This window comes from Curcuma longa, chromosome 11, assembly GCF_044706935.1.
Source record: "Curcuma longa cultivar G26 ecotype Majalengka, Jawa Barat chromosome 11, ITB_CL_G26_1.1, whole genome shotgun sequence".
Classification (NCBI taxonomy): domain Eukaryota; kingdom Viridiplantae; phylum Streptophyta; class Magnoliopsida; order Zingiberales; family Zingiberaceae; genus Curcuma; species Curcuma longa.
The window spans coordinates 26,359,031-26,480,926 of record NC_133871.1 but is presented as its reverse complement, the minus strand read 5'-3'; the positions used below and the strand labels follow the sequence as shown (position 1 = coordinate 26,480,926).

Here is a 121,896-nt window from a genome sequence, read left to right as displayed (position 1 = left end):
AAATTAGGAAGTTCCAATTTTGGTAGAAAGATACATGTCTATGAGAAATCGCTTACCTGAAAGGGTACGATACCCTGGCTGACCAATAGCTAGTTCTACCCAATCCGTACCCACGTGGGAGTGGACCCCTCCGCTTTGGGTGGACACCATGCGATGGGGCCCGTTGGGGTCCGGCGTCAGCGTCGCTGTACTTACGGAGATGAAATGAAACGAAACGAGATCCAAATGAAGCAGAAGGTCTCGGCAGTATAAATACGGCGGCACCGCCTCCCGCGACCTTGTGCTTTCGCCAGTCGATCCGTTTCGCCGCCCTCCTCCGCCGTCCGACGATCCATAACGCTCCCTTGCTTGCGCTTCGGAGGCTCGGCGGCCATGGACAAGAGGCGGCGCTACAGTGCTGAGCGGCTCCTCGAATCGCCCGCCGGATTCGGCGGCGGAGGCGGCGGCGATCTCCCCGACCTCTCCGAGGACGACGTCTGGCCCGCCTTTTCCGACGATCACTCCTCCTCGGAAATCGACCACGACTACCATCGCTGGCCGCGGACGGACGGCGGCGGCGGCGAAAGCCGGTGGGCCGATCGGCACGTCGGCGGGCTCTCCCTCGCCTTCGAGGAAGCCTACCGCGGGACGGCCGCCCCGCCGCGGCGGGAGAAGCGGATCCCGGTGGCGGCATCTGCGCCGGTCGACGTTCCCGCCTGGCCGCGGCATCTCCGGGCCGGATCCGGCGGTCCGCCGCCGGATCCGGAGGTGGAGGAGGACTCGTCGGAGACGGAGTGGCTCCCGCCGCACGAGTACCTGGCGCGGGCCCACGGGCGGAGCGCCGCGACGTCCTCGGTGCTGGAAGGCGCCGGGCGGACGCTCAAAGGCCGCGACATGAGCCGGGTTCGCGACGCGGTCTGGAGCCAGACCGGCTTCTTCGGCTGAGCGAACCGAAAGCGGCTCGCTCGCGGATGCGCTTTGTGTGTGATAGCTGTGATTTGGTCGGTTTGATTGCGTGCTTGCCAATGAGCTCCAATGCTGTAGAAAAGTCTCAATAATTCTTTTTTTTTTTAAAAATGGTCATTAGAAATGAAGAAGAAATTAATAGACAACAAATTACAACATCAAAGAAATCACAAAAAGGCAAGCAAAGTGGCTCACTACCAGTACTAGTGCCTGTGACTGTGGGGGAATAAAGTGGGGGAGTGGTGCAATAATTGAGATTGGTTGGACCAGCTCAATTCTGGTCGATTTGGGTCGCATAATTGTTGAGGGTGAAATAAGAGACAGCTCGTCCCTACGCCTTTTTGCAGAAAGTGACGTAGACGACCTTTATCGCACTCTGATCTGATCACTTGAGTGCATTCTCCTGTGTCCCACTGTTGTGACTTGTGATGAGTGATAAAAGACTTAGAAAACTAGAATAGAAACAACGAGATGATCCATAATAAATCAGTTTAGATTCCCATAATTTACAATTACAACAACAAAGAAGTCATTCTTTTTCTCTCTGAATCAAGAAGGAACCAACAGATGCAGCTCTACTGGTTTTAGGGGAATTCAAATGCCGAGGAATGTTACCGATGTTATGCGTAAACTTCTGGGAGACCCTTCTTGGTAGGATTATAAACACTATAGTCACCAAAATCCCTGCGTCCGCTGCAAGAAAAGATAAAACAAAGTATCAACAAACATATGCTCAGGCATCTAATTCACGAAACAATGCCTAGATCAGATATAGTTCATGAAGTCAATTGATGAATGTTTCTAACCATGACCAATTCAGTAATAGTTCTAGATGCAAATGTTCACCCCATAATAAGCCAGTCTGAGTGCTTGACTAGAAAAATTCAAATTCGACACCAGTAAGATCCATTCTGTGATTCTAAAATTCAAATAGACTGTTCGTATCAAGATTCACATACTGAACTAAAGTGATTGCTGATGATTTAGGAGTGGGCTACATCAATGCATCTTATAGAGCGCTGCTTAATTGGTTCGATAGATGCAATTGATGCCAAAAGCTTATACTGTGATACAAACTAATAACTATCTGGAATTTGGCAGATATCGATGGTATCTCTAAGAAAATAAACCACGATGATGCGGGCAAACACATATGCTAGTAGGATCTCTTTGATATGAGAACAAAGATAAAAGAACAAAAAATGACATCTTTCCTGATATTTCATGAACAGTAACTGAATTACCTGTGCATTATATCCCAACCCAGTGGCAAGAAACGAGGATGAACGGCATCGACAAACACTTTCCTCCACCTTTGACAAAATTGGCGGACTCCTTCCTCTCCATTCCTTTTTAATAAATGCTCCACCACTTGTTTCCCATGTGGCCCATGTCCTAACAGTGACACCTTTTTTGCAGTTTCTGAGGTTGTGATCTCATCAGGCATGAGTAGTAAATTCACACTAGAATCATCTAGTTGGTCCTCATTTTCAATATCCATTTTCAGATAGGAAGCCTTTCCTTGTTCAATTTCTACTTCCCTGTCCAAAATCCGGATGCTACTAGAACCAACAGTCTCGAGTAACAAATTCCCATTGGTATCAACAGTAGACAAATTTGAATGGATTCCCTGATCACTAATACTTTCCTTATCCTTCTCTGTTGGTTTCTCTCTTACATGTGCACTACTGTTTACTTTGTTATGATTATTGGTCTGCGAAGAACTTGATGCATAATTTTTATATACAACATTCTGCTCAGTATGTTTAAATGATAAACCTCTTTTCTTCTCGAACCGTCTTCTCTCATGTGGACTCATACCAACAAGTAATGCAGCTTCCAGATCTTCTTCAGAAACCTCCTGTCTACCAAAGTATGTCCTCACAATCTGCATGGGAAACAAGACAATATACTCACACATTATGGTAATTTATCTTGCATGACTAAATAGATAGAAGTAAACTAGAAAATCACACATTACGGTAATTTATCTTGCATGGCTAAATAGACAGAAGCATAGAAAATTATGCATTAGGCATGATTAACATACAAACCCAGTATACTGGCAACCTCAAAATTGCTCTTATGTTTGTCCCAAGTACCAACATCTCCAGTTATAAAACCATCATTATTTGATTGTTTATCACAAATAATTACAATTTGGGACAATATATCTTAATAATTAAAAGGAAAATTCATAATCACTTAGAAACAACAAACTAAATGCTAGTTTTTCCAAGTTTCTGACACAGGACACGGGATGGATACAGCAACTAAACTATTCATTACAGGAATTTTTGAGAGGAAAAATATGGATGAGTAGATATTACAGTAAGGGCATTATATATAACCAATTCCTATCAACTTGGTCTGTAAGATTCTTAATATTATCCACTCTAGATAAAATTTAACACATTAACTACTGAACTCATTCTTAAACCTTGGACTATGATGGACTGACTCCATGACGAAATTGATTATAATTGTGACTAACGACTTCTTTTAATAGAAACTCATGATATGATTAAGTTAAATGCAGTACTCTTCAGTGCAGAGATGGCGCCCAAGTCTATTGTTGGCATGGCAAAGAACAACATAATAGATGTGAACAAGATTTACCAGACCTACCAGGATCCTGTAGGTGGCTTGCTCAATATTGAGCTGTCTGTGATGAACACTGTCTTTTTCTCAACTATAAAAATGATTATTTTAATCATAAATTTGATAAGTTTAATTTTTTGGCATTTCTATATTTTATCAATACAATCAGATCAGTATCATAATACGTGAAATGTACTGGCCCATATCACTAAGATCAGCATGGGATCATTGCAAGGTAATTCTTCAGCTTTCACTAAAGAAACCTGGGAAAGCAACTATTAGTATGCGGCAAAACAAACAGAACTACAATTGGCAACATCTTACTAACTTTTGCAAATTTGACAGAAACTTATTTCTCAGTACATATATTCTAGACAATTGCAGATTCTCCCTAGTATACTAGATGGAATGATATGGGAGGGAAGGATAAACCATAAGAATGGATTTCTAATTCATGGGGCAGAGGCAGGGGCAGGGGCAGGGGCAGGGGCAAGAAATTTTCAGCCTTTAAGTTATGATATAATTTCATTTCTGAATTCCATGCCTGTGCCACGTCTAGTATAAATCAAAATTTCAACTACATATCTTGCAGTCTCTACTTTAGCATGGCATATACCAGAATTTTTGGATTAACGCATGCTAACATCTGCACATCTACATCTCATGAAAATTCTTTCCCACAAGGGCTTAAAATATACATTATGAGCTCATTGTTCAGACACTTCCTTCCTAATGGTATCATATTTTTCATGTTTACTCATGTCTCAATCGCATATTTATTCCTTGATTTGTGTTTTGAATTGGTTGTCCATGTTTCTGTGCTGACAATTACATGTTTCCAAGCACTACAAAATTTTTTCAGCAGCACATCATTTTCAGAAAATACTCTTCTATTGCTCATTTGATCATCCAGATTGAGGATGGCATATAGATAATTCCTTACCTTAGGTTAATGAACAGAGAACATAAGGAATGATATTGCATAAACTAGAAGAATTACTTTATTTGCAGATTGATGATTCACTTGTTGAGGATGAGATATTTGTCGATAAGACCGTAGGCCTATCAGATGATTTGGATAATAACTTATATCAGTTCTCTCCTTGGTTGTATGTTAGCTGCATTAGCAAGACAAGTTGAGTTATCTTTGATAGTCACACTATGAGGGAGGGCATGGGGTAACACCCATGAGTAGGTCCCATCACGCCTGTCAATTCTAGCAGTTAGCAATTTTATGATAATTGTAATGCAATATTTATTCATTATGTGAATTGCAGATGCATGTGCCCAATTAACTTCCTTGTTTTGTCCTAAGTTCTCTCTATTGACTCCCCTTCTCTTCCAACTCCAAGGCCACAAGAAGAGGATGTTTAGATCTCTGGTGGGAGGTTATTTTCTTTTCTTTTGCTAGGGGATTGCTTTGAGAACACTTATGCAATTTTGAAAGATCTTGGGATCTCTCATTTGCTACTCATGTTTCACTAATGCTTCTAATTATAAGAAATTCCATTATATATTTCTGTGCTGTTTGAGTTTTTACTCAAAATAATCCTTGCAATTTGTATTATGTTTGTTTGATTGTTTCCAACTTAGTAGGAGCCCAAGAGATTGTTGTGCAACTGTCATGGGTTCCATGCAAGACCACTGATCATGAAGACCCACTTGGGGTGTGAAATATGCCCTTAATCTACACTTTTACATGAACATCCCCAATTATGGTTTCTGTTACCCCCTAACAAGAATCCAACCATACTAAAAATAATTAGAACTTTCACAAGTGAACCTATATGTGATCCATCACAACCAAATATGAGAACTACCACCTTTCTCTTTCATATATACGACATCTTATACAACAACTGACTTTTCAATGATATCATGTTAGAAATATTTTTTACCTGCATCAGTTCCTCAAACCTTCCTGATGGCATGTTGGATCCATGACGTAGAAGAGCCATAGCAGCAGTTCGTAACTGCAAAGGAGAGACACCAGTCTCCTCTTCTGCACTCATTGATGTTGAAGCCACAGTTGCAGCTGTACTTTCCCCAGAATTAACAATTTTTTGCACAAAAAGAGGTATTCCAAATTCTTGTGCCACCTGCCTCTTATACTTCTCAGCAGCAGAATGAGCTATCTCATGGCAGTCCACACATAGCAAAACAATGTCATGAGAACGATGGCTCTTCAAATGCTCAGGAAAGTGCATTCTGTAGCAAGATGGTATTATTCTATAGCGTATATAGTGACTCTTCTCCCCACATCCAACACACATGTTTTTCTTGCTTTGAATATAGAACTCATTACCTTCATCTTCTGGACGACCTTTTGTTTCAAAAAGAAGCATAATTGCTGGAGGATCCTCTTCTACCATTTTTGCCAAACCTCTCCGCAGATACCTATAGCGCAAAGATGGAAGGCACATCAAAAGCAAGCACAAAATGAAAGCAAAAGGTGCAAGAAGTTTGATGTCCACTAACCATTCGAGTTTCTTGCGATCACAATAACAGAGCATTCTTCCATCAGTTGCATAAATTCTACAATTATGATACACTGGAGACTTGCATGAAAATTTCTGAATAAAGAGTTCACGGGAGACTTTTTTGCTTACTGTTGAACTGAACTTTTCGGCACTTGACTTTGAAAATGACAAACCAGAATGTTTCAGATTGAATTGAGACAAAAGAGCATAATTGTAAGGTGACAGTGGACAACACTGAGCACCATCTAGGTGTTTCTGCCAATATTTTTGAATGACATCATCCACATTAGCATCAACTTCTAGTAGAAGAAAGCAAAGGTCATCCATATGATTCTTAGTAATAGGCGATGGTGATGGAAGAGTGGGATAAGCATTTGAAGAAACATTACTTGTGTCAGCTTGCAATATAACATTATATATTTCTGATGGATTTTTGGGAGCTATTACAGCAAGAGCTGCAATAGATTGATCTGACAGAACATATCGCAAGCTCTCATCATGAATTCGAGCCTGTTGATAGCAGTGAAAGAATATGAACAATAAGCTTCATCACAAAATACTTCAGAACATGATATAAAGAAACAAAAGAAAATATGAACCAATGCAAGGAAAATATTATAAAAATGTTAAATGGAAAAAACACCAGTGCGTGTTTTATTGACAACTGCATTCCATAATGCGATTCCAGAAAAGTGAAAATTGATCCGATCAGATGAACAACCATGAGAAATCTACAAGGAAAGTGATAATATTGTAAAAGAATTCTGCTGATCTTCTTGCTTGATGATCAAGTTAGTATAATGTTATAAACTTCATACATGAATTGCTGTGTCACTAATTGAAGGATTGGCAACAAAAAATTTAGAAGGATTGCTGTTGAGTAAATACTCATAATGTAATAAATATAAGTTTACCTTTCATCATCGGATGAGATATCTAGAACATTTTATAGAATAAAAATATCAATCACTGATCTATTTCATGGAGTCTATGGTCTAATATTTGCCAAGTCATCACAAATGATGCACACATCCCTAACTATTAGCATCATAAAGGAGAAAAGAACGTTTGAGTAACACACATGATATGGTGTGCGATAATAGTACTATTGGGACATGACCAACCCACGTGTGAGGAAATTTTTTATCATGAGCGGCACTCGTGCTGTTGGCACCTGATCACATGTTAGGAAACATTTTGTTTTCTCTTGCTTTGGTGCTCACACCACAAGGAGTGCTACACCATCATGTACATAGCTGTCATATAATACTTTTATATTCGTCAATATTGACAAACTATACTTCAGGCCTTCAGCCATATTTGGTATATGAATTACTTATTTAACGTTTACAAATATTTTACTTGAATGGACTTCATTTTCATAAAGCTATAATCATAAAATTGTGTACAATTAGATTTCTTTACTTACCATCAGATCTCTCCAGGCACATAAAATCCAGATAAGATCCTGAAATTAGAGAAAGGAGTAAGAACATCTAGAAAGGCAAATAAAAGTTTATTAATAACTAGGCCAATCATGAATTTTGGTGAACGGAGGAATACCTTTGTTTCCAAATTCTTTGATGATGTGAGTCCGACAATGTTCATATTCCGTGATAATATAGACGATGCAGCTGAAGATCCAGGAGTAGATTCAACTTCTTTCACATAAAGCTGCAAACAGACCGTGTTTGACCGGCGACTAGTCTCCAAGAAAAAATTCAACTCGTCACCGGGAGAAGCTGAAATATCTGCTTACATTATAATTGTTGATCAAAAATTTTCTAGATATTCTCAATTTGTAATGGTCAGAGCAACTATTAGCTCGTGAGGAATAGACACTAACAATACTTAAGTTTGTAGGATCATATAGTTGGACCAAACACCCCAGACTTCATAGCTCACAATATGGTAGGTTGATTTTTGACTATCTTTTTTCCTGCTATAAAGTAAACTGTAACCTGCTTTCACTCACAGATACCTTGTGAGCACAGGTAGCATTTGCACAATCCCCTATATTTAGGTCTTGGGGTTCTTTCATCATTTTCACATGAAAAAATTTCAATCATGGAAATGAAATTATGATGGACTGTAGCATAATCATGACCCACAAAAATGAAATAAGAAATATATGAGAAGAGATGTTGGTATGACATCGAGATTTTAGCAAAAAGAAAATTTGAGTATCAATCTAGTAGAAATCCCCTCCACAATGCACAAAATGGTATGTTCTTCATTTGCATGAAAACTGCACTAAGCATCAATGGACTTTCCCCTCATTATAGTTTGTAAAAAAACATAATAAACATATTTCTCAATCAAAATTATATGTAGAATATAGAATCTTACAACTATAAGGATCTAGGATGAAAAAGTAGTAACAAAATATGCATAGACCATAGCTCACATGCCATTAAAGCTTAAAGAGGCACTTGAATATGTTATAATGCTCAGAAAATTCAACAATATTAGGGCAACAAAGTACCGAATGATCACACTAATTTAGTACTAGCCTATTAACTATTTGCTCCAAGTTCACTAATCAATAAAAGCCATGGTTCGAAACACAAAATTGGTGAAGAAATAGCCATTTAAACATAAATCCACAATGAAAAGTTTGAATTCATACCAGAGGTTTTACTTTCCAACTCAGAAGCCAAACATCCAGCGATGTACAACAAATAGTGCACATCATTACGAGCATATTCAGTCATTTCATCTGAAAGAGGTCGTAATCTCCAATCTTCACGCTGAATTACAGACACAAATAAAACATCAACTAAAACAATCCAAGCTAAAACAGTAGGGGCAGAAATGATTCGACAATATATATTTATAACTTGAAGTATCAATGATGTCAGTTAAAACACTGACCAAACAAGATTTAAAGGAACAACTCCTATCTACACCAATAACCTAAAGTAATAATTATATTGTTTAATGCCTTCTCAAATTTCTATATAAATGATACTAGTGCTTCAGGTGCCAGAGGAAGTTACGTTTCAGTGATGTTGTCTTTTAAAAACTATTATGTCAAATAACAATAAAAAGGACAACTCGGTGCACGAAACTCCTACCGGTGCAGGGTCCTGGAGAAGAGTCGGACCACATTGGATCTATTGTACACAGTCTTACCTTGCATTTTGCAAGAGACTATTTCCGTGACTCGAACTCGTAATCTCAAAATCACATGGCAGCAATTTTACTATTGCGCCAAAGTTCCCCTTCACACCAGTAGAAATATCAGATGTTTTTAAAAGAACTGTATAGTTGCAGTTTGCTGATAGTCAGCTTACAACCAAAGAATTAAAGCAAGTAACCAAATGAAAACTGGAGCAAAATCGGAAGAATCATACTGAAGAGTGGGCCCATCTTTAAATTAAACTTTAAGCAAACTCATCATTAATTCAATATGGGTTTGTGGTTTCCACTTATGAATGTGTTATGCAAGTGAGGCAGGTCAAGAGCATAAAGAAAAGACATAGACACAAGTCTAGAATGACTTGCTTGATTAATACAATGTCATAATTCCATGAAAAAACCATATTTAACCTGTAAAGTTTTGTCAGTATATACTCCACAATAAGTCTCCAGAAGATATGCTAATGATTTTTGTGGCTTTGACAAAATTTCACATGCCTGTAACACAGAAACCAAAAAGGACATAATAAGACCTTCAGCTACACTTGAGATATCAATGTGTAAAAAAAACTATAGGTGCTAGTGACCTAGTCACTTTATATTAGTATAAAAAATAATATCACCACAGAGCATAAGACATTCTGAAGAGATTTTCCAAATTAGTAAAATTACATTCAAGTGGAACAACAATTGTATAGCATAACATTTCCAGCTTTTATGTTTCAGAATGATATGAATCTTTGGATAATAAGGAGAGATGCAATGTAAGTCTGGTTTACAGTTGGTTTATGGTACAGTTTGGATGAACTTCACTTATCTGATTGATTCCTCAAGTGTGGTGTATTTGTTCATGCAACATGTTTATGTCAGTATTCATGAATCTATTGAGTGGTTTTTGTTGAGTCATGTATAATAGTAAATTGCAAGTCAGCTTTGAGTTTCCAAGCAGGCAAACAAGCCTAGATTTTTAAAATTTTCTTATCAAGCTTGTTTCCACACCTAAACACTTTGGTCGATACTCCATTTGGTTTGTTGGTTACATGCATAGTTGGCATCTTAAACTTAATGTGCATAGCCCAATCATGTAATGATAATATTGTTCAAGTGTGGCACATTTGTTCAAGCAACATGTTTATGTGAGTGTTCAGGAATCTATTGAGCGGTTATTGTTGAGTTAGGTATAATATTAAATTCTGAGTTAGGTTTGAGTTTACAAGCCAATAAACAGGCCTAGATTTTGTAAAAACAATTTATCAATCTGGTTGACATACACATTTTGGTGGGACAACACTCCATTTAGTTTGTTAGTCATATTGATAGTTGGCATCTTAAACTTAATGTACATTGCCCGATCATATATCTCTCTGACATAATAATAACAACAACAACAACAATAATAAGAAGAAGATCATAATAATAGTAATAACAAGAAGAAAAAAATCATGATAATAATATTAACAATAAGAAGAAGAACATCATCATTATAATAATCATAAAAAGAACAAAGGAGAATATTCCATACTAAAACTATGGCAAATCCTTCCTTTGGACACTTGAAACCCTCTCTTTAACTCAACTGCTTAGAAATGTTTAATAATATTAAAATATCATGAATGATGACCTTTCTCTACTGCCAACAGAAAGCAAGGGCATCATTATCTGCTCCATGAGAGCTCAATCATGGAAGGAATAATAAAAATGTGCATGAAGGAGAGTAAAGGCATCATTATCTGCTCCATTAAAGAGCTCAATCATGGAAGGAATAACAAAATATGCATGAAGGATATATATAGTGCAGAAACAGCACCAGCTCAACAACTTAGAAATTTTTAATAGTATTTAAAAATCATGAAGCATAATCTTTCTTTTTGTTTTGAATCAAGAAGTGTTATCTGCTACCATCTAAAAGCAAATGCATCATTATCTGTTCCATCAAAGAGCTGAATCATCGAAGGATTAACAAAAATGTGCACGAACAATATAGTGCAGTAATAGCACCTTAGCAGTATCAAACATGTTCACAACATATATATGGAAGTCTCGTTGAAGCCAAAGAACATCATTATCAGCTCCATGAAAAACCTGCAAGATTAACATAACAATATCTTGAAGGCACATTACACTGACAACAGATTTATCGTTCACAACCCACTAAACAGCAGTGTAATTAAACAAAGAAATCTTGTCAGCTCCATGAAAGACCTGTGCCATTTATTGTGATAATTTATTTAAGGCATTTTAACATATATTCATATATTTTAAATGCCTTAAGAACTAAGAACTACAAAGAAGTATTCAAATGGAATACAACAAAGAAATACAGTATTCCATAATGATGCTTATGTCCATTTTTCTCTTGGAACAAAGGATTGAGGAATACTGACTCCATGGCGTTTCAATAGGAATGAGTCATCAATCCATTAACCTTGCAAAAAATTATCTACTTAAATATAATTGAACCTAAGATCAAAGAATCCAACTTTGACATCAAAAGGCAAGGGTAGAACTCCAAGAAAGATGTTCATATAACAAAGTAATAAAAGCTACTAGTAGCTTAAAGATTCTCAAATATGTAAAAATCAATCAAACTTAACTGGGTATATAGCAGGTATACAATAGAGTTTGGGCATCTAAATTAGTGTAATAACTACATTATTCATGTGCTTGGTTCATAAAGTAAATCAAACATTTGACTAACCATAACCTACATAAATACTCAATTTCATTCTAGTGCCCAATCTGGATTGCTTTTGGTGATTAATTGAAGTATGGTAAGTTCCTAGGGTTTTAGGGACCTGCTATTGCTATTGTAAATAGTAAGGTGCTCAAGTTCTCTATTGGACAAATTTGTTAGTGTTTGCTCTATTACACTATTTCCAAGGAGATTCTAGTGCTTCATTTTTAGGGAAGACACATTGTTGTGACAAGGGCTGTGAAGTAGAAGAGATCTCTGGTGTTAGCATTGCTTTATTTTTATCTTACATGCATTTTTTACTTTGGCTATTGCACACTTTATTCTTGTCACGCAAGCACTTGTTACAAATCTTTGAATTTAGTGCTGTTTTTGTAATATATACATATATATAAGATATAGACAGATAGATAGACAAAGATATATGACTGTCTATTCATCCCCTCCCCCTTTACCCAGTCATATTTGCATCAACCAAAAAACATAGAAACCATAAGTCTCATATTGATTTCTTGCACCCTTGATGTGGAAAAAATAAATAATGGCTATCTAATTGTACATGAACACATACTTAAATATTTAAAGGAACAACCAAAATACTGCCAAAATTACTCAACAAAAAGATTGAGTAATAGTTCCAAACTAATCTTGGTGAATTGGAATGGCCCATGTCACCTTTTTATCAAATTCTAGCAGAAGTCCTATTAGCCACATACCAACAATATTTTACACATTAATTAATCAGTTAAAGTGAACAATAAATCTGATTGTATAAAGCTAAATATTACAATTCACAGTTAGATCAACTAGCAAATACTAATATACATAATCATTCATCCAATCCCTAATACAAAAGAAGTTTTCAAATTAAAGAAAATAAAAAATTAATTTAATATTTTAATTAGACTTATGATTCTCCCAAGTTTTAGCTCTTCATAACCAAATAAAATAATCCATATTTACAATGACTTTAGTGCATTTGAGAAACCAACAAGATAAAATGATGTTTGGAGACCCGAGGACAAGGTTTCTATCATGTTGCAATGAGCCTACAAATATTGTGACTTGGGTATTCCCTATGGTTCAAATTCATAGTCATATAAGAAGACTAAAATAGTTAAACCAAGAAGAACAAAGAAGGATTAAATATTATGTGCATAATAAGGCTGCTAATATTAGCTATCATTGTAGAAAATGAACTCCAGTAGATCCTTGCATATAGGTATCTCAACACTTCAAAATCCTAGCTAAGAACCATCACATTCCACTAATTAGGATCATATCACAAGTCAAGTTAGACTTAGAAGCAGGATTAGACAATTATTAGATGCAGCTTTGCCACAAACCCGATGCTTCAAACAGTGATCAGCTGAGTCCATATAAAAATGCATTAAATAGTTAATCTTGGGGTTTATCATTATCCATGATACAAAAAGTAAAATAAAGACCTTAAAAAATAATAGTCGTACAACTACACCTTGATAATTGCAGGATTAGCAAAAACAGGTCGTAGAGTGGCCATCATATCATGCAGAGCAATTGTATCTATTAAGTAATCTTCCTTCCAAGTAGAAATCTGCCAATATCTCAGGTGTATAGATTATTCATATAGCAACCATGACAATAACTGCATTATACAATGATTAATATTACCTGTATAAGGGCAGTAAAACCAAGGAATGACCGAAGACTATGTTGTTCAGTATCAACAGCAAAGATTTCCTCTTTGTTTAATACGTTAACAAGTGCTTCTAACTGATCTTCAGTATCTATCCAAACAAAATGACAACTCGAGTTTGAATTTTTGTGACTTGTGATGAATGTTTTAAGATCAGGCGGATGCTTCAACAAGTAATCAATTTCTTTTGCAAATGGGTGCATCCTTACAGAAATTTCTGCATGTAAATTAAGATGTCAGAAAGCTAGGACAGTAATTGTTTGTTGTATATACGCCCATATGCTTAATTCACAGCTCAGCTACTGTAACAAGTTAACCAGCAATGAGTTGTTTCCTGAGCTGGAAAGTGTTTTGTTAGCCTTGTTGGTAATTTGAAAGTCAACATATGATATTATTCTGCTTGAATCTGTATACTAGAGTTGGATTAGCAACAAATGAGCATTAAAATTTTTATCTTTTGAAGAAAGATGGTGAACTGTCCAGTGCCCAATGTTCGCATATAAGCAGAATTTACCGTAACCTTCGAGGTCCTATAAAATCCACAACTTGCTATAGCACATGTCTAAATTATAGAATAATAATGAGACGATCTTAAAGATACTACAAAATACCCTACAGAGGTGAGAGTGGCACTGTTCCGAAAAGCAACGACCTTTCTCTTTACCCTCCCGCTTAAAATGCTTGAAAGGGGAGTAAGAGTTGTCAGCAAGAACGCGCTTAAATCGGTTCTGGGGCTTGTCCTCGAGATCGGGGTAGCAGTTGCAGCCGTCGGCCATCTTCCGCCGGCGATGGCGGCGGATCGAGGAGGTAAACAAGAATAAAGCAGCAACGAATGCGATGGCAAGCAACGCATCAAGCGTCTCGATGCCGATCGCCGCCTCCATTCGCGAGGGCTGCTTCGTGTCGGCAGCCGAGAGGGGGAAGGGGAACGATTTGGAACTGCGAGGCGACGACGGTCTTATTGGACCGGTCGAACCCGCACAATGGTTAGTCGCCTAACTCTCAACCGAACCGGACGGGACCGGGCTGGGCCGCCCGATCATTTTTTAAATAATATTATTTTTATTTTAAAATATAGAAAAAAAATCAGTATGGAAGATGTAGAAAAAATAATAATATTTTTTTAATGAAAAATTGCATAATTATTTAATTGGACGGATTGACTTCCAGGCATGAGCCGTGAGGTATGTGATGACTTGTTCCGCAAGCCATCGTTATCCGATCCAATTTGATTCCTTTATCTACACCCTTCCAAATCCTTACGTCAGTTTTTATTTCATTTCTCTCGATCCAGTTCCTGAAGGCTCCCGGCGTCCCAATCGCGTCTTCTGTCTTCGATCGATCGGTATCTAGTCCTGTTTCCTTCTTTTCGTTTGTTGTCTCGCCTGCGCTTTTTGATTGCTGTGATCTGGATTGTGCTCGCCAATTGCAGGAGGAATCCCAATGGCAAAGAGTTCCTTCAAGCTCGAGCACCCCCTCGGTTTGTGATATTAGTCCTTCCGTTCCCCCTTTCTAGTATATGCAAGAAGAATACTGCTTTTTTTTACATGTTTGGTGATTTTTGGACTGAAGATTATGATTCTAGGGTTTCTTGTGCGTATCGATTTGAAAATTTGTTCTTTTCTTTTTGAAATAAAAATAGAGAAATATTTGGGCGTTTGTTGTGGATCATGATTTCTAGGGTTTCGTTTGCTGGAGAATTTGTGTATTTGGTGATTCATGGAATATTAAGATTATATTGATTGATAATTAGTGTTGCGTTTAGTTAAAATAGGGCATTTGTCAGATTTGGAGAAATAATGATTCGAAATTGTTTAGCGTATCTTGTTTATCCTTGTAAAGGAGTTTCTTCCATATATGAGAAGGGATCGACAAGTTGACTTTTCTGCTAGTGTTTGGTCTAAGAGTCTGAACAAAGTATGTGTTCTTGTTGTCATGCACTTGTCAACATGAGTTGTTAATAGCACTAACCATTTTAGTGGAGTTCATGCTTTTTCTTTTTGTGTGTGTTTGTTCTATTTGTTTGTTATCCTACAGTTGTCTAGTTTTCTTGAATCTCTATGTTCAACTGGATTCTTCATGCAAATTTCAGAAAGGAGACAGGCTGAAGCTTCTCGCATCAGGGAGAAATACCCTGACAGAATTCCTGTAAAAAAAAACTTCACTTTTTTATAGATTTGGAATCATATAGTCTGTCTGTACCACCTCTCATATGCATTGTTATGGCATGTAGGTAATCGTCGAGAAGGCCGAAAGGACTGATATTCCAGACATTGATAAGAAGAAGTAATTTTCATTTCACTTCTTCAAAGCTTCAACCCAGATGATTTTGTTTAAGGCTCTCTTATATTTGAAATGTGTGCATAGATGATATTGAATTTTGATCATTGTCATGACAATGTAGGTACCTGGTTCCGGCAGACTTGACTGCCGGGCAATTCGTTTATGTCGTTCGGAAGAGGATCAAGCTCAGTCCGGAAAAGGCCATCTTCATCTTTGTGAAGAATACACTGCCTCCCACAGGTCAAACAACCTATTCCTTCTTCAACTTGTATAGGTTTACTACTTTCCATTATGCTCATTCGGCAATCTTCCATTGCAGCTGCAATGATGTCTGCCATCTACGAGGAACACAAAGATGAGGATGGTTTTCTTTACATGACATACAGCGGCGAGAACACTTTCGGTGTCAATTGAGATCTAAGGAAGGAAGGAAGACGAACAGACTGCCATCATTAGGATGAAAATAATAAGACCAAATTGTGTATATATTTCTGACATTGCTGTAAGTTTCTGTTCCATAAAGATGAACTCAAGCTGGAAACTCAGTCACTTGTTTAATTTGCTTCAATGATATGGTGCATCACTTTTTATTTGGAATCGTTTTCAAACTGATCTGGATTTCACTTCTTCTGCAAAAGGTGAAATCATGACGCAGGAGTCCCAGTATTGCCTTATTTCGTTACAGTTGATCATGACCCGTATCTGAATTTCACTTCACTTCACTTGGCAAGCAGCTCTTGTACTAGGGCTTCCATGTTTACAAAGGAAGATCCACCTTCTTCCCTTGCCTTCTTAGCGGCCGCCATCATCTCCTCGGCCTTGGTCCTCACTCTCCTTCCTTCCTCGCTCTCCCCCATTAACGCCCTCACTCCCTTCTCCAGCTCCTCCGCCTTCACAAAGTTGCCCTTCGCCCTCTCCGCCTTCAGCTGCAGCGCCACGCCCATCTCCTCCGCCATCACCACCGCGTTCGAATGCTGCTCCGCGTACAGCGGCCACCCCAGCAGGGGGACCCCGCACTGCAGGCTCTCCAGGCACGAGTTCCACCCGCAGTGCGTGACGAATCCGCCCACCGCCCGGTGAGCTAGTATCTCCGCTTGCGGCGCCCACGACGGCCACACCATCCCCCTCGCCTTCGTCCGCTCTAGAAACCCCTCCGGCAGCACCTGCTCCGGCTTCGCATCCGCCGGCTTCCGAATCCCGAACACCTCCTCCTCCGACGCCACTCGCAGCGCCCACAAGAACCGGCACCCGCTACCCTCCAGCCCCGCCGCTATCTCCGCCACCTGCGCCGCGCTGAAGCAGCCTTTGCTCCCGAAGCAGAGGAACACCACCGAGCGTGCCGGCTGCTTGTCGAGCCACACGACGCACTCGTGCTGCCGACTTTTCTCGCCTTCCTCGCGCGCGATCAGCGGACCGACGGGGTACACCGGCGGGGTCCGACGGCCGGGCGCGCAGAGACCCTCTTCCAGCGCCCGCAGCGTCGCCGGCTCAAGATCCGTGAAGGTGTTGATCACGATGCCTTTAAGCTCGGAGTAGCGCCGGCCATGGTGGACGAAGCAAGTGTACCTCCCGCTCTTCTTCCTCAAGAAGCACGACGGCATCGAGATCGGCGGGATGGGGCACACGCCCGGAACCCTCACCTCTTCTTCCATCTCCTCGAACTCCACGGGGAACTTCTCCTCGAGGGTTGGGAGATAGAGCATGAGAGCGAGGAAGGCAGCGTTGGAGGCGAAGTAGACATAGCAAGGGACGCCGAGATCTGCCGCGGCGTCGATCGCACCGGTGGCAAATAAGTCGACGATTAAAGCTGCCAAGGGGGCGTCGCCGGAGCGCAAGAGGTCTTGGAGCGCGGCTTTGATTTGGTGTTTTTGCTCCTCCATGTAAGCGGATATGAAATCCTCGGGTCCGTCGGCGTCCTTGGGCAGATCGACGGGCTGGAGATGGCAGAAGTCGATGTCGAGGCCGGAGGCGGCGACGCTGGCGATGCAGCCGTCAACTGGTAAGCCTGGGACAGGAGCGATGAGGACGGTGACGGAGAAGTGGTAGCGGTGGAGGAGTTTGGCCAACTCGAGCATGGACATGATGTGACCGGCGGAGGGGATCGGAAGGAGCACCACTTTGCCTTTCGCCATTTTCTCCGTAGAGCGGAGGAGGAGACCGACCATGCGCTAGCAACTCACTGTCTCCTCGCTTTAATAAGACCAAGGAGATTTAACAGAATTATTTTTAAAAACAACCACCCTTTTAATTTATTCGATAAAAATTTCTAATTAATCTTTTGCTAAAATTTAGTTTAATGATGATTATTTACACACAGGTCTGAAGTTTTAATAAAATTCTAAGGAAAATGAAAAAAAAAACTTGCTAAAAAAAAATGATAATCCCAGTAGTCACGTCTCTGGGTGGTCGGCTCGGTTCCCACGAAGTTTTCTACCGACCACCAGGGTAAATCGGAAAGCACATACGGCGGCCAATTTAGATGTCCAGCATCCTTTGATTGCGTTCCCCATTTGGAGGAAAATTCCTACAAATACGTCGTAGCTGGGGATCGAATCGTAGATTAGCAGTTACAATCCGGATGTTCTACCGTTGCACCATTGCCCCGGGGACAAAAAAAATAAAAACTTACTACAAGCCTTTGTTCATTGTATTCAAATTGAAACAATTTTTGCTATAATTCTTGGTTGGAGTAATTGAACTGATTGGTATTGTCCAGTTTTCAAAATGAGTAATGAATCTCTACAGAAAAATCCAACAAGAAAATGCCGCAGGACAGTCACATGCATGAAAGTAGGATCCATCCGCATGCAAGTGGGACTCAGTCCTATGTGTCTATCCTGTTGCCAGCAGAACAGATACAGACATAAAAATGGGGTCTATTTGCATGCAAGTGGAACCCACTCTTATGTATCTGTCTGCTGCATTTTCATGCTGGGTTATCTTGTAAAGAATCATTAACACCTTCCAAAATGCTGGTGTTTCAAGTCATTTCATCTCTCTGCTACACTCCAAAGACAACTTGACTCATTCAATTATTTTATTAAATAAATTACTCAATTATTTTATCAAATTTAATTTGAACACTCTTTACTCTTTGATTTGTTAACAACCTTATGCACAAGTAATCCTTTGACATTTCTATAAACAAAAAGCAAATTAGAAAACTGGAGGACAATGGCAGGTCCAGATAAGAAAATTTGTTTTCCAAGCTTATATTTCACCTGCTCTAGCTAAGGATGGTTAGGAATCGTGTTAACAACGCGTGAAGAGATGACGTATATTACTTTGCTAATAAAAAAATTTCATCGTTCAATAGGGATGTAATCGAATCGAACCGAACCGAGCTAAACAGTAAAACACTCGAGCTTAAGCTCGAGCTCGATTTGTTTTTTCTGAGCTTGAGTTCGGCTCGAGTTCGATTCGAACTTTAATTCTTAAACTCGAATTCGGCTCGTAATGAAATTAAATAGTTCGCGAACGGCTCGAGCTTGATTCGAAAATGACTCGTTTTAAAGTTAAACAAGTTTAGTTTGAATTCAATTTGAAAATAATTCGTTTAAAAATTAAACGAGCGTAGTTCGAACTTAACTCATTAATATATAATATTTATAATTCATGTAATACGATTTACTGGGCGCCATATTTTGAGCGTCGCGTCAGCGCCGCTGAGGTGGAAACCAGTTGGCTGGGAGCGCGCGCGTGGCAAGCAAAAGCGAGGATATATGAGATTCTGTGCGATTCCTCTTCCCTCTCTTCGCTCGATCCCCTGCTCGGCGCTCTCTTCTACCCTGCTCGCCGCCGCGCCGCGATCCTCTCCTCTTCAATTCCTCCAAACCCTAACTCGCTGTCAAGCCGCGCCACGATTCCTCTCTTCGCTGCTCAATCCCTTGCTCGCTCTCTTCTCCCTGATCCCCTGCTCGATCTCTTCTCCCCTCGCCACCGCAATCTCGCGTGCATTGCTCGCCGCCGCGTGCACTGCTCGCCCCTCGCCCCTGCTCGTCGCCACGTGCGCTGCTCGCCGCCGCCCCTGCTCGCCGCCGCGTGCGCTGGTCTCTTCTCCCCTCGCCGCGTGCGCTGGGGAGAAGAAATATCTGCTGGTTCTGACTTATTTGGTGTTGTTATTATTATTAGCATCAATATACGGAGAGCTATGGAAATTGAAGCCATTATCTGAGGAAAGAAAAAACAGATGGCACCGAGAAATGGACTGGTTGCTTTCCCCCACTAGCTGCATGGTTGAGCTGGTTTCTGCAAAGCAGAGTGGTGTTAATGGCTGTATATTAGAGGTCCACTGTTGATGACCAACTCCTTTTAGATTTATGTATTGAAAATCAACAGATTTCATTCTCTCTATACATCTTGCAGATAATGACTCCAAAATCTCGATCTGATGTTCATTTGACTCTCCCTGCCCTCATGAAATTAGATTCAATGCTGATTGTAAGCTACCTCTTGTTCATTTAATTATCAGACATTTGGAATTTGCAAGTACATCTTCATACCATATCCACTGATTGAGCTTGGATTATATCCCTGTGTATATCCACTAAGAAAACTATTTCCTTCTTGTCTACACCCACTAAGAAAACTATTTCCTCGATTCACACTGTAGTTATATCGATCAGTATGCAGCCATGTGTTGGGACCAGACGAAAGTTCTTTTGGCACAACCCTCTTGACCTCTACCTTCTTACCATTCAGATCATGGAAAATATTGAGCAATACCTTATCCACAGCGTCCTCGGAGTCATATGTAATGAAGCCAAATCCCCTAGGTGGCTGAGTATTGTGATCATACATCACCACTGCATCCGTGATTGTTCCAAACTGATCAAAATAGTTCTTAAAATCATTCTCTGTTATTGTGGACGGCAGGCCTCCTACAAATATTTTCCTTGCGCCCAGGGCCAAGAGATCATAGATACTGTTGTTGATTCTATTAAGAATTTGTTGATCGTCCCTAGGAACAGCTTTCCTCACATCCGCCTGAGAGATTAGTTAGGAAGCACCATTTTAGCCACAGACTAAGCTCAAGAGACGATGGCAACAATCTTGAACGCATTAAATCAGTGGAAAGGATGCGATTTAATGTTCGCCCGTTAATTGCGTGCTTTTCTTGCCGGGAGGATGAGTAAACACGACAAAACCGAATCCGCGGCCGCGGCCCGTTTTCCGATCCTTCATGATCACAATCTCCGCCACCTCGCCGAACTTGCTGAAGTGCTCCTGGAGGTCATCCTCATTGGTGTCCCACGAGATGCCGCCGACGAAGAGCTTCCCTCGATCCATCTCCAATCCTATCCTGCAAAAAACCACCAGACAAACCGTCGCCATCATCATCGACGCCATACCAGCAATCCCGAAACTAGCCGAGAACTCGATCTAAAAAACCGAAATTGAATCAGGTAACTCGCACCGAAAGGCATCGACCCACCAATCCGCGAACAAAAAAAAAACATCAAAGCTTGTCCAATAAGTCTAACAGCGTAAATCAATCGGCAAGCAACCATCGCTTAATCCCCCACCACAAATCCGAGAATAAGGCAACAAATCATCGACACAAATCAAAAGGTTACAAAAAAAAAAGCAAAATCGACACCAATAGGATCGAGAGTCAGCCCTACGAATCAGAAGCAAACACTCGAAGGAATCGCAGTAGAATGAAGGAGGAATCGCTCACCGACTAGCTTCAGACGCGGAGGCGATCCGAAGAACGATCGGCCAACGTCACATTGAGGAGGGCGAAGGAGAAGGCGCCGCACGGAAGCCTCTTCACCTCTCTCCTCTCCTTTCTCCTTTCTCCTTTCCCTCTTCTTCGCCTTATTATTATATCTATTTTATATTTAATAATTTAAATTTCATAATTTTAATTCTGAAAACTTCGCCAAATATTCATCAGAAATATTTCCAAATTTATTTTTTAGTTAAATATTAAAATCAATTTCAATTTATATTTGCAAATTAACATAAAATAAGAGTATACACTAGTAAAATATTTAAAGGAATAAATAAAATAATTAGAATTTAAAAGATTATAGAGCATTATCCTCCATATACTACCAAATATCTTTAGAATTTATTAATTACACTAAAAATATTTAAAAATTAAATCTCACACAAGTCATCATCTCATAGATACTCATAAGATTTGTTGCAAGTTACAGAATTGATCTAAATATCAAATCCATCGACCCACCCAAATTTCAGTTCTTGGCTGTCTCCATCTTCTTCTTGATGCTTCCAACCAACTCGTTTGCAGAGTCAACGCCTGAAATCAAGGTCTCAATGAAAAGCAGCACAAGAGGAACTGAATGAAGAATGTGGTAGCTCGATCAAACCTGCCAAGTATGCACCATGCACGTAGCCATTGTAGAGTCTGCTCGTGTGCTCTCCGGTGAAGAAAATCCTCCCAAAAGGTGCCTGAAAACAAGAACAATAAACATGAGCATGCATGAAGAAGAAGAAGGATTCGATCACGATCAACTGGTGCAGAAAACCTTAATTTGATTGAAGTCATGGCTGTGGAGGCCAATAGGCCAGTTGGAGAAGGAGCCCCTGAAGAACCTATCGGTCGACCATCTCGTGACAAATATGTCTGTGGCCTCTGGTATTTTCTTCCCAAACATGTTCTTCAGCACTCGCATGGCTTCAGCTTTGATCGCCTCGTCCGCCTGCAACTCTATCCTTCTTGCTTCTTCATCAGTCACCACAGCAAGCAGAACATTGGCTCCTGGGAGTTCTTTCTCGAGTTCCTGCCAAATCGTGTAATATCCTCTTCTTTCACTGGCATACAAGAAGAACTCAGTCTTGTTTCTGTCAGACCAGAACTTGTAGGGAAACTTGAGGAAGATCTTAGTGAACACTGCCATATCGAGCTGACAAATGGCTGAGAACTTTGAATGCTGCAAAAACAGAGAAAGTGATTAATGTTCTAAAAGAATGGAACTGAAGTGGAATTTTTCAACTCACTGGAAGTTGAGGATGGAATTTGATCAAGTCCGATTGGAGGACTCCGATGCTCACAGAAACCATCACATAATCTGCTCTGTAATGGCGGCCGTTCTCTGTGGTCACAGTCACTCCATTTCTCGATTGGTTTATGGACCTCACGACCTGGTTTTATCAGTTCATCCAAGATCTAAACAGGAAGAACAATAAATAAAAGAAAACTCTTGAGAAATGTACGAGTTAATGAACCTGGTTTAGTTTGATGGAATCAGCGTTGAGGGATTGATTGACCAAGTGATGCACCAAGCTCTCGTAACCTCGTTCATCAGCAACAAAATAGTCTTCTTCTCCGAAGTCTGTAAACGTGCGGATCGGCAGTGTTCCTTGCAAGCTCGTTATGCGAGGCGGCTCGGCGCTCTCGTAGTCGTTCATGAAGTAGTCCACTGCCATCTCCAATGGAGTAGAAGGAGCACTGCACATCCAACGAGTGAATTAATTAAGTTTCTTGTTCAGTATCAAAAATCTGAACATGTTTGCCGAATCGTACTGTTTCTTCATTTTCTGAAACCCCAAAATGGAGATGTCTTCGTGGCCGTCAGAAGGCAGAGAACGTGAGTAGATTCCGCCATCGTCGACCACTTTCTCTGAAACTTCCAGCACTCGCTCGACCACTGATCTCTCGTAAAGCACACCGCTGCAGAATTTAGTTATTGATGATTGTTTCTATCTTGAATTTGATAGAACGATACTGATCGACTAGGTACCTCTGTGTGTAAGTGTTGGAGGAGATGTTGGAGTAATCGGAGAAGAATGTCTTGAGGTGGAGCTTCTCTGCCATTTGCCAAATTGGGTTCATTTTCTCACCGTTGACTCCTTGAATCCAGTTGGCGCCGACCTCAATCCGGTGCCCAGCGAATCTTTTGCTGTGAATCCTGCCGCCGACTCTGTCGGTGGCTTCCAGTATCAAGACGCCATGGACGCCTGCTCCGGCCAACGTCACTGCTGCTGATATTCCTGAGAAATGCTTATCTAAGAACAACACTGGTTCGTTTATTATCAAGGCATGCATGAGCTTACCGGAGATCCCTGCTCCGACGATGATCACCGATGGCCTATCAGATTCTGAGACGGTCGTTGATCTCCCAAGACACGGAGTCGGGAGGAGGAGCAGGAACAGGGTGAGCATTCTGGAGCACGCCATTGTTCAGGTAGACGTTTCTTGGCGTTGCTTTAGTATTTATAGACTAAACATTAAAATTTTTAAAAATATTTGTTGATTAAATATTTTTTTTATATTATATTGAATGTGAGATAATTAATACCTGCTGAATGAAACATACTTTTAGAATTTTTTAAATGTATTAAGAGGTTTAAGCAAAGCTACTAAAGGAAAGTTATTATTAAAAAAACTCCTTTAATATTTTAAAAAATAAAAAACACAGTTTTTTTAAAGAAAGAAATAGATCATTATAGATATTTTATGATTTCTCAAAATGGAGAACTGTAAAAAAATGCGCTTTTGAAATTAGTCATAGTTTTAAAAAAATAGTATTTTGATGAAAAAATTATTTTAAGAAAGAGTTAATTAATTCTAACCTTTTACTTCATTTGAAATCTATACAAAATGTTTACAAGTGAATTGATGTCTGAAGTGTTTAAACTATCTCAGTTTTCTGTACGATGATTTTCAAAGAATAAATAATTAAATTTTATTGGAAACACTGGTTTTTTTTTAAGACGAAATCATTTTAAGAAAAAAAAAACCTTTCTTAACTTTTTATTCTTATTTGGGTTGAAATGGGAAATAAAAGCTCACAAGAAAAAAAAAAGGAAAAAAGTATGGGAAGGGACGTAAACTTATCTGTAGAGCACAGAATAATGACTGGGTTGGACTTTATCAAAAACAATCAAGGAAGATTGAAAAAACAGAAGGTAAGATTCATAAATATTGAAACAAAAAAAGTAAAGATTCATATATTATTGTGTTCATCATGCACACAACATTGCAGAAAAAGGATACGATCACTCCCCCACAATTCGAATCTCAACAGATTAATTAAGCATCCAAGATCTGAATATCAACTTTGACGCACTGTTTTGCATTTCCGGATCTGCAGAAAGTCTGGACATCTGAATTATAAAAAAAAAAAAAAACACCAGAACCAGAAATAAAAATAGCTAAGAGATAATATTTTTATTAGTTATCATCCACAGCTTACACACTCAAGAATAGCAGAAATAAACTGAACAAGAGATTAAATTTAGTTTGCTCTCAAAAGTTAGAATGGGCATGCCTATTCTTTACATTAGATCTAATGACTGGATTGCATTACTCAATCTGTAGTGAAGATTTGCTTGTGTCATTCCGAGGAGCACCTTGCCACAACAGCAGCACTTGAAGTCTATTTGAAATCATCAGTGAAGGGAAATATCGGGGAAAAAATTTTAGTCGGAAAAATATGATGCTAAGGGTGCACTACCTCTTAAACTTGAAGGGATGCGTCTATTATAATCTATGATGTGGTCATCTACCATAAATAACAACCAACATGCTCCCCTTCACTGACTAGATCATGAGGTTGCTATTTATAACCTTAAAATAGTACGGAGTGTGTCACAAAGGTTTTGAATAGTTTGCTTCTCTTGTGCTGCTTGAAGCTCTTGAAGTGGCATATCCTCATAACACCTGGAAACAATAGGGGCAACAGACTCAAGGCTGACAAAATTTGACAATCTCAAATAAAATGCTTCTGAAAAAGTAAATATGATCTTACGTTTTATGATAAGCCAATGCTTGTGCTAGATTCATCAATGTTGGGCTTGTAGTCAATCTCTGATAAACTCCTGGAGGAAGCTGGATCTAGGCCACCAAAGCAACACACTGAATCCAACCGTTCAAAAATGCAACAAGCAAAATTTTGTCAGTACCTCATTTTGCCCTTTGCGTCCTTTTTTGGATTGCCCATCGCCACTGAAAAGCTCCTTCACTGCTTCCAATGCAGCATGAGAGGTAGATTCCTGCACTCTATCCCCGGCTATGTTCTCGGAGACTAGAGCAAGAGGAGAAATGTCTATTGCCTTAAGAAATGGAATAGGTACGGTATTGCCGGCAGCATAGATGGACCGGATCTAGGAAATGGACAACTCAATAAGCCAGAGAGGAATAAATTAATTGAACTGGGAAATAGATTTTTCATTTCATTATTGTTCACTTGAGCTCAAAATATTGGGGTCAGGGAAGATGCTTTTTATAGCTAAATGCACCTTATCTTGTACTGAAAATGCTTTTCGGTTAATGGTGGCACTTCTCAGAGTACTGCTCTTGTCAGTGTTATCAGACACTGTATAACTCTTGCCTGAACTACGTTGCTGCAAGACGACATTTGAATTGACTCTCTCGACATAACCAGAAGATGACGGCAACCGTTGGATTGGTTGGGAATCAAGCATTTCCGCTATATCAGGCTTTTTAGTAACTACAGTACCACTCAAATTGTCAACCCTGAGCCAAAAAATAAATAAATAAATAATTGTGAAAAGATAGTTAAACAAAAGTTGGTTACCAGGAAAGAAAGAAAGAAAAAAATTAATTAGCACTGAGCATGTAGCACTTGAAGCAGTATACCATTGCAGTATTTAAATAGTTACCCTTCAAAGTTCACTTTAGTGCTTTGGAAACATTATGATCATTGTCTTGTATAAAAATTTAGGTCATTGCATAAAACATTAGATCACAACTATCCAGAAATAAAGGAAAATCTTGAATCTATTAAACATACCAAAAATCAAAAGATCTATCCCCAGGATCATGATTGAAAGAACTGATGTCACCAAGTCCAGGTATGAATTCTGGTTTCTTAGATATAGGAGATTCAACAAGTTCATCCCTGATTCCAACTTCATCATGAACTACGACAGTACCAAATTCCCCTACATAGAAAAGATGTCAAATTGATAAATTTGTTGATGACTAACTTGACACTAGTTCAAATTTAAGAATATATTTCCTTTGGGAAAGAATAAAAATAAATAGACTGAAGGATTTAGGTCATCTTTAAGGAAAGGAGACTCTAGGCTTATTGTTGTTCAAGGAAGAGCAGGCTAGACTGTAAAACATCTCAATCTGAGATTTTAGCCTAGGACAATACTTTTATCTAAATAAAATAAAAAAACAATTATTTTTACAAAGTTTAAGTACAACTTGACAAGAAGGATGTATATCCTAATTACATTAGGTAAAATATAGTTTCTGTGATTGATTTAATGCAACTAGGCTATGGAGATTGCTTGCTTCACAAATCATCATACAGGGGGAATTAATCGATACATGAGGAACTAATGACTGATAGCTCAGTAATTTCAAAATAAGATGTCTACTCGTATTTACTCATGTAAGTTATGCAGGATTCCTTCAAATTCTAAACAACCTTACTCTTTTAATATTTTTCTTAGAGATTAAAGGAAGCAATTGGTTCATCAAATGCTGTAGGATTTGCAAAACTGTGAGGGGAATATCCTGAAATGGTTTGGCAATGTTGGTAATTCACTTTGGCAGGTTATTCACTTGGGCATTCAGCTCGTTTCAACCAAGGATCTTTACTCATTTGGGGCCCAAAATTTGAGTGTGTACGCCATAATGAAATTATATAACAGCGGGCGTATAAATTAAAAAAACATGTCTTGAACATTCACAATGACTTACATTTTATACTCTTTGATCACAAAACCTATTTTCAGTTTCATATTGACACGAACATGAATCTTATGGAAACACAATCAAATTTCTGTATTCTGTGTGACTAAATAGATTTAGCTATTTATACAACTTATACCATTAGTTAATTGAATTGGATTGACTATAAATAATATTTAAAATATGATTAAACTTGAGTTACAAAGGTGACAAATACTGAAAATTAGAAAATGCTACCATAATGCACCATGAATGACTGTCAAATGAGAAATGATACTATTCTTAAGTGCCTAATAATTAAAACTGAATCCCTAACAAAGCAAACACTTTAAATTCCACATGCAAAGAAAATTAATTGAATGGAATCATATAACTGATCAAGGTATCTTAAATTTCATCAGGTGAGCGGCTAAAAAAATTCAAAATGGTATTAAGCTGAACATTTCCTCAATTCATTGATGATGAGGTCTTTGGCACATGAGAATAGATTTAGCAATCTAATAACTGCAGCAGAATCATTTAATTTATTACTTGATAAGGTCTTTGTAACTCAGCATCCATCGTTTCAACTTCAACTATGGGTCAAGTTGCAAAACAAGATCTGTACTTGGGAATAAAAAGGGTGTCTCCCTCATTACAAGAGAAAAATAAGCCAAAGCGAAACTAAGTTGCCTAAGAGAAGGCATACAAAACATTATGCTACTTATTTTATGTGATGCAAATTTCCACTAGCAAAATAAGTTTCTAATTACCTGCATCAGTTTCAGCACTGTTGATTGGATAACCAATAGGCCTTGAAGGAACAGTGTCTCCATATACAGTTCCTTCCACTCTCTGCAACAGTGAATGAAATTAGGGAATTAAGTACAAATTTTCACTTATGTTAATTCTGAAAAAAATGATCAGAGAGATCATACAGTTTCACTTCCTGCTTGTTGATGTTGGGCCTGTGCAGCCATTGATGCTCTTATTTGCCTAGCTTTTTTTATTTTTGGCAACATTTTTGGAGGTCCCCAATTGCATTTTTCAATGAATTTATGCTGTAAACTACTTTAATTAAAATCTAGCAGGAAAAATTAATCATACGAAAAGCGATCAAGTAATCATAACCTCACAATCATAATCGGAGCAAAACTACTAGAGAGACTAATACAACAAGACCTTACATAGAATGTAAAAGCCACTTAAGGTTACACAGAATGTAAAAGTCAGATACCTTCAGCATCTCAGTTGCAGATGGACGTAATCGTGGATCTTTGGTTAGGCACTTAGCAATAAAATCATGGAAAAGAAGTGACCTGCAACAAGGAAATGACCATAAAAGAACCAAATCATAATATTCAATTTAATGGCATGAAGTGAACATCAAATGTATCTAGGAGCAAGGTTGTTGGACTTACTTTTCCACACACCTAGATGAGGGTCTGTGAACTGGGTCATAGAATTGTAAGAACTAGTATAAAATTTAATATCATGAATTCATTACAAAGTATAAAAAGTGGTGCTATTTAAGATAAGCATGCCATAGCCGCTAAAGGGATGTATGAGGCTATGCTGTTCTTCATTTATGTATAATTGTGTATATTTATATCAATCAACTATAATATCTGTAAAGTACAAAATAACTCAAGATAAACAACAAATAAATTATCTCCTAAGTGAATCAGGTTTTGTTATCATTTTGTTGATTGTTCTCCTATATTGTTAATCTGAATTTTATAAAGAAATTCCCTCTTTGGTGTTGTCTTCAAGTGATGATCTCATCTCTTATCATGTCCAACATTACCACCTTTATACCTCTCAAAAAGGTGTGCATTCTAAGAATAATATGACGATGATAAAGGCATCATAATATATGTGCAAGTTTCCATTTGTGACAAGCACAGAATAAGCAACAAAAGAGAATAACTGTACCCCAAGAGAATTTTGAACTTAGAAGCGAAGTGAGAAATCAAATACAAGGTATATGATAGTTAATGGATGATGCATATGCTAAAATAGAGATAATGACAATAAGTTGGTAGGAAGTCAGGTCTCAGTATGATCTTGAACTTCACCATTTCTGGCAATGTTAAATATCTATTATTCACATGGAATAGACTAGTTATAGATATCCCTTTTAATTAAATAAAATCCCATAAATAACAATTCTAGAATCATTTCTGTAAAAAACATACCATTTTTCTTTGTCTTCAAGCATTGGAGCAGGCTCACTTGATATCATAAACAGCACCTACTTGGAAAAAATATCAACATGATCAATTTATTATACATACTGAACGGAAAGCAAATGAAGAAGAGTAAGAATGAGGAAAACCAACAACAGAAGTGGCAAGAACACCAAACATTGGAGTTGCAATTCACATATTTGATAATAGTCATTTTTTGATGCTATAGAGTATAGATTAATTAAAATCAAATCCATTGCATGGTTGACAACAAAAAAAAGACTTAGCAACCTGAACAGTATGTCAATTTGAATTGAAAACTAGTGGCACAGAGAAGTTTCTTAAACCATGTGTTATTACAAACCAAGAAAGTTGTTTGACAATGATACATGGTTTAAGATTAGTTAAGATTGGTTAAGATGTTTGCTTGTTGCACCACCTTCATGATCAGATGATAAATAGAGAAATGACTGTGATTCAGCTGTTTTTATCCTAAGCATCAAGCCTATTGTAAAATTAATGCATGGAAAAAGTTATGCATGCATACATGCACACTATTGACTAAAAGTTTTGCAGCAATATCTATGTTTGCACTAAAAGACGTCCTATACTATTGCCTTTCTCTACACTTCAAGCAGAATTTTTAAAACAAATGAAAACAAAAACAGTATAATGTCAAAGAATACTTTTTTTGTGTGTGCTAAATCATGGAATGCATCATCATGATATGTTTGGGCCAAACAATGGCTTGAATGGAAAACAAGTAGACCAAGAGGTAGGAAAGAGTATAACTCAATAGGTAGGACCTAAAACAGCCTTTGATACTCGTTGAAAGAACAGATTTGAGAAAATTGAAACATCTATTTCAACCTCTTAACTATCACATAAATGGATAGAGCAAACAACTGTAGGTATGTGCTAAAATTTTGCTCCTCTTCATTCTCTCAATTTCTGCAGATACAGATTGAACACACTACAGGCTTGCATGAGATTAGGATCATGTATTAACCAATAAATCCCAAGACCAAGAAAAAAAACAATTGCACAATGCAATGACAGTAGTGCTAATGCAAGGACATGAAAGAACTATTGAATAAAAAATTATCATGATATAAATACATGAATAATTTCTTTGAGATGAATCATATATTTGCACTGACCCTCATTGGATGCACCGCATATCTTGGAGGTAGCCCCTGAAATCAATAGATACATCAATAAAATGTTAGCAGTATGAGAATTTCACCTAGCATGATTAGGAGATCACAAGTAAATGACAGGTATTACCCACTATACGAGAAGAAAAAGGACAGAACTAGCATCTTATGAAAAATACCTCTGCCATTTCAATAGCTGTGACACCAAGTGCCCAAACATCAACCTGAAAAATGTTTCAGTGCCAGATTACTAGAGGCAAAATATGAGTCCCTTAAAAAATCTGATTAAATGTAAAGCAGAAGAATCAAAGGAGTTGTAGCATATCTCTCTCATGGGAACTCAGAAGGTACTATCCTTGGATGGCGAAGACATCCTTAACAGTGACAACAATAACACTATCTCTCTCCTTCATGTACACATGTGCAACTCAATCTCACCAAATCTCAATAAATTTTAGCCCAAGTATAGTGAATTTATCCTATTTCAAACAAAATTCTATGATCTTTCACTGTCAATCTTCCTTAGCAAGTTTATATAGATCATCCTATGTCATTAGTAATGACATAGGAGGATCCATATAGCCGACCCCCACTTAATGGGATAAAGGTTTTAGTTGTTGTCGTCGTCGTCGTCAAGCTTCCTTAGATGTTTGATTTCTTAGGAAAGATTGTCAGACTTTGCAATCCAGTCAAAATTTGCTGATCCAGATCACAATCAGATGAGATTGAAAGGTGATGTTTTAACAAGTTTCCTATGGCCCAATATTCCAACTCAGAATGTGGTCCAATATTCCAATTCAAGATGAGGTTAAATAAGAAGGAAAATGAAGGTTAAATTGTAGGTCTACATATTGTGCTTTAGGAGAACAAATATTGAGGACTAAGACGATGCTTGTAGAAGGGAGACAAATTGTTTTAGTACCATTTTAAGAAACAAAAGTGTAGATGTTCTAATTATAGAAGGATCAAACTTATGACTCATACTATGAATGCACAATAAAGAACCACTGAGAGAAATAAGAGATAAGGCACCTTTGAAAATCAATTTGGATACATGTATAAAAGATCACATATGAATACTACTTTTAGTGACAACTAATGAAAATTCGATGTCCACGTACTTTTTATAAACTTGAAAAAGTTTCTGATAGAGTTCTAGAATATTGAGGTGGTTGTTTGAGAAAAATGTGTAGCAATTATATTGATATGATAAATAATAATAACAATAATAATGTAGCTACAAGTATTTTCTATGATGTAATTGTTGATTTGTATCATGGGAATGGCTCTATTCCATATTTTTTATGTTAACTATAAGAACACATGGATTCCATTTAAGAAAAAGCTCATTGGTGTATGTTATTTGTTGAAAATATTGTGCTAGGTAAATAGGTTAAGCTTGCAACTGGAACTGAGGGGGAAATTTTATACATTGAAGGTTTTAAGATAAGTAGATCTAAAATAAAATTTAATTTTAATAATAAGAAAAAACCTGTGTGAATAGTTGGATATAAAACTCTTACAAGTTTTAAATATCTTAGATCTATTTGAGCAAGATATTATTAAAGGTATTATTGATAGGATAAAAAGTGGATTGTTGAAATGACGAGAAGTTTCTAGAATCATGCGCTCATCATACTCCTAGGCAAAAAGAAAGTTTTATAAGATTGCAATACAACTAACTATAATTCAAAATCAAAGTGTTGGATAATTAAGAAACAACATATAAAAAAAAGTTCAGATGGCAGAGATGAAAATGAAAAAATAGATACATGAATTAGAAAGGAAAAATAAAAAATATTATTATTTGAGCAAAATTATATGTAGCTCCAATAGATAATAAACGAGAAAAATGTAATATGAACATATTCAAAGATTACCAATAGGTTTTATGTTTAGACAAGGTATTATGATTAGAATGGAAGGTCTAAGGAGAACAAGAAAACTCAAACTCGCGTTATTAAAGGGCAGTTTAATGCATGAAGCTCCCGCTAATGTGGGTCCCGGAGAAGGGTCTATTGTACGCAGTCTTACCTTACATTACAAGAGACTCTTTCCATGATTCGAACTCATGACCTCCAGGTCATATGACAACAACTTTACCGTTGTATCAAAGCTCCCCTTCATTTAATTGATTTAATCAAACTCGTGCTATTGTGATAAAAAAAAAAGCATTTAATTGATTTAATTATTCTTAGTAATATAGTCTTGCATAAATCTCAATATAGAGGGGTATATCCATGTATCTGACATCTAACAAATAGACAAATATTAGATAGTTGGAATAAACATGGCTTGATAATTTTGATTATGATAAGGAAAATATTCCAATTCACATGCCACAATATAGCCATAAAAATAATTCATAACTTAAACGTTGCTAGAAGCAATAGAGTAGAGTTAGTAAGAATGCCTTGAGCCAAGGTACAATAAGCTAACATTAATTTGCATCAATTTTTGTGGATAGTTATCAGCAAGCAGATTTATGGGGAAAATGAGAAACTGAAACACTGAATAACTTTATTCATGAGCTGGAGTCTTGTCCCCATCGATTTTTGTGAACTGAATTGCAAACAGTCTTAATTAGAGATTATCTTGAGCCATATACTTAAGAAAATCTAAAGATCTCAATGTATCACTACTATGTGACTACTATGAATTCATAGAATCCATGAAGATGGAAGTTTTTCCAGATGTTAAAGGGATTCTATATTACACCTTACAGAATGCATAGTTAGTTTAACATACTTGCAATCAACAGTCAAATTACCTTTCCATCATACCGACTTTCTTGAATAACTTCTGGAGCCATCCAATGTGGAGTACCGATAACCTGAAGATGACATGAAAATACAATTGATATAACAACGAAATTCAAGGGTGTCATACATTATGAAATTAACCTTAGAACAACATAGTAGCAATAATCAAAACAAAAGGATGCAAAGCGTGTATAGATGAGAGAACTAACCCACACTCAACTACTGACCCAAAATGTTCGTTTATACCCCTTCATTAGTTCACAGCGATATGGAATTAAATTGAAGGTACAACTCATATTCCATCATATTATAGAATTGTCTTAATTGGTGGTATGAGACCCAATGATGGCTCTGACATCACCTAGACAAATTTTTTTCCAGCACCTCACCATGAATAAAATTAGATCTACTCACCATTTGTCATGATCTATAGAGATATGAGAATTGACTTATTAACTTGTAAGACTCAACCAATGACCCAAAATAGTGAAGCCCAAGTTATAATAATAACTACCCATCTAAGATTATAAACATAATTTATTAGCCCACAACTCACCATATGAGATTAAATTGGTATCATAAATTTGATGTACTTTCCCCTTCTAAACATGGAAACCTTGGGCAGCATATACAATATTAAATTATTGCAAGATGAAGGCAAAAGGAGGATGAGAAAAAAAATCCAAAAGAAAATCTTCAAAATCCAATATTGATAAGGTTCTTTGGCAATAAATTAATTAGGGGTGGGCAAGAACCACACTAGACACCTCCATTTAATTGGAGACTTGACTCTACCCAAAAACAATTAGAATACATTTTCCTAGTCTGTTCAGAGTTTGGATTTTTCACATTTTAGTATTATTGAGTTTCAAGACATGATATAAAAAATCCACAATATCTTTGACTCATCAGAAAAAAAAAGTTTTAGAAATGATCTCATTCCACTATCCAAGATAAAGTGACTCAAGTAGACTATATTTGACTAAAGTGGAACTAACTTTGATTTAGAAACCTTATTTAAAAAATTGTAAAATATTAAGAAAATATGAAAGACAACCAAATTGGACACAACCAAGAAATCTGACAAAACCTGAAAATGATTCAAAATCCATTAGAATTTTTTCTGTCACGAAACCAGATCCAATGCCACTCCTAGATTGGATATTCAATTTTCAATTGTACTAGATGATGCATTCAGAAGAATGAAAACTAGAGAAATGATATTATCTGGAGAATCATAGAAAACCACTAACCCTTGACGAAATAGGCATCACTCAAACTATTTTTACAAGTGATTCATGAACATGCAAAATGAAGAAAAGGATTCTTCAACATTCATATTTTTTCCACATTGCAGCGAGAAAATGCAGTCAAATACTAAGTGATCTCCAAGTCTCAATGATTTACTAACCACTGATTTATTAACCACTTGAAGCACTTGTGTTAGAACAAGCATCCAAAGTTCAGGCTTGACCGGACATCAAATTTGAAGAGAAAAGACAGTCAAAAGATTTAAATTATACAAGAGAACCTCACATCAGAATCATTTACTCAATAATATTAGCAAGAACACTATACAGCAAGTCAAAGAACTTTAGGGTTTTGAGGTAATCCCACAAACAGATAAATGTGTATTCAAAACAAATTAGAACATAACATAAGCACGAAACATCAACTTGGATACATATTAGCAAAATTCCTCAGTTGATTATCTTCTAAAGATTAGTGAGGAATATGATAATAAACGCCAAACAAAATTAAAGATGGTACAAAGGTGGGGTAACAAAAATATCTAGTCACTCACCAAGACATTTGCTATGGTAATACAGTGCCTAATGAGGCACAATAAAAAAAAAGTTATGATTGTGCCTAGAATAATAAATGCTCCTGAGAATATATGGTTAGATGATAAGTTACATCATGACATGTTATTTAAAGAAATTAACATGAGGATCAAGTAATGCACAGAACTTGGTGACTAGGGTCTTTTCTCCAAACATGCCATGATGTAAACAATTGCATCAAATATAGGAACAAGTGACACATCCTAACTTTATCAGAATGAAAAATCCAAGTGTAACTAAAAATGACAGATTTTTATGCATATCAATAAACCATGAAGAATCTAAGTATACTAAAAATTGCTTCAATTAATCATCTACGGTGAAAAAAACTAATGTATAGGAAATTCGGCATACTGTGTTACGCTTTGACATGGTCCTAGTAAGCTGGGCAGCCACACCGAAGTCACCTGTTTCAGGTTACAAATATGGTAATAAAAAATTGAATGCTATCTATTTGCTACAATGCATATACATCTTCAAATGGATGCAGCAAGAGTAGCATTTCTCAGGTAAGTGCTTACCCAACTTTACCTCTCCCTGTTCTGTAAGTAAAATATTGCCACCTTTAATGTCCCTATGGACCTTAAAAATTGAGTGCAAATATGAAAGCCCCTACATCAATAAATTTAAATATTTAGATTTAGAAAAAGGGCAATATGCAATAATTACATAAGATTTCTCATTCCCAAAACCTTGTAATTATCAAATGATTTGTTGTTCTGCTTACTAGATGAATTATAGAAAGTTTCAGCGATATTATATTCCTCAATGAATTACCATTCATCTTCAAGATAAAACCTCACAGTTAATATTATTTGGAAATGATATTGTCACAGCTGATAAGACTCTAGATAGAATAAGCTTGAAGCTTGAATTATAGAGGAATTATAATAATTAAAATTTTAAACAATGTAAACTTAAAGTTCAATATATGAAATGTAATTTTAACCGAGAAGAAACGAGGATAGATAGGTTGGATTGTTGGGAGATTCTATAAGAGTGAAATGGCTACCACATCCAAGGAAAGCAACAAGTGCACAAATTATTCAATCCTGATGCAGGGAGGTACTAACAATAAATAAGAATATCATATCAAGTTCTTCGAGGTTGGTAGTTGGAATTAGTACATCTAAATCCATTAATGAGCTTAACAAGGATCCATTGGAGGGCAACTTTGGTGCAAATCCATTATTCAACAAGGAGATACTAATAAACAAATCAATTATAATATAAAGCTTGAGTTTTAAAAATGGAGAAAATTTTCTAAAAACTTGGTGATCACTATGTGCTCCTTGTGCTAAAAGAAAATATGAGATTGTGATACAAGCAATCATACTTTATGATTCAAACCTCCAAATGTTGGGAAGAAGGAAGAACACATAGAACATCAACAACATAGAAAAGATAGCATAATAAAGTTAATAAGAAGATAGGGGAATATGGCAAGACAAATATATGGGTTATTTAGAAAAGATAGCTTTTGAAAAAAAAAAACTATCAAAAGTAATTAAGATGATATACGTATGTTCAACCAAGAAATTCCATAGTCAAATAAATTATTAGTGTTGAAGGTGCACACAAGCAGAAGATGAGAGTCGTAAAGACGTGCGGACATATGAGGATGGATAGAATAAGAAATGAGAACATTAAAGAAAAAGTCAGGTTACACCTATTCTAGAAACATGTTTAAAATGGTACGGGCATATGCTTAGAAGACCAATAAATGTTTCAATTAAGCAATGTGAAACTATGACAAATATATATATTAAAGAAGGAAGATCAAAGAAGAATTGGTTGGCAATGATAAAACAAAATAAAATTTATTTAAATATAGATAATAATATAGTAAAAGATAGAGCCTAATGGTGTAGGAGGATCCATATACTCGACCCCACCTAGTGAGATAAGGCTTAGTTGTTGTTGTTGTTGATGCTAAAGTGACAAGAAATAGAGGAAGACCAAACAAATCTTAATTAACATAATAAAGCAATTGCAAAATTTGAATAGTATTAGTGATATAGCTTTGTATAGAATTCTATGAAGGGATAAGATCCTTGTAGTCAACCCCTAAATAGTTGGGATTCTTAACACAGCTACATAATGATGTGATGGTTGCATCTATCACATAAATGGGTCGAGTCTCTCATTTGGACAGTTTGTTACTGTATATATTCAACCATTGCAAGTTTAGTATAAATCAACCTGAATCTTTGAATGAACAATTTTTAATGCTCAAGTTGCACACCAAAAACAGCTGGAGGATGGTACAATTTTGGGAGTAGAATGAGGATTTAATCACTTCGAGTGTGATTGGCTATAACTGATTATTATTAATTTTACACCTTATCCAGCTAGACCATCATAGGTTACCAAAGCTTATATTATATTGGATGGATCAATTAATTTGAACATTTGAATTTAGATTCCCAGTGATTGGACAAGCCAGATTTACAAGTCAGATATTAGATCGATTAGTGCACAGCACCTACACAGAAGTGCATGTACAGGTCAACTAATGAGTGTCTCTCCTAAAGCTGCGGTGTAAGAGAAGGTAAACTATAACGAAAGAGGGTAAAAGAAAGAGTAGCTGCTTAACTGCCTCTCTACATTTTTTGTGTTTAATAATTAATAGGTACACCACCACTCTTCTTCCAGTGCATTTACTGCAAACTCATCACTACTATCATACATGTCCTTTTGCCTAATGATGACCTTGCTAGTCCAGCCAGAGTATGTGGATGCTACCCTGATTTTTCTATCCTCAAATGAGTTCTTATTAGAAAGGAACATTTATGCATACTAGAATAGGTTCTCTGAGATGTGAAGCTGCCAATTGTGTTGTTTGTCTATCACATTCCCTGCTGAAGTTGTTTTTTGGCCTTGAACGGAATGTCAACCTTTGATGAGAGAATTGTTATGCATTTATTACTAAAATCTTAATGAGCATACAAGTAAGCATGAGCATATAGGCAAGCATTTCAATGATGTTCTGCATCTCAACATATGCAAGAAACAGTACTTCTTGCCCGTCTCAAGCAAGGCAGAATGAGATTCTTAATCTATTCTTTTGTCATTTGTCAAAAGCAAATATGATATACCTGCTATGTTATTGATAATCATAAATGAAATGGTGATTTCAATACTCTTCTTGATGATACTGTAATATTTTTCATATGAAATCTTACAGGTTTTTTATCCAATAATAAATATGGATCAACCTATAGTCTGGCCCACAAAACAATTAAGTGGTACCTTTAGAGCTTCTCTACAGATATAGGCAATTTGGTTCTCATCTAAAGATTCCTCTGTAGTATTCATCAAGTCAGCAATACTTCCTCCACCACAGTACTCCATTATTATCTGCCAAATGTAAACTAAAACATATGTGAGATACAAAATGACATGGTAGATGATTAGATGAACAATTGAAATAATTCTTAAGTGCCACCAGCAGCTGCATTGGAGTTGGTAAACAATTTGTATGGTTGCAATGCTGATCTTATACGAACATATTTAGTCCAAGACAAACAAAGCACTGAGAAGAGTAGCATCCCCTACATGATGTTGGACTTGCAACCAATATAAAGTCCATAGGTTATATCTGAAGGTAGATTCTTAGCAAGGCCACATGCACAAAAAAAAAAAAAAACAGATATTCACTCTAGTGTGACTGTTTATGAACATGTGAAGGCCATTGGACTTACCCATAAGTATTCCTCTCCCTGGTAACTCCCAAAATAACGAACAACATTTGGATGACTACATTGCTGCAACATTTCGATTTCTCCACGAATATCATCATAACCTTCCTCCTGAAAAGAGGTTTACATGGAAACAAAATAATCATTGGAAAAAAATTTATGTTCTCTATGACTTTCAATCAATCATAAGTAATTGATTACCTGAAGAAGTATGAAATAAGCTCAAAGAATGTGCACATTCACATCTAAATTCTAAATTTTACAGTTAATAGAGATAACACTTGTAGATTCATGTTATGACAAGTATGCAGGTCTATAATTCTCACTATCAAACTTTTGTTGGTCCTTCAATTAACTATAAGGTTCCTGATGTTAAATGAATTTATCCACCATAAACAAAAACTAGATGCATCACTATCAAGTCTGAATATTTTATCCAGATTCTGGGATTTGCACAAACTCATTTCTCTTGAACACAGTAATTCCAGAAGAAGAACAGCACATTCATTGATGTTACAGGCTACAAAGTATGAAAATAAAGTTGTTAGATAAATCACTAATGAACCAGCATTCATAGCTATGACACTAGACAGCATACCTACCATGCATTGGGGTTAATTGGTGCATCAATATAAGTTACAAAAGAATTAAAGTTGACCAAATTTCTCGTGTTACTATCTAACATGCATTTAGAAAATTAATTTGAATTCTCTCTCAAACAACTCTTTCATCTTCTTTACTATAGAGGTCGACAACAAAATTTATTAAATGGTATGAAGAAAGGAATACCATGTCACTCGAGGATATAACTTTGATGGTGACAGGCTCTTAAATATTTACATCAAGGTGAAAGGGATCAGAACTTGTTAAACATAAGTTCTAGGGAAATTAAGGTTTGCATAGAACAAATTCTCAAGTTGCTTGCTGAATGCATTTATAAGTTATCTCAGTTTTTTTATACAAATTATTATTTCCTCTTCCTAAAGGCTGAAAGTGGATATGGAATTTTGGAGTCTTATGTGAGTGTCATTTGCCCTTAGGTTAAAAGGAAAAGTTGATAAAAATCATAGTATGGACTATCACACTTACAATATCCAAATATCGAGCATCTAGAAAATAAAATATTTAAAAAGACAATCAAACAGAGATGAAAATGTTAAGATAAATTGTGAGGTTAATATTACTTGTAAGACTTAGTTGTTAGCTGCAATAGAGGATAAAATAACAAAAATATGTTAGGATAGTACAAACATGTTCAAAGATGATGAATTTATACAAGTTACATTAATTAAAGTTGGAAGTGTAAAAGATAGAGGTTGACCAAAATAAAATCAAATTAACCTTAAAGTGATTTAAGAAGTATAAATATTACTAGTATATAGTAATACAACCTTGCAAAAGATAAAATTCAATAGTAGAATAAGATGTATGCAACCAACACCAAACAGTTGGGACTAAATAGGCATGAACAATGACAACAATTCTTCAAAAGGAAACTGAAAATTATTAAATGATGTGGGAAAAATAATACCCCCTCGGTCAAGGATATCACTTTGACAGCAACAAGCTCTGAAGTCTTTACATCCCTTGCTTTGTATACTGCACCATAAGAACCTTTTCCTGCCATTGAACAATTCCACAGACAATCAATAGCCAGGTAAAAAACGATCCTTGATTGACCATGCACTTCGGCATTAATATCATTCAACAAAGAAGATATGCCTTTATCTCTCTAATAAATTAGCCACAAAACAACATAAGGAAACATATGAACCGTATACAAATTTTTGCAGAGAACAACCTACAATAATCACGAAAAAATATGATCCTCAGCACGCCTGAGAAGAACATTTCCAGGAAGATCGAGAATTCTAAAAAAACAATTTATGGCCGAATTTGTTATTCCTAACAGTCTCAACGGTCACTAATTACTAGCATTACAATCTGAATATGGAGAAGCTGATTCTTCTTTTTCGCTGTGTGACCTTAAGATTCCATTTTCCTAAGACAATCATGTTCCCGGGAGCTATCCGTAGAGATCAGAAAAACTCTTTCTCTGCCGAAGAGAATAATCTACTCGTTCAGCAATGCTTACCGAGTTCATGAAGTAATTCATACTTAGATGAAGGATCATCTTTGGCGACGCTGTCAGGCACCGAACTAACCGACGCCTTCCTCCTCTGGTGCTGCTGCTTCGCCTCCTCCCATTGGGACTGAACGAACCCTCCTCCCTCCCCTCCCCGCACCCCTTCCACTGCCACGCTTGTAAAAGGCGACCCAAACCCACCCTCATCCCTACCACCCGTCTTCCGGACAAAAGTCCCCGACACGGACTCGCTCATGCTCGACCCCGCCGCGGTAGAATGAACCAAGAACGTCGAGTAGGGGTCATCCTGGTCGCCTCCTCTGCTCCTCGGGCTCGCTCGCTGTAGATCCATGAACGGGGACCGGAGGGTTCGCCGTCCAGTAGGAGAGGGCGAGGGGTGAGCATCTCGCTTCACGATGAAAGTTCCGTATAATTCATTCCCATCGTCTCCTTCTCTCTCGTCGTCGTCGTCGTCGTCGGCAGCGGCGCCGAAGTCCTTGGGAACGCGCTTGAGGAGGGGAGGGAGGGAGGGGTCCTCCTCTTCCTCCTCCTGATCCACGGAGGCATCGTCCTGCTGGGATCCGGCGTCGTCGTCGTCGCCATGGACGACGACGGTGGAGTAGAGATCGGCGCGGCCTCCACGCCGGCCACGGGAAGAAGAGAACGCCATGAGCGAACGAGCGAGGGAGTTGGGCTCAACTAGACCGAACCATTTGCGCCGGTCAAAATCCAAAGTCAACATAGACGAATCGGTATTGGGCCGGGCTCCGCTTCACGGTTCAAATAGCCCGAAAATTAAATTTAGGTCCGATATTTCAACCCAATTAAATTTAGGCCTAGGCGACCTCATCCGTGCTGTTTATTAATTTAAATGAATTTAATTAATATTTTATTAATTTATTTTAAAATAAATCTAAGTAAACAAGGGCCTAAGTGTCCTGCACCGTCTCAGAGACATATCCAAACTCACGTGCTGAGTTCCCTATTAAGTTTGATGTTGATTTCCCAACAATTTATTCTTACGACGGCGACTTCGAACTCCACGCCATTCAATTTCTGTTGGATTTCCCTGAACGGAGTCAAGCTCGGACACTGTGTGACTCGCGATGGCTCCATTTCAACCGCTCGAATTGATTTGTTTATGACTATGACCAGTCACGTGCCTGCACTTTTTGTCTTAATTCCTCGCAAACCAACGCGAACAATGAATGCATCGTAGACAATAATTATATATTATTATATATATCTATTATATGGAAATTGCTATGTTGCGCGACGCTCCCATCCGCGGTCGTGCGCGACAACCTCGACTCCCAACCAGTCCCGTGCGCGACAGCCTCGACCCCCAGCCACTGCCGCCGCCGTCGCCACGCTGTCCGGCCACCGGAGACCGCCGCCCCGGGCCCGATCGATAGCCCACTCGCCGGCGCACCTTCCGGCACCGGATTCCGACCGGATAGTGGCCAGAATCCGGCCGAATTTGGTCGGAAATCGTTGAATCGCAAACCTGACCATTGTGGGCCAAATCGCGGCCAGTTTCTGACCAAATCACGGCCGGAGACCGGCCGAGGAAGGAACACCGACCGCCGGCCGTCCTTCCTCGGCCGGTCTCCGACCGCGATTTGGCCGGAAACCGGTCGCGATTTGGCTCACAGTGGATGGGTCAGTGATTCGGCGATTTCAGGCCGGATTCGGCCACAATCCGACCGGAACCCGGTGCCGGTCGGCGCACCGGTGAGTGGCGCGTCGACTGGGCTCGGTTCGGCGCCCGACGGTGGCCGGACGGCGAGGCGAGGGCGAGAACAGCGGCGGGTCACGCGCGAGGGAGCACTATGCATTCCCACTTTTGGACAGTCAGATCCTCGCGATCATGCGTGATGGACGGTGATCCCGTTGTCGCGCACGGGCGCAAATGGAAGCGGGTGTCGCACAGCAGAGCAATATATAGATATATATAATAATGCCTGAGACAGGCTGACTCATATCCAACGCAGTTACGATGGAAAATGAAGAAACACTTTAACTTCGCGTGACTGTTCGATGACAAGGCGGCCTAAAACCTACCTTCGCACTTACCTAATGCCTTTTTTTTTTTTACATAATTTTTAAATAAACATATTTCCCACCACCGCTCGCCGATGCACGGGGTAACTAGGATGGCACTGAGCGAATTAAGTGAGTTTGTCATTAAACAAAAGTTTTATTTGTTAATCTTGATGTTTAAGTTAAACGACTCGTTCAAAATTATTCATTTATTAGAATTGTATATATTAAATGAATATAATTAAATTTTGGATAAAAATCAAAGGAGTCTTATTTTATTTTTTATTTTTTATTGAAAGACATCCCCTCCTATTTTATTCATGTATAATTATATATAATCATTTAAATATATTCAATATTAAACTTTCATCTAAATCTTAAATTAATGGTGTGTATTTTAACACCTACAACTTTATAGTTATTACTATTGTTATCAAACAGATCAACATGTGGTGGTGTGGATTGATATGTCAAAAATGTATCATATGGTGGGATGACACGGGTCAAACCAACTCATGATTTTAGTAGGTTGAGAAATATACAAATTAAACCTAATCCAAGATGGGTGATTAAGAGGGTCAATCTATGAGCTTGTCAAAAAAAAAAAATTATATATAAAAAATAAAAATTTTAAATTTGGATTATAGATTTAAATGAGTTAAGCTCACGAACCTATTAAATTTTTTATTTTAATTTTAAATTTTGAAATACAAACATTAAAATTAATTGATAAAATTTCAAGCCAAACAATTTTAAAAAAATGATAACCCACTAGTCGCATTAAAATAGATTGATAAAATTTTAATCCCAAACAATTTAAATTGTTTGTTAGGGTGGGTTAATTCAAGAGATCTAATTTAAATTGTTAATTCGAGAAGAATTTACGTTGTAATAGTTACGAAATCATAACGGTTATGATTCTTGTTTATATTATAGTTGTTATGGGGCATCCCGAGGGACCCCTGGTCAAACTCGAGTCCAAGCCTGGTCCCACCCCAAAGGCCCAGTCAGCCAAACCTGTAGATTTGATGGATCGAGTCACCTAGAATCTAGAGGTTCGCCCATTCGGCTGCCCTTCAGCCGAATCGCTCATTCGGTCATCCACTGACCGAATCACTCATTCGACCATCTACTGACCAAATCGCCCATTCGGCCATCTACTAACCGAATCACCCATTCAGACATCCCTTGACCGAATCGCCATCTTCCCTTCAGATTACATCCTCGTTCTACTTCCGGAGCGTCTTGACATCGAACTCCTTCGCCTCACATACTAAGCCGAACTTGTGAAGCACCTTATAGTGCCCTGGTATATCCCATCATGATATCTGATAAGCTCACGCCTCCACTAATTACTACTATCTCTCTGCTGTCTACATGGACTGTGACAAGATAACACTTTACCGGCGATGGGACAGGGAACTCGATTGTTCCTGACATCTCATTAATTATGATGGGGCATTCCTTAAATGATGACGTGACGGGTACACACGCACATCTCTCCTTAAAACGACCACTCCCTTCAACAGGTAACTCTCTCTCTCAACTTCTTCAACTTCTTCAACTTCTGCTCCTCTTCTACACGCTCAAGCTCACTCTGTTACTGTTCATCTTCTTCCTCTCACTGTCCCTAACTTGAACGTCGGAGTGGTCGTGCCAAGGCACCCTCTGACCTTCCTACTCACGCTCTTTGTATGTGCAGGTTCCGACGATCTTGGAGCATCATCATCACCCTCAGTTCCACCTCCTGTTCCGTTCCTTCGGCGAGGAAGGTTCGGTGACGTGTCCAGACGCACTTTTCAACCGGAACAATAGTAGTTATGATTTTATAACTGCTATAATATATTCGATTTAGAAATTATGTGAGAGATAAAGATTTTATAAGTATACACATTGATTGAACACCAGCGTAGAAGAAATCAAAGGGAAATGTTTTGATGGGTTAGAAGAAAATGGTAGCTTTTCAGTTCTTTTTATTGAGATTGGTCGTGAATTTTATTTTATTTTTAAAAAATGTACCATCATTATTTTTACCCTTAAATTTTTGGCGTAGCCCGTACAGGGTGAGTACAGGTTGTGAGATTAAACAAATCAGAGTGTCTCTGTTTTTCATCAGATGGCAAATTGGAGTTCCAGGACCATCAGCGAGGGAATAAACTAATTTCCCACTTGCTCTCGTCTTCTGGCAAATGTCCAATTGGCCTCTCGAGTGTGTGCTTTCTTTCGAACTTTTGGCGGTTTCGCTTTATTATTTTCGTTAAATAAATAAACCTGCGTCGTCGCCTTCCTCTCCAAGTTTTCTAAGTCTTTAAATGCAAACACAGCTTTGTTCCGCAAGATTTTCCCCTTCTTCTGCTGCCCCTTCCAGTTCGCGGATTCTTCGCGGAGTCGGAGACAGGCCGAATCCCACCCTCTCGCCGGCTCTGTGGCTTCCTGTTGGTCGGCAGTCCGGGCGGTGAGTGAGATTAGATTGCTTTGGTTCGGGGCGATTTTGTTCAGAAACTGAACTGCATCAGGGTTTTCTTAAGGTGAATCTGTTCGACTGATACTTCCATTATCGTGGCTCTCTGACGATGCTTCGGTGTCTAAATGTGCAATCTGATTTCGAAACAGGGTGGAGGGCACGATGGGGAAGAATCCTAGGATAATGACGGCACCGAGCCACAAGCAGCCGCTGCTTGATCGCGAGGTATCATCTTCTCTGACGATGTTTCCTTGACTATGAATGTCGTTTGTTTGGATGATGTGTTTAAACCCTACTTGCACAGACCCCTCGGTTTCAGAATATAATTAAGAAGCGTCCTTTTCCAAAATTTACCATTATTATTATATAAATTTTAAAATAAAGAAACTGACAACTTGACCAGGTGCCAGTCAGAACTCAACAAGTGCAATCTAGTATAAATGATAGATGTACTCACACAAGTGCAATCTAGTATAAATGATAGATGTACTCTGTCACATTTGGACTTGCAATTTACACCCCATTTTGTGTGCTCTTACTTTTGTGCTCAGCAAGTATAATTTTGTATAAAGTGAGGGATACACTGTCAGCACTTGAATCACTTATTCACTTTCATAAGCTCAACTTAGTGCCAAAAATCAATAAATCTAATTTAGCATAAAACGAGTGGTAGATAGACTTGGTTTGAGTTATTATTTCACTTTCCTGGTTTTTCCAATAGAATAAAATGAGTGATACCCGGTTACATTCAGGTAATCATTCACTTTCTTGAGTGTATAATTCAATGAAAATTTTAATGTGTGTTTACTTTATGAATGAAAATTGAAAAGTGTAGGAAACTCAGATCATAGTTCATCTCTCTAAAGGACCTTTTAGCTCCTTTGGTAAATCCTTAAAACATACTCTCCAAATATCTTCATTAAGTTGGCCGATGATTAAAATATTAAATTACAAATTGGACTTATGCCTGAAAGGATCATGATTTTTGAAAATCCAGCAGCATCTTTAAATTTTGTTTAGCATTTATTTTCATGGTATGAAAGACCTTGAACCATCATTGTTTGCATTCACATGCCATATTTGCACTATCCTATCCAATTTGTAACAAGCTTCAATTATAAGACAATGATTTTAATAAGTTGCAAATTCTTTAACTGTGACAGTTCCACAAAATGGAGAAGAGTTTGTAGATTTCACTTGCAATGACTTGGACATTCAAGTGCTTTGTTATAGTAATGTTAGAAGTGCAGTCCTTTTGTAGCTTGTCATTTGATTGAAAATTGAAATAAACTTATGCTTCTTTTTCATATTCTAATCTGGTGAGCTACTACTAGTTCATCTAGATGTCATTTAGAAAAAATAATTGACATCAACATTAGCTTCTTTTCCCTAGACTAAACTTAACTAATGCAACTTATTGAAATTTTAGGATTCCTCTAGTTGTGCTCTGTCAGATCTTGAACATGGTGATGCAATTCAGGTAATTAGGATTCGATGTAGTGTTCATTTTACTATTTGCCATGTTAGTTGTTTCTTTTTCATGAATGTTACTAACACTACTATTCTGTTTACATCAGCCAGCAAATGTCACATTCTGTAGGATTTTAAAGTTGGTAAGCAATGAGTCTGTTTGTATGTCATTCAAGTTAGTTTAAAAGATGCAAGTGTGTTGACTATCTATTCACTTGTAGGCAAAGCCTGATGCAGGGAAACTTGTTCTTGCCACAATAGCATTATTAATAGCTTCCACCACAAGTATTCTAGTTGTATGTACTCGTTGACCTTTTCTTATAGAAGATGTTTGCTAACTATGTTATATATGTACCTAAACTTCTTGAAAAGAACAATGGCAAAATCATACAATCTATTTTTTTTAGAAAGTATAGTTTTTCATTCACTAGTCTTTTTTATTTTATTTATTTATTTTTATTATTTTAATAAAAAAAAGGTTTACGATGTATGGAATGCCCTTGGCAACATGCTTAGGGAAAAGAAAATAAAAAAGGAAGAAACAAATTTCCCAAGCAATTTCATGAATGCTACCCATGAAACACAATTGTTATTTGTTATTATTTTCCCCAGTAGATATTGTTTTTCTCACACTATAATATACTCGTTTGTAATTTTTTACAAAATTACCATATTATATACTGAGATCCATATATAAATATGTACTCGAGTGTAAACAAATAGTTCTTAAGTAGGAACTATCTTATTATATTTGCATTATTTGAACCTTGTTCTTCAGTGCATCTTTATCACCAATTAGTTCCAATCAAGGTTAGTATTGTTCCATGCGGGCAGTCTCTAGTTAGTATCATAACATGCCAACACTTTTACACACTTTTAAGCATTCAGAGATCAACTCAAATGAGTTCTGCTCCCAAAATATCTCCACTTAGATTTTTTTGCCTCCAAGTATAAGCATATAACAATTAAAAAATTAATTAAATTGAAGTATTAGAAAGACAAAACAGAGTAGCATAAGTATCTTGACAAGGACTATACCTTCTTAATAACAAAATGAGTGTCAACATCGCATGAGATAATTGGTTCTTGCAATATCGTACTAAGATTAATCCTATAACCAGGATCCGTGTTAAATAATTGCCAGGAAATTTGGTATTAGAATTAATTTCTCCTCGAATTCATAAATAGTTCATCACTATGAGTTGGACTTGAATTGACACTATTGTAACTAAGATATAGATATACATCTTGATTTTTGTGACTCTCATGTCACTCTTCTTTCCTACTATTGGTTCATTTGCTCTTCACCTCCCATGTTTTTTAGTATTTAATCTCCTTCTCCTGATTGAAGGATGAAATACAAAAAAAGTCATGGCACTGAACCCTAGCTCGATATGAAACTTTAAACCCTTGATTCCATCTACATGTGTTATGGTTCACCTTGGCAAGCTCAATATTAGAGTGCTAGATGAAATCTTATGATTCAGAAACATCCACTGTCATAAGTCTTTTATAAATAAAAAATGTTGGATCCTAATATGATGGAACTTAGAAGTGGTATTTTCATTGATTTTTTTTACCAAAATTATTTTTTTGGCACTGTAAACTTGATATCTATTTTTGTCAAAAAGACAGTTTATAAGCTCCATATTATACTTTACTGGTTACTCTTTTGATGTGGCAGCCAAAGTTTGGTGGGAAGATAATTGACATTGTTTCAAGAGAGGTCCAAGAGCCTGATCAGAAATCTGAAGCTCTAGATGCTGTTAAAAATACCATAGTAGATATTGTGCTGATAGTTATCATAGGGTATGTCTGTTTTTATCTTGACACTTGTTTGTCTTGTGATTAATATGGATTTTTGTTTTAATGGAAACTTTTAGATGATTGCCTGAGTGATTTCCCATCATACTGTTTATATTTTGCATTGTTATATTTACAACTGGTTTTATATGATGCCGTTTTTTTATCTTTAATAAATATTAAATAATGGATATGTTGGGAAAATACAATAGATTATGATTATGAAGTATTATTACCTGTGGTTTGATCTTTCAGTTCAATATCTGCGGCCCTGCGAGCATGGTTGTTTTACTCTGCCAGTGAGAGAGTAGTTGCTCGTCTAAGAAAAGATTTGTTTGGTCATCTTGTAAACCAAGTGAGTTAAAGATGCTTGTTTATATCTTGTATGATACTACAGCCAACAAATGGATTTTGTCTATTAATGTTTCAGATCTATTTTTGTTAGGAAATTGCATTTTATGATGTAACTCGCACTGGGGAGTTGCTAAGCAGATTATCTGAAGATACACAAATTATAAAAAATGCAGCAACAACAAATCTGTCAGAGGCTTTGCGTAACATTACCACCACACTTGTTGGTCTTGGTTTTATGTTTTCCACATCATGGAAATTGACATGTGAGTTCTGAATATGCTTGAGAAACATGAATTGCTAGTTTTTAATAAAGTATGGGATCCACACATCTTATCTTAGCAATAGCAGCTTTCTATTTTTTGAATATTTCCTGGAATTATGGTATGTTATTGATGAGATACATCTTTCTCATCATTAAATCAAAACTCAAAAATAATGTTGAACTCGGATAACATGTATGCTGATAGTGAATATACTACATATACCTTAACATGAACTGCATGCTTGGAAGGTGAAAAAAGATAACTGTTGATGGCCATCAAACTTTGAACTGTTAAATGATAAAATTACCTATGTTAACAAAGTTGTGTGCAGAGAGTTAAATGGAAAACCACAAATGCTTGCAATGTTTGTTTCTTATGCATGCTTCTTCGATGTCTTTGGATGTTGCTAGATGCAGGAGCATAAACAATGAGTTGTTTTGAACTCAACCAATATGATATATCTCATTATCTTACAATAAGTAATGTAGTTTTTGGAAAGTCACAGCTGTGTAGGAAGTTTGTGCAGATAAAACATTTTCATCCTTGTACTTTCTAATATTCACTTATTGTTCAGGCAATGTGAATTTTGTCAGTAAACATAGATTTTTCTTTGTCATGTTATTTCTGTTGGCTTCTGAAATTGTTATGAGCCTTATAAGAAATTATGTCTCAGCAATTGTTTCCATTTATTTGTAGCAAGGTAATCTTGCAATTGATTGCATGGATGTATAATGTTAGTGGAATCTTCTTGGAACAGTGTTGGCACTTGTTGTAGTTCCAGCTATCTATATTGCTGTGCGGAAGTTTGGGCGCTATCTACGTGAACTTTCCCACCAGACGCAAGCTGCAGCAGCTGTTGCAGCATCAATTGCAGAGGTTTGTTAGATCCAAGTTCTTATTGTTATATGTTTAGATGTAGTTAATTAAAATAATGTTCTAGAAACCCTTCATCTCAAATTATGATGATGCATTCGGGGTTATTAACCTAGTTAATTCTGTTACTTTTATCTTATCATGTTTTATTAATAATCTAGGATAATATGAAACATAAAATGTGTTATTCTTAAGACTACTTCTTAGATGGAATTATTCTATTGTGTTTTTTTTTTTTTTTTTCCCTGTTGATACTGATTTCACTTATCATTCTGATCTAAATGATGGGGGCATATAATGATGGAGAACCACTGAGAAGGACTGCTGATTGAGTATGCGAGCAGAGACTAATAGGGACTTGAAGGACAAAGAAGAATTACGGATGCACTAGTGTAGACTTGCCCACATCTGTGGGTAGACTATGTCTATGGCTCGGATCATGAATATTGATAATTTAGCTCTGGTTACAATTTGACTCAGCCTATTGCCTTGGGGTAGTAAACAATAAGTTGGGTTGTGATTTCTGATACCTTGATTTATGTTTAATTTGATCCATCATTTCCTTAGTGAACTTGAATACTTTAACAAATCTTTTTGGTAATATTTTGGAATAATATTAGAGATTTTTCATTGTTGTGCAAATTATTCAAAATATGATGTTGAAGTATTTTTGGTACTAGTTGGAATGTTCTTATCTAGTAGAAAAGGTTCATATTTTGCTTCTGTTATGATATTGTAGAGTTTAATTGATTAATTTTAATGTGATTTTGCAGAATTTTGTCCTTTTTGTCAGACTATATTTTCTTCTACACTTGCCTTGACAAATAATAAAAAATGATAATCCAGGAATCTTTTGGAGCCATACGCACTGTGAGGTCCTTTGCTCAAGAAACCTATGAGATATCACGCTATTCTGAAAAAGTACATGAAACATTGAAGCTTGGACTCAAGCAAGCTGTAGGATCTTCTGATTTGATTTATTTTAATATAACGAAAAAAATAACAAAAACTATTTGTTGACCAATGAACGTTTCATACCTTCTAGAAAGTTGTTGGTCTCTTTTCTGGAGGGCTGAATGCAGCATCAACGCTATCTGTTGTGGTTGTAGTGATATATGGAGCTAATCTAACCATATATGGATCAATGACAACTGGAGATCTCACATCTTTCATCCTTTATAGTCTTACAGGTACTCAGGTACTCTGTCAAAGTTTTGCATTTCTTTTTTCTCCAACTTTTTAAAAAATCTGAAGGCAATTCCTGCACCTCAGCCAAATTTATTTTAATCAAGGATTTTCCTTGGGAAAAACAATTTCTAAGCAAGATTGGGTGTTATCAACTATTAAGGTTGATATAGTCTGTATTAATGATTAGCGGCTGGACCAGTACCAGTCCTGAGTAGATAATTGTTATGAGGAATGGGGGTGGATAATAATAGCCTAATATTCAGTGATAATATATGGTGGACGTGGTTGAAATAGTTGTGGTGTGATGAGAGCGGTAGCAAAGGTGATTTTTGGGAGCTGTGTTTTTATTCTCTTTATTTTTCTCTCTTCTAGTTCTATTTTTCTCTAGAAGCCATCTTAGGTACCATTTACTCCTTTGAGAAGTTTGGTAATCAATAAGTTCCATGGGGTAAGGTTCACTTCAGCTTGATCAAGTTTCACAAGTTTGACTTTTGAAGTTCCACCTTGAAACAGAAAGGCTTGAACTAATATTCCCAACTTCAAAATATAATTTCCTGGTCCTATTGTCCACTGGTTCTCAACATTGGGTTCTTGTAGTCACATTCCTCTCATTGCCAAATTTATTGTTCAGAATTCTGGTAATCTAATTCATGAGTTCCACCAAGCCATGTAAGCAGTTTTATTACTTGAGGGAGCTTCCCTTGCACAACACAATTCGTGTAGCTGAATTGATTCTTATTACATATCAGCTAGTGAGACGATTCCAACTCTACTCAAGATCAATGGAGAAGGAAAGTTGACTAGCTAGAGTAGTAGGGGATTTTATATCTTAAATAACAATATGGCTGGCTAGAATACTCATTTTTTACTTAACCTTGCAGGCTAGCTGACATCCTCTGATAATTGTCGGACTTGACATAATTTCCTTTTCAAAAGCTTATTGTCTTCTCCATTGTCGATGCAGTTGGTTCATCAGTGTCAGCCTTGTCAGGATTATATACAACAGCAATGAAAGCTACTGGTGCAAGCAAAAGAGTTTTTCAGCTTTTGGATCGTGTCTCCTCCATGCCAAAATCAGGGGATGTATGCCCTGTCAGGTTGATTATAGCATCCAGAACCTGTGTTATTCTGAAAGCAAGTTTGAAAGTTGAGTATTCTTAGATAATATTATTCCTGATTGGTTAGTGAGCAAGATGGAGATGTTGAGATAGAGGATGTCTGGTTTGCTTATCCTTCTCGCCCTACTCACATGGTGCTTAAGGTATGATCTAGTACATTCCAGTGAGTCTAAACTTAGTCTTAATGTTCACTCAGATTTACCTTGGAATTAATTTGACACATCTTTTAAAGATCTCAGCATATGCTCATTATAAATTTCTAATTTTCCGTTTTTTTCTGTGAAGTTTTGAACCTAGTTTGCCACAAGGAAGAAGTGTGTTTAAACCTAAATGGAAAAGAATTTGTTTCTATTTATTGTAACTTTTCCTTTTAGAGAGTGCATATAAAACTTTGCAGAAAAAGTTTTTACTGGTGGCTTTATCACATATAAGAAATTCCATTTCACAACCTTTTGGATCTTCTTGTGTTCAAAAGGTCACTTGTAAAATGATGATCAATATATGCTAACCACTAATCAACGAATAGCATTTGTAAGTTAAGTTGCTATATGCCTACATATACAAATATTAATTGCTTGTACCTGTACGCCGACATCCCATGTTTTTGTTAAATTCTAAAAACTTTGATGAGTAATCCACTGGCAATTTGAAACTTTGAAATGCTTTTATCTTCCAAAAATGTATAAAAATGTTGTAGTGGACTATTTGTTGGCTAATGCGAAGATCGGAAGATAGCACGAATGTATGATTCAGTGCAATGCCTTTAAAATATAAGCATGCTCTTAGTTTCCTAACTTAGATGGACATGATTAAGAATTTTAGTAATGAAATATTTTTGAACTTTGTTATTTTATGTTACTTTTTTTTTAGAATTTGCTATTCATCTGAATAATGGGATGGATACCTACAAATAGTCATTAAAAACCTGGAAAGATCAGTAGAATGACTAATTTAAAAAATTTTCTCATCCAGGGCATTACATTAAAGTTGAAGCCTGGATCAAAGGTTGCACTTGTTGGGCCAAGCGGTGGTGGAAAAGTAATTTATAGAGAATTTCCTACTTGATGTCATTATATTAGTTTGACCATGTCATTTGACGGATCTTTTGCAGCACTTCTTTCATCAATCATGCAACATCAGTACTGATGGATATTATTCCTGGTGCAGACTACAATAGCGAATTTAATTGAAAGGTTTTATGACCCTCTTAAGGGAAAAATCCTACTTAATGGTGTTCCACTACCTGATATATCTCATCGTTATCTTCACAGACAGGTAATCTTTCTGGAAGTTAGCTTAAGTATTTCTTCTGATATGGTAAATACACAAGTATCTGAACTATTCGAATCACATTTCTAGTGAATAAGACACCCCTTTCAAAGATCTATGCTTTATAACAGTTAGGTTGTGACTATTTTCTACTTGATTTCAGTAACAATTTCTTGAACTATATTGCGTAACTTTTTATCTTGAGATAGGGCATTATTTTTTATTTTTCGTATAGACCATGCAACAGAGATCACAAATAATAAGCTGGGGATATGTGACAACCTCATTCAAATGCAGCAGCAATATGAACTTGTCTGCATCCAGCATACAGCATCAGGACCAAAATAAAAGCTAGTATTAACTACTGAAGCTTTTCATGATATTATAGTTTACGTTGTGACAAAAAGAATATAAAGAGAAGTTCGCGGACAAAATATTTCATTGATCATTATTTCTTGTGTATATTTCACCAGTAATTACAAAATTGCAGGTTAGCATAGTTAGTCAAGAGCCTGTTCTCTTCAATTGCTCTATTGAAGAAAATATTGCTTACGGATTTGATGGAAAAGCCAGTGTCAGTGAAATTGAAAATGCGGCTGTAAGTTTTTACATTCACGGTCAATTTATTAGTGAAATTGTTGAAGGTTTCTGATTGAAGCTTCCTTAATATGGCAGAAAATGGCAAATGCTCACGAGTTTATATCCAACTTTCCTGACAAATATAAGACACTGGTCGGTGAACGAGGCATAAGACTATCTGGAGGCCAGAAACAAAGAGTAGCCATTGCGAGAGCCTTACTGATGAATCCACGAGTTCTTCTGTTGGACGAGGCCACAAGTGCTTTGGATGCAGAGAGTGAATATTTAGTGCAGGTGCATATCAACTGCACTATCTGTCTTTTGTCTTTTTCATACAAATCTTGATAAACTAATGGTATTATTTGTCTTTTTCATGATAAACTAATGGTATTATTTATGTTTTCTAAAGTTTTAGTAACGAAATTCATTGAAATGGTGCAGGATGCAATGGATTCGCTGATGGAAGGAAGGACTGTTCTTGTGATAGCTCACAGACTTTCAACAGTCAAGAGCGCAGACACAGTTGCCGTAATCTCTGATGGCCAGATAGCTGAGAGAGGTACCCATGATGATCTTCTGAGCAAAGACGGTATTTACACTGCACTCGTGAAGAGGCAATTGCAAGGATCCAAATCCGAGACAGCGGAAGAGTTAATGGAGTTGAGCTCTGATTCATCTCACTTGGATCCCGGCAATGCTAAAAAGTGTATACTTCTGTGGATGCATTGTCGTCAATTTTTATGAATAAGTCGTGTCGAGTTATCACTTGGCATTTCTAGAGCTTGGACCTCGCAGTTTTAGTAGTTTTGCATTGTAACTGGACTGCAAGTTTAACAATGCGTGTGTTCTCATCATCCAATTTAACCCTTTCAATCTCACAGTTCTTGGGTATGCCATGATGAAGCAATATAGACTGAAACTAGAACTCTAATATACTGTAATTGAGATTTGAATCTTAACGTGCTGGTGCTGTAGCATTGGGCTCTATTATCGGAAGTTTCCTTCTCTTTTATGTAAAAGATGAAATCCGCCTCCATTTAACGGTCCCAAACGATCGATTTTACAATTTCACAATTATCTATAAGGAAGTAAATTAGAAAATTACAGTTGATTATGACACAGAAGGGTATTATTTGACTTCATCAAGATTCAAACTTTTACCATTTTTACAAATCTGCTATGTCGTAATACTAATTAAAATTCAAAGTTTTCTTTCTCTTTGCCCCTACGGGTAAAACACTAATTAAAATTCGAAGTTTAAATAAGATAAATATTATAAAAATTAATTTTTAAAATATTTATAAATATATTTTAAATTTATCTGATAAATAAATTAAAAAATTACACATGGTGGCATGTTAAATCAGTGTCACATCAGTCAGTACATCGAATATTATTTTAATACAAATTATTGTGGTTGTACGCTGACTGCTAGCACTGTCAGTCACATAGTAGCTATCAGCTTAATTGACTGCTAATCTGATACTTAAGCAAGTAAACAACAGTCAATTAACAGCTTAATTTAGTATTAAAGTAACACTAAATTAATTGTGTGATAGAGCTGCCACACTTATTGTTACATGACATATTTGGAAACTTAAAAACTTCATAATTAAAGCCAAAACTATATATCACAAGTAATCCACAACGGTTCATCGAAGAGGCCGCGAAGCTTCTCTCCAGCGTCGTCATCTTGCCCTAGCAGCGAGAGGGAACCCAAGTCGGGAAGTGGCCCGCCCGACGCGCCCCACGCCGGCGTTCCGTTCTCGTAGCCGTTGAATGTCAGCCTCGTGAGGCCGCTCCCGTCGAGCCGGCAGACGTAGAGGTCCCCGTAGGGCTGGAAGTGGTTCGGCATCGACACCGGCTCCGCCGTCACCGCGCTCAGGTTGGCGGTGAACACCAGCCACCGCGAGTCCGGGCTGAAGCACACGTGGTTGATCCTCTCTCTCGCCGCCTCCGCAGACCCCTCCGGCCCGGCCACGTACACGCGGCGCAGCCCCGTGCCGTCCGGCCGCACCAGGTAGATGCCGAACGCGTCCGTGTTGGAGGGGTCGTGCCGGTTCGAGGAGAACGCGATCAGCTCGCCGTCCGGCGACCACGCCGGCATCGTGTCGATCCATTCTCCTTCAGTCAGTCGCCGGGCACCTTCCGCGCCGAACTCCCCTTCGACCGCGTCCACGATGTAGAGATTCTTGTGGCCGGACCGCCCCGAGCGGAACACGAGGTGGCGCCCGTCGGGAGAACAGGCTGCGAAGGCGTTGTTGCCGGCGTCCGCGCGTGTCAGCACCTTCACCTCTGTTTTCACCTCCCCCGCCGGCGCCTCGTCATCAAGATCGGCGGGGTCGAAGGTGATCCGGGCGACCTGGACTGTCGCCTTGGCGGAGTCGAAGATAGGACCGAGGGATGTGTAGATGACTCCCTTTTCCGACGGGCTCCACGCCGTGTAGAACGCTGATGGCTCCTTCAAGAGCGTCCAACGCTTGAAGCCATCGGATCGGAGGACGAGCAAGCCCGGCCAGGTGAGGAAGTCGCCGTTAATGGCGATGAATTCGCCGTGAGGAGAGAAGGCCGGGAAGGAACCGTGGAGGCGGAGCATCCGAATCCCGTTCACGGGAGAGCGCACCGGTTGGAGATGGGGCACCACCGAGTCGCCTCCGGAGGACTCCCCGCGGAAGCGGTGGTATCCTAGGAAACCCGACTCCGGCGAGAAAAAGGGATTGTAATGGTGGAGATTAGGGTTTATCCGTTCGGTGATGGGGTAGAATTTCCTGGATTCAAGATCGAACAGTTCGATATGGCGATAAATTGTGCCTTTCTTTCGCGTCGCCACGGCGATTCGCTTTCCGTCGTGCGCCGCCGCAGGGGTGAATGCGTGAAGCCCCGGAGGGGTGATTCGAAGCGCCGCGTCGGGGCCGCCGGCGTTCTCTAGCTCCGCCGTAAGATCTGCCCTGTAGATACTCCACCACCCGTCCTCGGCCTTCCGATGGAAGAACAACGTGGATTCTCCTGCCCACGCCGGCCATCCACCGCGCTCGCAGATGACGAAGCGGCGTGAGGGGTCGGAGGATCTGAAGACGACGATCTCTGTGGCGAGCTCGTGGAAGTCGCCCTTCCAGGAAGCAGAGCCGTAGGAGGCGACAGCGACAAGCTCGCCGGAAAGCGAAATAGCAGGGCTCATGTCGGCGAAGTCGGCCGGCGTGAGCCGGCGTCGCTCGCCCGTGTCGATCCGCGTCGAGTACACCGCGGACCAGCTCTTGAACGGCTCCGCGGGGCGCTCGTGCGCCGAGGCGAAGAAAACCCGTCCATTTCTCACCGTCGGACGGTCATGGAACAGGCTGTCGGAGAAGCCAGCTAGCAACTCCGGCGCGTGGTCTGCCGAATCGGAACGGTAGATCCGGGCCGACCCGCTCCGCTCGGAGACGAAGGCGACGGCGTCGCCCTCGTCGATGAACTGACCGTTGAAATTGACGGATCGGCCGTCGGTGTGCCGTCGATCGGTTAGGTGTTCGGCGGCGGCGGCGTCGTCGAGGTTGGATGGAACGGGGACGGAGAAGAGGTCGAAACCGTACTGGGGCAATCCGACGGTGGCGAAGACGATGCTACCTTGGGGCTCCATATGATCCGGGGAGATCCAACGGCTGAAAGCGATACAAGCTAGTGCAGCGAACCGATCAAGCCTGGGGAAGCGGTGGGCGGGAGAGATGTCATTATAAAGCTGCGAGGCGAGTGGTCTTAATTATTCGCATGCGGTCGGCGTGGGTCCCACATTTTTCATGTCTTCTGTTTCGGATTTAGTTTGCTCGCCTTTGGAATGACGTCATGCGGGACGTGGCGACCTCTTGAGCCGTGCCACGTGCTATATCTTTATCCAAAATAGGTGTTCTGGATTGGATGCCGTAATAGAATTTGCTATACACAGTCAAATATTTGTCCCTTACACACAATCCATTCACACACCAGAGCTTCGTGTGAACGGAATAGGTGTTCTGATTCGTGTGAAATAGGTGTTCTGATCGTGTGAACGGAATAAGAAGGGGAACACATCGTATGAACATAAACAAGCAAGGGAATCGAAGGCTACGAGAGTTGAGGGAATCGGATCGGATCTATATCACAAAGCCCGCATCCGCACGAGGACCATGTCTGACGTCATCACGAGTTGCCTCACACCTTGCCACGCTGGCGTTTTGTGTACCCGCCGCGTACCGTGATGGATCACGTTTAACCTACGAACACGTGGCTGCATTTGGGCTCAAGCGGGCGGGCACACGTTAACTTACAGCGTGGCGGAGGAGCAGATTAAGGGTGGGAGGGAAAGGGTGGGCCTCGCCGCCGATTCCCTGTCATCTAAAGTCGGTCGCTTGGATCTCACGTCTCTTACTTTGATGCTTCGGTGCGCTTGCGATTGGTTCTTCGTCGTTTCCAGCGATTGGGGTGCTGATTCAGGTGCGTGGACCTCCGTTTTCTGGTTCTTAGGTTTGCATTTCTAGCGTCGGGTGTGCTAATATTCCGTTTTATTGCTGTGTTTTACTTGTTGGGAATCTGGAGAACGAGTGGAATTGGTGCAGATTTGAAGCTTTGGTCGGTCTAGATCATTTTTTTGTCGTCTTGTCATGATGGGTATCGCTAGGCTTCGCAGGTGAATCGACATCAGCCAATAATCTAATTGAGGATGGAAGATTCAATTGCATGTAGAGCTGAAAGTGGAAGTTTGAATTATGCTAGTTTAGAGTTATGGTTGAGATGGATCCATGTTCAAATTATAAAGACTTGAAGGCAGCGAAAATCATTAATTGATTATCGTGTTGGCTAAGTGATTAGATTTATCTTAGTGGAGTAATATTGAACCTTCTAAACATCAAGGAGGGCGTGAGGTAAGAGGGTGAATGTGTTTGTTGGAATAGAAAAATAAGAATGATTATACAAGCAGAAAAATATTGAAAATTTTATAATGTTTCGATCTATGGTGTATTTATAAGATGAAAAATGCGCTATGGTCCCATATTTTTATTGTATACTCGAGCTTCATTCTGCCATTGACTCTGCAAGGCGTATCAGTTTGTATGCCTACCTAGATTATATAGATGTGCATATAAAAAATTCATGCTTTCCAGGAAAACCTTTTTTATGCATCATACATCTTCCGTTTTGTTTGACCTGATTTATATTGCTATTATTGATTTCATCTTCTTAGACTCATTCTGAAAAATCTGATTGCATAGGTCAAAGTTCTGGAGATAAATATGTGACAACTGGCTTAGGTAGTCCATGTTATCGTGATTACTTTCTTATATTCTCTATGAAATTTATATTGCTGTCTATGTCCACATCTCTGCTCCTTCCAGTGCACCATTACTCATGGAACTTTTTTAAATTCTTCATTAGTAAACAGTAGTTTTGCCTATTTGTATTAGGTTGTGGGTGATATTCACAGACGTCAAAGATAAGGCATATGATTCGTCAAAGAAAGGATTTATTGTGCTGAATGATAATGTTTTTGGTAATTTAAATGCAGATTGAGGAATTGATCAGTACAGGGAGAAATCCAAAATATTACTATCTCAGGAGAATTAAAAGATTACACCACCCCATTTGATGAAAGCTTGAAACTCCTTGGTGATTTATGATATTTGCCCCAAGTAAAAGATTACTTGGGGCTTCTGAAATGGTCCCAACCATCATTCATGCTGATGAGGCATCATTTCATAACCTTCGAGCGTCACCTGCCCCAGAAGACAATAATGATGCGGCTTATATCCAAGCTGATTCTGGGATGGAGGGAATGCTTCCAATAGAAAATTTACCACACAACCTGCGAGATGGCTCAGTAAGTATTGACACCATAAGAATCAATGCCAAACTTGAAGATTGTGATTCCCATGCTGGTGTTGCTCGAGCTTTACACACTAAAACCAACTTATCCCCAGAGATGTCTTCAAACTCATACCAGCTGGAAGCTACCAGTTCAATCAAGGTTGACAAGAATGTGGAAGTAGAAAGAGTAAGTGGTTGTACACTTGAAATCCAAGAAATCTTCTCAGGTGCAACTTGTATCTCTCAGTCAGTTTCTGTGCCTGTTGAGCCTTTTGATCCTATTAGGCTATATGTATCAGATAAGGAACCAGCTGCTAACAATGTAGTTGCAGAGCTGACAGTGGACAGCTTTGGTGTGGCAGGTCGATATGATACTGTCTCTTTAGAAGCCAGCCTAAAGTCCCTTCAGTCCGACCTGAAGGAAGGAGGAAGTGTGCCTCCATCACCGATTAGAGGTTTAATACAAGAACTACCTTCTCCAAATTTACCCATGAAGCAACATAATCGGTTGGATTCACATAATGAAGAATGTGCTAATTTCTCATTTGAATTAGAGAACAAGTTTGGTAATGTTTCATCAGGGAACACTTTTAAAAAGACATCTACCTTAGGCACTGAAGACGAATCAGAATCTGTGAAATCAACTATCGATGATAAATCCAAACACTCTGATCAGGAGGAGAAACTACTTGCTTCTTCATCAGAAAGTCATATCATGTCTTCTGATATGACCAAGGACCAGGTTGTAAGTTCAAATTTTGTGCTGCCTTGTACAGAAAAAAAATTGAGATTTTCAAGAAAAACGTTAATTGTTCTTGATCTGAATGGGTTACTGGCTGATATCAATCGGGGTTATTGTAATGCTCATACAGCACATAAGAGAGTTGGAGGGAAATCAGGTGCCTATTTTCTTGTCTCTGATTATTGTTGTTACTATGCTTTGGAAATTGCAACTACTGACAAATATTCTGTTGGCACTTTGTATCAGTTTTCAAAAGGCCCTTCTGTGATGATTTTCTTAAGTTTTGTTTTGAGAGATTTAGTGTAGGTGTCTGGTCTTCGAGGAGAAGGTGCATCCTTTATTGTTTTTCTTTTTTCAACTTTTCTTTTGTTTAGGTTGTAGTAGTTGTATGGTGATCATCGATTGAGGTGCCAATACTTTTTCTTCATGACACTAGGAGAATTTATCTTCGTTTTATCATTGGCAGATACAATATGGATCCTGTGGTTGACTATCTCATGGGAGATTTGAAACATAAACTGTTATTTTGCTGGGTAAGGGATCTCATATCTTTCTTCTCTTGGGAAATTTGAATTTTTGTACTAGGCATGCTTTTAATCTTGTGATCTGATTTTCTATGAACTACAGCCAACAATTTATTTAATAATGTATTTGAAGTTCTCTTCTTTCCTAACGAAAGAAAAGCTATCTTTTTAAATATGGTAAATATTTGTTTTAAAAATTGTATTAACTTAAAGATTCCTTGACATAGATAATATGTCTTTTAACAAGTTTCAATATTTAGATGAGCATGATAAAGTGATTGTGAACATAAAAACAAATATTGAAGTTGGCATAGAACTGTTGCAGAAAAAGCAACTATTTCTAGCCTTTTCAATGCTTTGGTGGATTTGTTATTGCATTATGGAGTTGACCTTGATCGCAAGGCCTTGTACCAATGTTAATTTTTGTTCTACCAAAGTCAAAGCTATGCACAATCCTTGCTTGACTGTTTACTGACTGTTATGTTATCTTATCCATCCAACTTTTATCGTTAAGACTCTTTAATAATTTCAGATCTGACTCATTTGCAATGGTCACTTGACATTGTTAGTTTTTATGCACCTCCGAGGACTAAATTTCTGAAGGCAATTTCCTCCTTGTGTTTCATTTAGGACCAATCAAAATGCACTGATACAGGCCGTGTGACCATCGATAACATTCATAAACCACTTCTTCTCAAGGAACTAAGCAAATTATGGAACAAAGACGAGCCTGACCTTCCATGGGAAAAGGGAGAATACTCAGCATCTAACACATTGCTTATAGATGATTCTCCTTACAAAGCTATTTGCAATCCTGTAACTAAGCCTTCTTTTCCTTTGACTGCTCTTTTCTCACTTAAATTTTATTTTGCATATCATTGATTGCTGTCACAACTTCATTTTCTGCAGCCTCACACTGCTATTTTCCCAGATTCATATAGTTTTACCAACAAAGATGACAATTCTCTAGGTAAACTTCCACACGCATGCACCATTCCACTCTATGTTCTCCTTCATTATGCAGATCTCATTGTTTTAACTCACGCAGGACCTGAAGGTGATCTTCGTCTTTATTTGGAAGGGCTAGCAATGGCAGATGATGTTCGAGTACATGTTCGAGCAAATCCTTTTGGTCAGAAGTCTATCACAGACAGTAATCCATCATGGAAGTTCTACTGTCAGATTATTGATAAAATTCAGAAATCCTCATCATCTCAAACTACTCTAAGGTGGTGATTTCTCCTCCTTGCTCTGTTGTGTAGTAATTATATTCTTTCATAGAGGAAAATGGTTATGTTCCTGTGCATGCATCTAAACAAGATTAACCTGACATAAGGATTCAACATAACAGAGTTGATGGGATTAGCCAAGTCAACTTAACTAAAATTTGCCAGACATCATCAATCAACAAACTGACAAACACAAACAAAATTTGCCATGCTTATTATAATAACTAAGAAACACAGCACATGCTCATCCTTCACAACTCACCAGTGATGACAAACAAGGAAACTCACGTTCTAACTGCTGCTTAGTAATACATTAATCCAGACACACTGTCTCACAAGAAACGAACAACTATTCTAATATTCCAAATTCCTTTTGCCACTAGGGAACATGGACTAGATCAGATATGCTTTTATCACATACATTTGTTCTCCTCTGGTTTTCACAGTCATCAGCTCAAAAATACCCAGTGTACCACCAACCAATGAAGAAGATTTCATTTCATCAACTCAACAAGGCCATCCATGAGCAAATACCAGTTATGAGCAGAGAAGCCATCCCCACCATGAGAAGAGAGCTGCCGGAGTTGTCAGACAGGCTGCTTGATGGTCCCAATCCTCCGAATACCCCGCTCGGAGGGCTCAAGGCGCCGGATGCAGTGCCTGGGGTGCTTGTTGCTGGTGTAGAACTTGTGCCTGCGGAACTGGAGAAAGGAAAGTTCAATAACAATCAACAGAGGTGTTTTTATGCAGGTAGTAGTAGCATTTGAAGCAAAGCAAATGATGGTAAAGTAAATGATACAACAGTAGCAGATTTCTTTCACAAAAAATTTTCGGCATATTAAAAAAAATCTTGTAACAACTTTGGAATGATGCACTCCAGAGACTATATTAGAGCCCATCTATAATTTTAAAATGACCAAATGATTCAAAAATGTAGCCAAATTTTAAATCTTAATATACAACTGCGTTGTATGAGAACATTGGTAGTGCAATCATGCTTTTAAATTAACTAAATGACTCAAAAATACTCAGGTGGCAGTTTAACCATCTATGTAATAGCTTTTAACAATTTGTGTACAAAAAATGACCAAAAGTATAAAAATTTGATCATATGTATAACAGTTTTAACTACAAATCTACTATCTACCAATCTATGATTTTTAAATCATTTAGTTACTTTGAAAATATAAATAGACTATAATAACCTCATAGATTGCATTTTTATATTCAATTTCAAATTTTGAGCATAAAAGAATTAAAAAAGGGTATGAAGGTGCATCTAGTCTAGAAGGGTAAAGTTAGCACAAAGCACTAAGTATAGCATCCTGAAGTGTCTTTTTGAATAAAAATAATAAAAAAATATGAATTTTAATTTTTACCTTAAACTTTATTGTTCATGATAGCCTTGACTGTAATTTTTTTAGATATGGCATTCATTTACTTTACTTGTCGGCTAATATAAGATAAACAAGAATCATGATACCTTGCAGTGGCAGGGTATGTGCAGCCACTGTAACCTGCAAGAAAGTAGGGTGAGGTTAATGCTACATTTTATAAGGACAATAATTTGATGGAGTGCAAGAAGAGACAAAGGAGCTGACTTGGATCTGTTGTGGAGAGAGTGGCAGTGCCAGAGAAATCACAAGCCCCTTGTGCTTGCCCCTTCCTCTGGTAGTAACTGTTGGTAGCATACGAGCAATGGGCTTTCACTGTGTTGGGGTTGTAGCAAGCTCCATTTTGGTGAATGGTGTTGCAATCAGCTCCTGCTCCACAAGCATAGTCCAGTGTCGTCTGAAGAACAGCATCACTCAGGTCAGACCTGCAGACACACCAAGCAGCATCTGCCAAGCCAGAAAAGCAAACCTTCAAATTCCATGGCAAAAAGATGAGAAAAGAGACCACCTTATAGTTTCTCTCAACTCCTTTCACCCATTAACAAGCTCAAAATTTTAAAAGAAAAGGATGAAAGACCAGAAAAAAAAGGTTCAAATTGCTTGATTTGCCAAGAAATGTGATATGTTTCTTCTTCTTTTTTTCTGATGAGCATTTTTCAATTTATTTGACCCTGTGATGTTCTAGAGGAGTTCAAATGCTTTCCATATAGTAGAACAGCATTGCAATGGATATGTTGGGTGTGATTTTAGGGTTTTGGATTTTATCATCTCTAGAAAACAAAGAGACTCCAGAAGAACTTCTTTTAAGAAAGGAGTTTGAACCATCCAATTTGAATAAAATTGCTCAAAATTAGAGAAATCAACCGGTAGCAGGAACACTTGAGAAAGTGGAATCGCAAAGTCTGATGAAAACCAGGAAAGCAACCTGCTGAAAAGAAACTTTGAACTAGGGTTAGGGATAAGAGAAGAAAGAAACGAATCCCTTAAAATCAACAGCAAAAAAGGCATCGAGAAGAATATGATCCCGAACTTTACTAAAAGCATCAATAGACAGTCTCAATGTCTTATCACTCAGTGAAGCACTACAAGAGAGCAAAGTTTTTCCAAATAGGGCCGTAGTTCGACGAAAATGAACAGCGAAAATGACTACATTACTAAAAAGACGAACTTTTACCATGTTTTGATCCGAGAACAACGAAAATGAACAAAAAAAAAAACAGAAAGAAACATATCAGAGAAAGTACTAGAGAAAGGTACAGGATGAGAACTTCTTCCATGTTTCCATGTTTTGATCAGAAAAAAAAACCCTTGAAGATCAAAGCTCGATTTGAAACAAAAAAAAAAAAGGGCTCAGAGAAACAAGTCGCAATCTTCCGAAACCATGACGACCAGCTTGAACTCGAACTTGCCTGATCCGCCGACCACGGCGAGGGCGAGAAGTAGAACAGCTAGAGCGGCCATTACAGGAGTGGAGCAAGGCAACTGGTGCTCTCGCTCTCTAGCTTGCAAAGCTGCTGCTTGCTTCCACTCCTCACTAGTCAGTTTAATACAAAAGAAAGAGAGAGAAAGAGAGGACGAGAGCATGGGGGAGCGAGCCAGCTTTTGTTCGTGTCCTATTTCAGGAACATCAACGGTCAAAAATCCATGTGATGACGTGGCGCATGAGTATACACAGCGGCCCGTTACGTGCGACTGTTTTATATTTTTAAGAAATAAAGATAAAATATTAGAAACAATTAAGATCAGTAAATCAACAAACTAGTTTATACAATAATTTTATTGCTGCGATGGTTCCATTAACATGTGCAACACTTCAATTTATGATTCAATTCTTTCCAACTTTCAAATTGCTATGGGATCGATATTAAAGTGCAATTTAGATGAACATCATCATTGTTTATCATAATTTATTCCATAGATGAATAAACTATCGATCGATGAACAGATAATGTGTATGTTCCACAAAGATAATCATTAAAAAAGATTAAGAAACTTAAAAATTACTCTAAAAGAGAGTGATCTAATTAGATCCATAAGTCACTCTTGCTTAAGATATTTTTTTTGTTTTTTCAGAGTTTTATGTAATACATGTGGCCATGGGTATGTGCAATTTTTTATAAAATTATCAATATAATCTTTGAAACATCACGACATAAATTCCAATATAGGTTTTTATGTTTTCTAAGATATTTTCTTTGTTTTTCGAAAGACACGACCTTAGGATTTTATGATATTACGAGTGAACCTCGAGTCGAGATGAGATTGACATGTGAAACCGAGTCAAGATGAAAGTTGGGCCCTTAAGCTAATATAAAGTCGATGCTCGAGACCGAGCAAAGGTTGAGATCGGGGCCTTAAGGCCCAGTTTACTTGGAGGTGTGGAAAGAGAAACCGTGGAAAAGTTTCTCTTGCATGCATGCATCCTTCGTTTACCTGTCAAAATTTGTAAGAAGGAAAGGAAATTTGATCCATCAGCGGATCATTTTTTCCTCAAATCTTGTCCCCCCGAAATCGGGCGGAACACGACGGACGGACGGGAGCTGAGAAATTTATTTTCTCAAACGGGATCCGCAGCACGCCGCGCTGCCCATAGCCGTACTCCTGGGCGGAGCGATGAAGGAGCTCGATGAAGGCCGGCCGGACGATGTCGAGACGATGTCGAGGAACCCGATCTCGTCGCCGCCGAAGAACCTCCGCCCGCCGAACGTGCCGCCATCGCCGAGCTCGCGCTCCAGCAGCTTCAGGTTCTGGTGGACCTGGTCGACGGCGGCCCTCTGGCCGTCGCCCGCGGAGGAGAAGACGGCGGCGACGGCACGCTTTCCCGCGGCATCCTCCGGTGCGATACCTATTCAAGGCGTCTCCTTTCCCGCAGCATCCTCCGGTGCTCCCCTGTTCACGGCCTCGCCTTCTGTTCCCATCCCCGTTTCCTCGGCCGACATCAGCAGGCACCTCACCGTAGTCACCTTCGATGAATCCCGCCGGCTCTTCCAGTGGCTTTGGACCGACGAAGAGGAGATCAAAATCCTACAGGGTTTCCTCGAGTTCACCTCCAGGCGGGGAACCACCTTCGCCTCTCACCAGTATGACACTGGACCCTTCTACGAGGAGATCAAGAAGGAACTCCATTTCGAGTTCACCAAAAACCAACTCATCGAGAAACTTCGCCGGCTGAAGAAGAAGTACCGGAACTGTGTCAACCGGAAGCGATCCGCAGGGAAAGACTTCGCCTTTCTCTCCCCTAGGCAATATGCCGCACCTCTACGGCTGGCCGTGTCTCCACCGCCGTGTCTTTGTTGTTTTTGTTCCATCGCAGAGGCTTGGGGCAATCCTTCCTACGTGACACCGCAACAAAAAATATCCCATTGTTTGAGATGAGTAGAGAGCAAGAGGGTGGATCCCTCGTAGTCGTTGCCGCCGCTCTCTCCGTTGTTGTTGTTGCCATCGCAGGGGAGATTAATCCTCTGTTTACTCTGCGCAGGGAAAGATTTCCTTTCTCTCCCCCTAGGGATTTATTTTCCCTAGGGATTCCTTTCCTTTCTCCATCCACGCTTCCAAGTAAACTGGGCCTAAGGCTTGAGGTGAGGTTGGTGTCTGTTATTGAGCCGAGGGCGAGGCCCAAAGCTTGACGTGAGATCGGTGCCCAAGACTAAGCCAAGGCTGAGGTCGGGGCGGGGGGGGGGGGGGGGGGGGGTTGAGGTTTGAGGTGAAATTCGCGTCCGAGACTGAGTTGAGGTCGGAGCCAGAAACTTGAGGAGATCGATGCTTTAGATTGACGCTTGAGGCTAAGGTCAATGGGCGAGGTTGATATGAGGTCGACATCTAAGACCGAGTAGAAATCGAGACCCCGCAGCTTGAGGCCAAGGTCTAGGGTCGTAGACCAAAGGATGAGGTGCCAACTTACCATCCTTCAAGATTTATCGGATTCTTCTTGATTTTAACTAATAGCTCAATATTATTCCAGATCTCAAGCCATGTGACTACTGTAGATTTCTACCCTATTATAGAATTTGATATTAGATTATATTCCCATCTAAGACTTGGTGTGGGGGTAAAAGATAAATGCATTCTCAAATAATTAAGATTCAATTTCTACAAACACATCTAAGATGATATTATCGTATCAAGAGCCATCATGTTTCTCAAATTTATTTTTATGGGCGAAAGATGAGATTAGATCGTCTAAAATTATACACATACATATAACAAATAAATTTATAAATTGATAAAGAATTTCTTTTTTATAATTTAGGTATTTAATTTTTATAATTCAGATTAATTAATTCTAGTGACGGGGGACGTAAATTTTTTTACCCACACGCTTGATAAAGAGTTTTCTCGTGCACTACACGCCATCATGTTCTAACTTCCTTTGTGTGATCATAACACCAAGATCCACTCAATTTTTTATAATCTATCATTTTTATGTTATTGACAATTATTATAGATGCCGACATACAAAACTCAATTATTATTATTTTAATTATTTAGATATTTAAATTTTATAAGATGGATGATGATTTTATTTATCATATAATTTAAAGTATAACTTATACTATTTAAAAGTAACTCATCTATTATTTTATTGATTGTTATACGCCTCGATTTGATTTGTGTTGAAATATACATGTAATTCAATCTCCACGTGATTTCTAAGAACTTCTACCAAATAAAATAACAACAAGTAAACAGTACAATGACTTATCAATTTTAACTAAGTTAAATTAATTTTTTTATTAATATTATAATAATGTTAATTAAATTTATTTAGTGTAGAATTATTCTGAGTTCTAATATTTTTGGTTAAAAGTACTATAATAATATTAAAATAAAAAATAAGTTATTTTAATATTTTTTTAGATTTTTTATAATTATAATAAAATAAAGGATTTTTTTATTTTATATATATAGGGGTGAATAAAAATTTGGTTAAACCGAATAAACCGACCGAATTAAAAAATTAAGTTCGGTTATTTCAGAATTTCAATTATTTTTTCTAAAAAAATCAGTTAATTCGATTAATTTAATTCGATTTCGATTTTAAAATTTCTTATTCAGTTAAATCGAATTAACCGAATAAACTGAATTAATCAAATTAAAAAAATAATTTATAAATTTTAAATAAATAAATTTATAAATCCTTAATTAATTAGTAAAATTTTTATAATATTTAAAAAATCCAATTAATTCGATTGAAAATTGAATTAATGGATAAAATATTGATTTAATTTATTTAATTTTTATTAAAAAATTTAATCGGTTGATTTGAAAAAAAATTGATTTATTCAATTTTTTTAATTAATTCAGTTTGATACAATTCAATTTTAACCGAATGTCAACCCTATTATATATATGGTTACTGTTTTTAGCCAATCAGTAAATTAGTTCGTGAAGAATTGTTATTAATTTCTTTGAAACCAATGAAACGGAAACAAAAGAAATCCAAATCGCGGCGACGGCGCCAACCCTCGTCGAGCGCCGCCGCCGACCAGGGCAAAGCAACCGAGGAGGAGGAGAAGGAGCATGAAGAAGGCGAACAAGGTTTCCTCCGATTCGATGTGTGGAGATTTCTTAGGTTTCTTGTTGGGAGTTTTTCTCTTTACCTTCTTTATGTGGGGTTCTCGGATCAGGGGCGCGTCCAGGATTGACGGACAAGATGGCTGAGGAACCCGCGACTCCGTTGGTTGGCTCGGCGCCGCCCTCCGCTCCCTCCCCGCCCATGGTTCTTAATCTCTGTCTTTCCTTAATTGTTGATTTCTATAGTCCATTTTGTTCCTGTCGATGTGGAATGTTTCTTATGAGGTCTTGTTTTCTTTGAGTGTATTTATGTTGGTTGTGGGTTCCATCAGGATCAATCAGAGGTTGAACTGGAAGTGAAGTTTTTGCAAGCTCTGGAATTTTATCATCCTGCTCAACTGCTGGGTGAGTTCATAGTAATCTTGCTAAATTTGGCTTTTAGTTTCTTTCTTTTAGTATTTTTGGACTTGTTTTTGTCCTTATTCGTCGCTAAACCAGTAAAAGGTTAAAGCATTTAACTCCTTGCTTTTGCTTGGTGAGTCCCAATCTTTGGGAAGAAATTCATTATTCTTAGTTGAAAACTCTAATCTCTTTGTGAGGGAATTATAAAAATCCCCCAAAATAGAAGTTAAAATGCTTCTTCATATAATTTTATATATCTATAGGAAACACTAGAATTTTGCAATTGGCATGTCTTACCAGTTGCATTAAATCTTTCTCTTACCTTTTCTTTTGTATTTGTTGTTCTATAAAATTAATTGTATTTATCTATTAATTTCTCATTGTCTACTTTACCTGCAAACTTAGCCTTGATTTTCAGAAATCTATTTGAAGCACTCTTTATTTTTGCAACAGTTATCTCCTAATATGATTAAATATCGGTTCTAGATATTCAGTAATAAGTATAATCGGATTCTTATCAACAATCTTGTATTAATATATAAAATTCTTGATGAGAAGATTGGAAACATAGAATAATAATATATAACTTTTGAAACTTTGACAAACTTGGGCAAGGTCGCAAGGATAGTGTTACTGATGCTGGTTTAAGTTAAGTCGAATATAGTTAGAATTAACTGAGTTGTTTGCTCTACTGATCATGAATTGATTAGGGTCTAAACTCTATACCCAGTCCAATTACTTTAAAATTGGTTGCTCTTACAGATCGATGAATTGATGATGCTCTAAGTTCCTCAATTATGATGAGTGTTAGTGGATACCAATCCTTACATTGCTGATACACAATGAATATGGATTCTTGTTCTTCCATTATGACGAATTGTTGTCCACCGCAGGCGTCCACCGTCATTTTGTTCTTTATGGGATGATCGAGTATTTGCAAAGGAGGTTAGTTTCATAATGTTTATGTGGGATATGAATAGTCTGGTACAAGAATTTGTGTTTCTGAATGTACACAACATATGGATGGTTTCACTATTGCAGCTCTGATAAGAAGTTCAAGGCGGAGGATGTTTTGCAGTTGCTAGATCGCTTTTACAATTTAGAAGCAATGGTGAGACAAAATCACTAGCAATTTTTTGATACTTTCATGGAATTTGCAAAGTATACAAATATCCCTGTAGCATTCTTTATTAGCATTGTTTTGCAGTTACTTTTTTTTTTATCAGCTTCGATATAATTTTGGTTGCTAGAGCTTGTGTTTAAGTCTTTTTCCTTGTTTTGCGATATACTTTGAAAGAAAGATATGGTGCACAAGGTCTTAAGTTTAAACATCTCAGATTGACATTATCCGCGATACTTGAGTCATTACGCTTGGCCATGCCATTGATGATACTTGAGTCAGTTATTTAGATATTCTCAATTATGTTATCTTCACCAAATCAAACTCATAGTTAAGTTTTGCTTTTTTGGTAAATAAAGCACACTATTGTTCAATGTCTATCTGTATCCATGTATACTACTGTTTTCAATTTGGCAACAAATTGATAAAGTTGAAGTGCTAACAAATGTTTTCTCTAGCAGAAACCAGATGATGAGGATGTAGAAGCTCTAGAGGAAGAAGATGAATTTTCTTTACCAGAAAGTTTTTTCAGCTATCGCGTTCGCAATCGCAAACACAAACGCAAATGAATATAATTATTTTTTTATGTTTCTGGATTTCTTTGGGTTCGAACTTGTCACTGGCAATAACTGCGATTTTCGTCTCAAGTATAGTTCTTGGACCACTTCAACTGGATTGAATTGGCCTCTTTTTTTTGACACAAATCTTTTGTAACAGCTACTAGAGTTACTCATTTTGATTAATACAATTCATTCCTTGTGTGTGTGTTTCTTTTTGATGCAGAACATTTGTTCTCTTTTGTTATTGATACTAGAATTACTCATTTTGCAAATTGTTAAAGAATAAAAATTAGAGAAATGATATGCAGTATGAAAAAATTAGCATGAAATCAACATGACACACTGCATGCAGTGGGTCCCACATCCATGTAGTGGGATCCACAGCCATGCAATTGAGTGTGTTATGTTGATTTCATGCTGTATTTTTTCATGCTGCATATCATTACTCTAAAAATTATATTTTTGCATATATATATATATATATATTTGCACAATTAAAAATACACAAAAATAAGCTAATTTTGAAGCTTGGGAGATTTTCTCATGGTACAAAACGGGTCAAATCGGTTGTATTTTTTCACCATTTCTTCAAGGGCAAAAATGTCAACACGCCATTTAGAATTTCAAATGGCGAGTTGAGATTTCAAAATTACTTTATCTGAAGTTACCCACTTGTGTACCTCAGCCAGAAAGTGAAACTATCGTGTTCCACTGGTGGGACCCAAGTAGAAGAGATAAATTCTGGATATGATTAAAAGAGGGAAGAAAATTGGTGAAAAATCTTAATCTTAGGTTTTGGATTCCCCCACTCGGATGCGACGGAAGAGGTGGGGGCTGTGGCAGGAGGCTCCCTCGGCGGATGTTGCTGTCCTCGTCCGTGGGTTATCGGAATCCCGGCCTCATACCTCAGGCTTCTCTCGTCTTATGCTCCTCTGGATCATGATCGTAGCTTACCTCCTCCATTGACGCTTTCATCTCACGGCATCATCGAGTTTTTGCTCCCTTTGCGCTTCTCCTTCGGCTCAAAGATCGCCGGTTTGGTGATGGAAGCTGGAGATTTGGCACCGGATTTGCCATTTCATGGTTTTCCTTGTTAAAGATCCGACCTTGTTTTTGGCGCCCGCTTTGTGTTTTTTGATTTCAGCAATCTGATGTTCAAGTCCTTGGAGGCCCTACTGTGTACGACTTGAGGTATCAGAGGGTTATCTCGGTTTATGTTTTTATCTGCACGTCAAAGTCATATGTAGATAGCAAGCGCCTTCTTTATTTCAGCATTGTGAAAGAAAGGAGGGATTATTTTTTCAGTTTCGGCAAGAATATCAATCTAGTCACATAAATGGACAAGCAGGCCAATCAGAAGATAGTGAATTCAGGATGCGGCATTTTTCAGAAATTAGCTTCTAAACGAGATTCTGAACGTTCTTCTGTTGAAGATCTTGTTAATGGAGATTCCTTAATGAATCCAGGGGAGTTTGTCAGGAACCATGGATCTCTTCTCAGTTTGCAACCATGGATTTTCAGAAAAGGAAGTTATGCAAAGGACAAGGAAATGATGAAGGTGCGTGGTGATCATTATGAGATAACAGGGAATGGCATGGATGATTTCAGTAATAACTCACTTGCAGAGGGCTCCCCAAGGAGTGTTAATCTGAGTTTTACACATGATAGAGGTCAAAGCTCTCTAAGAAGCAGGTCTTCTCGCCGCAAATCAACTAGACCTCTTTCTTCCTTGGAAAACTGCCTCATCCCTCACCTGTATGATGAAAATTTTGAATTTGAAGAGTTTGCTTTCAGTTCATTTCCTTCTTCCACTTTATCAAGCATGAGGCCACTTGTTGTTACTGATGGAAACAACATAATTAGCAAATCTAGTTATGGACCTGCCGACATAAATTTGCATAGTGGTGTAGACAACACAAACATGAAGAGTATATTCGGAGTTTCTCCTCTTCCTGAATTTAGAACACCAAAAAGAAAGAGCAGACAGACACTGCCTGATAAGTTAGATCCTTCCAGCACTAGAAGGCCACAGAGGCTTGCTCATCACAAAGGTATTACTGCCACCATTTTTCTAATATATGCGAGTATTGAGTGATGATGAATGCATATTTAGGTTGAGCAAATAGTGATTTCCAATTCATGGGCATGTTGCCAATGGCATATCATTCACATGGTTCCTATGCACTATCCATTTGGATTCCACATTGGACACGGAGCAACTAAATTCTTTGTTGGGGGTTTCTCAGTGCCATGTCATTCTCATGGGTGAACCATGTGCCATATGGCATGTGCTCCCTATGTCAACACTAAAATAAGATGTCATGTGGATGTGGCATGTTAATGAACTGGCTGATGTAGTTAATTTAGCTTAATTGTGTCATAAGTTTGCTTAGTTGTTTTAAATTCTCATTAGCTTCTTAATTAAGTTTATGAGAATATTCTGCTCATTAATAAACAGTACTTATTTCCAGATTCAGTTGATGTGTTACATGTCTTCTCTGTTGGAGTTAGCCTTGGAATCATATCGACTATAGTATCAAACAAAAAAGAAATAGAGAATTTAAATGACATGTTGAAGACTTCAGAGGACTTGGTTCATGATTTGCAAGAGGAATTGGAGATGAAGGATATCGTAACTGTAAAAGAATTGGCTCATGAAGCTGGTGGGCACCAGAAACCAAGTATTGTGAAGGATGAGAATAACCATATATGCTTGCCTGTGGAAGTGTTGAGGAGTGAAATAGAAGCGGAGCTTGAGATTGAGCTGGAGAAATTAGAACTAAGCATTAATTCTTCCAGTCTCAAGGGAAAAATGTCAGCACTTGGTGAGGTAAGTCCAATGTGTTTTCTAGTTCTCATGCACTTTCTGAGCTAAAAACAAACACTTATATATAACCTGCACTTTTCCATGGTGATTTGTACTTTCGAATATGATGTATCACGATTACACTCCCTTGATTCACTGGCTAATTCCCATTTTTAATAACCCACTTAAATATGAATTACTTATAGTATTAGTCTGATCTGCTTTTGGGTTATTCAAGCATCATTAGAGTTTCATTTATGCTCATGGTTTTGAAAAATTCTCACTTGGGGCCTGCTAATGCTGCTGCTTAAGCCGATTTTAATGAGGACCATATAACGATTGCATATGCATTTCCCCCTTGTTTTGAAGAGAGGAGTATTGGCTATTCACATTAAATTTGACAATCAGAGGTGAATTGAAAGCTAAACTGTGCTAATTAAGATCCCTGGGCGAAAAGAGAGATGTCTCTTATGTTACCCATAATGTGTAGTTATTTTTATCAACATAACAATTTCAAATTATTTTTAATATTAACCACAAATGCCTCCGCTTGATACATATGCATTGTTCAATGGGAATCTTATATTTCTCTTTGTTTACAGTCTTATGTTCTCATTGATCCAAATGCATGCTCCTTTGTTTTCTTAAAAAAACTAGTTTCTCTGAATTTACTGCACGGGACATTGATATGTGGAATTAAGTTAAATGATTTAGCAAACATAATAGAAGCCCATATATGGGTTAAGAAACATTGAATATAACTGCTTATAGTTTTGCTAAATGCAAAGAAATGGTACATGATATTTGTGCTTGTTCCTAGCTCTCTTCAGAAACCTATGTGAGGTTTTATGATTACTGATTTTGGTCTAACGACGCAACTACTTATACACGAGTGTCGCCCTCGCTTCTGATAGTGTTTGCAACTTTTCTAACTCTTGGAATTTCTTGTTGCAGCTTGATCCAGACCTAATAGCTGATTTCGCAGATGGAGAACTGAAAGCAGAGAAACTCCCTGGAAGGATCTCTGCGGACCAGGCCGCTAATGCAAGCAACAGCAACAGCTCCTCAGAGAATCCAACACACAGTGCGAACTATTCGGTTTCACCTCGAGAGTTGAGTTTACGCCTGCACAAAGTGATTCAATTCAGGCTTGAAGAACGCATCGAAGAGCTAGAGGGAACACTAAAGCAAACACAGAAGCAACTCCAATTGCTTGAATCAGATCACCATCTCTCTCAGAGAGCTTTCTCCAGCAGCGACATGGGATCTTCCTCGAATCTTGATAGCCCAACTGGCACCGCCTTGGTTCAGCCATTTTGCTTGAACCTCACCGGAGAAGCCCTGGATGCATACGATGAAGTTTACGAAGAGTTTGTGCGGGCTTCAAACATGGAGGAAAACCGACCAATGACAACTTACTCGAAAGACCAATGTGAGCATTACTTGCATTCATTGGATGAGAATTTGGTACAGGAAATGCATGAACCAAAATCTCCTAGGAGGGAATCAATTGGGATCCAGAAATTGAAGAACAAGGAAACATTCTACCGCGACGAGATCGATGATGAGTATGATAATGATGACGATGAAGACGATGAAATAAAGATTCTAATCAAACAGATTTTAGAGAAAACTAGGCAGGGATCACCAACTGCACAACATGTTCAAAGAATGCTGTCTTCCCTGGATGATTAACCAAAAAGGATCAATTGATCAAAGGCTTGAGTTTTTCCCAAGATTCTGTCACGAATTAAACTCTTTGGAAGAATTGTTAGAACTCTCATCATCAACAAAACAACAAAATACACAAATTAGCGACGAATCTATTCATCAGATGTACATTTCGTCATTGAGATTGTCATACAAAAATTTTCAGTTGTTGCTCACTCACTGATTAATACAACAATTTAATTAGGATCTACTATGACCCATTGTATATTTAACAAGGTGTAAATATGATAACAAATGTCTTAAATAATTGCATTTTGATTAATTTTGTATTAGATTTTAAGATTAGCTTTGATTCACTTTTAAGAGACTTGTAATGTTGTTTAAGCTGTTGGTAAACATTGTTTACCTAAAAAAGGCCTCTTTCCGTCTCCAGCGATGGCCGATGTTCCAACCTCGGCATCCTCGAAAGCTTGGGCGAGGAGATCGTCCGCATCGTCGCCTCCGTCTCCGCCTGCATACTTCTTGTGTCCGCACCGCCCTCCGCTCCGGCGGTGACGGAGGGAGGAAGCGGCTTTACCTCCATCGCCTACTCCGAGAAGGCCTCCGACTTCTTCTGGAACAAGCTCCTCAACTCCCTCGTCTTCGTCTCCGTAATCACCGTCCTCACCTTCCTCCTTGTCCTCCTTTTCTACTTCCATCGCACGCGGTTCTACGTCCCCATTGATGTAGTCACCTTCTCTCTCCTCTTGCTCAACTTCTCTGTCGTAGGGGTGCTCGTGGCCTGTTGGTTTACCTTCCTACCGGAGTGGACCACCTGGGCGCTTCTGATCGCGATGTCCTTGTACAATTTAGCTGCTGTGCTCTTGCCCAGACGACCGACCCATGAGGCTTCTTGTGGAGCTTGCAATTTCAGTCTACGAGGCAAGGCGAACAGAACCATCCGGGGGTGGGAAGGAGGCTGTGGAGAGGAAGGAGGGATACTGCTACTAATTCTAGTTCAAACTTGAATGGTCTGGAAGCTGGAATTCCAAATACAAGATCACAAGAGGCAAATCTGGTTATTGCTAGAGAAGTGGCATCTATTTCAGCAGTGACTTCTCCGTTGCTACAGCAACAATGGGAAAGGCACAGGGAAGATGTAGAAGGAATTGGATTAGGTTCATCTGAAGCAATCAAACTGGGCATGGTAGAGCAGAACTCTATGGCATTGCCATTTGCCAGCCCTTCCCAGTGCCCATCACGCCTTATGCTCTTTTATCTCTTGGCAAGGTATTCATTGGAAGTGTTTGTTGTCTAATATTCAATGAATCTATCGATGTTCTAGCATGGCATTTTTGTCAAAAAGGAAACTACTGAAATTTGCATGCAAATGTATGTTTGAATCATTTTGCAAACCCAACTGTTCATGCATTGTGACTATGTCTTACAATAAATTTCTGCACAAAGTTACTTTTGAATGATTCCCACAAAGTTTGCTACTGCTATTGAGCTTTCTAGTGTTTCTCATAACTGAATTTGAAGCTTCACTCAAATATATCTACAAATATGCTTTCCTGCTGGTTAGATCTTTGCATTACTGCCATAATAACAAAGGGGAAGTGTTTTTCCTCTGGAACTGAGGTTACTGATGCGTTTAGTTACTAATTGAGCATAGTATTATTGTGAAGCCTGTGCTAGTAAACAATGATCACCAAATTAGCAGAACATTAATATGCTAAACTCACTTATAAATAAAACTCATTTTATCTTCATGAAAAGCTAATATCCAGTCAAATCTTGATGGAGAACTGGAGTGGCAGGAAAAGGATCACATGTCAGAAGCTTTAGAAGGTATAGCACATTATACACTGAAAAATTGGTCGAACTGCAGTCTTTGCCATTAGTGAAAACAAGATGAGTGAACCCACAGCTACTTAATGATATTACCAAAATAAACATATTCTAGGCCAAATGAAGAGAATACATCTCTGTAGGAAGAGTTTAGCAACATACATGTATATAAGGGTAAAAGGAATATGGATGACCTGAAATTCTAAGGATTTGGCACACTGGAAGGGTATCTTGTTTCTGCAGGCACTTGATAACAGATCCTGAAGACTTTATACATGATACAGAAATTTTGAAGCAATTTCAAGTGCATGGAAGGTCACCACCTTCGCTGACTCTGCAGTGACTTGGGGGAACCTTCAAAGAGATCAAGCAAGAATTCTTCCAAGTCATCTGGTGTGTACTTGAGGTATCTCTCACGGTTTCTGTCACCATCCACATAGGTAGCATACCTACCTTCAAATGTCCGATATGCTTGTATCAGATGGGCAGAAAGAGCAATTCTCAGATCTTCACGGAGTTCTTCATTAGGAACTATCCATGCCGTCTGTGCCCTGTAAGCCTCTTCAAATGCAAGGTTGAAGCCTCTGAATCTGTCTTTCAGAACTGACACAGAAGGGGAGCTAGAATTTTGCTTACAAATACCCTCTTCCCTCAGAAAAGAGACGACAGAAGACCACGAGGTCCTCTCATATTCTCGTGCATGCATTTGGAATTTCCAGATGTGTGCGCGAATCCATTCGTCACCCAAGAGGCTTCTTAGGTCAGAACCTTTTACTTTGTCAACCATGTAAACGATATTATTCATCATGAAGATATTCTTAAGAGATCCATCTTGGTAAAGCTGGGATCTGTGATCAAGTTTTTCTTCGAGAATTGCCGTCACTAGCGTCAAATGCCAAGCCAGAGGGGAAGAACTCTGCCTACTGCATTCTGATAGTGAATGTTCTTTCTCATTAGGACCCTCAAGAATCAAATTGAGGGCCTCACTGTACGCAGAAAGAGCCTTTATGTAGTTCATTACATATTTTGTAAGATGATGGACGCCACCTCCAGCAAAGGCAGTGGAAGAACTGTTTGATTGAATTTTATACTTGAACTCCTCTAGGGTTCTTCTCACAGATTCTTTTAATCTCATTGCAACTTCATGGCATTCTGTCAGAACATTAGAACCATCGTCTTCTGGGAAGAACTGCTCCATGTCCACAAGAAGATCTTTCAAAGCCTCATATGTATTGAGTGTCTGAAACAACTTCTCTGGCTCTGGAGGTGAAATGGCTATCGCCATGACAATGCTGAGAAGTTGAAGGACGGAACTCTTTGCAATATCGAGAAAACAAGACTGTTTGACTGAGTTTGGAAGCTGCCCAAAGACAAGATCACAGAGATGTCTCTCCCTGGCAACACAGACCCGAATGAAAGTATACATTGCTTGGTTCCACCTCCTTATCATGCAACTCAAAACTTTCCACTCCATTTTGAGAACTTCTTCGATGGTAAGTTTCTCGATTTGGAGAACAGACAAGCATTCCTCAAGGGCATATTTCCTGCTCATGACATACGCCTGGCAACATTCTTTGTTGTAGTTGGATCGAGACATCAGATTGGCAATGGATACAATATCAGAAACTAGACCATGTTGGATTGGAGCAACACCAACTCTGTCAGGCTCTCTAGTGACATCAATGTTTGGTGCGCTATCAATTGTCTCCTCACCAAAAGAACTGCTCGAGAAGTCCATGCTCTCATCTTCTGCAGAATGAAAGGAGGTGTCACCAGGCTCTAATGGCTGGAAACAATCAGCTAGAAGTTCCACAAACTCATCCTCAAGTCTCGCCATTCCTATCTGAAGAATGCTTTCGGCAAAAGTCAGGAGTTCATTGTGTTTTTCATTTTCACTGCTTGAATGCAACAATCCAAGAACCTCTTTCAGCTCCAGGACTACATCCACAACTTGTACCAAGTCAGATATCAGTGACTTCCCAGGCTCCCAGTTGAGGATCTTGTTGTGTAATCCTTTCAGCTGCTGGTCAATGTCGCATATCGATACTTCTTCTGCAGTTGTCAAGTTGGAGAACTGAACCCCAATGTCTGCAATCACTTCTACCACACCACTGGATAGGCTTTCAGTCTCTTCCTGCACAACATGCCTACCTTCTACCTGAGAAGCTGGTAAAGACACATAACCAGCCATAGAAAGATGCCTATTGGATCCTAATTACAGAGGAGATCCTTCTTTTGTCTGATTTAGAAACAGTTCGAGCTCCATACAATTAAGATTTTGGGACAAAAGGAAGAATCAACCCACAAAATCAGACGGGTTGAACCCTAACAGCTACGAATGTTAGGAACAAGGAGGAACCTTTATGGAAGTTGTAGCTGAAGGAGAGACGTGAACAACCAAACAAAATAACAAATCATTCGTCTTCCTGATTTTTCTTTTTGCCTCAATTGAATATTTGACCTAGTTTCTGAACAACCAGATGCAACCACAAAATCAAAGCAGGAAAATCCAGGATTCTGAAGAAGAACAACACGAGCCAACAGGGGAAGAGACCAACCTGATGATTTCCAGCTCAAAACCTCCTTTTTAGTGATTCAGCGCAGACAAGAAGCAGAGCGCCGAGGTTGTGAGCCAATCTCGACGAGAAGACAGCAAGAGGAGGAATTTACTTGCTGAAAACCTAGCCGGGGGCTCAAATTCCCTCCTTGCTTAGAAGAACGACTGGAATCCCGGGAGAATCTATCTACCTTCCTCTTGGCTTCGTTGCTACTTCGTTGTCTTCCCAACGCCGCCGCATCGACGTCAAAGAACCAGAGAGAAGAAAATCGATGCTACGTTTTCTACTCCTGACAAGTACTCCATCATGTACCTTCCGTTTGATTGGCCTGACAGAGTGGGTACCATATGCTTCTGGCAATAAGGAGAAAGCTAGATGTAGGATATCGAGTTTCTACGGGAAGTTTTAGAGAATGCGGAAGAGCAAGACTTGACGGAGACCCGAGCTCGAGATCTGACCGTTGGATGGTGGAGCAAGCATGCTTTTAAACCGTTCGTCCTTCCTACGGTTGGATCGTGGCGAACCGAACGGTACGACCGGGCGTTGACCAGCTGACTTTCTCTTCGAGTATTCCTTTGTCAAGTGAAGAAATAGACCCAATATAGTACCCGTTCAGCTACCCCAATGTAAGAAAATGGGTCCCGCAGATGGTTGGACACCGATGGAATACGGAAGCCGGCATAAAGTACCTAGTTATATATCGTTTTCGTAATTTATAAAAATTAATAATTAAACACGATTTTATTTATTTTTCTAAAAGGTATATAACGCAAGATATGGTTATTATAAGTAAATAACAAAGAGATTTAGATTCCAATCAAAATAAATGTTTGTTGTAACTAAATAAAGTTATCTAAAATTAACACAAACACAACAAATTAAATATGTTTGTTATAACTAAATGAAAGATGTTTTAAACATAATTTTACCACATAACATAATTTTTATATCCCTTTTATTCTACTTGTGTATTTAACTTACTTTCAATTGCTATCAGAAAAAATATTTATTTATGTATGAGAGATAAAAATTTAGGATTTATGTCGTCCTAAAATATTTCGAATAATCTAAAATAAATAACAATTTAATTTTTAGGCCAAACAAGCAGAAAGCTGATTGAAAATAAATTTAATAAATAATATGATAAAAGAAATTAATTCCCAAACTAGTAACAAATCTTGCATTTGTTTCGAGGACCTAACACCTCTCTCTCTCTCTCTCTCTCTCTCTCTCTCTCTCTTCGTTGAACAGGGGGAAGATCTCATCACGCAACATTTCGCCACATTTGAGAGATCAAAGCCAACAAGAACACGAATTCTCAGTCTTCTCTGGCGATTCGGATCGCGGATTCTGTGCTGGCACCTAGCGGCCTTTCCACATCCGATCTTTCAGCTGCCGGTACCTGATCTCCGCCTCTCTGATTTGTTCTCCTGCCGGCCCTCGCGATTTGTTAGCGTGCTCTTTTGCTCGGAGGCGGTGTGGGCTGGGAATCTGTTCTGGCCGGCGCCGCCACGGCGACGCCGCAGCGGTGAGGACCGGCGGTGAGTCGCAGCTGGCGCAGTGGCCACGATGCAGATTAGGTTTTCGCCTAGCATGAGAAGCATAACGATATCGAGCAGCAATGGGTTTCTGGACTTGATGAAGGTGAAGGTTGCGGCCCGTCATTTCTCCTACCGGACCGTCTTCCACACCATTCTCATCCTCGCCTTTCTTTTGCCATTTGTCTTCATTCTCACCGCCCTCGTCACCCTCGAGGGCGTCAACAAGTGCTCCTCCTTGGGTAGGTTCGGGAAACGTATATTCTGGATCTAGAAATGGTTGTAATTTGTCACCAGATGCTGCTTATGTTATTGCTGACTGCAAGATTCGATCTTTACTTTCCCTTTCATTTTTAGTTACCAAAACATGTCATTCAATTTTATGTTTGATGAGTTTATGTATCATTTGATCCAAATTCATTATATTTAGATTATGAATTTGACTTTGATGTTTTGGATTGACATTTCTTGCATCTGTTCCTCCAATTGCTGGTTTATCAAAAGTAACCATCCCAATTCTTTATTATGGATCTAGGAATAAATGTAGTTCCCCTGTCGAGAATGCCACAGTTTTTCTATTCTTTGGGACGAACTTTAGGGTCATTGTGCAGAATCTTGAAGCTTTTCTGAACTTAATCTTCTTGATTGTTCTTCAATGACGAAACCTATCTAATTTGAAGGGGAAATGTACAAGGACTAAAAAATCTTGAACCTATTAATGTATGTTTTCTACCATTATAGTCAAATACAGTTTAGCAGTTGCGTATATATGTTCTTTTGTGTCTCAACATTCTCTCCACCATTTATTGACTGTTTGTGAATTTCCTCTAAATGCCTTTTCACATTTCTGCTCTGTCTCTTTTATTTGATTATTGATTGAGTAAACAAGGGCCTTTATAATTTACTTCTGTTTATATTTTAGATTTATTATGTTCAATTTCCTTATAATCTCAGGATCGTCACGTTGAAGCAATTTATAACTGCTAATCAATTTCTACATATATATCGTGATTTTAGTTTTCATTCCAAGTATTTACCTTGTTGTCTTTGCCATCGACATTTGCATGGTTCCTTTTGTTTGTGGATTGCTAGTTATATAAGCTTTCTCTGATAGCTTGTTAGCAGTGAGATGTGGTGGATAATGATGTTTGGGCTATCATTTTTCCTTATCAAGCATGTGATATTTTGTTGGATTACCTATTTTTTTTCTTCCTTTGTACTGTCTTATAAGTTTTCTTTGTCATTTCTTTAGCCACCTGCTCTTTATTAAGCAGTTGTATAATAATGACTTCAAATCTTTGAATAAGCAAGAGCCCCATGACAATTGAGATTACTTATGGAAATGCTTCAATTGATTGTCTTGATTCTTCACTATCTTCACTTTATTAAATATAATGTATATTACCAGAAGGTATAAATCATTGCAGAATTTCATCATTGGCAAATAAATTGAATCAAACTTGTTTATTTCAGATTGTCTGGGAAGACGACTGGGTCCAAAGTTTCTTGGTCGAGGAGATGATGGTTCTGAGGTAGTATTTTCTTTTCTTCGTTACTTAAATTCATGATTAACAAGCATTTCTTGTTGTGAAAATGGAATCATACACTGAATCAACTAAATGTATATGCAGAAACTTGTTAAAGATCTATACAAGTTACTTGACCAAATAAACTCTGAGGAAATTCCAGCTGGATTAAAAGTGCCAGAGTCTTTCAGTGAGTTTCTTTCAGACATGAAGAATAACCAGGATGATGCCAAGACATTTGCTATAAGCTTTAAGGCAACGGTATGCCATTTACTTATCTTTTATGCCCATCCCCAAAGCACATTATGGTAGTTTAGCATTTGTTTGTTTGTTTGAGAAAAAAAATATTCACCATGTTATTGTAATTCTTTTAAAGAGAGGATCTAGTTCTTGTTTGCTTCAGGTTCTCTGAACTTTATGGAGATGCTCTTTTGAGTTTTTGGGTCTGTTTCATGGATATTTTTCTGTAGTTGAATTATAATTTCACATCCTTTATTTTTTATTAGGTTTCAAATATTTGGCCATTCCCACAGAATTGAGACTAATCTTGAACTTACCTATTATATTCAAGATAAATCTTCTTGGTGTAGTTGAGCTTAAGCTCAAAGCTTGAATTGTGGAAAGAAATTTTAGAACCCAAATGTTTCAAGTTATGCGGAAGTACAACTGCCTGAAAATGAAATAGATGGATGGCATGGATTTTTAATAAGAGATTTAGATACCTTGAACATGCTATTCAAAAGAAGATATTGATAGAGATATACAAGATGGGAAATGAAAATAAAAACTTTTTAAATTTTATGATATTATCACATGTCCCTTCGGCTAATTTTTTTTAAAATTTTTTCTATAATCCATTATATATTATAAGAATGTTCCGCAAAAAGTTAAGGTAGCAGAATGTCAATGCTAAGCTGCTATTGTGTTAATTGAACAAAGAATGTAACTTGAATCAACAGTAGAATCAGAAAAAAATAGTGAAGATGATATGAACATGTTAAAAGGTGACTAATGGATTTTGTAGTTGGGCAAGCAGAATTTTTTCTAGTTGATATTGAAGGAATAGAGAGGACCAAGCAACGCAAATTAATGTAATCAAAATGATTTAAGAGATCTGAATATTAGTAGCTGTATATAATTGCAAAATGCATAGATCCCAATGTTGGGATATGATCCATGTACCTGACACAAAATAGTTGAAACTTGCATTGTTTGATGATTATGATGAAATAGCCGGGACTAACAAAACTTGGTTACAGTAATTATTTATGAAGTTGTGATCATTGGATATGCAATGCTTGTGACATTTTGGTAAGGTCATGAATAATCTGTTTTCACTTTAGACTACTATCATTTTGAATCCATCTATCATTATTTTGTAGTAGCCACGTGTATATTAAAATTCTTCAACATTTGCCATGGAAAAATTCATACATCATTATCATAAGATCGACAAGTGATATTAGTTGAAGTAGAAACCTAATGCTATCTTTACAATTTTGGTGTTTAAAATATCAAAAATTCAAAACCAAGAGAAATTTTAAAGCTTAATAGGGTTGTTTTGGTTTCCTTAAATTCAGAAGAGAAAGTGGACAGATTCATGGCCTAATTTTTTATTTTACTTCATTTCTACTTGCTTTAATTTTTTAATTCTATTTTTTTGTGTGTTTGTAATGCTACTAGCAAATCGGTAACTTTGATATGATCAAATTAGTTTAATAACAGGAACTCCTCTTTTAGCAGAAGTCTTTAAATACCAAAATGAATATGATGCATTATTAAGCAATCTTCATGCTAGAAGTGCCTAGTGTTGATGCATAGATTTGAAAAAGATGTGGTTTCTCATAAACTTCTAATAAAACAGAGGTTGTTATCTGGCAATCTGGCTTGTACATATTGTTACAAATGCTGGCACAGAGTGGAACCTAGTTTGCATTTGATTTTGTTCAAACAGTTCCATTTCTATGCTTACAGTATAGAGTTGCAAAACTAAGTTATGAAAAAACAAAAATAAATATGAAAAACAATTGATAACTTTGTATAATCTGAACTTTATTAAAAAAGAATTTTCCCATGCAATTAGGTAGCTTGGGCATATGAATAATTGAGGTTCCATCTCATTACAATTTTTTTAGGATTACTTTAGTTATAATATTTATTTTCGGATGCATTATTTGTCATAAAGGCAGCTAAGGAAAATGATTTTTAGAACTAATTAAACATATAATTTTTATGATTTATTCTATGTAGAATTAGCTAATTCAATCAATTTGAAATTAATTATTCCATCAAAATTCTTAAATTTATAAATCTAGATTTCTGAATTATACTATGAAATTTAATTCGTATGCCATTTTTTTTAAAAAAATTTTGAATTCGTATGCCATTTTTTTTAAAAAAATCATTTGATTATTTGTCTCACAACTTTAATTAATAAATGTTTATTGATTTTAATATAGTTACTTAAAATACCACACATCATGCAGTTCAGCATCTAGTATAATAGAATCAATGAGTCAGAGCACCAGGAGCAGTAGACCTACAGTCCTATAACCATGGTTTCTAGTTTGGTCTTTGTAGAAGTTATTGTGTAAGGCATTACTGTTAAAATCTACCAGATACATTTCTTCTTTCAACAGATTATGGTGTGTCTATTTATTAGAAAGAATCTGATCATCTTCAATTATGTGACCTTTGGGGGAATTGATTAGGAACGGTGGATTAGGTTAGAAACTTTGAAATTGAATTATCTTGTATCAATAAGTTGTGTGCACAGTAATGCCCGTTGTTTTATCAATAACTGACTAGCCATTACTGAAGAAATTTCATGTTTTAAGATAAAAATTAAGGGGAAAACTATGTAAACTAACAACTTTTCTTTTCAAAGTACCAATTATTCTGCTGTAAGATTTTTTTTTTAAATTACAAAAAACCATTGTCAGCCATTTTTAAGTAAAATTTGTTAAGTGAATATTCATGGAGGTGTATTCTTATCAGTTGTCATTTTCTGTGCAGATGGAAAGCATGGACAGGGAGTTGAAAAGATCTCGACTAGCAGAGCAACTGCACAAACACTATGCAGCAACATCTATTCCAAAAGGCTTACATTGTCTCTCATTACGGCTTACTGATGAATATTCATCCAATGCACAAGCACGTAAACAGTTGCCACCACCTGAGTTGCTACCTCTGCTTGCAGATAATTCATACCATCATTTTGTCGTAGCCACTGATAACATTCTTGCAGCCTCTGTAGTGGTCAACTCAGTTGTTACGTCTTCACTAAATCCGAAAAGAGTAGTCTTCCATGTCATAACTGACAAAAAGACCTATCCCGGAATGCATTCATGGTTTGCATTGAATCCTCTTCCCTTTGCTATTGTTGAAGTGAAAGGTGTCCACCAGTTTGGCTGGTTAACGAGAGAAAATGTGCCCGTTCTTGAAGCTATTGAAAATCACAATGGTGTCAGAAATCACTATCATGGGAATCATATCACAGCAGCTGATGTCACAGATACTCCAAGAGTTTTTGCATCTAAATTGCAGGCTAGGAGTCCTAAATATATTTCTCTGCTCAACCATCTGCGCATATACCTGCCTGAGGTAAATTAGTTAGTGTGAACATTTTGTTTTGTGATACCAGCTCTTCTGTTAAAAAATTTTCACAGAAATTCTGTTGTTCCAAACACGAAAAAGGTGGAATTTCAATACTGCTACTTTTTTTTTCAGTCTATGCCTGCTATGTTGTGTAGTGTGGACTAAAGAATCAGGTTGTTGGGTCCAGCCATGCATACTAAGCACTTTCATGGCTTTGACTATTATACAGTATCTTTGCTACTGGTTGCATCTTCCATCTTACCCCAATATTACTTCAATCGTCATATTATAGGCTTAATAAGATAAAATTAATAGTGTAAGCTATTACTGCCCTTCAAAATTTTCATCCTTCAAAATAAGGTTGGGAGAATAAAGGTGGAAAATGTATTGTATTTGATTGTCTCTTTTCTCATGAGCTGGACACAGACATTACCTTCTGGATGTTAAAGTTCCCCTAAGACCATGACTTCAAGTGGTTGTTATGTATGAAATGCATCGATTATTATTTAGTAGCTTCCCACAAGAATAATATACACGTATGTGTATGTTTCCATCCTCCTGAAAAAATTTGTTTTTTATAATAATTTTGATATGTGTTTTGGAAGGCCTGATTTAGACATATGTTAACCTTCGTACGATCAGCTAATGGATTATTCTGGAAATTGTTTGTGTCAACATCTACTTAAAATTAAAACACGGGGTTAACTAGTGACCTATTATAAAATGTACACAATGAGTTTTGTTGATGTTTAGATGAAGTAAAAAAAAAAAGCAAATATGGAAGTAAATGAATGGAACAAATTGTCTCAGATAGTAATTTGTTTAAAAGATGGATCTAGGTAAATTGCTGATGTGTGAAGCTAATTAAAACTGAATTTTACTTAACCAGATTCAGATATATGGGTTATAAACAGAAATGATTCTTTTATATTATGTGGGACTTCTTTAGCGGATTCAAATATGTTTTGTGCCATATGTGAATGCCATGTGTGAATCATGGTTAACAGATATCTTGTAGGAATAAATGCGTCTTCAATATTTACCAATAACATCCATGCAGGGATAAATGTGTCTTCAATATTTTCAAGGACATGTGACTTTGACTTCTTAGCATGTGATGATTGTGAAAACTTCTACTATACTTAGAATATAGGTATAAAACATTGTATAATGGTCATGAAAGGTACAAATGCAATCTGTTGTATATAAGGTTGTCAACAACTTGCAAGAAATACATAATTGTTCTTTACTCTTAATGATTGTCATAACTTTCTGAGATTGCTGCAATAGTTTGTCTGCATATTAATGTTCATGTTTGTGGCCTGGAGGATGACCAGAAGGTATCTTATTCATGCAAGTCAGGTTGTGATTATCATCTCATTCCCATATTTGATGTACAGATTTGTTGTCTTCATAAATTGTTTCCTGAATAATGGCAATAATGTGATTGTTCTAAATTTTAAAACAGTTATTCCCCAACCTCAACAAGGTGGTGTTTCTAGATGACGACATTGTTGTTCAGCGTGACTTGTCACCATTATGGGAAATTGATCTTTCTGGGAAAGTAAATGGTGCTGTCCTAACTTGCAAAGGTGAAGATTCATGGGTGATGGGTAAAAGGTTTAGGACATATTTCAACTTCTCGCATCCCCTCATTGCTAATAAATTGGATCCTAATGAATGTGCTTGGGCATATGGAATGAATATTTTTGACTTGAATGCCTGGAGGAAAACTAATATTCGAGAAACATACCATTACTGGGTGAAGGAGGTAATGTCCAATCTCTGTTATCATCTAGTCCTTTGTCCTAATGAGTTCCCTAAATTTTCCTTTTAGAAAGAACTATAAAATATTTGCTTCCCATTTCTTTTTTGCTTGTTAACCAAATTAGTTCTTGTTGCACATTGGAGTGATTTTATGTTTTCATGTATATTTGATTTTAGATAGATGCATCACTCTGATTACAGATGTAAAATCATTGATTGGCTGCAAGATCAAATGAATTGCATAGCATTTAGACACATTGGGTGTGATATGAAAAAAAAATCATCAATTTTGAATACAATTGTTGTTGAATACTACATTATCCTAATCCAAATGGTGTTTGCTTGCCAGCGATGCTACTTCTTACATGCATCTTGGGTTCTCTGGGAATGTTTTTGACAATATGTTCCTGAAGCAAGATTAAATTCATCACATGTATTTATAATTTTCTGTAATAGAAATGGAGTTTGCTTGGATTTTAAACTTTGGTTCCCATTTAAGTCATTTTCAGTAAAAACGTTTAGATTCATCATTCACAAAACCAATCAAACAATCTGCTAACCTCCATGTTTAAATGAAAGTTCAATTATACACCTTTGTGCACTAACAAGAACCTACAGGATTAACTGTTAGGTAGTTTGTAGAGGATGAAAGTCATGCCATCATGTTGTGCTATGATAAAAGTTCTAAGACATTGTCTCATATTTGTTAGATAATTAACAAACACATGCAAATGAATATTGTGATATAGATAAGAATGTTGGATTTGCTTGTGAATTTATCGGGAGATTTTTATATATAATTAAGCAGCTTGTAGTTCTGATAGATGAGTTGAGAGAAAATATATTGTAGTACGAACATATTGGAAAATGATCAAGAGGATCTCAAAATTAGTATGTTGATAATTTGGAGTTGAAGGTGTTAAGAGTATGAGGCAGACCAATAAAAGACAATAAAAAAATTAATTGACTTGGGTCGACCCATGGTCCATGGTAAGATGTTATATTCGGAGGAATAAGATGTATTTACCAAAAACCCATTTGTTGGGAACATCTTGCTTCTTGTACCCTGCAGAAATAACCAATCCAACTCTAACCAATTTTGAGGAACCATCAAAATTAATGGAAGCTAGTTCCAAATTCAAAGAGAATCTAATGAACCTTGAATTTAGGTTTTATCTTCCATTTTTCCTCTACTCTATACTCAATAACTTTTTTTTTGCTATTTCTAAATTCATTGAATTGCATTATGTATATTTCATTAGTAACCTGCAGCTAGTCCTGTGTGGATAGACCATAGCTTTGGAGATGTTCTGCAGTTTTTGATGAACTAATAATCAGATAAATCACTTGTCAGATAATGCCTATGCCGGTTTCACCATATGTTCAAACCCAGCCCATTCCCCATCTCAGTTAAGCGTACATTTCAATAATGGAATAAGATAGGCAGCCACGCAAGCTGTAACTAGAGTCTAGAATATGAAATTTTCTCAGGAATATCCACAATTGATGTCCTTGATCTAATTATATTATTGTGTCAGTCTTTGTCGTTTTAAACAAATGCTCATCATATACTTTTCAACTTTCTTTATGTGCATTTTGCGTATAGCATGTGGAGTCTTTATAAAATCCTACTGATGTCATTACAGTTTAATGTACCCAGGTGAAACTGAGGTTCCAAATTCTCCCTTTTGACCATATTATTGCCTATGAAATCTAGGCCTATGCTAAGTGTAGGACCTTTATTCTTTCTGTCAGGTCAAGGTGTTCGGTTTCTTATTGTATCTTATTCATATTGGCGAAAGTTAATTAGTGTTTTCCTGTCGAATCACATACAACAACAACAACAATCAAGTCTTATCCCACTAGGTGATCTTGTCAAATCACATGCATAAGAAAAATGCAACTTGTAATTGATCAATTGCTTGTTGTTTTTACTTATCATGTCCTCATAGATGCTTCCCTAATATGTACATGCATGCCTATTGTCTCCTCTTCTTCTATCTCAATGCAGAATCTGAAATCAAATCTGACACTATGGAAGCTGGGGACATTACCACCAGCTCTAATTGCATTCAGAGGTTATGTGCATCCTATCGAATCATCCTGGCATTTGTTAGGTCTGGGCTATCAGGAGAAGACTGACCTCGACAGCGTGAAGAAGGCTGCTGTGATCCACTACAACGGGCAGTGCAAGCCTTGGCTGGAGATTGGATATAAGCGCTTACAGCCCTTTTGGACGCTGCATGTAAACTATTCCAATGACTTCATCAGGAATTGCCATATCTTGGACCCTCAATAATAGTCACATAGCTGGACTTCATGAAAATCGAGGGAAGAAGTTCCGAATCTCACCTCGCGCACATTCTTCACTCAATTATCCGAAAGAACCACTTGGTAAACCAAGAACTCAGTTGCATAGTGGTACAGTTGAAACATGGGATGCATCTGGCAGATTCCTGTTTTGCTTCTGACTCTGGAAACTCTGGGAATTAGATTCATTCTAAGGTAATAATAATTAGTATTGGGCATTCTGAAGGTAGTTCTGTATTCCTGTTATGGAACAAACAGTCTCAATCTGCTCCTTGTTGCTAGAGGAGGAGCATCCGGCTGCACGACCAGTATATACTATACTGAAGAGATAACTTGTCTTGGAGGATGCGGATTTTGTGTGGGTTTTTTTTTTTTTTTTTTTTTGTTTTGTTTCTTGAAAAATTTATTTTGGCTCTTATTTATTAATTTGACCTCTAAATTTAGAGGCCATGGATGTTTACTTTTAACATTCCAACCCCCTTTGAATATCGGGGAACCCTAGGAAATGTCTTAATTCATACGATATTGAAAATGTGCAGTTAATTCTTTCAGTCAGTTTTAATATGTTCAATTGTGTTTTTTCATCTCCCTGTGATGCGATCTTTTCTTGGCCAAAACTTGTTCCTCAAACTCAGAAGGTGAAAAAGAAATCAATATGAATTCAGGTATGAAATTGATGCAATAAACTAAAGTAGGATGATTTATTTGATTAATTGATGGTAATGTTCTTCCATTACTTGGGGCGACGTTATCTTATGCATGCTTTTGCTGCTTCAAATTTCGGGAAGACGACGAACGCAATGGACAAGGGAGCCACGTCGATGGGCGATCGAACAGGAGCATGCACAGGGTTCAGAGGAGGAACGTCTCCCTCTCCGGTGATCTCCAACGGAGTGCCGTTCAGCAGCACAGTCTGGCTCAGATGGTTGCCGTCCTTTGCCGTCAGATGATACTCTTCTCTGCTTCCAGGCTCCGGTGATGCTTCGATGAAGGAATCACCATCATCCTTCCGGCCGCCTTCGCCATCGCCATCGCCATCGCCATAGAGAACGCCGACGACACGCACGCTGAACTTGGTGTACCTGCTCAGATTGATCAGCAGCATAGAGACGCCGCCTACTTTCCCTTTACTGCAATGCGCGTAGGCTCTCAGGTACGATGAACCACTGACATCGATCGAAAGCACTCCTTTCCCCATCAGCCGATGCCACAGCAGAGCACTAGCAACGAGAAATGGAAAGGACATCACTCGACCATATGACTCTAAACAAGAAAGAAATCGGTTTTTGAGCGATCCGAGGCCTTGCCTGTAGTAATCAGGATTCGGAACGAAAGTATTCGAATCGAGGAGACCGTAGTTCCCTCCGATCAACGTCTGTCTGCAGTAAACCTTGGTGTTGTACTTGGACGCCATGCCGAGCTGATCCAAGTACCTGAATCGCGTTCATCTTTAGCGAGCGCATGCACGCGAGCAGTCACAAATTTGCAAAGGAGATGCAATGCGAGTCTACCAGAAGCTGTTGAGGAATGCTTTCGAGACGAGCCTACTGCCGCTGTTGAACGCGCCGCCGGCTTCGCCGACCCAAGCAGAGGACCATGGTCCATTCCTCTCTATAGTGAGTTGCAGAGCCCTGTACGTATCTGCTTCCCCACTCAAGTATACTGGATCTATAATCCTTTCTCGTATGTTTTGATCATCACCTGCAAAACTTTTCATTATATTTTTCTTTTCCAATCACGGTGCATGGTGTTTCTGAACTCACCTGGACCCAGATTGTAGATATGATGCGTGACGACGTCGAGCGTGCCGGCGCCGGAGTCCCGCAGGAGCTGCGCATACCATTGCTGCTCGAAGAAGCCGCCAGGAGCCACCAACAACGGCTGTCGTCGCGAACCTCTGTACAACTCTTTCAGAGCAGCTTTGAGCGCGATCAAATCTTTGGCGTATTGCTCGGCGCTGACACTCGCACTCACACCTTGCCCGCTCAACTCATTGCCTGATCATCAAGTCTCTAATTCTCTTAGGAATGCAAAGAGAGAAGAAAGAAAGAAAGAAAGAGGGATTACCAAATTCCCATGAATCGACGTTGTATCCTTTGGATATGGAGTACTCGATGAAGTCTCGAGCATTGGTGGAGTTCCATGCTCCTACCCATTGATTGCGCTGTGCGAGGTGCCTCCCGTATAGTGCATTCAGACCGAACGTCATGACGACGACTCTGTGGCAATCAAACAAGTTACAGAAACACGATGGCTTCTTCTAAGCATTCTTCTTCGAAGAACTTAATTACCCGGCATTCTGAAATAGGCGGTTTATCTCGTCCCACCTCGCCATGCTCAAGCATCCTCTAGAGAAGCCGAAGAGACCGTTGTCGGTCTTCGAAAAAGGAAGGCATGGAGTCCTTAGATTTGGCATGCCATACACAACTTGATCTTGCAAGGAACCTCCCACTCTTATCCGCAATGGACTAAAAGCTGAATTGAATAAGATGGAACAATTGTGATTGAGCATCTAGCTAGGAGGAGCATTATGAAGAACAGGAAGGGATTACCTCTGATGGATTTTGCCAGAAGTGGATGAGACAAGTTCTGAAGCACAAACATGGAGCCAGCCAACAGTTAGTTGTGAGATTGCCTATGACCATACTAAACATGTATACCATGTGAGAGGACTCACCAGATTTAGGATTGAAGATTCTCCCCATGGACATTGATCATAGTTACACTTCTCGCGCGGCCACCAATCGAGAGTCGCGCAAATAAAAGTATCACTGGTTTCGGCTACTAGATCAGACCCCTTCACTATGATTGCCACATCAGGGTGTTCTTGAGCTGTGACTCGAATGATGAAGTAGAGGAACAATGGCAAGAACAGAAACTGAGATCTCATTTCTTCAATCCCAGTGCTTTGGTGAACACAAGGAAAGGGAAGAACAAGTTAATAGAAACATCATAACATAAAATATAGCAGTGGAAAGAAAACTAATCGTTGAAAGTTCATGTTCTTTCAATTCTGATGCTTTGATGCTGCAAGTGAAGAAGATGAAGGGAACGTAGTGAAGGAAGAACAGTAGAGGAAAAGTTTGCCACAAAAATTCTAGTGTGTTTGTGTCTAATTACATTTTAGAGATTTTGTTGGACTCATCGATCTTAAAGCATGAAAAGAAGGCAGTGGAGTAGAAACATCAAGCAAATGTACCTCTGTAAACCTAAAAGGAGAGCTTCTGGTAACAAGAAATCATTCCAAATCTTCCTAAATGCTCAATAGATTGCACCGAAACTAAGCAAATAAGAACTATGGTTCTAAGAATCAAACCAGTGTGAAGAATGCAAGTCACCTTGTGCAAGGTTTCAGCTCCTCCCAAGAACAGCAAGAGCTCAGTCAGAAGGCAGCGATCTCGATCCCTCTCGGATTCTGTCAACTCGAGCGAGATTCAGTAAACCATGAAGTGGATTGGATTCCCTCAGGAATCTGTTTCCTGTAGCTTCATTAGCATCGTAGTGAATGACACTTTCTGACACAATAATGAATATAAGGATCACCAACTGTACCAAAAGCACTGTTCTTCTTTTCCATCATTGAGTCAGTAAAACAACGCCAATGGATTGAGCTGTGGAGAAAACAGCCACGGAGTCTTATCTTCCCCATGTGGAAAGTGGTATGTCACATCGAATTGGACAGTGATGTGTGTGGTTCTTGTATGCTCTTTCTTCGTCAATAATTGTGCCAGAAGAACAGTTGGAGAACTTTGGCGTCACGTAAGTTGGTAGCATGTGACATCAAATGGCACGATCTTCTTAATTTGGAAGATCCAAGATGGGTTTATAGTGGTCTTATTTCAAGAGGGAAGTGAACCACCTAACTTCACCTATCCAATTACAGATGGATGAAATAGACATGTGATACCGCAATCTAAAGATTTCACTTTATATGATGTCCTGTGCTTGATATCTGTTCCGGTTGAATTTTGTGGACGATCAAATCATCAATCAATATATCTTCAACTCACGCACCGTTGCTCCCGCGGATGAAAGGACCTGAGAAGAAGTTGAATGAACAAATTAATTGGGTGTCAAAGATTTCTGACAAACCACTTCGACGCTCAAGTAGAAAGAAGAAATATATGAAGTGGCTAAACTTGTGGAGAGACGTTTTCATATCTGTGGGAGAATTTTATGTATTTACGAGAAAGAAATATCCACGTCGATCTAAGGAAAGATCTCTTTCGGGATCGAGGAGATCGGTTTTGACGATTGTTGACAGAAGACCTCGACACAAGACATGTGGGAGACCAATTCTGCCAATCTCAGACCGCTCTATAGCTCAGTCGTTGCTGATTATTATTCTTTCTTTTTGGCTGTATGTGTAGACACGAGGAGATCCAAGAAATCAGGTTTGACAACCTTATAACCGCCCTGACCCCTTGGCAAGGTTCACACGCTCAGGGAATTTTGACAGCTTCTGTGGTAGGCGAAGGCGATGGCCAAGATGAGAAATGGAGAGATCAAGTGGGTCGAGGGCTGCTTGACTTAGGGATTTGGAGAGGATGAACGGTGGAGGAGCTGAGTCATCCGAGAGCTGGTCTGTCAAGTTGCAGAGCAGTTGAGTGGCCGAATGATTAAGAGGTGGATTGGTTGAACGACCGAGAGGCTGAGAGATCAAGAAGGTCGAGGTCGGGATGGTCGAGAGGCCGAGAGGCCGAGATGACTGAGAGATCGAGATGATTGAAGTTGGGATAGCTGAGAAGCTGAGATGATCAAGATCGGGATGGTCGAGAGGTCGAGATGATCAAGAGACTCAGATGGTCCAGGTCGGAGTGGGGCGTTAGTCTATCTAAATTTGACTATTAACTTTCTGACTTGACATATCGGCTCACCCTTTAACCATTTCTACCACGTAAGGCTAATCAGAATCCGCCACATCAATATCCTTTCGCGATTGAGTGCGTAGGATGACCGGATCACTTTTGCACTCTTAGATTCATCTCAACACACATTAAATCACAGACGTATATATATATATGGAAAAGCTCACAGTACATCGTGTGAATGTAATATATATATATATATATATATATATATATATATATATATATATATATATATATATATATATATATATATATATATATATATATATATGAGAATGCTATCCTGCGCGACACGTCCGTGCGCGACGCCCTGATTCACCGTCGCCCTCGCCGCCTCAACCGCGATCGATGCGCCGCTCCATCCGACGGCGGATTCTGATCAGATAGTGACTGGAATCCGATGAATTTAGACGGAAATAGGGTCGATCGCGATCGGTAGTGGCATGCGCCACTACTGACCGCGATCGGCCCTGTTTCCAACCAAATCGTGATCACCGGAAGGTAGAGGACGTGCCGGCGTCGCACGACGGTCCTTCCTCGGCCGGTCTCCGATCGCGATTTGGCCAAAATCCGGCCCGATCGCGGCCTACAATGGCATGCGACGTCGGCCTGTCCTTTGCCGTCCGGCGACCGCGATTTGACCGGAAATAGGGTTAATCACGGCCGGCAGTGGCCGCGCCACTGCTGACCCTGTTTCCGACCGAATTACGCTGGATTCTGACTACTAACCGATCGGAATTCGACGTCGAACGGAACGCCGACGAGTGGCGTGTTGATCGCGCCCGAGGCGGTGGCCGGCGGTAGTCGGACGACGCGGCGAGGGCGACGTCAACGGTGGTGGATCATAGGTGTCGCACACGGATCGCGAATTCTTCATTTATATATATATATATATATATATATATATATATATATATATATATATATATATATATATATACGTCGCACAACATAGCATTTAAGTATATATTATGCTGGGTTTGATTCAAGGACAACTGGACTGGGCCCAGCGCACACCCAAGGTCTCTGTTTGGGCCACCCACGGCCCAAAGAGAAACGGATGGACGGCCAGGATCACAAGTGCTCCGGTTACGATCACGTTCTTTATCAATCTTAAAGCGCCGTGGCTTGGAAGCCGCTTCGGAAACCCTATAACCCTCCCCTGCGCAGTCACGCTTCGCGCACACTGCGGATGGCGTGGCGAGGGTCCTTCTCGAGATCGTTGCTCGCCGCCGCGCGGTCCTCCGCCGCCCGGTCGACGCCGGCGGCGGCGCGCGCTCCGTCTTCGGCAGTACCTCGCCTCCAGCGCCGCCAGCCTTCGTTCGCTTCTCCCCGGTAATCATCGTAACCTACAGACCTCGCTAGTTCGCTGTCTACGCTCCAGATCTTTTGATTTTTCAAAACGTTGTAGGAATCTGGGAGAGCTGGGGTGCATGCAGTCCTTCCTTCCGCTTTACAGCACGGTGGCCGCTCCTCGACTCACCTCCCACCTGTCCGCCAGCGTGAGGGCGTGCTGTGAGCTTTCCCAGGGTACCTTCCGTCGCACTTGTCAGGATCGCTAGTTAGTCCTCTCGATGTTTTATTTGTTCTTATAAAAAAAGGATTCTTTTTTTCGCTCCAGTTTGATCATTGTGATACCTGTGGTTCCTATATTGCCATGATTATCTACGCTGCATGCTTTTTCCCCTGCTTCCCTTCGTTGGACTTTGTGTTTTGGTTGATCGAAGAAAATGCAATTGAGATTTGATAGGGAAAAATGGAAAAGATGGTTGATGGAAGAGACGGGCGTCATTCACTGGGAATCAATGTGAAAGCCCACGTAGGTTTCCTCTTTTTCCAACTGATCTCCAAAAATTAATGATTAAAAGAATTATTCTAAGGGGAATAATTGAAGATTCAATTCATTTAAGGAACGGATTATTGACGTTTTCTACAAAGCTCTGTTTTAGTTGATTAGGTCTAGAGTATTTTTCCCCCCATGTTAATGTCAATGTTGTGATTGATAATATCACAGTTAGATGTCTTCTTTTTCACAATTCATTTATTCTTCTTTCATTCATTGGTTCAGTTAGTTATTAATTTCCGATAGTAAAATGCTTTCTCATAATGAGTTTGATAATAACTAGTGTGGATTATATTATTAAGTTATGATAGTATGTAATGTGTCAAGTAGAAGAAAGAGCGGTGACATGTTTTTGCATAGCTTTGGTCAGAGCAAGAATGGTTTTCTTGTTCAAGGCATGATTTTAACATTTTTCAGATTAACTGGAAACAAAATAAAAGTTAGTTTTATCAACAACTTTTTTTCACTTCTAAGCAGATGTTTGTAATCTATAATCTTAACTAGTTCTTAAGACACTTGAGACAATGCATTCTTAAGTATGCATTTGATGTTTTGTTTTTTTTCCCTCTATGTATCATTGTGTCTATGTTTTACCAAATTTGATGGAAAGAACTAGACGATGTGTGCATCATATTAGACTATACTGAATGTTATGATCTTCAGGGAGAGAAAGAAAATAATGTAATTATGAACTAAGCACTTATCAGTTTGCGGCAGCATCGCGTGTTAATAAGTGGCAACAAGTTATTCAGTAAGGACTAGGCTTCTATCTATTGAGTGAAGTAGGAAACGAAGGTCATATATGTAGGTTGTGCCTATTTCTTTAATGTAATAAAGAAGCTTCTCAATGACAAGTTTGTATTTTGTAACAAAAAAATGATAAATGATAAAAAAATAGTCAAATATTCAGTTGCAATTTTTTCTGCTAACAGTGTGATTGCCCCCTGAAAACAAGTTGTAATGTGTGCAGGTACTTAAGGAATTAAGGACTAGCTGTGCTTTCAAGAGGAGGATTTTGGTTTGGTGTCGTACAAGATCTGGATTATCATTTTGTGGAATGGAAGAGTAGGAATACTAGTGAATTTATTTTTGTTGTTAACTTTGACATGAATAAGTAAATTTCACCTTGTGTGAAAAAAGATGTTTGACTACACCAAGTTGTTAAACATTAGCCAAGTAATACCTGCTATTTCTTTTTGTAGCACTGTGCATTCTTTCTACAGTTCAATACAAGATTTTTGGTATAGCATTGTTTCTAATAGCAGACACAAGAATTTATAGCTCGTTTTCTTAAAGTCCTTTTTTTCATAGCAAGTATGGTTCCATAGTTTCTTACATAATAGTTTGTTTGGAAACCAACAAACACACTCAAATGGACAGATAACAAAGTAGATCATATTTGATATATTACAGTACTTGCAATACTAAACAACCATGGTAATAAACAAACATTCCCAGCACATAGAAATCTAGGTCATGTAACACTACTGTCTTAATACATTGTGTCCCTTGACATCCTAAGAGAGAACTAACTGACATTTCACTCAGTGCAAAAAGTCCCAAACATGCATCTTAATGCCTAATTTTAGCTCTGATGGACTTCTTCAACTGTCTTGGCGCGACCAAAGTATTTACATGGCGACGATCATCTCTCCGCTGCTCTCGACATCAAGGTCAAGATCGGAGTCGAAGTCCTCCATATCATCATCGTCGAGATCGAGACTGCCAATCAGGTGCCGGTTGAGTCCACCAGTACCAGCTGCAGGGATTGTCGCTTCGGCTAAGATCTGCATTATCGCATCGCTGCTTTGCATTGGTTGATCAGGCTCCTCATACTGGCTGCCCATTGTGTTCTCATCCATCAGGTCTGTAGGAAGGTTCTTAAGGAACCACTCATGGTTGCATATCTCAGGAATTGTTATTCTCTGTTTCGGGCGATCGATGAATATTTGTCAGAATAGTGATCGTCAAGAACGCGAAGAACATTCATAAAATGGACTTTCCAAACTAATTACAATCGCAAAAGAACTTACCGTGGCAGGATTGAAAACAAAAATCCTCGAGATCAAGTGTTGGCATTCTGGCGATATGTGAATGTAGTCTGGAATTGAATATTGTACACTCAATATACGCTGCAACGGATCATGAATAAGTTTGATGATGCAAATGTAACATCCATGTAGAAACATGTAAACAAAATTTTACCTGTATCGTCTTTCGGAAATTTTTAGGCTCGTCTGGATCCTCGAAGGGATATGCCCCGACCAACATTACATATAAAGTAACTCCACAAGACCACACATCAGCTATCTACGGAAAGTCGTATAGATGTTATGGAGATTGTAGAAGTTAGAATTGAGGGATTAAACTAAACTAACAACAAAGAGGTAACACAACTGAAGTCAATTCTTTGAAAATGTAGATGTAAGTTTATGTATTTGACAAACCAAGATGAGAAACTAGTCAGAAATAACAAATTTGGAGCGCCAAGAACGACAACACATTAGCTCCCAAGTAACAACTTATGGAACATGAGACACTAAACTGAGAAATGTGGCACCTTCAACACCACAAATTTGTTTATCTTTATGTGCTGATTTTATAGAGCTATCAGTCGCAAAAAATATCACAACAATAAGAGGGAATCAGTATTCAGATCATTAAGCAGAATAAGATGTTTAATGCTTCCTATTACAAGGCTGCAAACATATGGATCAGAGCTTCTAAGAAGTCGCCTGAGGCTGTTCTTTCTTTAACATGGTTCGACCGCAAGGAATGAAACAAAATTATCTGAAGAAAACCCACTGTTGATAAAGTCGATTGAGAGATTAAGGGATGGAAGACACTAGATTCTTGAAAGAGTTCATGACACGATGAATTCATAGCGACATAATAATACATCTATATAGCGGAAGGATATTTTAGAGATCTTTCTGGTTATGAATTGCAATTTACTTATTCAGCTACTTGATTTGGATGCTTTCATCATGCACCGAATGTAGGTAGCAAAAACAATGTAGAAATAGGCATTTTTAAGTATATTTAAGGCTAACAAAAAACATATAAACTCAATTCTCTAGCTAGACAATTTGAATCAATCAGAGTGAAAAGTATAAAGGATAGAAGTTAACCTAATAAAATTTTAGTTTATAATAAAACATTGATTTTTGATTTGAATATTACAAGTAATATATCTTTATCATTAGAGGAGATTAATGGAGGGATAAGATCCAAATAGTTGAGGCATTCATTAGTTTATTTAGCATAAAACTAAAATACAGTCATGACAAATTATAGATAAGTATATATAACTTGCCTTGCCATCATATTCTTTCTTGAGTAGCACTTCGGGAGCGATATATGCAGGAGTACCCACAGTCGATTTTGGTTGCGAATGCAGAACTGATGACTGAAATACAAAATAGCGGCAACTCGGTTAAGATATAGTCCCTTGTTTGAGAATCTAATCCGCTTAAAAAATAACCTAATACTGATTTGTACCTTTGAATATCCAAAATCACATATCTTTAGACGAGGTGCATGGCTTCCATCTAACAAAGTGTTCTCAAGCTTCAAATCTCGGTGACATACTTGCTAGAAAATAAACGATTAAAAAATCAGTTAGGCTGATAATGCGTATATTGAATTCGACAATAGTTTCGTTAACATACCATTGAATGGCAGTAGCTTACTCCGGATATAAGTTGCTGGAAGAAGAACCGTGCCTTCAAGAAAAACGAAATTGAGACCAATTTATGATGAAGTAAAATATACGAAACAACAAAAAGATGATGAAATAGAACCTCATCCTCACTGAAGCGCCCCGCGTCACAAATACGTTCAAAAACCTCACCGCCAGAAGCATATTCCATAACAATAGCCAGATGGGTTGGAGTTAAAATAACCTGAGGATATTTGGAGCAGAGAAAACTAATGAAGAGTTAGATTTCCTCCAAAAGAAAGAAGATTATAATCTAAAATATAAACTTACCTCTTTGAATCTGATGATATTAGGATGCCTCAACAACCGATGGTTAATTATCTCTCTTTTAACATTTTCATCTATCTGCACAAAGGAAAAATGATAATAATAACCAAGATAGCATCAAAATGTGTTTGTTACGTATGTAATTGAAATCACACCATGATTTAACTAATGATCAAGCATATATCAAAAAATTTGACAAAAAGAACTTCCCTAATGGAATTGGCAAGGAACATGAAACTTATTCTTAGGAGATGGAATAAAGTAGGAACAGAATAGGGATAAATACTCCTGTTGGTTCATGGAAGAAGAATTTGAACATACAAGGATGAGTATTCTTAGACTTTATTCAAGGATTAGCTAAGAAGGATTGAGAAAGAATAATAATTACTCAACCAGAGTGAGAAAATAATAATTCTAGGGATAACGACAACTCTCTAGTTCATTTTGCAACCAAATGAAGGAATCACTATTCCCATAAAATTTGGGAAAGTGTAATTTTAGGGATTTTCATGATATGAAATCGATACAATAGGAATGGAAGGGCTATTGCTAGAAACCAAAATGAAGTGATTGTGCCAAAACTCCAAACCGATCTAACTGTCCATCCCATTTGACCACCATCTATTAGGCAATAAATCACCTAAGAAATTAATTTATATATCTATAAAGAGATTCAGAAAAATATGAGCCTTGGTATTCTTCACACAAGCTCATGTCACTATTCAAGCGACTTTGTGCACAAGAACAGTGGAGTTCCTGACAAGAAACAGAATTTTATGCTTTGGACATCATGTAATAGAAAATTAAACTAAAAAACAATGATCGTGCACAAAAGAATAGCAATAGTGAGTGAAGTATATGATGATTTCAACATGATATGAGAACAATCAAAATGGTTTAGCAATGATTGTGCAATCGAGCACAAAAGAGTATCAATAATACAACTGTTAGGCCATTGCTGTCATCAAGTTTCATGAACCTAAGGGCCATGACTTCTTCATAAATTGAGAAAAATGAAAGTTAAATTGTGACAAAGGACTGTGATACATAAATCATTCTTCATTTTTCAGTGAATATACGACTACTGCTACTATGACCTAGTAAATACTAAAACCTATCAAACATAATCAAAGGCAGTACACTTGATATTTAGACCTTGCAGTTAAAGATTAAACACATAGTTCTTCATATATAGCTCATGCCTACAAGCCCTACAAAAAGAAGAAAAACAAATATACCGGAAAGATAGATAACCCAACTACTTGTGCAATGAGCCAATGAGAAAAGAAGAATTTACCTATCATGAAACTATCCTTATACCTCGAACGAGCTAGGTGAAAAGGGACAGAACAGCTGGTTTGCTATTAGGTGAACTCTACAGAAAGCAGACTACTAATACTATCACCCAGATTCAGCAAGATACATGAAACACAATGATAATCGACTTTAATAAAAGTAGAAGCACTGAATAGAATAATTAACTAGATAAAAAAGAATTCTCAAACACTTGCAACTGCTAATCTCTAGGATCTAATTTGCCAGAAATTAGAGCATTCAGCATCAAATTACCCCCAACACATAACTTTCAACGAGAAAGGAAGTATCACAACTCTCTAAATCAACAGAACTAACTACAAATCCATCAAAGCTAGGAATTTGTTAACAGATAAACCCGGAACAGAAACGGTACGGAATCAGCAGGCGACCGACCTTGTCGCCTCTCTCGATGTACTTGACGGCGACGAGCTCCTTGGTCTGCTTATCCCTCATCAGCCGGGCGATCCCGAAGTTCCCCGACCCGATGTCCTTCACCAGCTCGTACCTATCGCTGTCGTGCATTATCGGCAGGTCCATCGCCGGACCGACCGTTAGCGCAGCGCGATCCATGGCTTTCGCATCAACTTTCCTCCCGATTCCAACCGGAGCCCGATCAGATCAAGCGCCTCCTCGATTCGGCTACTCAACGGAACCTTCTGCTCCGGAAAGAGATGCGCCGTCCCCGTGAATCGTTCGGGAGCTGAGATTGATCCGCTTCCCCAGCTTCGCCTCTCTCTCTCTCTCTCTCTTTGTCTCTCTTTCTCTCTATCTCGAGAACAACAATAAAGTGAACAAAATATCTAATTATATATATATAATACATGTACATACAATTTCGTGGATAAAGAATAAAAAACATTTAATTATAATAAAATTACATATCCAAACATTTTCCAAATAAAATGAGAAATCCGTCAGCCGTTATTTACTAAAATATATCAATGTATTAGTAGATTTAACATAATCTATCAGTAAACTATATTTGATTTTTTTTTTTGATGAAAAAACTAGTTTAATTTATCTTTTTTTAAAAAAAAAATCCATGCTTTAAGATAAGTACGAGCGGCGTTGCGTGGCAAAAGAGAGTCAACGAGATATTTCGTTGCGTCCTTCCGTCTCGACTCTCGATGCGCAAATTTACAAAAAGATCCTTCTTTGTTGGGTAATTTGCAACGAGAGCCCTTTGAGCTCCATCGAAGAATAAGAAAAACTAATTATTATATCCATAGAAAATAGATAAAATGATAAGTTTAAAAGCTTTTTTTCCATCCATAAATTCACACAAAGCACGTGACACCGCACCCTAAATCACCTGAGCATTCATGGGAGCTCAAGAAAAGCACGTGACACAGCTCGCCCTAAATCACGTGAGAATGAGATTTTGGTTGCTTCTAGAAAGCAAAGCAATTCAATGTCACGTGATGACTTTGTTCACCTACATTTGTTAGGTGCAACCAGACGTTGAATTCACTCACCTACAATTGGCCAAGATTGAGACATAAGAGTTGACTTTTTTTTATTAATTTTTAGAAAGCTACCAGGATTAAGATTGAGCATTCGATTAAAAATCGAATCAATCAATCGAAAAAAATTGAAATCCGACTAATAAAATTATTTTTTAAAAGATAAATCGAACTGATTTAACTTTTCCATTACAATCAAAAAATCAAACTGATATAATATTAATCAATTCAATCGACTATAAAATTAATCAATTTTTTAAAAAATAATCGATTGATATTGCATCATCAATGAATTATTATTGGATGATTAGATCAAATAAATCAAAATAATTGATATTTTTTAAAAATAAAATATTAACCAAACAGAACTTCCGAATTCAATTCATTAAGTTGGTTATTTTGATTTAATTGAAACTTTACTCACCAAAACTAAGATTATATAATATTTTTCAATTTTATTTTATATATTTTTACTCCAATTTTTTAAACACATATTTATAATTTATGTTTATCTCTCACTGTTTGTAATTTCTTTTAATCACTATCATTTTTTTCTTTTAGTCAATTTTTTAACTGTCAAATTAAAATTGACTAATTATATGTATAATATATGTTAAAAAATATTATAAAAAAGAGAATATCATCTTGCAGTAAAAAGTAAAATCTATCATCCCACCGATCTAAACTTTACGACTATTTATAAAAAAGTAAATTAAGAAACTATAATTCACCACTACGGAAAAAAAATATTAAAATTTGATGTACAATAACTAATTCAATCACACGTCAAGAGCAAGAGAATATCATCCATATAAAGATATGGCAAACATTGCTGATATAACTATTTATATATTTTTTTATAATATCACCTATGGCTTATGCCTTTGTGCAAGGTTGGGGCTTTAACTGCATCATCTATCATCAAGGTGAAATAGAGCATTAATTGCCAAGTTGGTTGACGTTGGTAATTGGATAAGGATATAAGTCGTAACTAAAAATTTCTTATTTGATTCAACTTGTATGGAGCAATGAAGTCCTCGAGACATGATTAAGTTAATTACTATAAGACAGACTTATTACATTAAAATCAATTTTAATGAAATCGAAACAATACTCTCCCCGTAGGTCAATTACAACTTCTCAATTTACCTCCTCTCAAATAATTGTGAAACTAATCGTGTATAATTGTTAGAATGGTGAATTCTACTTTTTGTTAAAAAAAATAGAATAAAGAAAAAGGTGTCACTCAAAATTATAGCTCCAACACTAAATGATCCAAAGAGAAAGTGAAGGAAATAAATAAAGGTAAATGCAAGTTCGAAAGAAACGGATAATGTGGAAGTAAAATAAGTTGAATGACAAATTAGAAGAAAAATAAAGATATTACCATCGTATGTGGTACTTATTCAGCATACTTGTAGAGATAGAAGTAGAACCTCAACAATGCAGTCAGGTCACAAGCAAAGTTTCTGTAGTTTCATGTCAAACATTCCGTTGGTCAGCTTAGGCATCTATGAAAATTCAGCAATTAAGAATATAGAATAATAAATTCAACAAAATTGACAACAAGAACCATTTGTTATGGATCTACATATGGAGCTGATATTATATGAAACAATACATTCAATGCAGATCCTTCCTTCCATGGCCCTATAAAAATACAAATAGCATCATTCTGAGTTCACCTTGATACTCACGAACATGATGAGCTGTTTGGCCTCTCTCAGAGAAAATGTATTGTCATGTCCCTTTTGTTCAGTGTTTAATTCAGCTTCAACTTACAGCCACTGTTCTAACAGATAGGATGTTTACCAAACAAAACTAGTCTCCTGTTGCCTAATCGATAACTGCAGCATACTTCTTTTGTAAACCAATTCTTGCATAGCAACAACTTCATTCTAGATCCTGTGTTGTCCACCGACGCACCTTTGAGTAAGTAGATCGGGTTGCTGCACTTGAGTCATACAGTTGCAGCTGCCTTTGTATCCAAGGAGGATCATTTGGCTTGAGCCACAGGCACTCATGAGTATCCTTGTGTCTAAAATCGGGTGAATATGGATATAGTTTATGCTTCCTATTGTCCCACCATTCATGTGGATTTGCAAAGAATACCTGCCACAGACGGAGGCGATCCATTTTTTCCTCTGCACTGTCAACTGCACAAAAATGTACATTGTTATTAAACAAAGATATTAGACATATAGCAGGCACCTCTTATGGCTTCTATTGCTGGAAAACAGTGAGACCGATTTTTCTAAAAAAGGAAGAAGCATACAGGAAATGGATGTGGATTCTTCTTTTATTAATCCGTCGGGGTTCATAAGCTTTTTATTCTCTCCAATACGATGGACGAAATTCAGATCTTGAACAACTATCTGACAAAGAAGAAAGCCTATAATATTAGATTAAATTCAAATCTTTAACAATGGTAAAAGGGAGCTCTTTTGAGTGTATCCAGATACGCACTGAGAAATGGAATATAGTAACAATCAAACAATAACAATCCAAAATTCGCAGTTTAAGCAAATTAAATTAGCTCCAAAGCAATTTAAGACAGGTATCATTTAGCACTTAGCATTTAGCAATTAGCAAATTAATCAAGACGTTTCATGACAATATAAGAAATTATGAAAAAGAACTGTAGATGTAGAACTTTAATACTTCTCAAACTTTAAGAGGATTGAGAATCGACTGACATGCCAGCAAAGGATTAAAAGAATTCCTAAAACATCAAAAAAAAATTTGTTCCTGATATATGCTTTGTAAGTACTTAATAATAAAACAAGAAGGGGTATTAAAGGGAATGGTAACTATACCGTACCTTGTACACATTTTCAAGCTGCCCATTTATATTTTTCTTCTCGTAAGAACTTAAAGGGCCACGAACATATATAAAATCCTCTACTTTTAAGTGTTTGAAAGAGATTTCTGCTATCCGGTCAAACATGTTCAGTAATATCCTGCTCCAGAATTACCAGTAGAAAGTAGCTGAGATAACATCTTCTACTACAAACATTATGCAGACACACACACATTGCAAGACTAATAAAAAGGGAAGATAGCGCGTTATATTCTAAAACTGAACAAAAAAGTAAAACTGCAAGATCAGTTCCATAATTATGATTTTGAGTTGAGGTTTGAGGAATATAACAATAAAGTTCAAACAAAGTAAAAAAAAACAAAACTTGTGTGTCAACAGAGTTCCCATGTTGACATATCAAAACAGATTGCAGAAGGAATTACAATTATCAGATAGATTCCAATTGATTCAGTTTCTATGTAAAACCTCAACAGGTTAGTCCTACTCAATCAGATGCTTCTGTTTCATTCACTAATCAACTATTATTTGGCAAAGAGTAGGCATCCTGAATTTAATTAAACGATAAGCATCGTTTACGCTGACACATGGTCATGCGCAAAGTCTCTGCGAGCAGGATTTTCGGATGGTCGGATCAAAGAAAAGTAATATATGATCCTCATCAATTACCTTGAAATCTCACAAGACCACAGCGTCAATAACATCATTTGTGATATCAAAAACTAATATAGACCAAAAAACATGAACCTCACCGGAATTTCGAAGGCTCCTTCACTTCGAGAACGGTGTAAACAAATGGATAAAGGCTGTCTGGCTTCCGCGGAGGGAGGACCACAGTTCCTATGAGGCTGCACGAGCGTCGGAGTGGGTACACGGTTTGGCGAGCCACCGTCGCAGGACGGCGGAACATGGACTGCTTGTAGACGATGCTCTCGGGGCCGTCGGAGGTGTGTAGGCATCTCCTGAGGGAGAAGAGAGCGTGCCGCGATACCATCACTCGGAGAGCAGGGGAGCAGCGAGTCCGCTCGCCCTGGAACCAACTAGGGTTTTGACCGCGGTCGCGACTTAAAATAATTATCAACCCTAAACCAACGGTGATTTTGATGGCGCCCGCACGAATCTAGACGCACAAAACGGACAAAATGCCCATTCCCTGTTTCCTGGACTGTGATCCTCGTCCTCGCTCCGGCTAGTCCAAACAGAGAGCTCTTCTAGCCTTTTCGGAGCTTCAGCTAGCCAGATTTTGCCAAGAGAACAGAGACCGTGGCGATATAAAGAGGCAGAAGGGTCTCATAAGAACATAGGATTCTTTCTCGAGCAATCTGTCGAGCATGTTGGGACCGCGCAAGCTCCCCTTGTCGTGTAGCCTCTGTGGAAGCTACATTGGTCCATGTCCTTGTGTTCTAGGAGAGGAGCAAAGAAGACTGATTCCTGGCCACCCAACACTTCTGAGCGTAGTGATGAACTACTACTATTTGTAGTCCTCGAGTAGAGAAGGCAAGGCAGTCGCATGCTAAACACATTTCCCTACACCAAATCAATTCAATCTTTGCCACTGCCACTGCCTCTCGGCATGGCACATGGTTGCTGCTGCCAGCCGAGAGGCAAGTGGGGACGAGCAGGTGCTCGCTGAGCCTCCTCCTTGCCCAGGTTCGGCCATTTGGGCAGTCTCTTCCTCTGCCTTATTAATCTGCTTTCACTGAAAGGGAATGCTGCGAGATGCACTCTGTCTTTCTCCTGAGTCAATGAACCAACATGGAAGAAGGCTGTGTGAGCTACTGGAAGAGCAGCAAGAGCTGCTGGAGCATGGCTACCCAGACAGGGCAGTTAATTCTGCAGCGTGTATTTGCTGGCTTGGCAGTGCTTGCAGAAGGCTGAAGAGGCTCTCCGACTACGGGTTCAAGAGGAAGAAGAAAGCCAAGGTCATCCGGCTTCTGATCAAGAGAGCTTGGAGATGGAATGCAGCGGCCATTGACAGGGTGTCGAAGGGCAACAGCCACGGTGTAGAATTCCACAGGCTCTCTTCCTCTGCGATCACTGACGATGCTGAGATGGACAAGGAGGAGAGGAGCCCCGTATCAGTCCTTGCTCTGCGTTCTCATGAAGGTCTCGATCGATCTTCTGCGAACTTTTGCAATTCTTCTCCTTTTTGTTTCCTCTAATGATTAATAAATTCCGTTCCTAACGCAGTTGAGGAAGAATCGACATCACCCTCGAGTTCTGAGTCAACAGAAGAGACAAAGAATTCCAGGATGCTCGAGTTCGAAGAAAGCATCCCTGGCTGTGATGGAAACATCACCATCTCCGAGCTGATAGATCGTGATCTCTCCGAGTCGAAGAAAGAATGGACCCAGTTCGAGCACGAGAGAAGGGAGGTCGGAACTGCGATCGAGTACATCATCTTTGAAGAGATCAGACGAGAAACTGCACTCGATCTTCTTCTCCACTTTTAATCGCTTTCTTAGATTACTCCAACAAACATGTAACAGAGGCATAAACAGTAGAATACAACAATAATCCCTTCCGCAGTTCCTACAGATCTTGCGCGTCGTTATCACTCGCCCCATGCACTCTGATCTTGCTATAGGAGCTGCGGAAGAAACTACAAAGAAAGCTTCACGGGAGCCATTCGAGTGACTGCCAACAAATGAGTTATCTCCATGAACGTTGTCTGTTGTGTGACGGTGAGCAAGAGTATTAGGTCATGTCATGGACAGAGTTGGATGCTTGCGTAAATTATAACACAATGGTCCACGCCATGGCCACAGAGCTCTATCAAACCATGTGCAAATTAAATGATAAGAGATAAATCAAAGAAGGATGATTTATGTATGGGATATAGCTGAGTTGGTTACGACACAGTAGACTTATAGAAGAGGACAAGAGTTCGAATCTTGGCGAAGCCAAGCAATACTCTTCTGCGTTGTGACCAATTGCAATTTCTCGATTTACCTCTTCCTAAATCGTCGTGGGACCGACCGTGTGGAGCCGCTAAGGTGAAGAATTCCACTTTTTACAGAAAAGAAATGTTTTATATTTAAATTTTACATATTTAAAAATTATTTAAATTTAAATTTTGATTTTATTCTTTAAAATATTCTGCGAGGCCCAATTAATCTGCTACGGCCCAACTTGTTCAACCGAATCTAGGGTTAGGTTTTCCTCTCGCCTATATAATTCGCAACACACGAAAAGATTTGCAGTCCACATCGTAACTCTTCTTCCTCTTCTTCTTCCTCGCCTCCGCACGATTTTGTCGCCAATTGCTTGATTGAGTTGTTTTCTCTGTTTTTTTGGATTTTGGAATGGAGTCGGTGAATGATCCGCCTGCTCTTCGCTGCTGCAATCGAAGGCGCAGGCTGATGCTTCGACTCCCAAATGGATGGGAGGCGCTTAAGGCCCTAAACATCTGTATCTTGGTTTCTGGGTTACGCACGCCTCTAAATTTCAATCGTTCATGTTTCCTTTGTTTCATCGATCCTAAACTTCTTCATCTTGGCTTCGTTCGTGTTTTTGCTTTGATGGTCGAACGATCGCGTTGGTGCTGTGATTGTAAACATAATTCCTCGTTCTGAATGCTGTCGAGATCGATCGGCATGACAGACTCGATTTACACCCATAGAATATGAGCACCTTTTTTTATTTGATTTTTTAATAATTTTATCGTTGAAATAATCAAGAATCTCAACTCCAGGTTGCAAGTCAATCGAAGGAGTTGTATACTCGGATTGAAGAACAATGACGAACAATAGAAGTACATCAGGAAGATATGATTGGTTCCACTTTAGAAAAAAAACTGAATCTTTTGTAAAGGTAACCTGGAAGCTGTTACACATTCTCATTCCGAAAGCAATCTACTTGTGATCGGAATTGCCTTCTCAACAGCAAAATTTTGATATAAAATGAATGATACTTGAAGGAATTCCAGCACGCAACAACTCCAGACTGGAACTATCTACATCTTTAATTGTAAAGTGTTTTCAGAACCTCTTGAACAGGAATTGCTAGCGATAAAGGAGCATCCAGTTGTGTTCTTGCTGCTCCAAACAAACATTTGATCTGATCTTGTAAAGAAACTCACACCAATTCTCAGTCAATCTGTTCGCCTATCAAATCCAGACCGACCAGCAGAAAAGCGATCCCCTGGAACAGGAGAAAGTAGAAGTGGATGCCCTGGGCCGAAAGCAAGCTGCGAGCTGCAGCAGTTAAGAGAAGGAATGCGAGGGCTAACTCCTTGCGGTAAATCCTGTTATGCCTGCGCTTCGACTCCCCTTTCGGCTTCGCAATGGATTCAAGGTTGGGCATGGAGGAGCCTCGCTGGTGCTTGGGTTCCTCCTTCGTGAGAGAAGTAAGATCACCCTCCGACGAGCGGCCGGACTTCTTAGTGACCACCCACTCGTAGGCGCTGCCGAGCTGGAAGAGACCCGAGATCATCGCATTGAACTTGGTCACGGACATCGTGTTCTCGAAGAGAAGGTAAGGGACGATGAAGGGGAAGGATTTGGGGGCAGGGAGAATGTTGAGTAAGGACATGGTCGCCGGAATGTAACAGACGACCCACGACGGGAGCTCTGCCTCCGGGACGAACATGGTTAATGGGAGGATGATACAGAACAACGTGAAGGAATAGAAAGGCAATATCAGTTTCCGGAGCAGAAAGAACAGAAATATCAAGTTTGACTTCTTCAAGAATCCAATCTGAAAATGCAAAAGAACTTGTAAATTGCGTGTTTGAACATCAGCTAATTCAATTGTTTGACTGAATCTATACCTCGGATCTGATAATGTCCGGCAAGCAAAGCCTGAACAGCTGCATAGGGCCGGAGTGCCACCGGTGCTGCTGCTTCCTGTAAGCCTCGTAGGACTCCGGCAACTCACATTGGCACTGAACAGATGATTCAACCGTGAGATAGATGAACGATCAATGCTGTAAGCTAAAGAATTGCAGGGTGATTCAAAATCCTTGTCGCACCTCGACGTCGTTTAGGTATATGAACTTCCATCCGTTGAGGTGAGCTCGCACCGCAATGTCCATGTCCTCGACCGTGGTCCTCTCCAGCCACCCTCCCGCGTCCTCCAGTGCCTTGATCCTCCACACTCCGGCGGTTCCGTTGAACCCAAAAAAGTTGAGGAACTCCCCGTTCACCTGCTGCTCCACCTCAAAATGGAAGCACAGGTTAATGTTCTGAAGCCTGGTCAACAAGTTCTCATCTTTGTTGACGAAGGACCATCTTGCCTGCACCAATCCCAACTCCTCGTTGCCCTGTAAATGACGACAATCGATCAGATCTGAAATTTGTTGTAGAGCAAAGGATATGAACAAAATCCGGAGTTCTGCGCACCTTGAAATGAGGCACGGTGCGCTTCAAGAAGTCCGGCGCCGGCTGGAAGTCAGCATCGAAGATGGCGACGAACTCGTAATCCTTTACGTAGCTACAATTCATCGCTGACTTGAGATTGCCGGCTTTGTAGCCATCGCGAAGCACACGGTGGCGGTACAAGATCGGGGCACCATTCTGCTTCCACTTCTCCACCTCCTCCCTGATCAAAGCCTGCGTCGCAGGGTCGCTGGAGTCGTCCAACACCTGAATCAGCATATTGGATCTTGGCCAGTCCAAATTGCACACTGCAGCAATCGATTGCTGGTACACCTGCAAATAGCAAGAAAAAGTTGGAGAAGACGGCAGATTTAGGGTAATGCTTCCCAAATCTAACAAACAAAGGCTTACCTCTTTCTCGTTACACATTGGGATCTGGATCAGAACCATGGGGGAGTAGTCGTCACTGCCGGACTCGAGATCCTTCGAGTCCCCAGTGGCGCTCTTGGGCACTGGCTTAATCCCTTTGAAGCGGATCCAGAAGCAGCCGAGGCAGAGGATTAGGCGGTCGGCACTCTGGATGAGGAAGAGAATGACGCAGGCGTCGGCGAGGAACTGAAGCGGCGGCACGATATAGTCCACGCGGAAGCTTAACCAACCGGCGTACAGCGACATTAAGAGAGCTTGGAAATCAAAGGATGAGGTGAGAACCAGGCGCGGCATCTCGGCAGCGGTCAAGTGCCAGCCATTGAAGTACGCCACGACCTCGAAGGCGAGCAAGGCAAGGGAGAGCCAAAGGAAGGCCTTTATGAAGGAGTAGAACCGCGAGCGCAGCACGGGGCTTTCCTCCTGTGGGGCGGCGACGGCGTCGGAGTCCGTCCGCCCGGAGGCGATCCGGCGGCGCACGGCGGCCGCGAGCCCGACGGCGCCAGATGCGAGCTGGGTGAGGCACCCCGCGGCGCGGTGGGCCTTGAGAAGGAGCACCCAGGTGATCTGCTTTGCATTCTTCCCCTTCTTCCGCGGGGACACAGCGGGGAACTGGTAGTCGTCGTCGTCTTCGTCAAGGGGGGATATCTCGGAGATGGACCAGTTGGGGTTTTCCATCTTGACGATCACCGGCGTCCCCCTCTGGCCCTCGGTGTCCCACCAAGCGAACGGCGGCGCCATTACCTACACCACCCTTAAACCGCAATCAAGATCCCACCTTTTCCGTAAATCCGGCGTCGCCGACCGGTTCCAGGCAAGAACCACCGCGATTTCGGGTAGAAAAACGGTTCCGGCGGCAATGCGGCGAACTCCGGCCGCGCGAGCAAAGCCAAGGAGGGATTTTGAAGCGAGGAGAAGACAGGAGATTTAAGGAGGAAGCAGGGGATTCGTCGGAGGCGCGATCTAGCACAGTGTGGGAACCGAGTACAGGTTGGAGGAGGTGGAGAGGCTGCCGCGCTGTTTCCCGCTATAAGAAGAGCACGACAAAGGGCACCAGAAGATGCGAATAAAAGAACAGCTCGACACGTCTCGACAGTGATAAGGAAGGGAGGAAGAAGGAGAAGAAGACGAGTACGCCAGTAAAAATAGTAATAAACAACGAAATTAAAAAAATTAAATCTTTAAATCTTTAATAGATAAATGCACATTAGAATCATAAATTTTACCAGGTTGAATTCTGTCTTTAAGGCAATGATATAACGGTAGGATATTCGAATTGTGATCGGATTGTGATCTAGAGATTCGCGATTTGATCTCTAGTTATAACATATTTATAGGAATTTTCCTTCCAAATGGAGAACGCAATCAAAGGATATTGGGCATCTGGATTGGCCGTCGTATGTGCTTTTTGATTTACCCTGATGGTCGGTGAAAAATTTTCATGGAACCGGCGTCGATCACTCTCAGGAATTGAATCCATGAGACTGATTGGGATTTATTATTATTATTTTTTAAAGAAATAATCTCAATCCGCGTTCGGTGCTGTGACTCGGGCGGGTCTCGCTCAAAGTCGGCGGTTAGGGTATTCCGCCGGCCCGGTTATGCCGGCGGCCTGTCGCCTCCTCGTCGTGGCGGAATCCACGGCCGTCGCTCTCTTTCCCGTTTACTTTTGCCGATTCGGTGCTTTTCTTTATTTTTTTTATTTTTTTAGCATAAATTAAAACTAGGAATGAATTTTTAGTTTTGAGAAATTCATGCGGCCCTCCACTTCCGGTTTTCCGCCTTCGCCTGTTGTATACACTTGGCGGTGGGTTTACGGATTTTGAGTCCAGTTTTGTCGTTTACTTGTTGACTGCCATCGGGCCATTGACATTAGGAGTGCAAACGATTCAAATCGCTTATGAGTTATTCAAGTTTTGATTTAAAAAATAAATTTATTTGATTAAGATTTTGAGTTCAAAAATATTATCAAACTAAATTAGAATTTGATAATATTTAATTCGTAAGCTCGTGAACATGTTCGTTTAAAGATTTAAGAACGTATTCATTAATAATTAATTTTGCAGTAACATATATTATCCAGATTTGATACAGGCTAATCATGACTTACAGATGAACAGTGCAAAGTATCTTTTGTTATGCCAAACATGCGATTTGATTCACAGGCGTTACAATAATTCCACAGATATAAAGAGTAATTCTATTTTGAAGCAAGAGAAAAATTAGACACACAACAAGTTTGCTTTATAGATAATATTTGGAACATACCCAGTATACAGGTAGTTCTGATTATAAAATTATTATCATCAATGCTCTTACACATTATTTCTTACACAAAATAGAAAATAAAAGATTCACATGCTATGTAGTATTTACTAGATCTCATGCAGGGGTTTATTAAATATGGGCTGAAGTAATAACAACCATACAAGACTTAAAAAATCCTTTTTATAAAGGATATTACTCTATTGAGGATGCCTTGGCAACAATACAAACTACTTCAAGACCTAATTTCTTTATTAGTGCATCCCCAAAGCCTCTGGTTCTAGCTTGTCTAAATCGAAAAGACATACTCACAGGCAATTTTGGCCATGGAACAACAAGAAAAGAAACCACTTACAGTCTGGATCAAACCAGGCAAGTATACAACTTTAGCTAAATTACAACAACAAAATAAGATTCCTCCTAGGAATCCTCCAATTACAACATTTACACCTGAAAGACTATAAACAGAAAAAATATTTATAGAAAGACTGAATAGTCTACCAGCAGACATACATACTTATATACGAAACAAAGCCGAAACTTCTAGTTTTTAACAGTTTGCAGACTTATGTAAATTATTAGAAATATTGCATAAAGACCCAATGGCAGGCAACGACATTTCGATTACATATGAAGTTGAATTTAGCTTCAAATTAAAATGTCAAAAAACTTCTCTTCAATGTCTGAACTCAGATTCTCGTGGTTGTCTTTCTTTGCTCTCCTATCCTATTAGAAGAGCTAATATTGACTATGAAAAGTTCATCTCCAGAAAGTTCAAAGGAAGACTAGTAACACCCTTGACTTTCATGGACTACGTGTTATTACATAAACTTTGGGTCCATGAACTATACTCTATCCAGGACTTTCCTTACAAGCTCAGACAGATTCTATAACACATCTTGTAGCATGAGATATTTGTAATCCTTACATTAGACAATACTTCCCTAGAATGGTTGGAGATGAAAATTGAACCAGCAAAACATGTAATCATACTAGATATACATGATATTAATGGTTATGTACCTAGAACAAGAAGATTATCCTTCTAATTCAGATATTGACTAAAATGACAGAATAATTTTACCAGAACAATTAATAGAATGGTGAACTGTTGTCCAAGACAGTGAATAATTCTGGGATATATATTATACTTCTTGTTGATTATATTTTGCTAAAAAATCATTTACGGAGAAAATTTAATTGCTCATGATAACAAAATTTTTCTCTTTCCCCATTAATACTATATATATATATAGAGAGAGAGAGTACTGTTCTTATTTATTGTTTTAGTTGAAAATTAAAAGAACCATTTTTATTTTTATTATTGGATCTCTAATTAAAAGAATCTACATTCTGCAAATATCTTTCAATTAAAACTATTTTAATTAAGGTAATTTTAGTCAACTAACTGCATTTGACGGTAACGTGGAATAGTTTTGATCAAAATTATTTTAAATATAATAATTTTAATCAAAATAATTTCAATTGTAATCATTTTGATAAAAAAGATACTTTAACAGTATTTGACTAAGTGTATCTATTTTGGATCATTTTTAATTAAATTAGAGTAATTTCAATCGACATTATAATAATTTTAAGAATATAATGTTAAACTAAATTTTGACTAAACTCGTGTAACAATATTAGAATAAAAATATTTTTTTCAAATGGGACAACTTTTGATTATAATAAAAAATAAAGTTTTTTTATTATTTTCTTATGATAACTAATATATATATATATATATATATATATATATTAAATATAAAAAAGAAGGGGTAAACCCTAGAATTGGATTGTGGTAGGTGGAGTGATATGGATCTGTGTCCACCTCAAATTCTGTATTCAGTGTATGGCAACCAGCTCACAATTGCATATTCTATCATTGCATTCCACAATTATTCATTCCAATAACACTTAAAGCTTTTATTATTAATAATATTATTTTTAAATATATGAGCTGCTAATTCACTAATTCAGCGGTTCCTCATCCAACAGTCAACATTTTAAATTTTTTATTCTATTAAAAAAATAATTTACTGTATATCATAATTGATTTTCGGCAGTTCACCTTAATTGACTATTTATAAAAAATACTATACTCTAGTGTTTAGGCCGTATTTATTTTAAAATAAATAATTGATTTTAATTTTCAGAATGGCATCTGCGATTAACCTTTTCATTATTTCTTTTCACTTGGAGTTAAATTACGCATTAAGAATCTAATTAACTAGCTCATTCATTAACTAGCTCGACTAATAATAATAATAATATCAAAATTTTCGCTTGCATAATCACCGACACAATTATACATGCATTCCACGTGGGGACAAATGGACCGAAGGGAATATTCTTACCGCCACCGACACTGTTAATTTTTATTTTTTTTTGCCAAATATATATTTATAAAAAACACAGGCCCCCTCCTATTTAGACGGGACGACCCGGCGATTAATTGTGCATTTATTGGTTATTTTTTAAAATAATTAAATAAGTGCTTGAAGGATTAACTCCATACGTGGAACCATGTTTATATATTGTGTTTGATTAATAATTTAATAGCCAAAATAATAATTGGATCGCACAAACCTATTTTCTCTTTAATTAATTGGCTAATGCGGCGCACGATGCCCCTTTAATTCAATTTCCCCTTAATACGCCATCCAATTTAATTATTATCATCTTCCATGAAATAATTAATGAAATAATTATTTCATTAGTCAACTAGAATATACAAACACTACACATACACACAAGTCATATAGTTTCATAAAATAATTGGAAAGGATTTATGAAGATGAGTGGATTGAAGAAAGGATTTGTTAAGTTGGCGTGCTAGTTTAGATATCGATTGATATTGATCTCCAACAACCTCAAAAGGTAGATAGATGGGAACCAGCTCACAACAATTTCGATGATCGATATGATTGCACTCAACAAAGAACTAAGAATGGTGTAGTTGTAGCCACCCCCAACGTCCAACACAAACTCAACTTTTTGAAATCTCTAGCTACTTCGACTCCTTTATGATCCGTGAAAGTTTGGCCACTGGCTCGACTTTGACCATACGAAATGGTGGAACCGTCTTCGCGATAGCGATATACAAAGAGGATCTAGAGCTAGAAAGGCAACTAGGGTTTGTGGGCATGAATCTAGTAGTGTTTGTTTTTGCTCTCCCTTTCTTTCTCGGTGGCTGATGGGCTTTTACTAGTTTGTATGGGCCATTGTTGGGCCGAGCCCATTTGGCAAATCCATTACTGTCATTCAACTAAACACAAATCTAGTAATAAAGCTTTTGCCTGAAGAAGAAGAAGAAGAAGAAGAAGAAACATTAGAGAGTTTATGCAGATATAGTTTGTAAAGTGGATTCATCCTCTGCGGGATTTTGAGCATTAACTATGTTCTTGATAAGAGCTTCATTGGTTTGTCGATTCGCTCGAACATCCAACACTCCTGCTGCAAGAAGGTTGCCCTTTAGCTTTGCATGATTGATAGGAGAAACTTGTTGCTCCAATTTCTCAGCTGAAGATCCACTTGTGGTTGGGTTATCGTTATGGTTGATATCATTTTGTAGATCAACAAGATCAGTGATAGTAAAATTATCACCGGCATTATAGCCTTTTTCATGTGCCTTCAGTGAAGAATCCTCCTCAGGGTCTTGGTCATCCAGTGAAGAATCCTCTTCATTTACAGCATCGTCTCCATCCTCAGGTTCCTCATCCTGCTCATCTTCTTGTTCATTATCTAGCTCGTCAATCCCATCTTCCGGAATCTCTTTGATGGCCTCTTCATCGTCCATCGTGTGCAGGGATTCTCCATCTTCTTCGCCTTTGTCGACTTCTTCTTCATTTTCTTTATCCTCGTTACTGACTTTGCCATCAGAAACGATGCCCTGGTCGAGCGGGAGGAGGGCTTTCCGGCCAAGGACTGCAAATTCTGAATGGCTCTCAATGGCATTGTTTAAACTTCTCGATCTGTGTTCATCCGGTCCCTTCTTCTTGTCAAAAGAGTGTTTCAACTGATAAAGCAACCAGAAGAACACAAGAGTCGAGATGCAAATCTGAAGGAAATTGTTTAACCTCGGTCCTTTGTTCCTTTGATTCCTAATGGAAGCCTGCCTCATCATGACGATCACTGATGCCCAGGAAGGTTTTGTGCTGCCAGTTTCTAGTTTTAGAATCAGCCAAAGCACAGCAATCCTAAATAAAAAGCATGGATACGAGAAGAAAATCATCATCATTATAGAAGAAAATGAAAGAAAAAAAAAATCGCTCTTTTTTTCACAAAACAGTAGAATATCCAGATCGATCAGAAAGAAGAAAAATATGAACATGATTGTGAGTAGTAACCAAGACGAGTATTCCAAAGCGTTCGTTAAAGATCCATGAAGCTCATAAGACAGAAGCAGCAAAAGGACCTTTCTGAGACGAAGAAAAGGAAGCATCTTGATGAAGAGAGAACACGCGACAGAGCAAGGTGCCTCACCTGAAGAAGTCTCCTTTTCTCCTATCAGAGCTTCTCCATCCATGCAGGGATTTAGGTTTAAGATGGTGCGAGGGGAAGAGGGCAAAGATGGCTTCCTGCTACAGAGGATTTACAGCAGAGACAAACAAGTGTGCGCCTTTAATGGGCACTGCAAGTGACGGTGCAGAAATTTTTTTATCATCAGTTTTCAGATATATACAAAAATTTACAAATGAATTGCTTCGTATAATTGAGCGAAGGCAAATCAGTAAAATATTACAGTAACTGTGTACGTTTGATCGATTACAGTTTGCTACTGGTTGACTAAAATTGGCCAAAGAAAGAATGTTGATTACAAGATGAACAGCCTCTATTAGCAGCATTGCAGAGAAGCTACTTGATTTTACTGTGTTTGTGCTTGAGTTGGGTCACCGCAGCAAGTCCGGTGCGCTCAGCCCCTTCCTCAGTCTCTGCGAGAAAAGGCGGCAGGCGTCCATGCTCAGCTCCACGGCGGCGGCCAGCGCCACGAACACCGCGGCGTCCTCCGAGGACCTGATGTGCTGCGCCCCCACCTCCACCCTCGACCGCCCACCGCGCCCCTCCCCTGCCACCGTCACCGACATCACAAACCCGCGGTAGGTCGAGAAGTGGCGGCCGGGGTCGGGTGTGGACGACTTGCCGGTTGCGCCAGTCGGGTCGATGACGAATTGGCCTCCCTTGACGGTGCTGATGGTGGACTCCGACAGGTTGATGCTGGTTCCTACGGTGTCGTCCGGGAGGAGCACGAAGCGGTAGCCGAGGCTGTCGCCGGCGCCGGCGCCTCCGCGCTCGCGCCAGGCCTCGAGACGCCCCCACGAGGTCCAGGTGCCGTCCCCGGGGCGGAGCACGAGCCATGCACCAGGGTTGGAGCGGTTCACTCGGTCGGTTCCGGGGGTGGCCACGAAGGGGGTCACCATGGAAGCGAGAGCCACAGGCGACCCGGAAAGGTCGTGGATGGTCACCGACCACCCCTTCCGCTCCTTCCCTGGCTGTTCCCGCTCCGACCCCAACGACGAGAGCCACTTTCTGGCGCTCCGTGACTCCGAAACCGCCGCCCTGCGACCAATTGCAGCAAACCAAGAAATCAAAATTAAATTTAGAAGGAAAGAAAGGAACACAGGATCAATGGAGGAGGCGAGTGACGGCGAGACCTGGAGCATACGTCGCCGTCGACGGCATTCCGGCGGCTAAATTTGCAGGTGAAGACAGGCTGCCTCATTTTGCCCTGTACTTGTAAAACCTGAGGGCTACATTCCAGCACGCCGTCGAACTCGAACACAAACCGAGGGTCAGGCTCGGCCTTCACCGTCAGATATAGCTGCGCCACCGATGACCAGGAGGATGAAGGGGAGCCTTTTCCAATCTTTGCCGTCTTCTTACCGATGGAGACCCACCCGCTGTGGAACTCGATCGCCTCCCTCGTCCCGCCGTCCTTTGCGATTCCCTTCAGGTCTAGCCGCATCGTGAACTTGCCCAGAAGCTTCCCGGAGCTCAACCAGAAGGAGCCTCCCTGCGAGCCTATGTAGATGGAGACATTGAGTTTATGGCGGCTGGCGGAGGAGGCGAAAAGCGACGACTT

At 38.7% G+C, this 121,896-nt stretch overlaps 20 protein-coding genes, 1 non-coding gene and 2 pseudogenes across 34 annotated transcripts in view; 10 read left to right on the top strand and 13 right to left on the bottom strand.

Annotated features, from left to right (window-relative positions):
• Window positions 1-242: 242 nt before the first annotated feature.
• On the top strand, window positions 243-1,050 carry LOC141842357 (protein S40-6-like). Its single transcript, XM_074730569.1, has one exon. It carries the CDS (start codon window positions 373-375, stop codon window positions 922-924), a length of 552 nt encoding a protein of 183 aa, XP_074586670.1. The 5' UTR covers window positions 243-372; the 3' UTR covers window positions 925-1,050.
• Window positions 1,051-1,418: 368 nt separating this feature from the next.
• LOC141839230 (protein RRP6-like 3) lies at window positions 1,419-14,439 on the bottom strand. 5 transcript variants are annotated; one of them, XM_074726930.1, is made up of 13 exons: window positions 14,190-14,439; window positions 13,513-13,754; window positions 13,337-13,435; window positions 11,166-11,249; window positions 9,579-9,665; window positions 8,656-8,776; window positions 7,590-7,777; window positions 7,456-7,494; window positions 6,416-6,536; window positions 6,025-6,325; window positions 5,445-5,943; window positions 2,190-2,833; window positions 1,419-1,638 (listed from the first exon to the last, which is right to left on the bottom strand). In XM_074726930.1, exons 1-13 carry the CDS (start codon window positions 14,419-14,421, stop codon window positions 1,566-1,568), a joined length of 2,730 nt encoding a protein of 909 aa, XP_074583031.1. In that variant the 5' UTR covers window positions 14,422-14,439; the 3' UTR covers window positions 1,419-1,565. The 5 variants fall into 5 exon arrangements, with proteins under 5 accessions (XP_074583031.1, XP_074583028.1, XP_074583029.1 ...); XM_074726927.1 differs by having other exon boundaries at window positions 6,025-6,536; XM_074726928.1 differs by having other exon boundaries at window positions 6,025-6,536; window positions 7,590-7,768.
• Window positions 14,440-14,774: 335 nt separating this feature from the next.
• On the top strand, window positions 14,775-16,412 carry LOC141838509 (autophagy-related protein 8C-like). The gene is made up of 6 exons (XM_074726014.1): window positions 14,775-14,882; window positions 14,970-15,017; window positions 15,630-15,685; window positions 15,771-15,823; window positions 15,942-16,060; window positions 16,140-16,412. Exons 2-6 carry the CDS (start codon window positions 14,981-14,983, stop codon window positions 16,232-16,234), a joined length of 360 nt encoding a protein of 119 aa, XP_074582115.1. The 5' UTR covers window positions 14,775-14,882; window positions 14,970-14,980; the 3' UTR covers window positions 16,235-16,412.
• A 114-nt stretch (window positions 16,413-16,526) lies between these two features.
• Window positions 16,527-18,021, bottom strand: LOC141838508 (malvidin galactosylase UGT88C3-like). The gene has a single exon (XM_074726013.1). It carries the CDS (start codon window positions 17,983-17,985, stop codon window positions 16,540-16,542), a length of 1,446 nt encoding a protein of 481 aa, XP_074582114.1. The 5' UTR covers window positions 17,986-18,021; the 3' UTR covers window positions 16,527-16,539.
• Window positions 18,022-20,090: 2,069 nt separating this feature from the next.
• LOC141837471 (heterogeneous nuclear ribonucleoprotein 1-like) lies at window positions 20,091-21,330 on the bottom strand. The gene is made up of 3 exons (XM_074724863.1): window positions 21,304-21,330; window positions 20,968-21,202; window positions 20,091-20,817 (listed from the first exon to the last, which is right to left on the bottom strand). The coding sequence occupies exons 1-3, from the start codon at window positions 21,328-21,330 to the stop codon at window positions 20,288-20,290; spliced, it is 792 nt and encodes a 263-aa protein (XP_074580964.1). The 3' UTR covers window positions 20,091-20,287.
• Window positions 21,331-22,023: 693 nt separating this feature from the next.
• On the bottom strand, window positions 22,024-23,969 carry LOC141842338 (polyamine oxidase 6-like). Its single transcript, XM_074730548.1, has 8 exons — window positions 23,846-23,969; window positions 23,533-23,782; window positions 23,316-23,462; window positions 23,018-23,240; window positions 22,790-22,933; window positions 22,318-22,722; window positions 22,159-22,240; window positions 22,024-22,088 (listed from the first exon to the last, which is right to left on the bottom strand). Exons 1-8 carry the CDS (start codon window positions 23,967-23,969, stop codon window positions 22,024-22,026), a joined length of 1,440 nt encoding a protein of 479 aa, XP_074586649.1.
• Window positions 23,970-24,937: 968 nt separating this feature from the next.
• On the bottom strand, window positions 24,938-41,849 carry LOC141841921 (serine/threonine-protein kinase 1). The gene is made up of 18 exons (XM_074730120.1): window positions 41,189-41,849; window positions 40,625-40,713; window positions 39,097-39,204; window positions 38,645-38,752; window positions 35,914-36,004; window positions 35,747-35,799; window positions 33,557-33,619; window positions 30,966-31,010; window positions 30,790-30,825; window positions 29,639-29,694; window positions 28,678-28,759; window positions 28,379-28,501; window positions 28,214-28,295; window positions 26,548-26,698; window positions 26,033-26,270; window positions 25,697-25,897; window positions 25,543-25,628; window positions 24,938-25,454 (listed from the first exon to the last, which is right to left on the bottom strand). Exons 1-18 carry the CDS (start codon window positions 41,847-41,849, stop codon window positions 25,355-25,357), a joined length of 2,373 nt encoding a protein of 790 aa, XP_074586221.1. The 3' UTR covers window positions 24,938-25,354.
• Window positions 41,850-45,560: 3,711 nt separating this feature from the next.
• On the top strand, window positions 45,561-55,483 carry LOC141839250 (ABC transporter B family member 25-like). Of its 2 annotated transcripts, XM_074726957.1 has the most exons (18): window positions 45,561-45,750; window positions 45,836-45,911; window positions 47,116-47,166; window positions 47,264-47,299; window positions 47,378-47,452; window positions 48,841-48,965; window positions 49,215-49,314; window positions 49,405-49,576; window positions 50,334-50,452; window positions 51,296-51,406; window positions 51,495-51,639; window positions 52,602-52,734; window positions 52,823-52,898; window positions 53,728-53,793; window positions 53,923-54,030; window positions 54,515-54,622; window positions 54,700-54,897; window positions 55,045-55,483. In XM_074726957.1, the coding sequence occupies exons 2-18, from the start codon at window positions 45,849-45,851 to the stop codon at window positions 55,345-55,347; spliced, it is 1,989 nt and encodes a 662-aa protein (XP_074583058.1). In that variant the 5' UTR covers window positions 45,561-45,750; window positions 45,836-45,848; the 3' UTR covers window positions 55,348-55,483. The 2 variants fall into 2 exon arrangements, with proteins under 2 accessions (XP_074583058.1, XP_074583059.1); XM_074726958.1 differs by having other exon boundaries at window positions 45,747-45,911.
• A 561-nt stretch (window positions 55,484-56,044) lies between these two features.
• On the bottom strand, window positions 56,045-58,270 carry LOC141840458 (uncharacterized). The gene has a single exon (XM_074728447.1). It carries the CDS (start codon window positions 58,217-58,219, stop codon window positions 56,228-56,230), a length of 1,992 nt encoding a protein of 663 aa, XP_074584548.1. The 5' UTR covers window positions 58,220-58,270; the 3' UTR covers window positions 56,045-56,227.
• A 669-nt stretch (window positions 58,271-58,939) lies between these two features.
• LOC141839135 (uncharacterized) lies at window positions 58,940-72,099 on the top strand. 4 transcript variants are annotated; one of them, XM_074726808.1, is made up of 10 exons: window positions 58,940-59,049; window positions 60,018-61,316; window positions 61,406-61,487; window positions 61,626-61,692; window positions 69,742-69,844; window positions 69,934-70,025; window positions 70,153-70,225; window positions 71,116-71,167; window positions 71,264-71,333; window positions 71,804-72,099. In XM_074726808.1, exons 2-10 carry the CDS (start codon window positions 60,227-60,229, stop codon window positions 71,909-71,911), a joined length of 1,737 nt encoding a protein of 578 aa, XP_074582909.1. In that variant the 5' UTR covers window positions 58,940-59,049; window positions 60,018-60,226; the 3' UTR covers window positions 71,912-72,099. The 4 variants fall into 4 exon arrangements, with proteins under 4 accessions (XP_074582909.1, XP_074582907.1, XP_074582906.1 ...); XM_074726806.1 differs by lacking the exons at window positions 69,742-69,844; window positions 69,934-70,025; window positions 70,153-70,225; ... (1 more) ...; window positions 71,264-71,333; window positions 71,804-72,099 and adding exons at window positions 62,314-62,499; window positions 62,593-62,653; window positions 62,732-62,912; window positions 63,359-63,501 and having other exon boundaries at window positions 60,119-61,316; XM_074726805.1 differs by lacking the exons at window positions 69,742-69,844; window positions 69,934-70,025; window positions 70,153-70,225; ... (1 more) ...; window positions 71,264-71,333; window positions 71,804-72,099 and adding exons at window positions 62,314-62,499; window positions 62,593-62,653; window positions 62,732-62,912; window positions 63,359-63,501.
• LOC141839137 (PLASMODESMATA CALLOSE-BINDING PROTEIN 2-like) lies at window positions 63,086-65,846 on the bottom strand. The gene is made up of 4 exons (XM_074726809.1): window positions 65,716-65,846; window positions 64,514-64,753; window positions 64,396-64,429; window positions 63,086-63,613 (listed from the first exon to the last, which is right to left on the bottom strand). Exons 1-4 carry the CDS (start codon window positions 65,765-65,767, stop codon window positions 63,415-63,417), a joined length of 525 nt encoding a protein of 174 aa, XP_074582910.1. The 5' UTR covers window positions 65,768-65,846; the 3' UTR covers window positions 63,086-63,414.
• A 625-nt stretch (window positions 72,100-72,724) lies between the features above and the next one.
• Window positions 72,725-76,451, top strand: LOC141840155 (uncharacterized). Of its 2 annotated transcripts, XM_074728061.1 has the most exons (4): window positions 72,725-73,093; window positions 73,208-73,953; window positions 74,374-74,732; window positions 75,663-76,451. In XM_074728061.1, exons 2-4 carry the CDS (start codon window positions 73,239-73,241, stop codon window positions 76,401-76,403), a joined length of 1,815 nt encoding a protein of 604 aa, XP_074584162.1. In that variant the 5' UTR covers window positions 72,725-73,093; window positions 73,208-73,238; the 3' UTR covers window positions 76,404-76,451. The 2 variants fall into 2 exon arrangements, with proteins under 2 accessions (XP_074584162.1, XP_074584161.1); XM_074728060.1 differs by having other exon boundaries at window positions 72,725-73,953.
• Window positions 76,452-76,631: 180 nt separating this feature from the next.
• LOC141837469 (presenilin-like protein At2g29900) lies at window positions 76,632-77,703 on the top strand (annotated as a pseudogene).
• Window positions 77,704-78,234: 531 nt separating this feature from the next.
• On the bottom strand, window positions 78,235-80,989 carry LOC141841133 (exocyst complex component EXO70E2-like). Its single transcript, XM_074729259.1, has 2 exons — window positions 80,768-80,989; window positions 78,235-80,677 (listed from the first exon to the last, which is right to left on the bottom strand). The coding sequence occupies exon 2, from the start codon at window positions 80,398-80,400 to the stop codon at window positions 78,526-78,528; it is 1,875 nt and encodes a 624-aa protein (XP_074585360.1). The 5' UTR covers window positions 80,401-80,677; window positions 80,768-80,989; the 3' UTR covers window positions 78,235-78,525.
• Window positions 80,990-82,005: 1,016 nt separating this feature from the next.
• Window positions 82,006-92,038, top strand: LOC141838909 (putative galacturonosyltransferase 13). The gene is made up of 6 exons (XM_074726533.1): window positions 82,006-82,547; window positions 83,779-83,837; window positions 83,937-84,092; window positions 86,847-87,434; window positions 88,897-89,199; window positions 91,207-92,038. The coding sequence occupies exons 1-6, from the start codon at window positions 82,337-82,339 to the stop codon at window positions 91,492-91,494; spliced, it is 1,605 nt and encodes a 534-aa protein (XP_074582634.1). The 5' UTR covers window positions 82,006-82,336; the 3' UTR covers window positions 91,495-92,038.
• A 194-nt stretch (window positions 92,039-92,232) lies between these two features.
• LOC141839518 (heparanase-like protein 2) lies at window positions 92,233-94,981 on the bottom strand. The gene is made up of 9 exons (XM_074727269.1): window positions 94,844-94,981; window positions 94,183-94,411; window positions 94,058-94,094; window positions 93,797-93,980; window positions 93,573-93,724; window positions 93,269-93,502; window positions 93,017-93,206; window positions 92,813-92,938; window positions 92,233-92,725 (listed from the first exon to the last, which is right to left on the bottom strand). The coding sequence occupies exons 2-9, from the start codon at window positions 94,393-94,395 to the stop codon at window positions 92,254-92,256; spliced, it is 1,608 nt and encodes a 535-aa protein (XP_074583370.1). The 5' UTR covers window positions 94,396-94,411; window positions 94,844-94,981; the 3' UTR covers window positions 92,233-92,253.
• A 2,557-nt stretch (window positions 94,982-97,538) lies between these two features.
• On the top strand, window positions 97,539-99,465 carry LOC141839519 (uncharacterized). 5 transcript variants are annotated; one of them, XM_074727273.1, is made up of 4 exons: window positions 97,539-97,711; window positions 97,788-97,906; window positions 98,127-98,195; window positions 99,190-99,465. In XM_074727273.1, exons 1-3 carry the CDS (start codon window positions 97,569-97,571, stop codon window positions 98,147-98,149), a joined length of 285 nt encoding a protein of 94 aa, XP_074583374.1. In that variant the 5' UTR covers window positions 97,539-97,568; the 3' UTR covers window positions 98,150-98,195; window positions 99,190-99,465. The 5 variants fall into 5 exon arrangements, with proteins under 5 accessions (XP_074583374.1, XP_074583371.1, XP_074583375.1 ...); XM_074727270.1 differs by having other exon boundaries at window positions 98,118-98,195; XM_074727274.1 differs by lacking the exon at window positions 98,127-98,195 and having other exon boundaries at window positions 97,788-97,910; window positions 99,194-99,465.
• Window positions 99,466-99,592: 127 nt separating this feature from the next.
• Window positions 99,593-104,281, bottom strand: LOC141839520 (serine/threonine-protein kinase SAPK10-like). The gene is made up of 9 exons (XM_074727276.1): window positions 103,918-104,281; window positions 102,211-102,285; window positions 102,023-102,124; window positions 101,891-101,944; window positions 101,721-101,813; window positions 101,536-101,628; window positions 100,425-100,529; window positions 100,253-100,351; window positions 99,593-100,144 (listed from the first exon to the last, which is right to left on the bottom strand). Exons 1-9 carry the CDS (start codon window positions 104,092-104,094, stop codon window positions 99,851-99,853), a joined length of 1,092 nt encoding a protein of 363 aa, XP_074583377.1. The 5' UTR covers window positions 104,095-104,281; the 3' UTR covers window positions 99,593-99,850.
• A 2,209-nt stretch (window positions 104,282-106,490) lies between these two features.
• Window positions 106,491-108,881, bottom strand: LOC141841472 (protein OSB1, mitochondrial). Its single transcript, XM_074729647.1, has 4 exons — window positions 108,558-108,881; window positions 107,809-107,947; window positions 107,263-107,362; window positions 106,491-107,143 (listed from the first exon to the last, which is right to left on the bottom strand). The coding sequence occupies exons 1-4, from the start codon at window positions 108,797-108,799 to the stop codon at window positions 106,881-106,883; spliced, it is 744 nt and encodes a 247-aa protein (XP_074585748.1). The 5' UTR covers window positions 108,800-108,881; the 3' UTR covers window positions 106,491-106,880.
• A 434-nt stretch (window positions 108,882-109,315) lies between these two features.
• Window positions 109,316-110,258, top strand: LOC141837468 (uncharacterized; annotated as a pseudogene).
• A 1,085-nt stretch (window positions 110,259-111,343) lies between these two features.
• On the top strand, window positions 111,344-111,439 carry LOC141842504 (small nucleolar RNA snoR8a). Its single transcript, XR_012602940.1, has one exon. It is a non-coding gene; the product is annotated as a small nucleolar RNA snoR8a (small nucleolar RNA).
• A 149-nt stretch (window positions 111,440-111,588) lies between these two features.
• Window positions 111,589-114,549, bottom strand: LOC141838608 (putative xyloglucan glycosyltransferase 9). Its single transcript, XM_074726133.1, has 5 exons — window positions 113,535-114,549; window positions 113,148-113,456; window positions 112,778-113,068; window positions 112,577-112,690; window positions 111,589-112,503 (listed from the first exon to the last, which is right to left on the bottom strand). Exons 1-5 carry the CDS (start codon window positions 114,288-114,290, stop codon window positions 111,895-111,897), a joined length of 2,079 nt encoding a protein of 692 aa, XP_074582234.1. The 5' UTR covers window positions 114,291-114,549; the 3' UTR covers window positions 111,589-111,894.
• A 5,988-nt stretch (window positions 114,550-120,537) lies between these two features.
• LOC141837805 (uncharacterized) overlaps window positions 120,538-121,896 on the bottom strand; it is a 1,627-nt gene continuing 268 nt past the window's right edge. The window contains exons 1-2 of the mRNA XM_074725180.1: window positions 121,469-121,896; window positions 120,538-121,373 (exon numbers count right to left, since the gene is read on the bottom strand). The exon at window positions 121,469-121,896 is cut by the window's right edge and continues 268 nt beyond it. Coding sequence (XP_074581281.1) covers window positions 120,707-121,373; window positions 121,469-121,896 — 1,095 coding nt within the window. The 3' untranslated portion in view covers window positions 120,538-120,706. The remainder of the gene's footprint in view (window positions 121,374-121,468) is intronic.

Bases quoted from the DNA above. Each gene is read 5' to 3' on its own strand.
- LOC141839519 (XM_074727270.1), top strand. From the start codon at position 97,569: ATGGCGTGGCGAGGGTCCTTCTCGAGATCGTTGCTCGCCGCCGCGCGG. The intron at 97,712-97,787 runs GTAATCATCGTA...AAAACGTTGTAG, and splicing joins CCTTCGTTCGCTTCTCCCCG to GAATCTGGGAGAGCTGGGGT. The intron at 97,907-98,117 runs GTACCTTCCGTC...AATGCAATTGAG, and splicing joins GTGCTGTGAGCTTTCCCAGG to ATTTGATAGGGAAAAATGGA.
- LOC141841133 (XM_074729259.1), bottom strand. From the start codon at position 80,400: ATGGCTGGTTATGTGTCTTTACCAGCTTCTCAGGTAGAAGGTAGGCAT.
- LOC141838909 (XM_074726533.1), top strand. From the start codon at position 82,337: ATGCAGATTAGGTTTTCGCCTAGCATGAGAAGCATAACGATATCGAGC. The intron at 83,838-83,936 runs GTAGTATTTTCT...ATGTATATGCAG, and splicing joins GAGGAGATGATGGTTCTGAG to AAACTTGTTAAAGATCTATA. The intron at 87,435-88,896 runs GTAAATTAGTTA...ATTTTAAAACAG, and splicing joins TGCGCATATACCTGCCTGAG to TTATTCCCCAACCTCAACAA.
- LOC141839230 (XM_074726927.1), bottom strand. From the start codon at position 14,421: ATGGAGGCGGCGATCGGCATCGAGACGCTTGATGCGTTGCTTGCCATC. The intron at 11,250-13,336 runs GTGTAGTTGTAC...TTAATCTTGCAG, and splicing joins CTAATCCTGCAATTATCAAG to GTTTTTCATGGAGCTGATAA. The intron at 7,495-7,589 runs GTATTCCTCCGT...CTCTAATTTCAG, and splicing joins CAAAGAATTTGGAAACAAAG to GATCTTATCTGGATTTTATG.
- LOC141839518 (XM_074727269.1), bottom strand. From the start codon at position 94,395: ATGAGATCTCAGTTTCTGTTCTTGCCATTGTTCCTCTACTTCATCATT. The intron at 93,981-94,057 runs GTAATCCCTTCC...TATTCAATTCAG, and splicing joins TCTGGCAAAATCCATCAGAG to CTTTTAGTCCATTGCGGATA. The intron at 92,939-93,016 runs GTAGACTCGCAT...AACGCGATTCAG, and splicing joins GCATTCCTCAACAGCTTCTG to GTACTTGGATCAGCTCGGCA.
- LOC141841472 (XM_074729647.1), bottom strand. From the start codon at position 108,799: ATGGTATCGCGGCACGCTCTCTTCTCCCTCAGGAGATGCCTACACACC. The intron at 107,363-107,808 runs GTACGGTATAGT...CTTCTTTGTCAG, and splicing joins AGCTTGAAAATGTGTACAAG to ATAGTTGTTCAAGATCTGAA. The intron at 107,144-107,262 runs GTATGCTTCTTC...ATTTTTGTGCAG, and splicing joins AGAATCCACATCCATTTCCT to TTGACAGTGCAGAGGAAAAA.
- LOC141841921 (XM_074730120.1), bottom strand. From the start codon at position 41,849: ATGGCGTTCTCTTCTTCCCGTGGCCGGCGTGGAGGCCGCGCCGATCTC. The intron at 33,620-35,746 runs GTATGCCGAATT...TGTCATCTTCAG, and splicing joins CCATGTCAAAGCGTAACACA to GTTATCGGTACTCCACATTG. The intron at 28,296-28,378 runs GTATGATCTCTC...TCACTGTTGCAG, and splicing joins AACAAGCAGGAAGTGAAACT to AGAGTGGAAGGAACTGTATA.
- LOC141838508 (XM_074726013.1), bottom strand. From the start codon at position 17,985: ATGGTCGGTCTCCTCCTCCGCTCTACGGAGAAAATGGCGAAAGGCAAA.
- LOC141838509 (XM_074726014.1), top strand. From the start codon at position 14,981: ATGGCAAAGAGTTCCTTCAAGCTCGAGCACCCCCTCG. The intron at 15,018-15,629 runs GTTTGTGATATT...TGCAAATTTCAG, and splicing joins CAAGCTCGAGCACCCCCTCG to AAAGGAGACAGGCTGAAGCT. The intron at 15,686-15,770 runs GTAAAAAAAAAC...TATGGCATGTAG, and splicing joins AATACCCTGACAGAATTCCT to GTAATCGTCGAGAAGGCCGA.
- LOC141839250 (XM_074726957.1), top strand. From the start codon at position 45,849: ATGGGGAAGAATCCTAGGATAATGACGGCACCGAGCCACAAGCAGCCG. The intron at 50,453-51,295 runs GTTTGTTAGATC...ATGATAATCCAG, and splicing joins TTGCAGCATCAATTGCAGAG to GAATCTTTTGGAGCCATACG. The intron at 54,031-54,514 runs GTAATCTTTCTG...ACAAAATTGCAG, and splicing joins ATCGTTATCTTCACAGACAG to GTTAGCATAGTTAGTCAAGA.
- LOC141840155 (XM_074728061.1), top strand. From the start codon at position 73,239: ATGGACAAGCAGGCCAATCAGAAGATAGTGAATTCAGGATGCGGCATT. The intron at 73,954-74,373 runs GTATTACTGCCA...ACTTATTTCCAG, and splicing joins GAGGCTTGCTCATCACAAAG to ATTCAGTTGATGTGTTACAT. The intron at 74,733-75,662 runs GTAAGTCCAATG...TTCTTGTTGCAG, and splicing joins AAATGTCAGCACTTGGTGAG to CTTGATCCAGACCTAATAGC.
- LOC141839520 (XM_074727276.1), bottom strand. From the start codon at position 104,094: ATGGATCGCGCTGCGCTAACGGTCGGTCCGGCGATGGACCTGCCGATA. The intron at 102,286-103,917 runs GTCGGTCGCCTG...TCCTTTGTGCAG, and splicing joins ACATCGAGAGAGGCGACAAG to ATAGATGAAAATGTTAAAAG. The intron at 100,145-100,252 runs GTAAGTTCTTTT...CGCCCGAAACAG, and splicing joins TTGTTTTCAATCCTGCCACG to AGAATAACAATTCCTGAGAT.
- LOC141839137 (XM_074726809.1), bottom strand. From the start codon at position 65,767: ATGGCCGCTCTAGCTGTTCTACTTCTCGCCCTCGCCGTGGTCGGCGGA. The intron at 64,754-65,715 runs GCAAGTTCGAGT...CTGGCTTGGCAG, and splicing joins CGCCGTGGTCGGCGGATCAG to ATGCTGCTTGGTGTGTCTGC. The intron at 63,614-64,395 runs GTATCATGATTC...TCCTTTCTCCAG, and splicing joins ACATACCCTGCCACTGCAAG to TTCCGCAGGCACAAGTTCTA.
- LOC141838608 (XM_074726133.1), bottom strand. From the start codon at position 114,290: ATGGCGCCGCCGTTCGCTTGGTGGGACACCGAGGGCCAGAGGGGGACG. The intron at 113,457-113,534 runs GTAAGCCTTTGT...TGCTATTTGCAG, and splicing joins CAATGTGTAACGAGAAAGAG to GTGTACCAGCAATCGATTGC. The intron at 112,691-112,777 runs GTGCGACAAGGA...TCATCTGTTCAG, and splicing joins TATACCTAAACGACGTCGAG to TGCCAATGTGAGTTGCCGGA.
- LOC141839135 (XM_074726808.1), top strand. From the start codon at position 60,227: ATGATATTTGCCCCAAGTAAAAGATTACTTGGGGCTTCTGAAATGGTC. The intron at 69,845-69,933 runs GTTTCCTCCGAT...TTCTCGGATCAG, and splicing joins GCATGAAGAAGGCGAACAAG to GGGCGCGTCCAGGATTGACG. The intron at 70,226-71,115 runs GTGAGTTCATAG...TGTCCACCGCAG, and splicing joins TCATCCTGCTCAACTGCTGG to GCGTCCACCGTCATTTTGTT.
- LOC141842338 (XM_074730548.1), bottom strand. From the start codon at position 23,969: ATGGCGTGCTCCAGAATGCTCACCCTGTTCCTGCTCCTCCTCCCGACT. The intron at 22,723-22,789 runs GTGAGTTGAAAA...CTGTTTTTGCAG, and splicing joins AATTCCATCCTCAACTTCCA to CATTCAAAGTTCTCAGCCAT. The intron at 22,089-22,158 runs GTTTGATCGAGC...CCTTGATTTCAG, and splicing joins GCATGGTGCATACTTGGCAG to GCGTTGACTCTGCAAACGAG.
- LOC141837471 (XM_074724863.1), bottom strand. From the start codon at position 21,330: ATGGTTGCTTGCCGATTGATTTACGCT. The intron at 21,203-21,303 runs GTTAGACTTATT...TCGGTTTTTTAG, and splicing joins CTTGCCGATTGATTTACGCT to ATCGAGTTCTCGGCTAGTTT. The intron at 20,818-20,967 runs GTTTTGTCGTGT...GTGCTTCCTAAC, and splicing joins GGGCCGCGGCCGCGGATTCG to TAATCTCTCAGGCGGATGTG.
- LOC141842357 (XM_074730569.1), top strand. From the start codon at position 373: ATGGACAAGAGGCGGCGCTACAGTGCTGAGCGGCTCCTCGAATCGCCC.
- LOC141840458 (XM_074728447.1), bottom strand. From the start codon at position 58,219: ATGGAGCCCCAAGGTAGCATCGTCTTCGCCACCGTCGGATTGCCCCAG.